Source organism: Miniopterus schreibersii (assembly GCF_964146895.1).
Source record: "Miniopterus schreibersii genome assembly, chromosome: 12".
Lineage (NCBI taxonomy): Eukaryota > Metazoa > Chordata > Mammalia > Chiroptera > Miniopteridae > Miniopterus > Miniopterus schreibersii.
This window is the reverse complement of record NC_138112.1, coordinates 47982578-48126756: the sequence shown is the minus strand read 5'-3', so window position 1 is coordinate 48126756 and position 144179 is coordinate 47982578. Positions and strand designations below refer to the sequence as shown.

At 42.0% G+C, this 144179-nt stretch overlaps 4 protein-coding genes, 1 long non-coding RNA gene and 3 pseudogenes across 8 annotated transcripts; 6 read left to right on the top strand and 2 right to left on the bottom strand.

Annotated features, from left to right (window-relative positions):
• Window positions 1-523: 523 nt before the first annotated feature.
• On the bottom strand, window positions 524-44248 carry ZDHHC13 (zDHHC palmitoyltransferase 13). The gene is made up of 17 exons (XM_081153294.1): window positions 44139-44248; window positions 32847-32992; window positions 30027-30149; window positions 29310-29387; window positions 28003-28147; window positions 26728-26792; window positions 25172-25334; window positions 23923-24048; window positions 21204-21337; window positions 18088-18188; window positions 13118-13242; window positions 12024-12086; window positions 11269-11362; window positions 9481-9564; window positions 5713-5870; window positions 3445-3542; window positions 524-1105 (listed from the first exon to the last, which is right to left on the bottom strand). Exons 1-17 carry the CDS (start codon window positions 44163-44165, stop codon window positions 967-969), a joined length of 1869 nt encoding a protein of 622 aa, XP_081009420.1. The 5' UTR covers window positions 44166-44248; the 3' UTR covers window positions 524-966.
• A 7290-nt stretch (window positions 44249-51538) lies between these two features.
• Window positions 51539-93896, bottom strand: LOC308564729. The gene is made up of 3 exons (XR_013999985.1): window positions 93846-93896; window positions 54380-54455; window positions 51539-52671 (listed from the first exon to the last, which is right to left on the bottom strand). It is a non-coding gene; the product is annotated as an uncharacterized lncRNA (long non-coding RNA).
• LOC308564909 (mas-related G-protein coupled receptor member X2 pseudogene) lies at window positions 71909-85851 on the top strand (annotated as a pseudogene). Its single transcript has 3 exons — window positions 71909-72071; window positions 82961-83084; window positions 84842-85851. The product of its transcript is annotated as a mas-related G-protein coupled receptor member X2 pseudogene (transcript).
• Window positions 93897-99289: 5393 nt separating the features above from the next.
• LOC308564726 (mas-related G-protein coupled receptor member X2 pseudogene) lies at window positions 99290-100171 on the top strand (annotated as a pseudogene). Its single transcript has one exon. The product of its transcript is annotated as a mas-related G-protein coupled receptor member X2 pseudogene (transcript).
• A 7529-nt stretch (window positions 100172-107700) lies between these two features.
• Window positions 107701-111432, top strand: LOC308564725 (mas-related G-protein coupled receptor member X2-like). Its single transcript, XM_081153292.1, has 2 exons — window positions 107701-107799; window positions 110189-111432. The coding sequence occupies exons 1-2, from the start codon at window positions 107789-107791 to the stop codon at window positions 111168-111170; spliced, it is 993 nt and encodes a 330-aa protein (XP_081009418.1). The 5' UTR covers window positions 107701-107788; the 3' UTR covers window positions 111171-111432.
• A 3585-nt stretch (window positions 111433-115017) lies between these two features.
• On the top strand, window positions 115018-142810 carry LOC308565544 (uncharacterized protein; the record flags this gene model as incomplete). Its single annotated transcript, XM_081154865.1, is given in 8 exon segments — window positions 115018-115035; window positions 115083-115255; window positions 116009-116156; window positions 136725-137336; window positions 137340-137554; window positions 137971-137974; window positions 141969-142248; window positions 142251-142810. Coding segments are annotated over 8 exon segments (2010 nt in total).
• Window positions 115150-117530, top strand: LOC308564728 (mas-related G-protein coupled receptor member X2-like). The gene is made up of 2 exons (XM_081153293.1): window positions 115150-115255; window positions 116009-117530. The coding sequence occupies exon 2, from the start codon at window positions 116203-116205 to the stop codon at window positions 117019-117021; it is 819 nt and encodes a 272-aa protein (XP_081009419.1). The 5' UTR covers window positions 115150-115255; window positions 116009-116202; the 3' UTR covers window positions 117022-117530.
• On the top strand, window positions 130490-131450 carry LOC308564727 (mas-related G-protein coupled receptor member X2 pseudogene; annotated as a pseudogene). The gene has a single exon. The product of its transcript is annotated as a mas-related G-protein coupled receptor member X2 pseudogene (transcript).
• Window positions 142811-144179: the final 1369 nt, after the last annotated feature.

Below are 144179 nucleotides of genomic sequence, written 5' to 3'. Positions count from 1 at the left end.
TGCAAAGGCTTTGTAGAAGAAAGAATGAATCTGGTGAGAGTACAAAGCTTGGTCTAGAGTGAGAAAGGTAAACAAACCAACTTTCTGTCATTCAGGGCCTTGCTGGTTACATGAGAATTTTAGCTTCTACACCAAGAGCAATGGGAACCTATGGAAGGGTTTTTAGCAGGAAAGTGACATGCCCGGGGGGGGGTGGGGGGGGGGGTGGGGGGGGGTGGTGTGTGTGTGTGTGTGTGTGTGTGTGTGTGTGTGTATGAATACCAAGAGTTAAGTCAATTAGCATTTCCTCCAGAACAAGGGAAATTAGCAATTATAACCACACCAGTCTAAGATTTTCAGGGTACTAAGTAAAAATAATAATTAATCTTTAAGACTTCTTATGCTCAATTTTCTAAGATGGAAAACTAAATTAAATCTTGCTTATTGGTGTTAACACTGATCTCAGTTCATGGCTGGAATTATGAATCAGTTTGTCTTATACATACCTTTTCTCAATTTAAGATTGGAGAAGTGTGAGAAACTACAAAACAACTATAAAAAATTTTTTTATTAAGTGTGAAAGCAAACCAGTACATTTAAATATTTTTTACATATTTATAGACAAAACAAAGACAAATAATTTATAAAAAATTACAAGTTTAAAGAACAGACTATTTTGAAACAGCTGATAAAGTATCTGAAAATACCACATTTTATCCATAATTAGTGAATATTATCCTCCCAAAAAGTAACATGCATTTATAAAAAATATAAGTGTGTTTTTTTTTTCAGATGTCTGCCAAGACTGCTCTTGCTAAATCTAAAAAAGTATAATGCCTTTATTGATAACTTCTGTTTTCACCAAGTGGCTTTAAAAACCACCTGTGTTTCCCTCTGGGCTTAGGTGAACTCTATCTTCACTTTTACACCACAGGGCGGGAACATAAACACAAACAAATCAGAGTGAGAGCTTTCGGTTGCTTTGCTTCATACTGAGCGAAGAACTTTCTCCTTGGCTGGGTGAAAGACCATGGTGTACTGTGACGTCCAATCTACTGCATAGGGCTTCACCAAGCCAAAGCAGCCACACTGAAAGAAATCTGCAAGGTTCTGTGTGAACCCAAGGCTGCCAAAAAAGGAAGAGAACATGTCTTACTACATTTCCTGTGTAGCTCTTGACAAGCATTCATTCACAACATAAACATTCGCCGAGATTGTAAAATATACAATGTTCTTTGAAGATCCTACAGGAATCCAGAGGTGAATCAGTTACTGGGCTTATGAGAGCTTAAGACAGATGCCCAGTTCCAGCACTGGAACTGAATCCCTAATTTTGAGAGTCCCTGGCTTCTACCTAGCAACTAAGTAACTTCATTTTCGGTCTCCCACTCACTGGGATGGATGGTCACTGACATCAATAAGTTTCTCTCTTTCCATTCCCATTGACCTAATTCAGACTTTGATTATCTCAAAGGCCAGATAGGCCAGAAAAAATACAAACAAGATGGGTTTTTTTCCTAAACCTTCTATGTAGCTCTCTAAATGTGTGTTTCAATTCCTTCCAATTAATTTTACATACTGGAGATTGTCTAGTCCTCCAAAACTCTGATGTATTCATAGCCCTTCAGCTCCCAATCAAAACCACTTAAAGACATTCCTCTGCCCAGAAATTCAAACCCAATTCCTCATCTTTGTATTGCAGGCCCTACACAATAAAGTCCTCAGGTTCCTCAGGTGTCGGCTCCCCAAACTCTCGTCATAAACCTCCTGCTGCAGCTACTCCGGCTCTATTTTCCCCATGATCCTAACTGCATGGGCTATTCTTCTACCCTGGAACCCGCACACCCCACCCTAACTACACTGGAACCCTTACCCCCACCCCTCACCCTTTGAAGTCCTACCAGTTCTCAGGGCCCAGGTCAAGGCCCACCTCCCCTTTGGAGCCTTCTGGACTACAACAGTCTTCATTATCACTTTTCCTCCATTAGTTCCTGAATACTACTAACTATTCCAGTTGCAAGGAACGTGGATGTTATGTACATGCCCTATCTTTCAAGCCTAATCCAACCCTCTACGCACATCAAAACACATCTGTGCTTGAGGATGACTGTGCCACTGTTGCTACTGAGTGACAGTGGTCAGGAAAAGTCCCATCCCTGCCCAGACAGCAGTTTCCAGGTAGACGGCTGACTAGGACAGAGCAGAAGTAGAGACATGCTGGGAATTTAGAGGCCCCAGTCAGTGAGTAAAAGTCACCTAGACGAGGAAAACAAGGTGAACCTTTGGTCTGGGCAGGATGCAGAAGCTGGATGCAAAGAGGCTTAAGAGGCCTCACCATTAGTTCCTCCAGCTTACGCTGCCATTACTCAGCAATTCCCAGACACAGCCAGCTCACCTCTGTAAGGCTCCTCCAGGGCATGAGGTGCCCTTTCTCCCATCCCCATCATACCCACCCCACAGCTTTCAAGGCTCAGCTTAAAATTCCACCTCCACCACAAAGGCTTCCATATTTTAGTAAAATAAATATTAATTCCTCTGGTTAAACCACTGAAAAGGAAACTTTATTATCACTGCCAGTCTGAAACAATCATCACAAGCTTAACACTCCTCCCCGCTCTCCATCATTCTAGCCACCTCTTCCCAATTAAGTCATTTTCTTTCCTCTCTAAACACACCTCAGAGTCACATCCCAGGCTCTGATTTCCTTGTCTAACAGCCTAACAGTTTCATCTTGTACCACAAATGTGCTTTAAAATAGACTGCTCATGAGATATGCAGTGAGCACTCAAATCCCTGGAGGATTCTGGGTCACCTCCGAACACTCCCAGTCTCTAAGACCCCTATACATGTGACAGGGTGATAAGCTTCAAAGCCTGATCCTTCATATCTTAAGATGACGACCTTTCTACAAACACTCTCACTTTCAACTGAGGACAGGTTTTATACAACCAATGCTCTAGGAAGAACATACCCCAAACCTGAAAAACTAGCTTCTCCCTGACTCAGGTGGGCACATTAAACACAGGGCTAAAATAATCACTGGTGATAGAAATCCAGGTTGAAAATCTTGGCAAAGCTCACAATGCAGCACTCTCTACAGAAAGCCTTGTGGCCTGCTTTCTCAGCCACATGCTTAATTATCTCACATTGACTTCATGCCAGCAATATGCAACCTTGTGACCATGTGGCTTAACTGGAGAGATTCCCCATCTTGGCAAAACTTCAGTCACTTGTTATTTGCACTGAGTCCAATAGACTAAATCCCAAATTCTTACTCCCTTGGGGCTCATGACCTTACCACTCATCTCCTGTCACTGAGGCTTCCAAGAAAAAAGAGGGTCAGCTCTACCAGATAGCAAGTTAGAGGACAGCAGCATGGCCAAAGGTGGTGGCACTGGATTGGACAACCAATGGCTAGGCTAGCCTCTTCCATAGGACCCAGTGGAAAGAACAGATCTCACTTACTTGTATGGTGTCCTCCTGAGGGACAGCGGCTGTTTCATATGCCTGCTCTGCTTCAGCAGGCTGGTTCTCTCATGGGAAGTCAGGCCCAGAAAAGCAATCTGAAAAAGGTTGGGAGGTACATGAAAAATGCATCAAGGCTCCATCACTCTTAGGAGTGTATCATGGGACACTGGAAAACATGCAGTACTCCCCCCAAAACAGTATCACCTAGCCTTCTAACCAGGGATCAAGGTGAAGGCAAAGATTCAGCAGCTCTAAGTAGACTCTCCTATGTAAATCTAGTAGCTGGGCTTTTTTATTATTATTATTGTCCTTCAAGAAAGCACAGTGCATTGATTTAAATTCAGCATGCAACCTTTAGATAAATAAAACAATATCAGGTCAGTATCAGTGCAATTATCTCAACTTGTGTATTCTTCTTAGTATCTCTTTGAAAACAGCCAAATGAAAAATATAATAATCTGAAGTAAAGAATATTTAAATCCATATAATTGGGAAAAGGTAAGAATTAAGGTAACCGACATTAAAAACACTACTATTTACCGAGTTATCTCATTTCATCCCCAAAACAACTCCAACATCAAGCTCCTAATCTTTAAAACAGAGATTATCATCTTCATTAGATTGTTTAAGGATGTGAGATAATATATTTAAAATACCAAGTGCAGACGCTTACAGGGGTTAAGTAACTGGTCCAAGGCCACATAGCTTAGAGGGTGGCAGCACTGGGGCTGACACCTCAGCCAGTGTGAGAAGAGTCCATGGTCCTAACCAGCAGTCCATTCGCTCAGTTTCCCTGGCCACAGACAAAACCATGACTAGCCAGAGCACTCAGGAAATGAAAGGCTTCAAATAACTGAGTTGTTTTGTTTGTTAAGAAAATAACTTTGCTCTGAATTCCTATATTTGAAAACTATCCAAAACATTGAGTCCATTTTCCTGACACAGAAAATACAAATATATTTACCTTTCTTTTAAAAATTAAGACTATAGTCTTACATAATTGTACTTATTCTAAGAGTCCAGAAAAGGAAGAGAATTAAAATTGATGTCTCAAGTCTTAGGTTCTACATCTAACTCCTCTTACTAGCCCTATCGCCACAAGCAAGGCACTCAACATCTCTTTGGCTTAGTTTGCTCATCCATACAATGAAGATACTACTTTGGCACAGTCTGCATCTCAAATGTTTGTGAGGAAACAGATGGGAAAGTGCTTTGGAATATGTAAAGCATGTATAAATATTAAGTATTATAAATAATAGTAATTACTATTTATAATCACTGATGCTAATGTCCATTCTTACAGCCAAAGTCTGTAGATATCAGAAGGATAGGAATTTTGGATGAATGTTCAGAAACTTCTGTCTACTCGGTGTTATTAGCTTAATTCTTTTCTTTAGCATTTTTGCTTTTTAAAAATTTCTTTATTATTATTATTGTAGAATCGGTTACTTCCCCTTAAAAGTGGAATGCACTTTGCTTTTGCTGAATAATGCTCTAGTTATCTCAAGTCTTGCAGCAAATGGCGCAGACTGATCATGGCTGTCCATTCCACACAGGCGGCCACAGCAACAACGAGAATCAGGTTCTGCTCACAGGTTAAGGCAGGCAGCAGGGAAGGGACAGAAAAGTCACAGGAAGCTGAAGGTGACTACTGCCCTGGAGCTTGAACTTTCTAATGGCCATGCCCTTCTCTGGAAGTGCAATTACCATGCCCATTGGTTAGTGGTGTGTCTGTCATTTCTTCCCCACTTCTACCCACTCACAGACTGCATAATAATGACACAAACAGCGCTGGGAAGCGAGGGAGAATAACCGCCTTGCACGAGCGCGATGCCTCACAGTGTATGCCATGCTGGCGCGCACCATACAACTGAACTGCGTCATGGAAAAGGCCCTGAAATGGGACTGTCAGAAGACCTGTTTCACGTTCTGATTTTCCCACTCACTGGATGACCTTGAACAATTCAATTCACCTCTTTACCTCTGTAAAATGAAGAGGCTAGATTAGGAAACACCTAGGCCAACGCTAACAATTTACTGTTTTAACTTTTAAACCATCCTGTGAGAGTAGACAAGCATTATTACCCCCATTTTAGAGACAAGGAAACTGAAATTCAGAGTCAAATGACACGCCTAGACCCTTAGAGAAAGTGACAGAAGTAGAACTAGAAACTAACTCTTCTGATTTGAAATTAAAGTCTTTCTACCTTAGTACAGGTTACTGGAAATTTTACCCAAAGGCATTATAAGGAAAGAAATAAATACCTGAAAGAGTTGATTTAATAATAAAAATGTTGACCATGAGAAATGGAAAGTTGCCAGCAGGAAGATATATAAAACCCAAGGGGAACAAGCCACAATCTGATTGAGATAGGTCCATAGTCCATCTTCTCTGAATGTTGTGGCACAATGATTTGACCAATCTGTGAATTCACAAAAAGGAAGCCATTATTTAAAAAGGCAACAAACTGGTGATCATTATGCAAGAAGATACAATCACTGCAGGTCTACTTAGGGAGAAGAGAAAGGAAGACATGATGGCACAGATCAGAACCTGACTTTAAGATTTTGTCTTCCAAATGCCAGCTCCCCTAACAAAGATGAAAAAAACAGTACCTCACGAATTAAGGCTATGATAACACCGCATTGGTAGTTGGCAGTAAAAGAATAAAAGCAAAAAAGGTCCATAAAACCATCACTAAAATCAGCATATTCAGCTAAAATGTACTGCCAGAGAAGTTAATTGCTCAAGGACTTGACAACTGAGAATGATTATATTTAATAAATATTTGTCCTAGAAAATTCTCTAATTTATCCATGTTACAGCAAGATATGGGCCTATCACAGAACTAAATATCAACTCTTATTAAGGGTTCAGATCAATAGGCCATTGCTGTGGGCACAGAAACACATAAGCACCTAGATACCACTGGAACACAATCTAAGACCATGCAGTTGCTGAGCATACTTCTGCACTGGCACCATAATTTAACCTGCAGGGAGAAAAAGGCCAAGTGAGGAAATTCACAAGAAAGATAACCCCAGGGAAAAGAACAGAGAGCAAGATTCATATGATCACAGCTCAATTTCTCCCCAGGAGAACCTATTTATATATCAATTAAAAGAAAGGACTTCACTATAGCCTTCATGAGACTGACCCCTAACCCATGTAGTTAAGAGCAGTAGTAAGGTGAATATAGGTAGGAAGCAGGAGAAATGAGGGAACAGAACTTCAAGGTTATATAAAGCCAATGACTTTTACAGGCACCATGACTGTTAATAAAGGGCAAACTATTTTTGAAATGAGAATTCTGTAGATTTGTACCTTGAGGCTTCAAAAAGGCCTCTGACAAGTTGATAAGTAGTTTTAGGCAGCTTCCCAAAGCAATACTTAGGAGCTCCTGGGACATGAAGATGAGTCCATGACTTTATTACCAACTAGTCCATGATTTTACTATCAACTGTCTGTCCATTTTTGCCCCAAATATCTATTTTTTTAGTTTAATTCCTAGCTATCTTTCATGAATGTATGCCAGAAGCATTCTAACAGCAATCATCACAGAGCAACAATGAAGGTAGCAAGGCAAATCACACTCTTTAAAGCTTCTCATTGGGACAGCACAGAAGGAAGCACCTAGCATGACATAAAAGAATATAATTCCCACCATCAGGCAGAAAAGATGGTTGAGTGGGAAGACTATCGACCTTCTTTCAGCTTACGGATTTCCACTGCTCTCCTCTGGGAATTTTTTTGATAACACAGCATGACCTCAAATTGAAGTCTCCATAGACCTGATTTCAGATTTAATATCAAAGATTGGCTATAAGTGGCCATGTACATTATATCATGTGCAATATAATACTTTAATATGTACAAATACATTCTTATCAGGTGGTCACTGGCTAATGATAGGGAACTCGTATTGTTCCAAATCAATGTTTTCATCTTTAGATAGCTCTGATAGTTAGAATGTTCTTTCTAGCAATGATTTAAGATCTTTCTCCCTATAACTTGTACAATGCTGAACTTTGAGTTACAGTCCACCCTGAAAACAGACCTCACAAGACAAAATGGATGGTTGCTGTACAGAGGCAGAAGTAGCCGCAACTGGATCACATGAGGGGGAGGGTGCACAGCAGGGCATTAGCAACAGGAGTGTTAATGGTAAACAAGGAAGGTGGGAGGACAGTGAGGACGCATTAGAAAAATGGAGCACTTTTTTTTAAGTTCATTTTTCCTATTTGTGAAATAATGATAAGTGGCACGATGTCTTCATTAAGTGTAAAAAAAATGTCAAAATGTAAATGTGACAAAAGAAACAAAATATGTTCAGCTAGTTGTAAGTGAATGTAAAGGAGGACTGTTCCTAAGAAACAAAACGTAATATACAAATTGGTTCAAAACCAGGGAATAAAGACAAAGAGAAGGGAAGAACCAATGCATGTCATAAGAAAGCAACTTGGAAAGAATGAATGTGATGGAAAATCACTTCTGTCCTTATCAATACAGTCTTATGCTGGACGTAGACACCGAACAAAGGGGGCTATTTTTAGTGGAGAGGGAGGAGGGGAGACATGAGTGGTGTAAAATCTGGCTCCTTTTCCCTAGGATCAAGTCCAAGCACAAGTTGGTCCATGGGCCAGCTTAAAAAGGTTTTCCAGGAATATGCTTTAATGTCAGGCCTTCAAAGGGCAGCTCTTTCAACAGAAAGAAGCACTGTCAAAAAATATTTTATTTCTTACACCACAGGACTTAATCTAAGAGATTTCAAATTCCAACACTCAGGATTACTGATGGCCTTTGACAAGAACTGAGATCAGATCCATTTGAGATGCTGACAGCTATATTGAGCCACAAAAGCATTCCCTAGTGATCAGACAACTGAGGTGTCAGGCTGGCAAGGTAACAAAAGTCCTTTCCATGCCTGTAGCAGCAATCTCTAAAAATGAAACCCCAAACCAAACAAAACTTGTAATACTGGGTGTTTCTGAGGAGGGGAGCTGGGAGGCTGGGGAATAGTGTAGAAGGAACTGTCTTTTAAAAACTACACAAAATTTAAACTAAAGAAAACCAGAAGGGGGGGTGGGGGGTGGGAGGGGCAGAGCTTGGGATGATAAAAAAGAAAAAAAGGTAGGAAAAAACTTTCCTCACGTCTTCCTGAATCATTCCAGATTTTAGCTCAAGCAACCAATTAGTATTTTATTGGCAAAATACAAGACTTGAGCATAAATATAACAGGAGGGGGGATGGAAACAGATCAGCAGTGAAGCTCTAGAGCCAAATTCTCCCAAAGCTTTCACAATAAGTAAAAAATGACAGTTACAGTCAAAATAAACTACAAGCACTATAGGTTTTCCCAGTTAGGTAACCTATTCCAAGGTTTGAAAAGCACAGTCATGCACTTCTTAGGAGTTACCAAAATCCTGGCTTCAACTTAAACCCTGTTCTTAGTTGAGGCCTTTACACTGCTACTAAAAAGTTATTTTCCCTTCTCAGGGATGCAGAGCAAGTGATCTAGTATTGTCTTCCAAGTTATTATTTCCAACCTTTCAGTGACTGCTACAGATCAGTTATAAGTTGAAACCTGAGATATATCAAAGAACATGTGCTTTCAGTTTTGATCCTCAATTACCTTGACAACCTTCCAACTCCCCCAACCTCTCTACCACCAATCTCCCCCAATGCACATTTTATTTAGTTATCACTTCACTTGCTCTGTACCTGAGCAGCTGATTTTTCTTCCTTTCACTGGGGGGTAAATCTGCACTTGCCTTAAATAAAGTTTGTATTTTTTACCACTTTTCTTACTTATCAAGGTCATTTTAGAGTAAAAGCTCCTCAAAGGGACTGACAACGAACCTCTTCTAGCATTTCCTACAGCTTCCCAATGCCAAGAGCCTTATAGGCATCCCTTTTGTTTTTATTTGGGGTGTAGTTTATGGTCAGTCAGAAAGTGATATATAAGAGTTTACAAGGAAAAGTGTATATGGATGTGGCTACATGAGCTTGCTTTAAAAAAAATTTATACTTACACATGAAAGATTCATACATAATCCAGTTACACATGATGGAAAGGAAACATAAGAAGAATATGTAATAGCGATGATTGCCAAAACCTACATCAAAAAGAAAATCAACATATTTAATACTTTCTTACAATGATGTTCCAGATCAAGACCTTATTAATCCCTTTCCTGTCCAAAGCCTTCACCAAAGTAAAGAAATAAGCTGTTGCTTTGCTTTTAGATACCATTAAACCAAAACCAAACAACTCTGATATGTCATGGTCAATTGTCCACGTTAACTGAACTAATATTTATTCAATACTTACTTAAAAGAGGTTTTTGTTTGTTTGTCTTGTTTTTTAATAGAACAAAGTTTACTAAGCATATACAGCTCTAGGATGGCCTATACTGTGTTGGAGGGAGGAAAGCAGTCAGGATTTGGGGGAAAATCATACCCTGTCTCTTTCTTCCTTCTATGAGATAAGTTTATACAGGTACAACTTCTGGACATCAAGGATTGATGTGATCATGGAACAGAGAAAATGAATCTGAGGAGCAGCACTAAATAGATATGTTGTAGGAGACTGAACATAGCAAAAGAGGGTCAACCTGCAGCCTGACTAAAGCTTACTGAAGTGAAAAAGGGGAGAGGCTGCCAGGCAACCAAGCCCCACTTTTCTTTGTGCTACGCTCTTGATGTTGGAGATGGGAGCATTTTGATACTAACGACACAAAAGCTCCCCTTGACCCTTGACGTTCCCACCTTCTCCAGAGGCATCAAAGTCCAACAGAGGAAGTAACACCCATTGGAATGAGGAGACCTAGGTTTATGAATGACTAGCTGTGTGACTATAGGTACAACATTTAACTTCCCTGATTCAGTGTTCTGGGAGATAATATTTCTTTTTTTAGGTAGAGGGGGGGGGGGCAGACAGCCAGGGGATAATATCTCTTCTACTTCACAGGCCCGTGGCAACCAAAGCGAATGATGCATGTGAAAATACCATGTTAAATGCAGTGTGACAAAAATATATGGATTCATTACTATTGTTTTTCCACTGCCACTCAAAGCTGCCAATTATCTCATCTTTAAGGAGGGATGGAGTCCATGAAGCTTGGAACCCCAGAAATGATCTCTTTACCTGTTCTCTAGGAAAAATAAAGAACATCAAAATGCACCATGGAAATCTGACTGAGCTGAGGCAGCCTTCTGTTCATCAAGATCATGGAAGTATATCTTCTCCTAAAGACCCATGACCACAGTTCTTCAAAATAAATCCCTGGCTTTTACTGTGATGTCTCAGAGGAAACCCAGGGCTGCAGATCAAGACAAGAAATATTCTCTGGGTGGGATCTCTGCCATCTCTGATTCTAGCTCCTACCTGAGATTTGAAGAAGGCAAGTGGAGAAAGTGAAAAAGAGAGACAAGACACAAAATATGGAAAGAACATGCATGGTATTTGGAGGAGAAAACTGTTACTATTAAAGTGACTTCAAGCAAATAATTTTTTACATTTTATATATATTTTTTCAACTCTAAAATGGAGATAATACTACCAATCTCATAGGAGTGGTATCTGATGATCAAGTAGTATACAATATATGAAAGTGCATTATAAACGCTGAAACATTATATGATGATATTATCATCATCAACATCAAAAATCAGTTTTCCCAAAGTGTTATACCACAGAGATGATTCTCTGACAAGGAAGAGCTACAAAATGGATCCCCTTCCACTTTTTCTATGAGTCACACACATAACTACACATAAGCTTAGCTTCACAGTGGTAATTGAAAAATTCAACCTCTCACCTATGCATCGTCCAGTCCACAGGCAGTGTTGATCATAGCGAGCGACACAGGAGTTGCACACAGGGCAATGAAGTGACCTTAATGGCTTCCTTACCTAAGTGGGCAATTAAGAGAAGTCCAAGCAAAAATCGGTGTCTCAAAGTAGTAATAAATCACAAGTAAAATCTTATTCCTAAATCATAAAGACACTGGCACATAATCCTAAATATTAGATCATCAATTCAAAGAGAGGCTCTGTATGTCTATTTTGTTGAAGCCGTCACTAATGGGGATCTGAATTCCAGAGCCTACTAACACTGACTAACGGGAATGCGGCAGTGCCATACAGCACAGTGAGCACTGGACTGAGAAGGAAGCCTGCGTTACATTTTTGGCTCTGCCAATAATTGGGGGAAAGGTACTTCCTCCCTTTATGCCATGATTCCTGAACTGCAAAATGAGAAGTTCCATTAAGTGGTTCTAGGGTCATCATGAGCCTCTGGTTCTAAGTTAGTTCTAATATATGCTTCATGGCAGGAAAAAGCAAACAAAACATACAGAGATTTTTAATCATAGGCAACATCATGAGATCATAAACATAATTCTCCCATATGTTCAAGGCAGAAAATTGTTCTGACAGTAATGCAAAATTAGAACCTGGTTGAAACAAAGGCGTATAAATATACCATGAAGATTTGATAAATGCTTACATGAGCAATGTAACCAAGAATTTGCTCTTACTATGGGAAAAAATTAGAAAGAAAAGACTCACTCACAAGACACGATGTACAAAATGTTCTGAAGTCTAGACAGCCAGTCTCTGCAAGGGTGATGATATTCTGAAAGACATGAAGTTTGACCTTACGTTTGCGTTTTTACTGGGGAATGTATAATGCATGGTCATATACCATAATCACAGCTCTCTCTCCAAACTGAGGTAGCTAGAAGAACAATCTGGAGGACTTGCCAACAAATCATTCCGTGCCTGAAATAATGTGCTTTTCAAAACTGCATTTTCAACCACAGCCAATAAATTAGAAAGCACAAAAATTATACCCCCCTCTTGCTATCAATGGCAATGATCTCCCAGTTATAATCTGCTAGAGAAAAATAAACACAGACACTCCTAAAAAGAAACAAAAACTAGCAGTATACAATAGAGCTGATGGTTATAAGCACCAAGGACTCAGCCTTTAGGTAACAAAAATGACATTCTCCCCAACTTCTAAACACTCACAGGCAATGGATGACACACCATGTCACCTGACAACTTCACATCTCAATCAATAAGAAGGAACTCCCCCTGGCTCCTGCCTACTCCAGGTATTAAATGTGGAACTTTAAGCTATATGATCATTATCTAAGTGTCACTATAAAAAAGCAGAAGACCATATCTGCTAACAGAAATTACATCTGAAAAAGTTTTGGTGAGGTATTAAAGAAATTAAAAATATTTTTTAGCCTGGCCAGGCGTGGCTCAGTGGTTGAGCGTCGACCTAGGACCCAGGCGTTCGGGGTTCAATTCCCTGTCAGGGCACATGCCCAGGTTGTGGACTCAATCAATGACTCTCTCATCATTGATGTTTCTATCTCTCTCTCCCTATCTTTTCCTCTCTCTGAAATCAATAAAGATATATTTAAAATATATATATATATATATATATATATATATATTTAAACTTTCATACAAACAAATGAAAATGTACGACAGTGGACAGATCTCCTTTGCTGATTTATTGATTCCACATTTAATATTATTAGGTGCCAGGCACTAGAGACACAGTCATGACAGAAACCAACATGGCTATCATCTTCTGAAGTTTACACACCCTATTTTTAAAAAACCAGTAACATTACAAAGAAAGCTCACCATTTTCCTTTCTTCTTCAGAAGCCTTAGTGAAGCCTGGATCTGTTGCCCAAGTCTTGTAGAAAAAGTAGAGAAAGCCTATTACGCTGGAAATAAAAGCAAAATAGAAAGGAGTGCCTGCTAGATGTTAAAGCCAGGTTAAGGAACATATCAGACTTCCCTAAGACTAGCATAATTACGATACAAGCAAATTTCATCACCGGTGGCTAAGAATTTCTCTTCTCCGCATTCTATCCTCACCTTCCCTCATGTAACACAACCCTGCCCCCAAACCTGGCCTCATCCTATGTTCTAGTCCTATGGGAATTTGGTCATAGTTGACAAATTAATCCCTCCTCAATAGTTCAAACGCACATGAAATATTGAAAGGAAGAGTTGCAATATATGAAGAACATCCTGAAGACTGAAAAACATTCAAAATCCAAATAAATTAATCTCTCATGGTATAATGTGGTTCTCCTGAGAGCATCCAGAAACCTATTTTCTGATCATTCTAACAAAACCATTCAAAGAAACAAGGCACTTGGTTCAGAGATTCCAACTAAAAACATTTTGTTAATATATTAGATAAATGCTTGCAAAAATTTTCTACTGCAGAGTTTAGTACCTAGTCATAACTGATGTAGGCTGAGTTAATTTAGAAACAAAAGAAACTGCTCTCCTTGCAACGGGATTATAAATCAAATACTATTTGGGAAAGGCAGATAATATAAACTGAGATAAAAAGTGTTAAGGATAATCGAACAGTCCCTACTGGTACAAATTCTTTGTATAAAAAGTAAAATTTTGCTCCAGTAAAATTTTGTGCAGTAATAAACCAATACACTGGTAATAAACCAATTTTCCTTGCCCAATTTAAATCATTATTGACACAGTAACTGTATTTGCCTTTCAGAATGTTGCCAAGATGTCTGGTGCCAAACTTCAGAGTAGAAAAAGTGGCCATAAAATAAGATTCTAAATCCTTGCTGTTCAAAGTGTGGTCCATAGACCCACAGCAATGGCTTCACCTGGGAGCTTGTTAGAGCCAAGGATTCCAGACCTCACCCCAGACTCAGAGAATCAGACTCTGCTCTAACCCCTAAAAACCAGCACAACCACATCAGGTTCAGGTAGGTAAAAATGAATCTTATTGGTTTAGTTTACCAGTTAATCTGCAGATGGGCCTGGCTTTAAGAAAGAGATAGGGTCTAGAAAAGTTGTGTGAAATTTAATTTTAATAAATAATGCTTACTTAGAATGAATTAAGAACACTATTAAGGAGTACAGAGGACAGACCTTTTATTAAAGAATCACATCCTTCTTTTTTCCCCCATAAAATCCTGATCAACATATATGACACATTCTCAAAAATACACCAAATGAATCATATAAGATAATCCCACATACTGAGCTGACTGAATTTCTGTTCTGAATAACTTAAAAACAAATCCCGGGAGAATCCTGGATCCTCTCCCTCCAAGTAAAGTGAATTACACTCTATCCTCTCACATAAAAACCAAACATTCCTTGCTTCTATGCCCTAGCTTTGTGTGATTCACTGACCTCAAATGCTCCCCATCTCCACCCCCTCACCCCCATCTAATTCTAAAACCACACTTTTAGCATGTCCAAGTCCTAATTGCCTTCCAGACCTAACTTATATTCCCCCTCCCTTTGTAGGTCATTCCCTACAGAGGCTTCTCTCTCTTATCTGAATCTAAGAATGCTTGTTCTATGGCACTTAGACGTCAAGTTATAGTTATTTATAGACACCTCAGCCTTCCCAGTTAGCGTGACTCCTGAAGTTAAAAAAGTTTCTCAATATGGAGTTAAATTTGCCTTTCTATAACTTGGACTAAATGGTCTTTATTTATGCAAGTATTCTTTAGATACTTCAGCTCTACACTATAGATCAACACTATAGCTGTCCTTTAGACCTACCGTACAGAAGCTTATTCCTCATTTGTTCAATAAATTGGAAGGCAGTGCTCACACCTCCAGGATAAGCAGCAACACTGTTCCTTATAAACGCTGTTCCTTAAACACTGCTCCTGGTCAAGTTCCTGTTTGTGCTCCTGCCTGTCACTGTCTCTTAAAAGAACGGAATTCAAAACAGAGCAAACACACTTCAGGTGTGTACTGACCAGTGCAGAGGCGGCAAGACTGCTGTGGTCCTTTGCTTGGACACTCGAAGCCTTGTAACACTGTCGGAGAATGCACTGGCTTCCCTGACAGTGCCTCACGATGCACACCGGGCTTCTAGTCAAAGTTCCTGGTTCTTTTTCACTTGACCTGAACCTATGTCATTTTCACCACAACATGTACTTGCATATGTTGATTCTCTGAAATTTAACATGAGTTTAGCCCTCTTAAACTTAACTCAGCTATAGTCAGAATCATAAATATAATGTTGTGGTTCACTGTTTCTTTCCTAAGTATTAAATCTTCCAAACTCAGCAGTATGATCTCACCTGTTTCACTTGATCCCATCTCATAAAAGCCATTATTTGTTGAACATATAAAAGGCACCAAAAGAAACTGAGGAGCTCACCTAGAGCTGCCCTTAAAATTAATTTCAACATGCAGCCTTCTACACAGATTTGTAAGACTAATGAATAATAATAGGTATTATTTACAGAATTCCAATTATGCAATGGGGACTGTGGTCAGCAATTTACAGACATCACAGCATAGTAATATTTGCAGCCACCCCATAAATCTAGTACTATTAGCCCCAATTTACCAAAAAACAAACAAGCAAACAAACCCCTGAGACTCAGTGAACTTAAATAACTTGCCTAATGGTACATAAGCAATCAGAAAAAGGACCCAAACTAAAATTCATGCTGATTCCAAAGGGTGGTGCTCTTTCCACAGTGCCCCAGACCCTCCTCCCATAAGGCAGCTGTAAGAGCAGAAGTCCCCACACAATCCAGACTCGGCAACCTGAGACGAAACTGGTATAAACACTCAGGACAGGTCTTTACAGGGTAGCACTTCAGTTCATACCCATGGCAGTTCAAAAAGCATTTACTGATCAGCTTGAAAAACACTGATCCGACAGCGGAGTGTGCCACCTACTGACTGACGTTCCCTCACCAGTAACAGGCTCATACAGGTGCCTAGATCAAATGCTTTGTGCTGTACATGTGAGTAAAATATCCAATCTCATCAACTCCAGCATCTTAAGATTCTATCTGTCGAAATCAGTCCTTTTGATGTAATGGCATCTTCACAAATACTGAACAGTTTGTAATTAAACTCAGCTGAATATTAAGTTCTACAATTGAGGTTTTCAAACTACAGTGGAGTTACACTGTTGTTAATGCTGATTCTGTAAATTTGAAATAATTCAATATAATAACTATATCACTTTCCGTGCAAAACTGGAAATAATGTGAGTTGCTCACATTTTAAAAATTCATCAAGAAGTACAATTTTAAAACTGTGTTTACTCCACTGCCACATGGGCTGGTAAACAAAAAAATCAGCCATCCCTTCTCAGTATTATGTCAATTACCCTAGAATTTACCAGCCTTGGGATCTCCATAGATGATTTTGATGTATCTTGTGCTTTTACTTTATGCACTCATGGCTACTTATAAATTAATTATTTTGTATCACCTAATGATATCATCCAAAATTTCATTAAATGGTGGTAATAAGGCTAGTGCTTAAAAAATTGTCCCCAAATGAGTAATTATGAGACAAAGGTTAAATGTAATAAAATCTTTTGAAAAAAGTCAAATGAACTCCACAGTATGCTGTGCCATTCATTTAGATTAAAGGAATCTGGAAAATATTAGCAATAATGCTGAAAAATAAAAAGCACCATTAAAGTAGAACATGCTATAAATGAAAGTAGATGTGTGCACTCTAAGAATTCATATGCCTCTCTCACTTCACATTTACAGCTATGAAAAAATGTTCTTGAATTGAGTGTATGAATCTCTCCCATAAACACTCTCCTTTCTTTTAAAAATGCCATTACAAGAAACAAAAATAACAAAGAAGTTAAAGGAATATGCTTAAAGGCACATTTCTATCCACCACATTCCTTCTTCTACCTGTAAGGAAAGCAAGTGTACAATGGCTTTGTAGAGTCCTTGGAAAGGGAAAAAGGATCCTGGAAAGAGGTGGGAAGATGGAAAATTGGAGAAGATGCCTCCCTCCTTCTGGCTACTTATAGCTATTTATAGCTATTTTAGCTATAAATAGCTATAAGCTAAGAAGTAACTCCTATCCCCACTTCTAGGTGACTAGATTTGGTCAACACTAAAGCACAGCACACCCCTACGCTGGACTTAGCCTGAGCCCTGCTCCACAAGTGAGTTTTCTTTTTTAAAACCATGGGCTGCCATCCATTAGCAGGCCATGAAACAGTTAAATGGGCTGTAACCAGCATTTTTTTTTTAAAGACATACAATCTTATAAAATAAAATTTCAGAGTAAAGCACACATTAGGAATACTATTTTCTGAAATTTCTGCTTCACATGTGTTTAGAGTGGCAATGTAAATTTATTTTTACTGTGTACTGAGAATTACCACCTAGGATAATAACACTGCACTGACCACTGCTGAGGAGGACACGCTTCCCCCAAATCCCTCCCATGTAGACCACGTTAGTACCGAGATTTATTAATCAACTATAACTGCTGACCAAGTTAAAAGAAGCATCTGACCTTGAAGAGAAACTCAAGGCAATACAAGAAATTTTTATGGGTCCAGTAAACAAACATTTCATTCTACTCTTTCTTTCCAATGAGTAATAAATACTAGACACCTACTGTTTGCATCGTGTGTTCTGAGATTATTTCCAAAGCTGAGGAGATTTTAAACATTAAACATCTTCAACCAAAATCATTAAATGAATACAAATGTGAATTGCATTCCTTGGATCTCTTCTAATATCTAAATTTCTAACAATGGCATTACTATTTTTTAACAGCAAAAAGAGATAGGCATTTAAGTTTAAGCTTGAAGGATATGAGGAAAGAATAAGATGAACCAAGTCACAAATATCCAAAAAATGGAACTTAGCAGAAAGACCGCTGGTAAGTATACGAGGCTCTTATACCCGAACAAGAACCTAAAGGAAAAAAGGATAAGTACAAGGTATTAGTGAAACCAAGTATGACTCATATTAATTTTAGTTCTAAATTCCGTTAAATAATAATAGTACTAATAATGAGTCCCTTAAATACCAACAACAGCTTTCACTTACCGCTTACTATGTGCCACTTTCCACATGGTAATGAGTTATGCATCACCATCACTCCACCTTCCACATGAGAACACTGAAGCACTAGGACTCCCAAGAAGTGAACGTTCTGGTCCTTACAGCTAACATGACTTCATTCCCCATCACTTTATGTTTTTAATGAACCTTTTTTATTTCTATTGAGACATACCATATTTGTACTTCTTTTGGGGGGGCAAATGTTCAAATACTCCAAAATGCAAAATTTTAAAAACTTGGAGATTCACCTTCCCATCTAACTAGCTTTCTTCTAGAGGCTAGTAGGACATTTCTGAAACACACAGATGCACGTAACCTTAAGCCCTTGGTCCCACAACCAGCTTGAGAAGCAGCCACTGGATATAAAAAGATACATAAAGGTTAAAAGTGGCACTAATCATCAGAACACCAACCATCTCACCTGAGTTAACAAGAAGCTTGGAAGTCCACATATAACTTACTCAAATGTTAATATTGTAGTTTCAAAAGAAAAAAAAAATCTGTCTTTCATATTAAATACTCAATATATGCATGAATATAGTATACCTGGATCTGTTTTTAAATTTATACCAGGAAAATGCAAGAGTTGATGATGGGCATGAAAGGGCTTTTTTAAAAAGCTATCAAGATCATTAGGATATTATGATAAAATATTTGAGAACTAAAATTCCAAACCTAAGATACTGCCAAAACAGGCCATATGGAGCTCATGTGACCTTCAGGGCATGACCTGTCTGAGATTTTGCAGCAAAAATGTGTTTGAACTAATTAAGTAGTACAGTGAAGTACCTCATTTGTAAGAGACTGTTTACTTCTGACAGGCATCACATAGCAGCCTGGATCAATAAGCAAATGCCCCTGGAGCCTAATAATAGAAGTTTGCAGCTGCTTACCTCCATGAAATTGGGACTCTACAGAGGAGTGTGGGAAAGATAAAAGCAGTATGGATAAAGTGGCCATATGCATTTGTCTCCCATTTGAATTGTGCCCATATGTCAAGCCTCACATATGAAGCCCTCAACTCACTGTCATCAAAAACAAAAGCTTTCATATACATTTTTTATAATGTGGATTTTTACTAAAATAAAATCTCAAATGCCCCTATCCAAGGTCAGTAAATACTGCCCTTGCTTTCTCTCTGGGGAAAAAAAAAGTAATGATTATGGGACCTGGTAACCTGGCTTAACATTTATTTGGAGACTGAGTCAGTACAATTAGTGGAAAATAAATATCTCTAAGTTACAAATTTCCTGAATAGAAGAAAATTTAGGTACTTTGCTAGTTTCCAGAAATTTGAGCTTTTACTTTACATTTAAATTCTAATTTATTTCCAGCCAACTGTCCTGCTCTTGAGTGGCCAAATGGTAAGATTCTTCTAGTACTTTGTTTTTTCTTATGACAAAAGTAGCACATGCTTATTCCAGAAAATGCTGGCAAGCATAAGAAGGGCACAGGACTCTCATAATCACACTCTGAAGAGAGCAACACTATTTCCTTTTAGGTCTTTTTCTATGGATCATCATTACAGTTTTCTTTCATTCAGGAGAGAAGTTTCCTGCTTGTATGGGCCTTATATTCCAGGAAACAGTGATTAAGAGCAATGAAGAAAACAAAATGGGGTGTCAGGGAAGGCCTTACTAAGGAGGTGGTGTTGGAACTAGGGCCTGAACGAGACATCTCCAGCTATGCAACAATCAGAACATGTCGGACAAAGCCATGAATGAAAGCCCAGGCCCTGGGTGGGACGAGCTCAAGGTGTTCTAAAAAGAGAAAGAAGGTTAGAGAACAATGAAGGAAGGAGATGAGCCAGAGGGGAGGAAACGAATCGCACAATACTTCCTAGGCAAGGAGTTTGGATTTTATTCTGAGTACAAGGGAAATCCCACTGGAGGGCTTCATGCAGGGGAGAAGGACAGAAACTGATTTGCCTTTTTAAAAGACCATGCTGACTGCTAGGTGGGGGTGAACTAGAGGGGCATAAGAGCTGGAGTCAGGAGGCCAGTTAGGAGGGTTGGTCAAGGGTGCCAGTTGTGGAGATGGAGAGAGCAGACCCACTGGAGGCTAGGCAAGGAAGATTTGGTAATGAGCTGCATGTGGGAAGCGAAAAGAGGAGAAGAATCCAGGATGACAGTAATCCAAGGATGATACTCATTATTCACATGAGAAACTGGAAAGGGAAAAAGAGATAGGGGTGTGACAAAATTATTGAATATTGTGTGTCAGCCATGGTTCTAACCATTGTATGTGTATTGACCATGAGGCAGGCATTGTAACAATTATCATCCTCATCTTATACATGAAGAAACTGAGGCACAAAAAGGTAAAGCAACTTGTTCAAGGTTGGCCTGCTATATGAATCCAGGCAATCTGACTTTTAACCAATAGAATCATGTGTAACTATTTTCCTAAAAATAAAGCCACACCATAGTTACAATTTTATAATCTCCTGTGATTTAATTAGGTTGTTTCAACCAAATAACATTAAGAACAAAAATAATTAGTTTAAAATGAACTTAGATTTAAAAAAAGAAAAAGCAAAATTTCTGAAAAATGGGTAAAAATGCTCCAAGATGCAAAGTAGTTACAAAAATCTTCCCATTATTCACCAAAACTAACATTTCAAAAAGTAAGCTAGGATATTTCTTTTCAACCAGTTGTCAATTAAATTAAATTAGTGGGTTGAACAATTAGTTTTCAGTCCAATCATATGCTCCCAAAGCTCTTCCCTCCCAGCAACCCTGAGGATATTTCTATATGATAAGTAACACAGCTCAATAAAAATCTGTGATTCCAGCTAATCAGCAATAAAAATAAGCAATCAAATTGGAATGCAGTAATTAGCCTTGCAAAGTCTAATATACACACCTTGGAAACAAAGATGTCAGAAAAAACAATGTTATTAGAAGACATCCTTTTAAAAGCCAAGAATCTGAATTGAAGTCCAGTATGTATCCAACAGCCCACATGGTAATCACAGAAAGCATCAGCAGCAGGAAGAGCTATTAAGAGATTCAGAATTTTAGAACTTTATGAATTTTTCCTCCTAAGCATCTAATAATAATTAGTTCATTAGAAGAACTACTTCCTAAACATAACACAACAGCAGAACAGATCTTTCCTCCAAAAATGCTGATTGATAAGTTTGATGTTTGAGAAATTACAAATCTTGGAAACAATCTTTTAAAAGCCTTACATTTTATAAAATGATGCTTACATATACTTTGTTTTGCTTTCCTCCCCTCCAAGATATGGTGGTCATTTAGAAAACTGTTAATGATAGCTGATATTTAAAAAAAAAATAATGTCTTTCAAACAGTATTATATGCCAGAAAACATAAAGCAAGACAAACAGGCCACACAAAAATCAATACACCCAAGACTTAATGAGGAGAGTATAAGAGTTCCAACCTCAGCACCAGATGGTGCCATCCCCTAATAAAGAGGGTTAGAAGGAACAAGTTTTCAGAAAAGATGAGTTTAGTTTAGGCATGTGAAATTTTAGACGCCTGAGGACATCTAGAGGATATCCAGGAAGCAGTGAGAAAAGTAGGTCTACCACCCAGGAGGAAACCTAGAATTCATTAGCATATAGGAGGTAAAGCCATAAATGAACAACATCCCAAGGACTGCATGCAGGTACAAAGGGGAGAATCTTGGCCAACATAAACATTTAAGGAGAAAAAGCTAAGTCCTCAGAGATAACTAAGAAAGAGTGACCAGTGTGACCAGAAAGGCAGGATGAGAACCAGGAGAAAGAAAGGTTCCACAGAAGCTGGGGAGGAGTTTCTAGGTGGGAGTTGTTCTCAGTGTCAATGTCACACACAGGGCAAAGACTGAAACATGTCCTGGAAAAGTTAAAAGAATGAAAGTCTATGAACCAACAGTGTGCTATCTGCACTGAAGCTAGGCACCACATTTTACACTGCAGTCCCTTAGCTGCAACATACATGCCCTTGGAAGCAAAGCGAGAAAATATATTCTACCTCATCTTCTTCAATTTTTACTTCTCTGAGCCATATTCTCAAGATAGGTCATTTCAAATGATATCAAATCTTTCAAATGTTTCCAAATTAGATTGCATAACACAAAATAGGCAAGTTTAGTTTTTTTAAAAAGGTAAACTTAGACTCTACAAGCAATAAAATTTCAGAGCAAAAATAAGAATTAAATATAGATTTCTAAATTTTAACCCCAAATACAACACTCATGGATGAGCCACACTATTCACTCATTCAACAATTATTCCAGTGCATTTACAGGCTAGGGCAAAAGCAGTTTACAGTTGTTCATATGGAAAATGCAATAATTAATAAATAATAACACAGCCCTGGCCTGTGTGGCTGTGGTTAGAGCACAGGCCGGCGCACCAAAGGGTCACGGTACCAATTCCCGGTCAAGGGCAGGTAGCTTGGTTGCAGGTTTGCTCCCCATCTCCAATAGGGGCACATGAGGGAGGCAACCAGTCCATGTGTCTCTCTCACATCGATGTTCTCTCTCTCTTCCCCACCCCTACCTCCCTTCCACTCACTCTGAAAAGCAATGGAAAAAATATCCTCATGTGAGGATTAACAAAAATAAATAAATAAATAAATAAATAATACAAGAATAAACTCTGTTTTGCATACTCATAGCTGTAAACCTACTTTTGCCCCACCCTGTGCATGTAGGCACTATTCTAGGCACCTTGGACACATCAGTGAATTTAAGGTCTTTCTCTCATGAAGCTTAAATTCTAGCAGGGGAAGACAGACAAAAGTACTAAGTGAATTTTATAGTATATAAAAAGCTGGACCACATAGGGCCTTGTAAGGACTTTGACTTTTATTCTGGGAGAAAACAGGGAAAAAGGATTCTGAGCAGATGAATGATAGGATCTCGCTTACATTTTAAAAGATTCATCTGGCTGCTCTGTTGAGAATAGACTAGAGGTGAGTTGGGGCAGGGAGATGTCAAGACAACTGCAGTAATTCACATGAAAGATAATGGTGGTTGGACCAAAATGCCACTGGTGAAGTGGTGAGCATGGGTTAATTTCTGAGGGCAGAACTAGCCAATATGTTTTCCTAACGGCCTAGATACATGGTATGACAGAAAAGACAGCAATGACTGGAAAACTGGAGTTGACATGTACTGAGATGTGGAAGGTTATGGATGGAATAGTTAGGGAAGGGTGGGGAGAAGATCAGGAGTTTAGTTTTGGATATGTTAGACTGGAGATGCCTATCAGATACTGAACTGGTTGTCACACAGGTAACTTGGAGATACAAGTCTGGAAAGGTCTGAACTAGTGAAAATTTTGGGAGTTATAGATATATATATGTCATTTAAAGCCATGAAAGTGCATGAAATCACTAAGGGAATGAATGGATACATATAAAGGAAGTCCAAGGACAAAATCCTGAGGCACCCTACTGTATGAGGTGGGGAGAAGCAAAGGAGTTGGCAAAGGAGACTGAGGAGTAATCATTATTTCTTTCTCTCTCCTTCTAAATACCTAAATTCAAAATAGGTATAGTATTCATGATGACCCTCTCCATAGAAACCTGGTGTCTGTTAATTTAGAATCATTCTGAAAGTATAGTACCTCGCATTTCTGCAGCCACCTCCAAAGTCTGAACTTTTTGTTGGCTCTCATTTTGGCTTCTGTTTTTAGCATGTGAATAATGAGCTGATTTTTATTTTGTAGAGCCATCTCAAGAGGTGTTTCTCCCTAAAGAGAAAGAGAAAACATTCAATCACATTTTTATATAGTATGGGTACTATACTGATATTATATGATTTTCTTTTTTAACTGAATTTACTGGGGTCACACTGGTTGACAAAACCATACAGGTTTCAAGTGTACAACTCAATAAAACATCATCAGCATACTGCATCGTGTGCCCATCACCCCAAGCAGTCTCCTTTTGTCCCCATTTTCCGCCCCTTTGCCCATCTCCACTTGGCCCCCACCCCACTTTCTCTCTGGCTATGTGTTATGTATCTGTGTTTTTTGGCCAATCCCTTCACCTTCTTTCATCCAGTCCGCCCTGCCCCCCTCCCCTCTAACAGCTGTCTATTCCATGTATATCCATGCCTCTGTTTCTATTTTGTTCATTAGATTCCACATATAAGTGAGATCATATGGTATTTGTCTTTCTCTGACTGGCTTATTTCACTTTGTATAATAATCTCCAGGCCCATCCATGCTGTCAGAAAAGGTAAGATTTCCTTCTTTTTCACAGCCACAAAGTATTCCATTGTATAAATGTACCACAGCTTTTTTATGCACTCATCTACTGATGGGTACTTGTGCTATTTCCAGATCTTGTCTATTGTAAATAATGCTGCAATAAACATAGGGGAGCATATATTCTTTCAAATTAGTATGCTTTCAAATTAGTGTTTCAAGTTCTTAGGACATATTCCCAGAAGTGGGATTGCTGGGTCAAAAAGCAGTTCCATTTTTAATTTTTGAGGAAACTCCATACTGTTTTCCACAGTGGCTGCACCAGTCTGCATTCCCACCAACAGCACAAGAGGGTTTTTCTCCACATCCTTGCCAGTACTTATTGTTTGTTGATTTATTGATGGCAGCCATTCTGGCAGGTGTGAGGTGATATCTCACTATGGTTTTAATTTGAATCTCTCTGATGATTAGTAATGTTGTGCATTTTTTTAAAAACTTACCAGAATCACAGACTCAACATACTTATGCTGAGGGTAGCCAGCTATTATTGTTTACATCTATCCTGCAGTAACTGAAGTCATATGTATAGCTTACTTTTATCTTAATTTATCAATCCTCTATCTGAAGACATAATAAACTAAGGGAGATAAATACCTGGTCATACCTTAACATTTCTGATATCCAGGCTAGAACCTGCTTCCAATAGTTTATCAACTGCAGTAACATTTCCTGCTGCCACTGCCCAGTGAAGTGGGGTGTTTTGGTGTATTTTATCAACCACATTGAGAGAAGGATTAAACTTTAAAAGAAATCCAGTTGGTTCTGGCCTGTTTCAAAACAATAAAATACCAAGGGGTATTAGAAAGATGAATGATTTGAGGTGTAAATGCAAATAACCAATCTTTTAAGCTAATATATCAATGACAAATCAGTATTCAGACAACTGAGGAACTTCCTTCTGCAGAGTTCTATTGTAGATGCTAATAGGAGAGATGCACACTCCCCCAAAAAGATGTCTACTATATAGATAATACAATTTTCGCATCAGTACAGTGAAATCACTGTTTTTGTTTTTCAAACTTCTACTTTCATGTTGTTGTTCTATTGGTAAACATTTTCTTTTAAATTGTACATTTAACTTTGGCCAATATTAAATCCTATTACTTATCTAATTAAAAACTAAATGTACACTATTATATCTGAAGAGATAAACCAAAAACTAACTTCACATTCTCCCTCTAACCTATTATTAAATAAAGCAGGTATAAATAATGTCCTAAAATATGTGTTTATCTTAGAAAGTTATGGACTAGAAGGCAGACTTCAATAAAATATTTTTGTTTTATCATCAATACCTTCCCTTCCTTCATGACTACTTGAGATTCTTTTAATAAAATAACATTCTACTTTACTTAGTCTATCAAGATCTTAAAACACTATACCTGACTTCAGAATTATCGGCAAAGACGACAAAACGCTTTCTAATAAAATTCTACCCCTACCCCACCACTCCATGAACGAAAAGGAAATGGCATCAGAACTAACTCAGTTCCTAGGAGAGAAGTCCAAAGTAAAATCAGAATCAGAAATTGAGCATAACATTGGAAACAAACTGACAAAGGGAAAACTATAGCATATATTTCAGAGAAGAAAAACAGAAGTTGGACTATACGGTGGTCATTAATCATGTGTTTATAAAAGAAATACACAGAAAAGCTTAAATATGCAAGTACTTGATGTGAACATATATACTATTTTCATAGATCAGTTACAATTAATATTTTCAGAGCAGTCAACAATGTCAGAGAACCTCAACATTTACTGTTTTCTGGAAAGTACATCTATCATCTAGATTCCAAATTATGAGAACATTTAAACTTGTTGCCATTTTTTTAAAATGCAAACTAAGAAATGTAAGTCATGTTAATAAGTAGTATATGGTATGGAATCTCTACCTGTTTTGTAAAGAAATTATTATCTTATAGTAGCGTTCGAACTTTTCCCCTAAGGTATCAGAAAAGAGAAAATTATTTCAATAGTGCTTTCCTAAACACAACTACATAAAAAGTCTGTATCACAGTCACAGGGTAAAAAATCTTATTTTACTCTTCAGAAAGTAGTATCATTTGATATAGATTAAGATACTTAAAATTATATACACAAAAAAGAAATTGTTAGAACCAAGAATCAGAATGAGGCAATTCAATTAAACTCACTCACCCAAGTACTTTGTGAGCTGATAACATGAGAGGTGTCTGCCCATTTAAATCTGTCATATTCACACTCTGTTCAAAAAGAAAAGTCAATCAGCTTAACTGTAGACCTAAAATTCTCTTTCTTCTCTTAACAGAAATAGCTCTTTAATACATTAACACTACCATTGTGTCTATAAGGAGTGTTCAAATATCATTTGAACAAAAGAATGTTCTGCTTCACAGCCATAGGATAAAAATCAATTGATTTATACAAAATACTTTTAAAGGGAATATCTGAATATATGATTCAAAGTGTTGTATAATGTGAATGGAAGAGAGCTAAGAGAAAGAGAAAAATTATTTAATCACCATCAAATATAAGAGTCTTAGAAGGAGAGACTTTAGAAGTCATCTAGTTTAGACCTTAACTGACACATTAATTCATACTATTATCTTTTACCACAAAGTCACCCAGTCTCTACTTAAACACTTTCAGTAATAGTGAACTCCTAACTTCTGAGGCAACTCACTCTCTTGGGGGCCTTTGAGGAATACAACATGGAAAGGAACCCAAAAAGAAGCAAAAAGGATTCCTTCTCAAACATCTTTCCAAAGTGAGCCCAAGGAGGTTATAATTATACTACTTCAATTGGCTAAGTCTGAGAGAAAGTGCTTATTTACAGAGAACACAATCATTCCAACAGCATTTGTGCAAACATGTTTCCACGCCTGTTATAGGCAAGTCTGCTAATATATAAACTACTTTGCTAAGAGAAAACATATCCCGGACAAATACAGCTGACAATGAAACTCCCACTGCCAATAACCTATAATTTAACCTATGCCATAAATGGATGCCTCTTAAGGCAATTCATTTTTCATGGAATTACTTTAGAGAATAAGAAGCACACATTCAAATTGGCCTCCCATTTAGACTCAAACAATGAAAGCGATGATGGGGTAATTCAGTGATCTGACTACCATTTCTACATTCAACCAGAAGAAAAATACAGGCTTTGAAGTCATGTTTTTGAAAATCTCTGCAGGGGTCATAAGGAAAACTATTACTGGCTTACAAGTTTCAAAAACATCTATTATATGTTACTGAGCTAAATGACCTGTCCCTTTTGCTCCAATGAAGCTAGAAAGGAGTATTCAATAGCTAGACTTACTGACACTAATATTTGAATATCTGGATATCTATAACTTCTACTTTAAAAATGAGAACAGACTACTAATCATCTTCCCAATTTCTTCAAATTTGCAATAGCTGTAGTATGAGATACATTTCAAGATATACCTGTCCCTTTGAGATGAGATATGCTATAATGGGCATGTGCTGAAATAATACTGCCAGGTGGATGCTGCTGAATCCTTCTCCATCGATAAGAGTGGGGTCTGCACCATACTGTAGTAATAATATGACCATAGGTAAATGGCCTTGTCTGCAAATAGAGAAGAAAAATTGTACTGTATTCTGTAGCATGCATAAAAATTAAAATTAAAAATTCAGAGAGAAATTGATATCCCTAAGACACTGAGGGATTTTAGTTAGATATGAAAAGTATTTCCTAACAGTAAGATTTTTTAAACTCTGAAGATTCTCTAAATGTCTTTTACTTAGATGGCCCAAACTTAGAACTATCTGGATAGTCCTTCTTGAGTGCAACTAATAACTTTAATAACCTTCCAATCTACCTTAAACCTTATTTTGCTACCATATATAAATAACTACATGACTAATGCTAAAAATGTAAACTTTAAAGAGACTTAGACTTCACTGTTGCTACTTTAAAATAATGAGCCAGATACGCTGCAATATAACATTCAGACTGCAGGTATACTGTAATAATACTATTCTTAGGAACTATATATTTTTACACTGGAATATGGCTCTTCTTCCACATAAAGCACTCTACCTCAGTAGCTTAAAATGGATGAGTTAACCCTAGATTCTTCAAAATTCTTGGCTATGGAGAAAAGATTCAATTCCTTGCCTTAAATGAACAATTGTTCACTTTAGTATCAGGTTCATGTCAGCCCCACCAACCACAAAGAATAGAGTTAAAATGACAAATTAAGAAATTGTTACGTATCAAGACAGGTCTTTATTAACCTCAGCTTCAGATGGCTAATATGTACCAGAGAAAAGAACTTACTGAATTTATAGTTTACTGAACTATCACTTTTTAAAAAGAAAGTATAAGACACACATTTGAGTTTGAGCATCACAGTGGAGCCCTAATTTAAGCACAAAAAACATGTCTTTGGAAACTCCTTAAAGCTTCATTTATTTGTTTGTTTGTTTGTTTGTTTAATGAAGGGGAGAAAAAAAGGAAAGAAAGCCTTTCAAATGGTCTCTAACTACAGTTTCAATAAATTCAAAGTAGTTAAAATTAAGTAAAATTTAAAGTTCAATTCCTTAGTTACATTAGCCCTATCTCACATTTCACATATGGCTAGTGGCTACCATATTGGATAGCACAGAATAGAACATTTCCATCATCACAGAAAATTCTATTGGAAAATGCTGATCATCAATATTCAGAAAATAAACTTATATCACTTAACTTTGAATAGCAATGTCAGTGTATAAGAAACCTTTACCTGATGGCCCAGTGAAGAGGGGTTGAATTTAAGTCTCCACCCAACTGATCTACAACAGCACCTTTTGAAATATAAAACCTGTTAAAAACAGACATAGATAAAAATAAGATTTTAAATTTAAAATTCATACTGAGAAAGAAAACATTAACTTTTCTTAGTAATAAAGGTATTGGAAAACAGAAATTATAATAAGAACCCTCCCTAAAAACACTCAGATCTTCAGAAGTCTGAAAGATTCACACAATAGCATCAAACAGATCCCTAGTGAAATATTCATAACATATAAGTAATTATTACTGCTGTCATGAGCATTCCATTATAACTTACATACCAAGCACATGATAACTACTCTGCATATTCTAATTACAACACTCTTGAAATGGTTTATATTCAAAAGGTTTAGGCTCACACAGATATTCTACTTAACTTGTAAGAAAAAAGGTGAAATTATGTCACTTTAAACAGTTTAAAATTAGAATTACTATATGGGAATGAATTCTAAAAGTAGTAAAAAATTAATTTGAAATCCTTTCAGAAAAGTTAGACGTTTTGAGCATTTTGCTCTCTACTGGGGGCGGACAGAAATTATACACTATGTAAGTGAATCTATAAGGACTATGGATGGTTCAACATTCATAGTTGCACTTGAAGAAAGACAAATAAAGGACAGGTCTAGAATTATAAATATATACTTAATATACATATATCCCATCTTACTTTACAAGATCCAGCCTGTTGTTAATAGCAGCCCAATGAAGAAGGGACACATTTTCTTTGTCTGGTTGCCTGACATCATATCCTGCTTCTACCAACTCTTTACATCGTTCAAAAATCCCATATCTCAAATGAAAAAAAAAAAAGACACAATTAATACCATTAAAATAATTTCAAATATCAAAATTTCTTCCTTTTACCATGTCTTTATCCAATCTTCCAGCCAACACAGAAATGTAATAACAAAGATATACACAAAGAGGCCAAATCGTAAAGCCAAACAAAAGTAAACCTGGTTTACTAACTGATCAGATTAATCCTTTTGGAGTTTAACTTGATTTTCTTAAGTAAGCTTTAACATTCACATTTGCCCTCCTTCAAATAATAAATTTCATTAGATCCTCCATTATATGCCAGGAATGTATATTGCTGAATCCTGACTATACTCTTATCCTTGAATCAAACCAAGCTCATGCAATGACCTTACAATTAGGAAGACACTAAAACTTGGAACAGGATAAATTCAACAATAAAATATAAACATAGTATAAGGTATGGCAAAGGAAGAAATGTTTAGACGTCCTGGGGGGATGAAACTTGGTATATGAACTATGTTTTGTAGGTTGAAGGGAGGGCGTTTCAGGCAGAGGGAATAGCATGTACAAACACCAGAGGTGTGAAACCACACAGATGTTCCGAGAAATATAGGGAATTTAACATTGAAGAGGATAAAACCTGAGAAAGACGGCAAGAGGCGAAACTAGGCCAGACGGGAAAAGACGGCGCGGGCCTTTTACGCCATGCGTGGAAGTTTATACTTCATCTATTGTTCGTTCAAAGGGAAACACCAAAGGTTTTAAAGAGGAAAAAGCACTAAGACTCGGAGTTTTAAGAAAGATCCCATCTTGGCAGCATGGAAACTAATTTGAAGAGGGTGAGGCAGAGACTGAGACCAGTTTAGAGGCTCTTGCAATACATGCAGGTGAGAGGCAATGAGAGCCTAAAGTGAGAGAGGCAGCAGGAAGGGGAAAGGAGGGATGGACTTGAGGAATACAATATATAAGAGAGTTTATTCACTGTCAGAATGAGAAACAGGACAGAAATATCTCTTTTTAATGCTATAATAACTTTAAAAATAATGCATTAGCAATATTTCTTTTCAACAAAAACTAAGTCTCAACAGCCCATTTGGCTCTTTCTTTGAATCTTATTTCCATTTAGAGACCTAAAAGTTTCAGTAAGCCCTCAAGAGTCAAAATCAAACCAAATCATAGAAATATGTTCCCCATGCTGTAAAATTAAATCATTTCTACTTTATCAAAATGTGTGTGTGTCCTTATCTGTTTGTCTTTATGGCATTTTTAAGATAGAGATAACTGTTTCACAATGCTAAATGAAAATATTAATATGAGTAAATTGTTGATAATGATACATACATTTATATTTTTCATCTTTTAATTGTCAGCTTTAACATTTTACTGGGGGAAAAAATACTCCCTATAGGTGAGAAATATAAGAGTACACACTAATGAGGATTTTGGTGGTTTAGAAAAAACACACAAACACATCCTGGCTCTTTTTTGCCTTTCCACATCTACCTAAAGATCTTCCCACAACACTTAAGAAGGCCTAAGACCTCAAAGGAAATTTTAAGAAAGATATAAAATGTGACTTTTTAATTCCCTGTGTGTGTGGCCTAATTTTTCACATTTATTTTATAGAACTTTACCAGTAGCAAAGAAACATTTAAATGTTTCCATTCTCATTAAAGCAAATATTTACCTTAAGAACACTCTCATCTTCATATAAATATAATAACATAAACAATATCAAATAATATTCACCTAAAGTAGTTGTTCCCAGGGCCTCTAGAATTCATATAAATTAATAATTAGAATACCCAAATAACTGTCAATTATTTTTTAACTAACATAAATAATCCATTAGTCTACGTTAAGGCCAAACAAGCTAATTAATCACCAAACATCTTTGCTTTTGACAGAAATTATATCAAGTTAGTTTGGCAACATTAGTTCCTTTCATGCTGATTAGAAGCTCTGACAGTCAGATTTGTATTTGATTATTAAGAAAATGGATTAAAAATCAATGTAGCTTGATGGACAAAATATTTCAAAATATATTCAATGGCAAGAGGTGGGTGGATGTTAATAAGCAATGAGATTCATGAAGGTAAAAATGTTGTAAATGATTTAATGCAAATATCCACATCTGGAGATCTTACCGAAAAATTTTCGAAACATACTTGCATTTTTGGTGCAAGCAAAACAACCCACTATATGTTTCAAGTGGTCAGAAAACCTATTTCTACCTTACTGACTTTCTTCTAGTGCACTCAGCACAACAGGTACATAGAAAGTACTCAATAAATAAATGTTAAAACATCCATAAATGTGTGAGCTGATATTTTTCCATCCCACCTACATATTCAGGTTGTAGTACATTTTAAAAGAGTCAGATTTATGTTTCAAATTCAGAGTCTAGTTTTAGTGTCACTTAAAATCATTCATTCACTCAACAAACATTTACTGGGCACCTAATACAAGACAGGAACTGTACAAAAGCACAGGGGCTACAAAAATGAAAAAGACATGCTTTTGCTAAGAAGCTGCTCACAATCTAATGGAAGAGACTGGTAACAAACAGCTAAGGTGCACTGTGTTAAGTGCTCTGATGCTGGTATGACAAACATACTAGCACTAGAACAGGACGTGAGTTGGGTATACACTGGATGCCATGAACTGCACATACACTATTATAACTTAACAGGACATAAGGATAAAACAAAGAACTGGAAAGACTTACTGAGTAGCTTTTACAATGTCACAGTTACTAGTGTCCTCTATAAGAGGAAGAGCTTCTCTTGCCTTGGCAAGTTCTTTGTTCTCATGTGCACAGACTCCATGTCGACCAAATCCTGAAGGGTGGGGGCCATGGCTGTGATTCCTGCACTGGAGAGTAGGAGTAATTTGACAAAGTACAGTAAGAGAATTAATGTCACATTCAATTACATAATGAAGAATTTGCTACGATTAACAATATCTATGTTATTAAATTAAAAATGTTTTGAGCCTTAGAGTTGTATCCAAGGAAGATTTTCATCTTAATTCTCTTTACTAGGATTAGGTGCTTAATATTAGAAAATTCCAAATTACATGTATGTTTTGTCATAAAATGACGGTCATCTGCAAAGGCACAAAGAGATCTTGATACTTGTAGTAGGTGGAAGGCCAAAGGTATTGACATTACAAGAAGGAAGGCTGCCATGCCTCTGCTTTGGGAGTTGTGGCAGACATATCCTAAAGTTACACCCCAGGGAATCAAGTTCTTGAATATGTATAACTTGAGTCCCAGGAGAGGAGGGAGAGATATTTTTAAATATTTGACTAAACAACAGCAAATTTGGTGAAAATTATAAACCCACAGTTCCTAGAAGCTCAAAAAAACAAGTAGGATAAACTTCAAATTCTTATACCAAGGCAAATGATAATCAAATCACTAAAAAAATAAATAAAGAGATCATCTTCAAAGCAGCCTAACGAAAAAGACACACTATGTTAAAAAAACAAAGATAATAAATTCAGACTTCTCATCAGTAAGTGAAAACCAGAAGACAAAAGCACAATTTAAAGAGCTGAAGGAAAATACTGTAAACCTGGAAACATCAGCAAAAATATCCTGCAAAAACAGGGGTGAAATACACACTTTTTCAGACAAACAAAAGTTAAGAAAATTGCCAGAAAATGTATACTACAAGAAATGAAGTCAGTCCTTCAGGCTAAAGGAAAATAATACCAGATGGAAATTTGAACCAATACTCAGAAACAAAGAGTGCCAGAACTACATGGATAAACATGTATAATTATGTGGGTAAACATATCAGACTTTTTTCTCATTTTGAAATTTTCTGATGATAGTAAAGAAACAGAAATATACTTACTGTTCCAAGAGATGCTATAATAGTATTTGCAGGTTGCCAGTGATAAGTTAGCTTGTATAGTGTTAACCCAAGAGCAACCTCTAAATAAATATAGCAAAGATAAAATAAAATACTTAAAAGACAAGCAATATGGGGAGAGAAAAAAAAGAGGCAGGAAAAATAGAAAAAATGAACAAAGAATAGAGACCAAAAAAACCCACCAAAACATACAAGATGATATCTTTACAACTGCAAATGGTCTTTAAAAAATGAGATAGCCTGGTCAGTGTGGCTCAGCAGTTGAGCATCGGCCTATGATCCAGGAGATCGCGGTTCGATTCCAGGTCAGGGCACATGCCCAGGTTGTGGGCTCGATCCCCAGCAGGTGGCATGCAGAAGGCAGGCAATCAATGATTCTCTCTCATCATTGATGTTTCTCTCTCTCTCTCCTTCTCCATTCCTCTCTCTGAAATCAATAAAAACTTTTTTTTTTTAAATGACAGAGATTGTTAGATTGGATTTTTTTAAAAACTACAACTATATGCTGTCTACAATAAACCCACTTTAAATATACATAAATATGTTAAAAGTGAAAGGATAGAAAAAGATATGCTATGCAAAAACATTAAGCATAAGGAATGTAGTAGCTATAATTATATGAGACAAAGTAGATATCAGCACAATGAATATTACGAGAGATGAGGAGGGACATTTCATAATATTAATGAGGCCAATTAGTTAAGACATAATAATAAATATGTATACACCCAAAAGGGACTTCAAAAGTCATGAAGCATGACTGGCCAGGTGTGGCTCAGCAGTTGAGCGTCAACCTAGGATGCAGGCGATTGGGGTTCGATTCCCGGTCAGGGCATATGCCCGAGTTGCGGGCTCAATCCCTAGTCCAGGGCGTGCAGGAGGCAGCCGATCAATGACTCTCTCATCATTGATGTTTCTATCTCTCTCTCTCTCCCTCTCCTTTCCTCTCTCTGAAATCAATAAAGATATTAAAAAAAAAAAAAAAAAAGTCATGAAGCAAAAACTAATGGAACAAAAAAGAAAAACAGAAAGATTCACAATTATAGAATTACAGTTGGATATTTCAATACTTCTTTCAGTAACTAATAGGACAAGTAAACAGAAAACCATATTGGATAGAGAACAGGATAGGAATCAGAAAAGGGCAGAGAAAACCTAAGGAACACTATCTACCAACTTGATCCAACTGACATTTTCATAAAACTCCACCAATAATAGATTTTTTTTCAAGTACACATGGAATACACAGCAAAAAGATTACACATTGGGCCATGAAATAAACTTAAATGGGTTGAATTCACAGAGAGTATGTTCTCTGACCACAATGTAATTAAAATAGAAAGCAATAGCCAAAGGATATGTGAGAAATTCTCAAAAAAAACCCCAAGAGTCTAAAATAAATGATCTAAGCTTTCACCTTAAGAATCTAGAGAAAGAAAAATAAATCCAAAGTAGATAGAATGAAGGAAACAATAAAGATAGAAGAAATCCATGAAATATAAAAAGAAAACAATGCAGAAAATCACTGAAACCAAAGGCAAGTTTTTTTAGAAATAATATATCAATAAAATTGGTAAACCTATAGTCAGAAGGATCAAGGAAAAAGAAGACATCAATGACAAATACCAGATTTAAAAAAGGGAACATCACTACAAGATTCTACAAACATTAAAAGTAATAAAGGAATGCTGTGAACATCTTTAAGTCAATAAATTCAACAACTAATGCACAAATACCTCAAAAGACACAAGTTCTCTAAATGGACTTTAAAAGAAATAAGTAGCACCCTATCTATTAAAGAAATTTAATTCATAATTTTAAAACTTCCCATTAAAAAAGCAAAACTCCAGGCCCACATAACTTTTAACTGGCAAACTCTTATAACAATACTTAAGGAAGAAATGATACCAACTCCTTCAGAAAACAGAATACTTTCCAGCTTATTTTAGGCAGCAGCATTACCCCAATACTAAAACCAACACATATTACAGGTAAAGAAAACTATAGACCCAATATCTCTCATAAACATATGCAAAGAGCCTAAACAAAATAATAGCAAATTGTATCCAGTAATATATAAAAGGATAAAATACATTAAAACCAAGCAAAATTTCAAAATTAATCAATGCAATTTACCATATTAACAGAATAAATGGGGGGAAATATTCATTTCAATAGAATAAAGCATTTGACAAAATTCAACACTCCTCTATGATAAAAACTCCTGGCACACTAGGAAAAGAAGGAAACTTTCTCAACTTGATAAAGAGCATTTATAAGGCATCTACAGCTACTACATACTTAATGGTAAAAGACTGAATGCTTTAACTCTAAAGACTGAAAACAAAGCAATGATGCCCACTATCACCACTTCTAGTCAACAATGTACTCAAGTCCTAGACAGAGTAGTAGAGTAAGGAAAAGAAATAAAATGCATACAGATTAAAAACAAATCAATTTGCTGACAAACAATCATATGCATAGAACGTAAGGAATCTTTAAAAATTTTACAATGGCATCAAAAATTATTTTTAAATACTCAAAATGATTTTATATTAGATCCACTTTTTTAGCTACACTCAGGGGGAGGTTCACATCAAATGTCTAGCAAACCATTCCTAGAAATCAAAACTGGTTCATTTTATAATCCCATCTTGTTTTTACCATAAAGTTGTTACCTAGCTTTCACCCATCTCATGTACCAGACCTGTCTCTCTGAACAATTTTCACTGTTTAATTAAAAAAACAAAAACAAAAACAAAAAAACCCTCAAGGGATAAATACACATTAAGAATAGAAAACTGAAGATATTTGGTGTAATGTGCTTAAGTCCATTCTGCAGGAGTTCCAAAAATGGTTTAAGCAATGATAGTTTAATTAAATAAGTCCATTACCCCTCAACAGGTTACTCTGAAGAGGCAAATGCTTTTTTTTTAAAGTTAACTTACAGTATATAAGTTATATACTTCTATGAATTTTAACACATGTATATAATTGTGTAACCACTACTACAATCAGGATACAGACCAGTTCCAAAATCTCAAAAACTCCCTTGGGATATTCCTTTGTAGTCACATCCTCTCCACACCTTCTGGGAACCACTGATACATTCTTCACTAGTTTTATCTTTCTCACAATGTCATTTAATGAAATTATACAGTACATAATCTTCTAAGACTGGCTTTTTTCACTCAGCATAACGCTTTGAGACTCATCCAAGGTGCTGCATGTTATTAATTGTTCCTTCCCCTTCCCTGCTATATAGTATTCCATCACATGATATCACAGTTCATCCATTCAAGTAACCCAGCTTTTGACAATCATAAATAGAGCTGCTGTAAACATTCATGTACATGCTTTTGTATGAACATATATTTTTGTTTCTCTAAGAGGGAAACTGCTTGGCCATCTGGTAAATATATGTTAAATTTATAGAAACTGTCAAACTATTTTCCAGAGTGGCTGTGCCACTTTGCATTGCCACTAGCAACATGAGAGATCCACCTGCTCTGCATCCTCTCTGGCAGTTGATATGGTTAGTATTCTAGATGTGTAGTAGTATTTCATCATGGTCTTAATTTGCATAGCCCCTAATGGCTAATGAGGTTGAGCCTCTTTTCTTGTGCTTATCTGCCATCTGTATATCCTTTTTGGTGAATTTTTTAATGTCTTTTACCCATTTTTTAATTGGGCTGCTTGTTTTCTTAAAGATTTGAGAGTTCTTTATATTGTATATTCTAGACAAAAGTCCTCTGTTAGACATGCGATTTGCAAATATTCCAATCCTACATTACCAGAGATACTATTATTAACAGTTTGGGGTATCCTTCATCTTTGTGTATATACTCTAACATATGTAAACATTATACAGTATATATACATATAGATTTTTATCATTTTCTTCTTATATTTATTTTTAAAAAACAATGGGATCACATTCATCAACTTGCTTGTCTCACCTAACAAGGTATCATGTACAGCTCTGCTGGTCAGCAATGGTTGAATATTATTCCATTGTATAGATCTAGCATAATTTATTCAACCATTTCCCTGTTGTTAGAAATGTAGGTTGATTTCAGTCTTCACTTCTATAAAAAATCCTATAATTAACATCTGGTACATTCTATAGGATTGATTCCCCAAGGTAGGATTGTTGGGTCAAAAAATATATTCATTTTAAATATAAATAGATATTGACCAATTAGCTTCCCGAATTCATACTCCCAACAACAAATATATATAGTCTTTTCCCCTATAAATTTCCCTGTAACTGCATAGATAAGTCCTTTTACAATCTTGCCAATCTGGGGGCTAAAAAATGGCATCGTTTTTCATTTGCATGCCCCTAGTTGCTAAATCTGAGTTTGTTTGTTATGTTGACTGGCTCTCATATTTTCTCTTTGGTGGACTGCCTTTAAACAGTCTAGTGATTTTCAAGTGGATTGTGTACCTTTTTCCATTTGTTAGGAAGACTAACCCTTTGTTTATATACAGAGTTTTTCATCACAGAAAATTGACTCATTCTACAGATACAAATTTGTTGCCTCTAATAATGCCTTCAGGCATTAAGGACATTTTTCACGAAGAAAGTTAGGGAGAATTACACATGCCAATGTAAAGCAAATGCACAATTAAGAGTATTTATTTATTCAGCAATTAATTATTGTGAACTTATGATGTACAAAGTGTTATGCTAGGAGCACAGAAGACATGGATATCTATCCTCCAGTAGTTTAAGTCTAATAGTGCAGGTAAGTCAGAGACACAGTAAAATGATAGTGGAAAGTGTTATGTGATTAAATGGCAAAAATGGGTGGTAAAGACTAGAGAACAAGAGATACCTTCTGTTCATGTCATCATTTTTTTGGCCTAAATCCAGATCAGAGTAAAACCTAAAAATGATTATATAAACTCAAAGCCTGCTTTCAGAGTCAATGGTCTCCAAAGTAAGGCAAGTATACTAAAGGTTGTATATGCAGTGACCCATTAGGTAATGGGAAAAAATGTCAAAGCCTCTACTCTATTATAATACTTTTTATCTCTTTTTTTTTTTTTACGGAAAAGCCACATAAATTTATAAATTTGGCTTCTTTAAGCTTTACTAATTTTAGCACTGGCAGCCTCACATGACCTATATATCAAGCAGTGTGTGTAGAAGGTATCCTGGGGTAGAGTAAAAGTTCCACAACCCAGACTGGCTGATAGTGGGATGGACCCTTCAGCATACTGCATTATACATCAGGTTAAGTAATTTTCAAGCTATATCACCTCATTTTAACTAAGTTGCCCTCCCAAAATGAGCAAGTGAGTTAAATTACAAAGAGGTGACGAACTGAGATAATAATTCCAAAAGTACACACAAACAAGAATATGACAGAGCTGACACTTCTCTTCATAGCAGGTACTCTTCACTAGTCACACAAAGTAAAAACAAAGACAATCTAATCTGATCTGACAAAAAGCTGGCTTCTGTCCAAAAATATTCAAAATTACCAAAAAGACTGATCTGAAGCAAATTTATATTTACTATCTTTATTTCAAAATCTTACCATGAGTATATATTGAGCTATTAATTAATGAATAATTTAGAAAGATACTGTCAAATCTTATAATAACATGTCCCATAAAAATATGAATTTGGTGATTGACCCTTATCTCCAGCCCTCACATACATCAAACAGAGGGGTGCAGAACTTTTTAAGTCCCCAGCCAACCACATAATAGAGAATCATCCCCATCGGTGTATAGGTTAGAGTTATCCATTGCCAGAAAGTGATGGTAAACTGCAGTCAGTACCTGGATGATCTGGACAGTGCAGCTGGAGACCCAAGCTCCCAGGAAGCTTGCAGTGCAGGGTCTACTCATCACTCCATTCATCTCATAATACATGATATTTTACAAAAATGAAAATTTTGGATCCTACTTTCACATTATCGTTTTACTCAAGGGGTACAAGTTCAAAATTGTTTTACTGATAAGAGTGCATGATCAAAAAAGTTTAGAGACCACAGCTCTAAGTTATCACCTTTGCTCTAGATTTCCTCCTTCCCAAAATTTTCCACAAGAGCTACAGGTGAGAAAGGCGATGACCCGCTTTGGGGGAGGTTACTTTGACTGGAGACAGTTCCATAAAGATGTTTAAGGAAAACAACCATACATTCCCATCACAAAGATTAAAGCAAAGTTTATGTCATGATACGAAATCCTTCTTAGAGATTACTCTCCAGTTATCAAAAAATTATTTCTATGGTATTCTCTAGTTGTTTCATTTTTACCACACTGAAATGTAAACTCCTTGAAAACAAGGCCAAAGTCACAGATTTCATGTTGGCTAATTACCCCATTTTTGGCTAATTACCCCATTCTACATTTGTAAAATGAAAGGAGCACATCAATATAGCTATGAAGTTCCTTCCAATTCCATGTTGTTCTAAGAGGAACTGTTACAAGACTCATTAATGACATGTGCACTGGTAAAGACTTCATCACACAAACAAACACCCTTTTTGGCAGTGGAAGCTTAACTGCTATATGGCTGCCTACAATGTTAAGGTAACAGAATAGACTAAGCAAATTCTCAAGATACCAGCAAACTCCTGAGTTTTCATTAATCATTCATTCAGGGAAATGTAAAGAACACCTACTACATACCAATTACAGCACTAGGTAACTAGGGATAAAAGATGAGTAAGACACGATTCCTACTACAATCCATTCATTCATTCATCAGGTAGTTATTGAATACCTACTATGTGCTAGGCACTGTTCTAGACACAGGATATGGCAGTGAACACAAGAGACTAGATTAAAAAAAAACAACCAAGAGGCAAGATACATGTAAATATCTAAATACTCTCCTCCACAGGGGATAATAAGATATTATGAAAATTATATAAGAGAGCTACGAATACATCTGTGGTGATTTTTATAACAAAGCCCCCAATCCTTTGATACTTCTCCATCAAGAGGAGAGGGTCTATGTCCTTCCTCTCAAATCTGAGCTCTGTGATGCTTCACTACTAAATACTGCAGAAGTGATGCTCTGCTAGTTTGCAGGCCCAGGCCTTAGAAACTGGCAGCTTCCTTTTTCTATCTCTTGAGATGCTCACTCTTAGAACCCAGCCACTATGCTGCGCCGAGGCTCGGGCCACTTGTAGGTGACCCTGCTGAAAGTCAGCATCAACTGCCAGACATGTGAGTGAAAACAACACCAGATGATACCAGGCCCAGGTACTGAGTCATCCCAATTTACGAGTCTTTCTAACAGAGGCCCCAGATATGGTGGAGCGGAAACAAACCATTCTTGCTATGCCCTGTCCAAATTCCTGACACAAAGAGTCCATGAACATGGCAATAGCTGGTTTACACCACTATGTTTTAGGGTGACTTGTTACACAGCAATAGATGAAAGGAACATCTTTAAGATATAAGGGACCATATAATATTTCTCATGAAATCTCCATGAAATAGCATGAATCGAATTATTTTTCTAAATAGTAAATAAATAGGTTTAAAGTTACAATGGGCCTTAATTTAAGAGAAAACCAAAATCTACAAAAACATAATCAAACTCTAATGAGGGTCACTGTTCAGCAACGTTATCAAATAAAACAAAAAGAGAGATCTGACAGATAACCTTTAAACTTTCTCAAGACACTGACAGAAGTACCAGAGTTCAGTTTCCAAGTTCACTCACTGACCAATTATTTACAGAGTACCCACCAGTGCTGGGCATACAACAGTGAACACAACAGATAAACATCACTATCCTCAAAGCACTTAATTCAGTGGAGGACAAGAGACAACAAACAAAACAAATAAGCATGTTAAATGGTATTAAATGCTGAAAAGAAATACAAAGCAAGGAAGGAGACAAGGAAATGTTGCTGGTAGTGGTGATAATGGGGAGGGCTTGCCACACTGAGGTGACATTTGTGTCAAGACCTTAAAGAGGTAGGGAAATAAGGCATGTGGGTATATGAGGAAAGAGTATTCCAGACACAGCAAATAGTAAGCACCAAGGCCTTGAGGCCCCTAGGGCTGGGGTTGATTGAGCAAATAAGAAAGTAATAAGAAATGAGGTCAGAGAAGAAACTGGGGCCAGATGGTACAGGCATACCTTGGAGATACTGGGGGTTCAGTTCCAGACCACCACAATAAAGTGAGCACTTCAACAAAGCGAGTCACACAAATTTTTTGGTTTCCCAATGCATATAAAAGTTATGTTCACACTATACTGTAGTCTATTAAGTGTGCAATAGCATTATGCCTAAAGAACAATGTACATGCCTTAATTTAAAAATTATTTATTGCTAACAAATGCTAACCATCATCTGAGCCCCCAACGAGTCGTAATCTTTTTGCTGGTGGAGGGTCTTACCTTCACTGTAAAAACACAGTATCTGAGAAACACAATAGAACAAGGTATGCTTGTATTGGTAAACTGCGGCAAAAACCCATTAGCTCTCAAGTTGGAATCAAGAGAACCACATTCAACCAGAGCAGTAATGTTTTTGTCTGTGTTGTTCACTGATTTATCTCCAGCACCTGTAACAGTGCCTAACACTTAGAACAATTATCCCTCCCCATCTCACAGGGTCACAGTGAGGATCAAGAATGGGAGAATATTTTGCAAACCGTAGAGCACCATATACAGGTAAGGTCTTTACATTATTATTGAAAAGCATAACTCAATCATTATTAACAACAACGAATCTCTACCTTGCCCCAGTAATTTCAACCTCTGAATCATTCTCTCCCTCCAACTCTCAAGGAACTGGGGCAGGGCTATCTTCCCTTCAGCAAGAGGGAGTGAACTTTTAGCACTTAAAGGCTTCTGCAAATGAGTTGAGGTAATTAAGATATGATAGTTACTCCTACCAACTTTTCCTTGAAACTCTGAAAGGAAAAAAATGAGACATAGTTCCCATGTGAAGATTCTTAATTCTACACCCTTTTGTAAAATCCAGTCTGCTTGTAAGCCTTTTTTTTTTTTTTTCTGTCAAGACCCAAGAACACCTAATAAGAATGCCTTGACAACTCCCCACATGTCTGGTTCCTCACTTAAAGCTACTCAGACTGTTGAAGGAAGGAATGGAAAGGGGAAGCATGAGAAACACTCTCAAGATTGGAAAGTCTAATTTAGAGGCCAAGTAATCCAATCATCTCAAATTGCTTGAATCCTGCTAGCAACAGAAAATCCACTACCTAACTCACTCCAGCTGGAGACAGCTTCAGTTTTCTCATCTGTATATAGAGATAATGACAACTTCTTAAGGATGTTTCAATTCTGGAGTAAAATGATGCATATAAAAGCATCTGGCACATGCTAAACACTAAAAGTTGACTGAATCTGGATAGTCTTCATTTATTCAACAAATATTATGTAAACAGCTACAATATGCCACTCTAGGCGTTGGGAAAGGGCCATTTTTTAAAAGGACAAAAATCTTGTTCTCTTGGAGCTAAATAGATGTACCTCTTGTGACTTCCCACTCCAGCCCGTTCCGTTCTCTGGAACTACATCTGGCTTCTGGTAATACCTATTCCACAGAACAGAGTCCTTTGGAATTTTGCAGATAGCTATCACCCTACCTTCCCTTCCCAAACCTCTTTCCTCAGCCTAAACAAACAGCCTAAATTCTTTCAACGAGTAAGCAACAATGTGGGAACACGAGCTAAAACAGGGCTGGGTGGGGCGAAGGCGGGTGCCCAGGCGCCTCGGCCAGAAAAGAAATCAACAGAACCGCACGGATCCGGCCCAAGGTCAGACAGGCTGGTCCAACTCAGGTGTGTCACCTGACACCTCTCCCAGGAACGGCCACCCTCCTCTCCCAGGCCCTGCAGCGGTCCCTGACAGGCGCTGGGGGGACCGGTCCCAGGGGGGGCCCTGGCCCGCGGAAGGAGGCTGGAGGGCTGGCGAAGGCACTCAATCCTCTCTCCAGGCCTCTTCTTCCCGGTCTCCTCACAGAGAGAATTCCCAGCATCATTCTCGACGTTTCCTGGCTGCTCCCTACCCGGCCCAGGCCCTTCCGCCCCCGGAGGCCCCTCTGGAAGCTTCCTCAAGCCACGCCGTCGTCTCCCCACAAGGAGCCGCGTCTCTCCAGGCCCCCGGGTCAGTCAGCGCCGGCCGCACTCACCTGCGAGCCCAGACCCGGCCCCTCCATCTCCCCAGCGACGGCGGCGACTCGGCACAGTCGCGGGTGCCACCAGCTCCCCAGCCCGCCTCGAGCCGCCCGTATCCCACTTCCTGTTCACGGCCCCGCCTCCGCCGCTGCCCACGCTCCCGCCAGTACCATCAATCGGCCTCGGGAAAGCCAATCCCTGCTCTCCCCTCGGATAGGGGCGGGACTTTCTTGCCACCTGGGAGGCTAGTGGGGAGCCGCGAGTCGGAGGCCCCGCCCCCAGCCAGCCTCCACGGTCAAGTTCCAGCCCCAGGGCAGGACTGCGTTGCTGCCCGGGTATCTGTCCTCCTGACCATCCTGCCTAATCCTGTAAAGCGCCCACAGCTCAGGCAACAGGAGGATTGGGCAAGAGACCCCTAATAGCACTCCCCATGCCCCTTTGAGTTCTGCACCGAAGGAGCTGGCGTCTAAGCTCTGTTCAGCCCAAAGGACAGCTATGAAGATAGGCTAAGCCTTGGTTCCCTCTTCCTCCCGGTCTCCTCACAGAGAGAATTCTTAGCATCTTTCTCGGTGTTTCCAGGCTTCTCCCTACCCGGCCCAGGCCCCTCCACCCCCAGTGATGCAGTGGGCTCTCCTACTCAGTCCCCAGGAAACCGGAGCTTTTCTAGCCCAGCACTAACACAGTCTTTCTAATTATTCCTTGCTATATCTGTTGCCAAGCTGAACCACATTAACACCTTTAGAAGTTAAGTTGGAAAAGAACTGAAAATATTATGACTCCCTTATTCTATAAAAGTGATATTAAATCATAATATATGTGTCTACAAATCTAACAAAATGCTGGTTTTCCCCATGATAAATACTATAATACAATAAAATTGTTAAAATATTTTAGTAGTAGTAGTAGTAGTAGTAGTAGTAGTAGTATAGCACCTCTGTTTATTGGGCACACCAGCCATGAGTTGCCCCCAAAGCCCATCATCATGCCCTTTGAGGGTGGGAACCATGTCGTATCCATTTCTGAACTCCCAGTGCCCATCACAGCACAGGGACATGAAAAATGCTCCGTACAATTTTATTGAGCGGATAGGTGCATGGATAGGTGTGTCATCAACTTCTATGATACAAGGAAGGACAAATTGAGTGACAAATGGAAGTGCAAGCAACTTCCTGGGAGAACCAGAAGAGCAAGCAATTAATTTGGACAGGCTAGGATAAGACGAGCAAAGGCTTCAGAGAGGAGAGAGCCTTTGGGTATGGCCATTTTGCTTAGCTAATAAGAACACTGTTTATTAATCACTTCCTATGCATTGGCACCCATGACAGTGTTTTCACATACATTACATCTAGTCTATAAGATGACTGATATTTTTCCAACCTCCCAGAAGAAGAAAAAACTGAGGTTCAGACTGATATCATAAACCCCAAGTCACTCAGCTGGGAAGTGGTGGAGAGAAGATTCAAACCCAGTTCTCTTACTGCAAAGTGCTTTCACTGAAGTGGTTTGGTTATTTCACTGTCAAGGACTGAATTAGATTTTCTGAACTTCAGCGAGGCTTGAAATCTGCTATTTCAATGCTTCTACACTGATATCCTAACACATCAGAAGGTTCTGGGACAAATAATTCCTAACACTTCCCTCTGCTTGTTTTATGCCTCTACTGAGGTACTTCAGATTGGGATAAGTATATGTGTAACTAATGACTATGTGAAAGCAAACCCGGTGAGGCCTGAAGGGCCATCATTACCTCTCATCTTTGAAAATGCCTTTGGCCTCTAGACATACTGCAGTAGAATAGCATGGTACCTGGTACCTGGCCATGGGCTCCTGGGACACGTCCATCTCGAGGTCCCTCACCATGCTCTGCACAAGGTCTGGCATGGGCTAAATAAAGCCTAAAAGAAGTGTTGTCCAAACAAACGAATGAATGAATACAGCTGAAGTAATGGTTTGCAAAAGGACATCAAAGACAGTTCAGCTCCGTGAATTACTCTAAGTACTGACTTTACAGTGTTTAACAATCCTTGGCTTTGAAAAAAATTCCACATTAGAATTTTTAATCCTTACTATCACGCTATGGGCGGCAACTGACTTCAGTGGTTTTTTTGTTTTGTTTTGTTTTTTAAATATATTTTTATTTATTTCAGAGAGAGGAAGGGAGAGGGAGAGAGAGATAGAAACATCAGTGATGAGAGAGAGTCATTGGTCAGCTACCTCCTGCACGCCCCCCTACTGGGAATTAGGGAGATCAAGCCCACAACCTGGGCATGTGCCCCAATGGGGAGTCAAACTGCAGTCTCCTGGATCATAGGTCGATGCTCAGCCGCTGAGCCACGCCAGCTGGGCAACTAACTTCATTTTTTACTGAACTTTTGATTCTGGCCTTGTTTCTTCCATGGCCCTGGAAAGGACAGGGACATTTTTTTGAAACAGGTTTTGGTTATAATTAGTTCAACGTTGGCACCAAAATGACCATTTAAAATGTGAAATAAGAAAATGAAAAACCCACACATCTGTCAGCATAGAGCTTCTCACAGATGCCAGTTAGGAAACCCCAGTGCTCCCTGGCACCAGGCCAGCAGGACTGGGGTGGGGATGAGTGCTCACTGGGAACATTTCAGGCAACAAATGTTTATTGAACTCCTACTATGTACCAGGCACAGGCTAAAACATATAAGTACAGTCTGTTCTTCTGCAGTTCAAGTTTTTTGGGGTGGGCAAATACTGATAGAGATAAATAGGTGTTTTTTTTTAAAAAAAGTAGAGACAGTGGTAAGTGCTAACAAGGAAAAGTACCAAGCATATAACACAGGGACCCAGATTAGCCTGGGAGGATACGGTAGGGTACAGGGTCCTTTCCATGATCATAACACCAGCTCAAAAGGACTCTTGCAATTTCTTCTGTTTATAAATGGGGAAACAGGCTCGAGGAGGGAAGTGACTTGTTCAAGATCACCCTGGAAGTTAGTGGTGAAGATAGGATTAGGGCAACTCTTCTGACCTGCTCTATGGCCCTCTCACCAGCCCTCAAGCCACCCCACCTTTCTAACTATAACCAACCTCACAGATTCTCATGGTTGGGGATTGCAGGACTGGTCAGAGATTGCTTAGCAGTCTTGTGCCATCCCTTATCTTCTATCTACTAAAAAGCTTCACAGTTAAAAAGTGCAAGTGAATCTTTCCCTTCATTTTATATACAAATCACCAAGGTCTGGTAATGAGATACTCTAAGAACCACAGTTAATGTGGTCTGGGTGTGGCGATCATAGTGCACACCTCCTGTATTTTACTTTATATTTTATTGGCCAGATTAACCAGATTCTTATGGGTGTGTGCAGTGGGGGAGGAAGGACACAGAGGGAGAGGGATAGAAAAGCAGGAAGTATTCCTCCTATTTTTTGCCAGTTGCTATTTTGAGTCTTAGTCACCTGCTTGCAGTCACACATTTAAATACCAACTCCTATGGAAAATTTTCTGGATGTGTCCAAACTGTGACAGCAACACTCTAGACTAGAAAATGAATCTACCTTGACTCTAATATAGGTGTTGAAAGACTCTTCTCTCTATCTTCTGCATCCATCTGTCATGGCTCTGTATTTATTGGTTCACATACTCATCTCCCCCTGGCCTCTCTGCTCCTATAAGACACTTAAATATCATTTCCTCAGGAAAGGCTTCCCAGACTCCTCGACCAGATTAGGACCCCCTGATAAGTGTCCCCATAGCACCTGTAATTCTTCTAATAGCACCATAAAACATTATTGAATTCACGTTTTGAATATCGATCTTCTCTGTATACCACAAGCAATTCTATGAGCACAGAACCTGGCCCTGTCTCAGACACAGATTAATTCCCAATCCATAGTCAGTACCTGGTCCATCAAGCCACTCAATATTCAGTTGTTGAAGGAATGAACAAGCCTATATTACTCATTTATATATATATCCCTAGTGCCTAGCACATTTCCCAGCCCAGGTTAAGTGCTCAAAAAAGGTCAACTTGAGTTAAAGAATCCCATTTATGGTTGTATACAGTTTGCAGAACACTTTCACTTCATTTAAATTGAGACTCATAACATCCCTGTGAAGTAGCAGGGCATGAATTCATCTTACTCTATAGTCTGTGGCTGGGGGGGGGCGGGGGGGGGGGGGAGCTTTAGCAGTTGCCCCAGGGCATCAGGCTAGAGAGTGGAAAAACCCAGGCCCAGATTATCTGATGTCAAGGGCAGGACTGTCTCCTGTGTGACAAGGTTGTGGCCTTGCCAATACAGTCACTGACAAGAATTAAGTCCAGGGCCTAGGAATTAGCTACAGGTTCATTCAGGGCCTTTCAAAACTTCTTCATACAGGTATTTTTTCAAAGGTATTATCATGTTCCTATCTGCTTGAGGGAATCAAGGTGGGACATGAGTTTTAGAAGCTCACTTTCTGTGCACTCTTATTACCACTTTGAGCCTCCAGGCTCTTATCTGTAAAATGGCTTGACTCTAATACAGGTGTTGAAAGACCCTCCTCTCTATCTCCTGTATCCATCTATCATAGCTCTGTATTTATTGGTTTATACACTCATCTCCCCCTGGCCTCTTCATAGAACCTACTTCATTAAGTAATTGTAAGGATTAAATGAAAGAATGCATGTAATGTGCATCCAATAAGTGCTGTATAAATGTTGGCCATTACTAGGTACAAAGGCCACTGAGAAAAACTGAAATATCAGGGGAAACTCAGCCTTCACATTGATCAGGACCCAACTCTGGAATATTTATGACTTTATAGGAAATATAATAACCAAGTTTCCACTGGCCAAAATTCATTCCAAGTTTCAACAAAAACATTGGTTTGTGATGTTTACTAGGAATCATTGTTCTTCTCTCTCCACCACCACCCAGCCCTACACACTACACAATTTGTGTTAATGAGAAAAGTCTCCCGCCCCTCAGCTCTGCCATCACCAAGGACCAGACACTGGTTAAATCTGCTGTTAGCAGTTGACTGCCGGGCTCCAAATTATAACTACAAAGTGGTGTCCATGGTAACTGACCAAGCTGGCTTGCTGTGGTGCAAGTTGTTCAAGAATACAGAAGAAACGACCATGGGAGGGCCAAATTGGTTAACTTTCATCTCAGTTCCTAAATGAAAGAAATCCACACTGTGCTTTGGGTAGATGGTGAACCCAGACAACATCTGGATTTCCCAAGCTGAAGGCACTAAGTTCATTCCCAAGGCCACTGAGTTCCTAATGAATCTAACTGCTAGAGGTGTGGATTGTCAGCAATAGCAGTAGGTGAGATGGCAGAAGTGGCAGAACATTGAATAAAATCATAGAGTGAAATTTTGCCATTCTTTTGAACCTTCTCTGGCTCCCTATTGCCTGCTGTATAGTTCTTTGTGGGACTGGAGCTGAGCACTGAGACATCTTTAAAAACCAAGGTAGCTGTGGTCTCTATTTTTCTTCTCTTGTCTCTGTGCCTCTGGGCATCTGTCCTGTTCTCTCTGTAATGTAGGGCCTTCTGCTTACTCATGGTTTCTGCTTCCCCACAACTTCTGCTTGCACATGACATTGACTCTAGCATTGACTCTATAAGAAATGTTACAGGCCCAGCACCCACTACCTGCTTGTCACTGTTTCTGTGCCTCTTCATTCAGACTATTGAAAGAGAATCCACTTGGTTGTTATTAATTAATGGCTTAGATGACCCTCAGTCTCTTATCTACCCTGACCAGTCATCTGTGATAGATAGTGTAGCTTGATTTTGCCATGATCACCAAGAAATTTAGCAAGGACTATAGGTGGGGACAATTCACAGAAAAGGGGACCTACATCACCTGATATGCCATCAGAGATTCATTTGCCCTTATGAGTAAATACATTCAGCAGGATGTATTAGTTTCCTAAGGCTGCCATAACAAAATACTAAACTGGGCGACTTAAAAGAACAGAAATTTCTCTCACAGTTCCGCAGGCTCGATCCTAAATCAAGGTCTTGGCAGGGCCTCGCTCTTTCTGAAGGCTCTAGGGGAGGATCCTTCCTTGCCTCCTCCTAGCTTCTGGTGGTTGATGGCAATCCTTGTTGTTCGTTGGTTTATAGGTACATTACTCCAGTCTCTACCTCCTCATGGCATTCTTCCTGTGTGTCCAAATTTCCCTCTTCTTATAAAGACAGTCATTGAATTAGGGCCCACCCTGATCCAATATGCTCTCTCTAAAGTTGATTACATCTTCAAAGACCCTATTTCCAAATAAGGTCACATTCACAGGTGCCAGGGGTTAGGACTTCAACATATTTCTTTGAGGGAGGGACACAATTCAACCCACAACAGAGGGTAAGGACAGTGAGGAGAATTAGTTTAATCCCAGTGCATATGTCTGAAAAGTCCTGAGAAGACAGCAGTCTCAATTTGGGACTAGGCAGACATGAACTAGAGGTAATTCTGAGACTAGAGGCACTTCCTGGAGGGAGAGGCCAGGGTAGGGTCAGATAGTGAGGGACTTTGGACAACCAGGAGTCAGTGAAGGGAACTGGGTTACTGGGTGGTTGGGAAAAGAAAGCACCAGGAAATGAGAAAAGATAGACTTGACTTATGTCACAAACCACGGCCCAGGACCCACTGAGAGAGGGGTCACAGGAATCCAGAGCCAGCTCCCCATAACAGCTAAGACAGTGTCTAAATAATAGGTACTCAGGAGATTTTAGTGAGAGAGGGAGAGGGAGATGGAAGACGAAAAGAAAGATTGGCTGTCCTGTGCAAGGCCCCCATGATCCTAGGGTGGGGTGACTGCCGTCCTCTGCATCCACAGCACTCTCCATGGCACTTGTCTCACTGTATCATGCCCTCCTGTTTACCTGCCTGCCTTTCCCTTCAGTCTGTGACTCCGAGTCGAGGGTCTGTGTCCTGCACAGTTGAATACACAAAACAGGTGCTTATTTGTTTCTTGGATTTGTTGGGGACACGAAATAAGGTCTTTTTTTCCCTCCACCTAAGTTCAGAACACAATATGAGACACATACACAAAATCAGACACATAGAGATAAAAATTTCAGCTTTATTAGTGACAGAAACTAATGCTAGAGAAAGGGGTTTAGGTCTGCTAGCCAGCAGGCTTCTAATACATCTCTTAATACATCATCTAATACATGAGAGACTTACCCACTCACAAGTCCTGGTGGTCCTGGACACTGCAAGCATTGGAGTGTCTGGGCACCTGGATCAGGGCAGAAGGGGTGCTCCCTACAGGCAGGCGGATCCCAAAGGGAAGAACAGGAGGCTGAGCTTGGCTCCCAAACTCTCTTGTTAGGTAAGTTGCTCCTCCTCCGTTTGGGATGGGGGAGGAAAATGGAGAGGGAGGAGTAGAGAGAAGCCAGAAGCGTTACTCCAACCCCCCTCTGTGTGAAAACACAAAGCCAGGGGAGAGGAGAATTTCCAAAAGGTTTGATTGAATGAATCAATCAACAAATAAATGTTACTAATACTGTTTATTCTTTATCTACTGTTTGACCATGTGTTGGGGAGTCTGGAGCTGTTACAGGATAGAGACCCTCTGCTATAAATAACCATCCTCACCAGGTCTACCGCCAAGGCCCAAAGTGCAGAGAGGACAGTGGACAGTATGTTGGACACTTGCTGAGAGAGGCCTCAACAGCTGATCTGACTACAGGAGAGCCTTCCTTCACGGCTCCTCTGTACCCATGGTGTGGATTTCATGGGCTATACCGGTTTCATCGGGCTTGTCACAGTCACAGACTGCTGAGGAAGCAGTCATCAATTCTTTTTCAGGACTTTGCAGCTACTCAAATAAGTTACCCAGTCTCAAAAACAGGATACCCACCCCCTTGCTGAATGAAAGGTTGCATTTGCTCAGGAGGGAGGAGTTTGGTGGTGGTGGGTGGGAGTGAAGGTGTATGATGCATCAGCTCCAGTGGGATTCCTTAGGGTTTCTGTATATAAAGACAGCAGTGATTAGAGGTGATGTCAGGCCACGGTTTAGTTAAGCCAAGGCTTAACTGAAGGGCTACTGAAGTCCTGCCCGTTCCCAGCTCTTCTGGTGTCCCCAAACGACTTGACCTTGATTCCCAAGGGTAATTGGTAGAGGGCCTAATAAGCCAGATCAACACATTCTAAACAGTCCTTTTTTTCTTACCCAGTCAAGTATGAAATGGCGAGGTTCTTAATCCCTCCCAATAAATGCCTGTTAAAGATTACCTTGATTCAGCAAGTGCATAAGGAAGGCTGGAGGGAGGCACTGGCTTTGACAAGGTAAGCTGTAAGTGTCCTGGGAGCCAAGTATGGCCAATGAGAAGGGGCAGAGGCCTAGGAGTAAGGTTTCTACCACATATTCACTCACTCTAGACCACTGAACTTAGGTTCTCTAGGCCTCAGGCTCCTCATCTGTGAAATGGGATGGAGAGGGGCTGGGTTTAATGCCTTCAGCTCAACAGAGCACCCAGAACTACTGGCCACCAGGGATGTCCAGCCTGGTGAAAACCTTTTGCCAATATCTCTGATTGTTCCACGTCTTCTGCATCTCCTGGCAGTAGGTGTTTTCTCCTGAGTGTGGCATGTGTAGAATATTTAAAAAAAAAAAAAAAAAAAGCAGCATGGTGACTCACAGTTTAATATTTGCATTGTGATTATCTATGACAGCCGTCTTCTGAATCCTCAGATATTAACATTCCAAACCTCTCCCAAGTCATATTTCATAACCGCCCCAATGCACATCTATCCATAAATAAGATTTCATTATTAAGAATTTCATTTCTCATAATGGATTCTTTTTCTAATTTAGGCTCCATGAGCAGTGCGCTGAGATGACATGATTTATTGCTTCCAGGTTGCTGGCCTTGGATACTAATTCCGCCTGTGTACTAATTTTATGGCAGCCTGAACTCCTTCTTTATCAGCTTCTTCCCAAAAGAGGAAAAACTGCAGCCCTAACACCTTCAAAAAACAACAACAAGAAACAGAATGTAGAGGCAAACATATCCTTAGAAGGGAAGGGTCATGTTTGTTCAAAATGCTATTATTCCATCCATGCGCTACTGAAGATGGGCTGAAGAAAACATGAGACAAATAACTGTTCTGCTAGGAAATTAAGCAGACTGATTAATTCTTAATTAGCATCCATGTAGAATAAACATCCTTGTATAGTAAGCATCTAAGCATGGTCTTCAGAGGCATTAGATTCTGTTTTAAACATTTCTACTCATAATGGAGATCTTTCTTACTGGCAATGAAATAATATATATGGAAATATGTGTTATTTGTTATATATGCATATGCATGTGTATTTTCCAGAGAAAATACACAATCTTTTCTCAGAAAGATTGTGAAGAGAAGGAAAATTAATACTTCCTGAGGGTATTGTTTTCCTGTAGCTTCTATAACAAATTAACACAAACTTGTTGGCTTAAAACAACAGAAATTTATTCTCATAGTTCTGGAGGTCAGAAATCCAAAACCAGTATTACTGGGCTGAAATCAAGGTGTTGGCAAGGCTGCACTCCCCCCAGAGGCTTTAGGAAAGAATTCATTCCTTTTCACTTCCAACTTCTGGTGACCACCAGCATCCCTTGGCTTGTGGACACATCTCCAAATCTCTCCTTTATCTTTGTACCACCTCCTTCTCTGTATGTATAAAATCTCTCTCTGCCTCCCTCTTATAAGTATACACATGATTGCATTTAGGGCCTAGTCAGATAATCCAGAATAATTTCCCCACCTCAAGATCCTTAACTTAATCACATCTGAAAAGATCCACCCCTTTTGCCATAAAAGGTAACATTCACAGATTCCAGGGAATGAGACATGGATATCTTTTGGAGGGCCATTTTCTTCCTATAGCACTGAGCTTTTACTCTGTACCATTTCCTAGTGTCTGAGCACAAAATAGGAGTGGTGGCACCTGTGCTGGTGAGTTAAAGGACACTAGAGAGAGCTGGGCAGGCAGAAAGGGGGCAGGGACTTCTCCCCAGACTTCTGGATTATTGAGAGATAAGGAAGATGACTCCCACCCCTGCCAAGTGCCTGAGGGTCAGGGACCAAAGAGGATAGGTGGAATTGGGGTTGCGGGCTTGTTGGGGACCATTACTGATGCAGCAGAGTCAGCTTGCTTCCAGGGCATGAGTGTAAACTGAGGCTGCACAGTCTTGTGGAGGAAGAAGCAGTTTTAAAAGGCTCCACCCTCTGTGCAGTTTCACACAGTTTCCTTCAATGTCTTCCCATCACATTTTTAACAACCATCACGTCAACACTGTACCTTTGTATTCAGGGAGCATCTATCTTTCTGTTTCTCTCACCCTCCACTCGAGTCTTCAGCTGCTTCTGAACCCAGCCTGAAAGGAATTGAGAATATGGGCAAGGTGGTTATCAAGTACCCCAACTGTGGCAGCAAGCAAGGGCTTGTTCTTGGAAGTTAACAAGACCCAGGTTATAAGCATGGAAGTCCAAGGTCAGCTCCTTTCGTGCTGACGCAGCAATTCCCTGCTGAGAGCCAGCCTGCAGCTTGTCTAGCTGATTGTGATGCGAAGCAGACTGAGATGATAATGCTGTTTTATAGATGAGGAATCGGGGCTCAGAGAGGTGAACTGACTTGCCTGAAGGTCACAGAGCCTGTAAGTGACAGAGCTGTCTATCATGTCCAGGTCTCTGGGATCTCATCCTTGGCCCTCTCTGCCACACCGTGCTGCCCCGAGACCACCAGAAAGGAAGAGGCGGCCCCACTCCCCTCTTCCCTTCCTTTCAGCATTTTCTGTGTCTAATGGATTTACCACTTTGGTACCACTGTTCAGCTCACCTGGTATCTCTATGGGGAAGCCACATCTCACCTTTCAAACCTTTTGCTCCTGAGAGTCCTTATTGCTCACCAGGAGCCTGGGGAGGAGGGAGCAGCTGTGGGGCCAATAGGAAAATTGGGGGGTTACATTACTGAAGATATATAAGTTGGCACACATTTTCTGGAGAGTTGGTAGCAACGTGTATCTAAAATCTTAATAATACGGGTATGCTTTGATTCAGCAATTTCTACAACAACTTTGTCTTGAGGAAATAATCAAACAAGTGTATAAAAATGCAACCAAGTGCAAAAAAAGAAAAACAAAGTCTAAAAGGTTTTAGTAAGAGATTAGGTAAAAACGAGGTATCTATACAATACAACACCATGCAATCAAAGTGATGATGTCTGTCTATAGTTACTGTTATGTAAATAAACAAGATAAACCAAAAAATAGGCCATATGTATAGTATGATCTCATCTTTTGTAAATATATTGTGTCTGTGTGTATTTCTATACAATGTGAACTCTCCTAATTGACACCCAGCCACTTAGCTGACTCACCAGCTGAGTCAGACTCCGCTTCCACCCAGGAAACCTCCCAAGCTAATGCTCGAGCCACTGAAGATTCTGGATGGAGGGCTGGGGGCCTTTGCACCCATCCACTTCTGCTCCCAGCAGATAGCTCATATACGTAGCAGGATTCAGTTATGTCGTTCTCTAACCTCTTTATTCAAGTATCCTTGTTATTGTAATTTCATAGTTAAATATTCTACACATTGAAAATAAATGAGTGAAAACAGAAAAAAAGCTACCTAAAAAAACTAAGTGAAATTCTTAGGGTTTTTTTAAGTGCTATTATATTGGGAATAGGTAACATAGATTCATAAAAATTCAAGATTCTGCTCTCAGACTGCTTCACAAACATTTTTTAGTTTCTTTCTTCTTCAAAGAAGCCAAAACAAGAATTTAGAGACACAATGTTATAGTGTCTCTATAAGAAAGACAAAGGTGAACTCCCTTCCACAGGGCACAGTGACAGAAAGGCTATATCAAAACACTGATATATTTTAAGTCAAAATTGAAGATTTAAAATATGTATTTATTATTGTTATTCTTTATTTCAACTTCTTTTTTTTGTTTTGTTTTGCTTAACCCACTAAATGCTGGTTCTAATACTATCACATAAAAAGACTTCTGCTACATATGTCTAGGAAAAGAAAGGATATACTGATGGTGAGATTCTTGTTGATTTTTACTTCTTTGTACCTTTCTACACTTTGGAAAATAAGAGTGTCTGTTACTTTTATAATCAGAAAATACCACAAAGTCAGCATCATTTTTGGAAAGGAAAACAGAAACTTCAGGATTAAGAAAATGATATGCTGATGATTGTAAGATGCCTGTGTGTCTTCCCCTGATGACCGCAACTGTTTGGGTTATGTTTTTATAAATCCTAATAGTGATGATGAGGTTGGCTCCTTGGTTCCACCCCATCCTAAGGGTCAGGTGATATCAGCATTCAGACATCTCAACACAAGCAATTGCCATGGGAAGGGGGCAGGGATTCTGCAGAGCACGTCTTGGAGAGGAGAGATGAGCATTCCCAGGTGATACAGGTGAAGGGGACCACGAGTGAGGCAGATGGGAATGGGCACGCAAAGCAAAGGGGAACAGTTCTGAGCTTCTGGGGCTACTTTCATTCACAGTGGTTACAGTGAGTTGCTAAAGTCATGTGCTGATGGAGGTCGCCTTGCAGGAAGGCAGGCTCAACTTGTATAAATAAAACCAGTCTTTATTTTTTATAAGTATAATTCTTTCCATAGAAATTTGTAAAAAAGTATTCATTCTTGATTTATAGAAATATCTGTTGAAAATTAACTTTTGACCGTAATAACTAATCTAAAATTATAATAAAGTTGTTCAAAGACTTACATTAAAAAAAAAAGGAAACAAAAATCTGTTTTTCTTCCAGTGCCTTTCTACAGTACTCTCTGCTTCGCTGCTGGAAAGCCTAGGGCAATCAGACAGGGGAAAAAAACCCTGACAGGTTGAAGTCCTGCCTCTGGAAATGGGATTATGAATTATGCAAGGGTGTTCTGGGGAGATGGAATTTGTGGCAGCTCAAATTGTGAAAACTTGGAGCTCTTCTTGGAATGAGTAGTCAAGGCGGGGTCCCTTATGAAAGCAAACGGCGATCATTGTGCACAGTCTAGCTGTGACTGGCACAGGGACTCAGCTTAAGGAACAGAGTCATCATCGGTCAGGCTGGAGTATGGGGACTGAAAAAGGAGCAGAGATGTGGCTGGATTCCACCTTCCCTTCCAGTTTGCTGTTGAGAGCAATGGCAGGCATCTCTCTGAGATTAGAGTCCCAAGGGCAATCAATCCCATTGCAGGTGGTTTTTGGTGAATTGACCTCATTCTAATGCCGAGTGATGGGCTTTGGAGTCAGCTGGACCTGGATTCACCACCTCACTCTACCACATATGAGTTCTTTAACACAGATTTTTGTAACCAATTTAAAATAGAGGGCAGGAGGGTACTTGTGCTAAAATTCAGTCAGCATGTCCCCACAAGGTGACATGTAAAGCAATTGTGAAGTTAAATGCATGAAGAGCAGTCTCTCTTCTCTCTCTCTCATATTTACACACACACATCAGTGTGACCCTCAAGACTCAAATAGAAGCAGCACAGCATTTTTCACATTTTTCTAAATCAACGCAAATCTTGCTCAGCCCTCACCTGCCTTGTTCGCAGAGTCAGGAGATACCATCGTGGTCATTTTGAGGGTTGCTGCTGTCCCTCATAATTGCACATGGATTTGGACCTTGCATGGTCCAGAAATTCTTAGGAGGGACCTAGGTCCTCAGGCAGCCAGGCAGATGCTGATGGCCACGCCAGTGTGTCATCCATTTCTGGGTGGCGGCTCCACTGGTGGTGATCATGCCATCTCAGGTGCTCTTGGCTGCTGGGCCTTCATGTGGCTCCAAGGCCATGGTGCTTTGTGCTTAGTCCATCACGCAGCTCCATAGCTCTCCTCCCCCTTCGGAATTCCTGCTACCTCCAGGGGAGAGGGAAGAGGTGGGTGCTGGGGCTTCTCTGTCCTCCGTTATCCCAGTCCTGTCATCCAAGCTCCCCCAGGCTAGGCTTTTGCACCTTTAAAGACTCTAACTCCTCTTTTATGGACCCATCTACCTTACTCCCCCATCCTGGAGCTAAAACAGAGAAGCTGTCACCTCCCCACAACCATCCACCTCAGCAGAGCTTATAACTGAATACCTGAATGGACTTTCTGGGAGGAGAAAGGGAAAATTTACCTTCTTTTCTCTTGTTTTTACTTTCTTTTTCTGTTTGTTATTGAGTCCATAACAACAAAAAGGATGAGACACTGATTTCTCAATAACTCAATACTTTTTAAAATTATAAAAGCCTGTAGCAAGTCCTCTGACAGAGCAAAAACCTCCTCTAGAGATTTAATAAATAATCACCTTCCAATATAATTGCTTTGCAGATAGTTTTAAGTGAAAAAACCAATAGCATAAACATATGATGGCCACATGGCACTTAAAAAATTCTAGAGCCAGGCCAGGCATGGCTCAGCGGCTGAGCATCGACCCAGGATCCAGGCGATTGGGGTTCGATTCCGGTCAGGGCACACGCCCGGGTAGCGGGCTCGGTCCCCAGTCAGGGGCGTGCAGGAGACAGCTGATCAATGACTCTCTCATCATTGATGTTTCTCTCTCTCTCCCTCTCCTTTCCTCTCTCTGAAATCAATAGAGATATATTTTTAAAAATTATAAAAAATTCTAAAGGCAATGTTCTTTTTGAGGTCAGGAGCCACAGGATTGAATCCAGTTTCATCGCTTCCTAGTATGTGATTTTGAGCAAGTTACTTAACCTTTTTGAGCTAAACTGTAAGTATCACAGAGGCAGTAACCATTGGTCTACTTTCCTATTCTCAGGCACAGTGCTTGGTATACAGAGGCATTCAATAAATGCATTGACTTAATGAGCAAGCTAAGGGCACCTAGCACAAACTAGATGTTTAATAAGCATGAGGTTTCTTCACCTCCTCCTTCCCAGTCTGTTCTTTTTAATTTTTTATCCTGAAATAATGAATAGCCAATTTAAGAAGTTACAAAAATAGTATAGAGAGATCCCGTGTACCCATCGCCCAGCGACCTGCAGTGGTGACATTTTACATGCCTATAGTACGTCACCGGCGGATCGGCCCAGCGCAGTTTGGTCCGTCCCTGCACATGCGCTCACTGGTTTTGCTTGTGTTCATACGTGTAGATGCGCATAACCACGGCCACAGTCAGGACACAGCTGCCCATCTCCACAGAGCAGCTGCCCAGCGCTACCCCCTTAGAGTCATATCCCTCCTCCCCGCCTGTGCCCTGGCAGCCACATTCTCTCTTCTCCTTCTCTATAATTTTGTCAATTTGAAAATGTTTTATAAATGAAATCACACAGTATCTCACCTTTTAAGATTCGCTTTTTCCACTTAGCCTAATGCCCTTCAGGCACATGCAAGTTGTTGCATGTATCAATGATTCATTCCTTTTTGTTTCTGGATAGTGTTCTGTGGCATGGATGTGCCACAGTTTGTTTAATTCTAACCCACTGAAGGACACTTAGGTTGTTTCCACCTTGGGACTACTACAAATAAAGCTGCTATGAAACACTTGTGTACAGGACATTTTTGGTGAACCATGTGCTGTGAACATTTTGTGTGAAATAAGTTTGTGTGGAAAAAATGTGCCGTGAAGATTTTATGCGAACTTAAGTTTTCACTTCTCTGAAATAAATGCCCAGGATTGCGATTCATGAGTCATACGGCATATATGTTTACCTTTTTAAGAAATTGCCAGACAGGTCCAGAGCGGCTGTACCATTTTACACGCCAAGAATATATGAAAGACCCAGTTTCTCCAAATCCTTGCCAGCATTTGTTTTATCAATATTTTTTTCATTTTAGCCATTTTAATAGGTGTATGGTAGTATCTCATTGTGGTTAGTTTGCATTTCCCTGATAACCAGTGATGCTGAACATCTTTTTCAAGAGTTTATTTGCCATCAGCATATCTTCTTCAGTGATGTGTTTAAGTCTTCTGCTCATTTTCTAATTGGATTGTTTCATTGTTGAGTTTAGAGGGTTCTTAATTCTGAAAACAACTCTTATTTAAGATAAGTAATTTACAAATCTTTTTTCTAGTCCATTTTTATCATTTTATTCTCTTAACCAAGTCTTTCATAGAGCAAAACTTTTCATTTAATGAAATCCAATTACTTTTTTTCTTTTATGGGCTGTGATTTTGGTGCCATGTCTAAGAACGCTTCTCCTAATTTTAGATCATGAAGGTTTTCTCCCATGTTCTCTTCTACGCATTTTGTGGTTTTACGTTTTACACTTAGATCTCGGATCCATTTTGAGTTTATTTTCTGATAAGGTGTGAGGTGTATAGGTCAAGGTTCGTTTTATTGGCTATTAATGTCCTGTCCATTTGTTTCTGCCACATGAGAGATGAGCACCAGGTTCTACAGGAGTCACAGAGGTAAGATAATACTCGGGGAAGTGGAATGTCTGAACAGTCGCTTGCAGAAAAGTAATCACCCTTACATGTGTATCTAGAATAAGCTTGATGCTATGGAAACCAAACATTTCATCAGTGAGTCTTCTTTCTGCAGTCACATTGTGCAACTAAGTACTGTTCATACTGGATCCCCGAGGAGACTCCTGCTGCCCCTTGCATCACAGCCTAGAGTGAATTTCTGTTTGAAGCAGGAAGTGAACATAGGAAATTCCTGTTGCACATGATACCATATCATTTAAGGGTAGGAAAGGGTGTGTCTTATAGAAACACGGTCTCATAGGTGACAAGGGCCCAAACCAGGAATCCCTTCTACAGCCTCTTTGCAAAGAACAATCTTTCATTCAACAAACATATATTGAGCAGTTACTGTGTGTCAGGAACTAGGCAATGAACGATGCAGTGAACAAAACAGATGCCCCTGCCCTCTGGTGGAGGGAGAGGGGTGAAGTACAGATAATTATATAGACACACAACACTGTTTGCCAAAAGCTGGTGATGGGATGCTAAGGGGATATATGGCAAGGACATCTAACCCAGACTTGGGGAGCCTGGCAATGTTTCCTGGAAGAAGTGACACTGAACTTGAGACCTAACAGATGACTAGCAGAAAGGCAGGCAGAGTGGAGTGGGTGGGAATTATAATAAGAAAGAAGAGTTTTCCAGAGTGGAGAGAGCATGGGCAAAGGCCCAGAGGTGGGAGTGCATGTAGTAGGGTGTGGATCTAAAGCATCCAGTATTGCTGGTATGTAATGTCCAAAGGGAAAGAGCAATGGATGAGGCTGCCCAGGTCAGACCATGAAGGGCCTTGAAAGTCACTGTGGAACTTATGGCCAAAAGAAAGTCATGGCCAGGGAATTCAGCCATTTCATGAAGACACCAGGAATCCACTGGAGGGCTCTGAGCAGGAGTTTAACAGATCCACATTTGTAGTTTAGAAATCTCTCTGGCAACATGGAGACAGATTGGTGGGAATCTAAGTGACTGGCTAGGGTATTGGTTAGGAGATTGTTGCAAGAGATGATGGGACCAGAATGGGGACAGTGGAGAATGGTTGATGCATTTGCATTGGAATAGGACCTGAGACTTAAGGGGAGAAGATGAGGTTTTGAGGTCACTTTGAGAAATGGGACAGAGATATGCAGAGAAACAGAAGTGAGCTGAGGGATCAGGTATGGTTGGAACCATTGCATGAACACTCCTACAGAGGAAGAGCTAGCTTATTCCTTCCCTCTTCCGACCCTTCCATGCTTGACAGTCCTACTTGAGCAGATCTCTGCTTCCCTGTAACTGCCTTGCCTTGGTTCAACTTTGGCCCTAAGGGGCCACACAGAACTAGTCCACCTCTGCTAGTTCATGGCAGCTCTTTGACCATTTTAAAGAGATGGGTTGAGTTCTCTCAGGCGCTCTTTTCTCCAACTTACACCTGGTTACTATAATCACCTCCTGTTTGGCATCCCTGAGAAGACCCCTGCTGCCCCTTGCATCACAACCTAGAATTTCTGTTTGAAGCAGGAAGTGAACATAGGAAATCCCTGTTGCACATGATACCATATCATTTAAGGGTAGGAAAGGGTGTGTCTTAGGTTCCCAACCCTTCCTCTACGTCTTGTCTTCAATTTAATCATGTGGTGCCCAAAACCTGGATTGAGTCTGTTCAGCCAGAGAACAGTAAGCCTTCCTTTCTGGAGCCTGGACTTTCTACCCCAAGCACACACACACACACACACCCATAATCCTGCCCTTATTGAGGAAGTTACCTCCTTTCCCTGAATATTTGAGCCAACATCCCCCAGTGAGATCTGTGGTTGCCCTGTGCATTGGGGAGAGGACTGGGCCCAGAGCCTCAGCTGGGGAAACGGGTTTGACAAGTCCCTCACTGACTCACCTCCATCAGTACGCAAGCTGGGTCTGGGAGCACATGACCCAGCCTCAGCTGGAAATGGATTTCCTGACTTTTTTCTGCTGAGAATCAAGACACCAGCAACTATTCACTGACTGCTCTGGGGTGTATGGTGTGTGAGGAAAACAGAGATGGGAACTGACTCTATCTTCAGGAACCATGCAGCACTTTTAGGAGAGAAAATGGGCGGTTAGAGAAGGCCCTTTACAGAGGAGATGGGGTTGCAGCTCGGCGGGGGGATGTCAGCTGGTGAGAAGCATAAGGTCATGCACTAAGATGGAAGAGGCAGAGTATCTAAGGTGAGCACAGCAATGGAAAGAAGATACTGTGGTGAGAGCAGAGACTCTACATATGTGAACATTGAGAGGACATGCGGCAAGGGTAGGTTGGAACATATTGGGATGCCAGCTATAGAGGCAGAACTCTCCTCCAGGCAGGGAGCACCAAGCGCTTTTGAACCAGAAAAGGAGATGATTCAAGCGGTGGGTGGTTTGGTTTCTGGGTCTGAATAGATGAATAGATGAATCCTACACTCTGTGGTGACCCAGGAGGACACAGCTCCATGATATCCGGGGATGATAAGGCCCTTCCAGGAAGTGGTCCGGGGAATCCAGAAAAGCACCTGCTGGCTCAGTTCCAGCTCACCTTTAGGTGATCTTCCCAATATCACTTTCTAGGGGTGTAAGGACAGGGAGAAGAGTGAACTATTCAAATGAGTGACCTGGGACATGCTTTGAGTAGCAACAAGAGTCGTAATCTGGGAGCAGAACTGAGTACATAATTTGTGGGTCCCTTGTTCACATATTATTAATAATTTCAGGATGATGACATTAAACCAAATACAGGGCCCTTCTAAGCACAGAGTCCTGTGCCAGGAGGCTGGCTCTGTCTTGGGGTAAAGAAGAGGGCGCACAGTGGTTTGGAGGGGGCTCCCACACTCAGAGGCTTCCAGCCAGTCATTTCCCTCTCTGCCCTGGGCAGGTGATAGCCCAGCATTCCAGCTTAGGCAGTCAGTTTATGGCTCTTGGCCTCATGGAAAGACCAATAAACTAAGGACAGGAAATCTGAGTTTCACTCCTGGTTTTGCTTCAAAATTGATGTGAGTCACTTAGCTTCTGGGCCTTAATTTTATGGCTCATATTAAGTGTTCAGTAAATATTGCTTTTCTTCCTTTCTATATAAAAACCCCAATTCTAGGATCTCTACTATATGGCCTTTTGATGGAGTATTTGAAGGAAAACATAGCTTCCAAAGATGGGTCTTTGGTTGCAGAAAGAACTCTGTGAAATGCATTTCTATCTCAGAAAACTCCAAATACTCTGTTGCCTCCCAATGCCTTTATACTTCACTAGAGAAGTCCTCTCTGGATATTCTCTAACAAGAATGTATTTGTTAGATCCAGCTCTCTATTTGTTAGGCTCCCAAACTCACAATGTGGAGAGGGGAGTTGATGGATTTACATCCTGGAGGAGTGAGGAGAAAGAGGGGGGACCAAGAGCACAGCTCTTTTCCCCCCACTTTTTGCCACAGCAAATCTTACAACTGTATCAGCATGTGCTGTAGACGGGGTTGGGCTTTAAGATTCCCTCCCCTTGTGTCCATCCACCCTTATTGTGCCATGAGGCCCACAAGCAAATGATGGCAGTCAATGTAAAGAACATCTCTGAAATATAGTCTAGTGCCCACAGCATTCCATCACCTACCAATACCAGTAACTGATGAAAGAGGAAGTGAGCCAGACTCCACCTGTTTTGGAATGTGGCCCAAGGAGGAGAGTGGCATAGTAGGAGAAGTACCATATTGGAAGTCAGGAGTCTGGGTCTTATAATTCTCTGTGTGCCCTAAGACACATACATCCCTTCTGCTCTGTGAGTCATAGTTTTCACTGGACAAACACAATTTTGAGGTAGGTGATTGATTTACTTCTACGTGCTCTAACTCTCACATGTTACAAAGTCATCCTGAAAGAGCTGGGACTTGCCTCTGTGGTTCTTAGGCAGGTCTGCACTTAATGTGGTTACCACAGAACAAGGGACAAAACAGGTCCCATAAGGGTAAAGCAAATAAGTCCACCTTGGCAATTCACACTCATGTCACCACAGAGCTCACAGTACTGGCATCTGCTCCAACAGGAAAACCCACATGCTTGTCACTGACATTGTAAACCCTCCCATTTGGGCTGTGGCACCAGCATGACCAAGTCATGTTTGGCAAAGGATGGATCATGTCTGGCTGTGGGCTGATGACACTGATGAAACCCAATATTACCTTGGGGGACTAGTTTTTGACTGAGTTCCAAGTTCTGAGTTTAGAACTTTGCCCTTTGTTGGCCTATCTCCACTGGGATTAAAGGTGTATGTATCTTTGTCATTAAATGTCATGACAAATTAGCCATTCACTAATTCATTCAAAAATGTGCATTGTGCAACTGCTATCTACATTAAATGTATGTGTATTGGATGGATGGATGGATGGATGGATGGATGGATGGATGGATGGATGGATGGATGGATGGATGGATTAGGAGACCCAGGACCTGGTTCACAATATCACTTAGGAGCTGGACATATGAGCCAGGATATTTTCAGTTACAAGTGACAGAAACCTAAATCTAAATGGCTTAAGAGGGAATAAAAAATGTACTGACTTATATATTTAAAAATTGATCAGGAGTTTACAAAAGTCCCTTCTTATCTTGCACCTCTGGTTTCTTCTGTGTTAGCTTCATCTTTAGACAGTCTTTCCCCTACCCAGTGGTCAGGTTCACAACCAGCAGCTCCAGGCTTACATTCATCTAGCTTTGCAACCCCAAAGGAAAAAGTGCTTTTCCCCCAGGAGTTCTAGAAAAAGTCCTCAAGAAGGTTCCCATTGGCCCAGGTTGGGTCATGTGCCCATCCCTGTACAAATCTTATGGCCAGGAGGGTTCAGCACGCTGATTGGCTGGATCCTCCTACAGAGTTTAGAGGTGATGTCAGCTCCAATGAAGCCTATGGAGAGTGAGGACAGGGAGGCATTCCCGGAGGAGAAGGGAATGGATGCTGGGCAGGCAAAAACCTCAGCTGTCCTCTCTCTGAGTAACCCTAAGGCAGTCTCTTTGCCACTTGGACCTCTGTTTCCCCCCCCCCCCCGACTGTCCTCACTGCATAGGCTTCTTGTCATGTGAAAACCCTTTGACAAGGTGGGGTTATTATTTTCACTGGTCATTTATTAGCAACCACCATGCCCCCCCCTTCTTTTTGAAGCCCTCCCCAATATCTTGGCCTCCAAGTTCCTCCCTTTTCTGACCTATGCTACTTAACTTTTCATGTCACCCATTTGATGACTAGTCATCAAGTATAGCTGGAGCAGAAGAAGTGCCTAGACTCTTGTAAGACCCAAAAAGAAATACTACAATAAATAAGACCCTCTACATAGGAAACTCCCAATGTAGTTAGTGACAAATCTCGTGTTGTTTTCTAATTGCTTTGTGTGTAAGTCTCATCTCCAAAATAAACTACCTGTTCCTTGTTGGTAAAGCCATGCCTCAGCCTTCTCTCATCTTGAGAGTATCAGTCAATTGTTTCTTGGCCTTCTGGCTGAGATCAAGTATGGAGAATACCAGTCAAGGGTGCTTGGAGGCCCCATCATTGAAATGGTTGGAAGCCTTACCCCCATAGATCCCAACCTTCTACTTTAACGGACCCCCATGTCCCAATAGCCAGGATAGTCCTCCTCTCTGCTGCCTCACACCATGTTCCTTGCTTCCCACATCATCTCATCCTGAGTTCCTCGGTCACCACAGCATTGGTACCCTCACCCTCAGCTTAACAGTGACTTCCATCTTTGGTTTCTGAAGTCAATGGAGCTGTGTGGCCCTGGCTGCCCTTTGGGTCTAGCCATTTCCAAGCTGAGGAGAAAAAAGGATCCTTCTCCAGCTTGTATCAGACCATCTTGCAAGGCCAAAAACAGAGTGGCAGCTTGGGATATGCTCCTTTAGTCAACAAATATCTTCGGAGCATCCACCACTCTGTGCCCACCCAGATCATGTGCTGGGGAAGGTGGTGAAGAGGCAGGTACAGTCATGTCCTTCAGGAGCTCACAGACCAGCAGGAAAGATGTTGGTCCCTCACCCAACCCTGGGACAGAAGCTTCTCATGCTCTGTAGTGATCCCTTCTACTCATTCATTGGAACAGGAATGAAAGGAACTTGGTACGAGTTCCTCAAGTGGCTTGGTTATGATTCATGGGAGTGGGGAGGAAAGGAAAGGAATAGCCCTCATGATTATCAACTCAAAATGGTCCTTCTATGTCATTTGTCAATCATGTCCCTGGACTTAGCACATGGACCCAAACTCACCCTCTCTCTCCACCTACTGCCAGGGAGATGTTGGGGCAGACACAGACCACAAGCTGGAGCACCTTAGCTTTGACTTCAGCCATTCGTTTAAGGCAGCCATCAGGGCTCTCCTGGGAGGTGCCTGTGCTTATACCAATGTGCCCAAATCTGCGGAGGGTATGCGCTGAAACCCTTGCTTCCCTTATATCCTTCACATAGCCTAGCACAGTCCTGTGTGCTGGACACCAGCTCAAAGGACAACTGATGGATAAACCTAAAGTGAAACCAAGCAAGCCAAACTGAATAGCCCTCTCCTAGGCACTTACAGACAGAAGTTGATTTTTTTTAAATGAGGAACATTTCCTGATCCATCTGCTCTTCACTTGAACTTCTTCTGAAGGTAAGCATTTCCCCAGAATATGTCTGCCCTTCTCTCCTTTGAACTCAGAGGTGAAATTACTCCCAGGATCTCAGTACCCTACTCCTCCCCCCACATTCACCTCTTCTTTCTGACATTAAAATCAGTCTCTGTCTTTCATATCCACACAGGAGGGGGTGGGGATCCACTAATGAATGTTTCAGAAACCCTTTGAGATCTTGGATGAAAGGCAACTTGTAAAATACAATTAAAAATAATAGGGGTAATTACTAGCTGGGCTAGGCCCTGTAGGATAATTAGAGAGTTTTTCCTCTGGCAGATTCTGAATTTGCCCAGAAACACAAGGGTTCAAACAGCAAAACTGATTTGAGATTTCAGGGGCCACTGTTATGTTTCCTTCATTCAAAGACTGTGTACTGGAGTCTCTTTGAAATCTGAGGAGCATCGCATCAGGCCATAGCTAGAAAGGATTTTTGAGACAATCTGTCCAGTCGCTTTGGTTTGCAATAAAACCAGTGAGGCCCAGAGAGGTGATGCAACTGGCTCAAAGTTGCACAGCAAGTGCAAGACAGCCACAGCACTAGAGGTCCAGTCCCTGGACACCCCAATTCGAGAGCTCCTTAACAGCTCCTAATCAATAACACACACTTTGCAATCTCTATGCACTGGTGACCTCCTATGGTACAGTAGAACATTGGAAAAAGTCAGACAGTTGAATTTAAATCCCAGCTCTGACATGTATGAAAGACAGTAGCTGGCAAGTAAGCCTCATTTCCTTGTATATAAAATGGGCATAATAGTACCTGCGCTTAGGGTTGCTGGGTGGAGCCAGTGAGCAGTGCACCTGGCATGGAGCATGTGTTCTGTCAAGGCTGCAAGAATGCATCTTGGCAGCACTAGGGCTTGACCTACAATCTTTGCTTTATATAACTATGCTCACTCTGTACTTAGTGAGCACATATTATGTGCCGAACACTGTGCTAAGCTCTCCAATACTTTAGCTCATTTAATCAGCATCACACCCCCATGAGGTCGGCCATGTGAAACTGAGGTTCAGGGCAGTTAGCTAATTTGTCCAAAGCCACACAGCTGAAGAGGAGGCAAGGCTGGAACCCATGATCTCAGCCACTGTGCAGGCTGCCTTCCTTCATGAAAATAGGCATGAACTTTGATTTAACCACAATGAAGCCACCTGAGGATTTTCTGCTATGATAGGAGAGAGGAGTCATGGAGGGGGCAAGGACCAGTTGTAGCTTAAGATGATCCACTGAAGCATTTTTGCTTTCAAGGTTGTGAAAGTGAAACTCTTCTCTTTTTATAAGGTTTATTTATTCTGTGGGGCTGCACTGATGTAAGAAGTCAAATGGTCTCCCCCAAGAAGGGTAGTCAGTAGCTGTAAGTGAATTTGGAATCAAGAAACCTAGGTTTAGGTTCTGGATCTGCTCCTTAGAAACCAAGTACCTTTGCTCCAAGTCCCTTAAGCTCTCTGTCTTTGGAGTTTCACGTTCGTGGCACTTGCATAGTAGGATGACACTTCCCACTTTTCCCCTCATGGGGGGCCTTCTGAGGGCGAAATGGGAATGAACACGGAAGTACTTTGTTGATTGCAATCTTCTGAACAAATGTAAATCTTTACTGTTACTGTCACTGCTTAGACGATTTTTCAGTGTGATCAAGAAGGTGGCTGAAGTCCCAGGCTGGCAGACTTCAGCAAGACTAACTCAACACATTTGGCGGGCAGGGGACAATACAGCTCCGAGTACTCCTAGCTCTGAGCTCAGATTATTTGGTTGGAAGAGGGCATTGTAGGGGACCAGCCCTTTGAAATTCAATTGCAAACATAATGGGTTCCTTTTATTTCAGGTTTTAATTTTTTCCCAGATGAAACCGAAGATCGAAACCTGCTGGGTCACATGCTCTCCTTCTGTGTGTGTAGAAGAAACCAGGCCCCCGTGACAGGCCCCTGGGTGAGGCCGGAAAGGAGGAAAGACCCTTCTATGGGACTAATCATTCATCAATTTCCTCATTGATCAAGACTTTTCCAAATACCTCCTGGAAACTGGAATAACCAGGACTGTATTCTTCTGACTGCCCTGCTCAGAATGACTGACTGAGTCATCCTTCCCAGAGATTTCCAAGGTTGGCCAAGAGAATGACAATGCCTCAGACTATCAGAGCCAAAGGAAGCTCACAAGTGAACCTCTGCCAGCCTTGGGACCCTCTGGAGAGACAGACACCTAACACCCCCAGTGATGGGCACTCCCTCCCTCACACTGATAGACACCTTCAGCCACCATCTGCCCCCATTGGATGCTCAGAGCCCACTGGGTTGTACCCCTCAGCCAGCATTTCTCTGGCTGCCCTGCTCTGGTCCTTAGAACAGAGGCAGAATGGAAAATGACATTTTGAATTGTCATAAGGAATCAGGAATTGGTTAGAGTTCAGTGTATTGGAGAAAAGGTCCACGAGGAAATGAAAACCTGATGCTTCACTTCAGGGCCGTGTGTAACTCTGTGTTCTTTACTTCAAAGCACAGCAAGTGATTGTGCCACATGGGCTCCGGACATTTGGGAGAATTGCTGGAAGCCCTGTGTGTCCTGAGGAAGGGTCATGGACCACCCCCATTCCCACCACACTCACCCCTTTTCCTCCTCTAGGACACTGACGCAGGCAGCACAGCCTAGTGGGCCCAATAGGAGGATGACTCAGCCTAGGCCTGGCTCACAGGGTGTCTGGGTGCCCCTGGAAGAAGGTTCCCAGGTGTGCTGGGCATCTTTTATGTCCCATTTCACATATCCTAGGTTCACCTTTTTCATTTGGCCAAGTACTGTGGCAACCAGCTGTACAACAGCTGTACAGGATATCTCTTGCTTTCTGACAGCTACTCATTAGCTGTGTGATCTTGGACGGATTTCTTAACCTCTCTGTCTTAATTTCATCACACAGGAAAGGGGGATGATAATGGTAATAGTTCATATGGTTGTAGTGAAGGTTATGTGATTTAATAAATGTAAAGTGCTTATAACAATGCCTGGCACAGAGTAAGTACTATCAAAAAGATAGACAGTGCCCTTATTACTATCATTATTATTATTGTCATTATGGTATTACTCTATGTAGGACTTGGTACTAGAGGAGGGAATCAGGCTTCCTAGCTCCGAGTCTGCTGAGTTGGAGCCGGACTTGCAGTGGATGGGAGTTGACTTCAGCCCTTGGGCCTGTGGAGTGGGGGGTGGGGCCGGGAGAACAGGAGCTACCACTTACGGAAGGTGCAGAATCAGAGAGGATTCTCATCACTTCTCAGGGAGAAGATGCTCTTGCTATCTCCTTTTTAGAAATGAGAACACAATGGTTTAAACAGCTTACAGGACTTGCCCAGGGTCACATGGCCAGGAATGGCTTACCAGGGCCCCAGTCAGGCCCAGTGAGCCTGACCCCTGCGGCCCCATGGGAGGCTGCAGAGGCGGAAAAGGAAAGCATGTGTCCCTATTGTTACCTGCCTGCTATTATCTAGGAAGGAGAAAGAGGTGGCAGAGAGGCGCCTCCCAGCCTCCTGTACCTGCCCACAAACACTGCAGGGTATCACCTGTCAAGGCTCTGAGCCTTGGGCACTGCTTCCCTAATGTACAACCGGGGGGCTGGCTCAGGGTGAGGTGAGCAGGAGGTAGGTCTGTTACAAAGAGCAATGGGCCAGCAGTCAGGAGATGGATTTCAGGCCTGGCTCTCTGCACGAATTCCAGCACCCAAAGCAGGGCCTGCCAGGCAATGGGTCTCAATCAATATTTGTTTAACAAGTGGATGAATGAACCAACGAATGAATGGTCTCTGCTCTCAGGGAGTTTCCAGCCTGGAGGAGAGACTCATAAATATCAGGAGAGAGAAGCGTGTGTCAAACCTATGGGGCAGAGCACAGGGGCTACAACTGAGGAAACTATGCCTGTAACAGGGCTGTCTTCCAAACAGGAACACGATTGGGCCTGAAGGACAAAGGGATTCTGAGAGGCAGAGAAGAGGGAAGAGCACAGAGCACAAGGCCTGTGGCACACAGGATTGGAGGCATTGAGAGGCACAGGACAAGATAGTTTGATCCTGTACAGATCCTTCAATTCTGGAACATACTCTGCTCCAATAAGCCCTTCCCCTTCATTCTCCCAAGGCATAACTCCACACTGTACAGTTATTTGTAAACTGGGCATGAGCCCAACCCCCCAACACTGGTTTTCTAAAGTCCAGCCCCATACAAGGAGCTGGTTTAGTACAGAGACCGGTCAGCTCCCAGGCCCCACAGGTCTCCTCCATCCAACAACCACAACAAAGCCTGGGTCCAATCAGCCCTCAGAAAGCTGCAGGTTTAAGTTGAACCCAGGTCTGGTCATGGACCTCTGCCCTTCTCCTTGGCTGCCCAACCCACCACCACAGTGTTCACACAAACCCTCCCCACCCTGCCCTGGCCAAACACGAGCAAGAGGAAGCTGGAGAAAATCAGACGAGTGAGCCTCACCAGGTGGCAGCCAGGCCTTAAGGAGCCCAGGAGAAGAGGGTAACATGGAGGCCGCTGGGGCTCCCTGAAGTCACAAAGACACAGAGAGAAGCTGCTGTCTGCTGGGACCTACGTGGCAGTGAGTCTCACTCTTCTGCTCCTCAACCAATGTCCCTGTGAGAGCTGAGAGAATTACACCAACTGTAATGATTCTTTACATCTTTACAAGGCGTCACAGCCCATGTTTCCACCAGGTGTCTACTCTAATAGGGACACAGCAACAAGTGGAAACTGGGGCTCTCAGTCACACAGGGGCAGTGGAAGAGCCGGGTCCAGCCCACTGATGGCACCAAAGACTCAAGTGGCTGACCTGGGCCGAGTAGCTTCAGACCCTGCTGGCCTTGGGGTCCTAGATTTCAGGACCAAGCCTCAGAGACCTTGTGGAAGTCTGGGACAGGAACAAGATAATAGAGATGATGACGATGAAGATGAGCAGGTTCTTGCAGGTTGTAGGATCTTTACCATGCGCTAAGCGCTCAGTTGTGGTGGACATCACCATTTCACAAATGGGGAAACTGAGGGTCCGTGACTGAGGGTAAGCAACTTAACTGTTAGAGAGGTTGAATTAGTTAGCAATCCTGTTAGATCCAGGATTTGAGGCTGGGAATGACTATCCCAGAGGTGAAGTTCCCCTTCTCCTCTTTTTTTTTTAGTATGTTTTTATTTCAGAGAAAGGAAGGGAGAGAGAGACCTCTTCCCAAACTTCATTGGCGGTGCCAGCTTCTCCCTAGTCAAGCATTACACAAGCCCTCACAATAACCATTGACTGCCCTCTAGTGGCGCCATGAGCAATGTCACATTTTTTAAATCCCTTCTTCATTTGCTGCGATACTTCATAACAAGAAGTCAAAATGTTACAAGCTTGTTCTTTGCTTCCCTTGCTTCGGCATCCCTAAGAATAACTACAGGCGGATGTTATTCCTGTTTTCTGAATGATGAAATGGAGACCCAGGAGAGTTAAGCAACTTCTTGAAGATCTCATAGCTTAGAAATTAAGGGTTGGAATCCTGAGCATTATATACTGAAAGTGTGACCTTAACTAGACATTTTATTTATTTTTGGTGGGCAACTAACCACCGTTGCCACGATACTAATTTTCTCCTTGGCTTTATTTAATAAAATACTCCTCCTTTACCCACTTATCTCCCATGCTAGCTCTGCCATATTTCAATATTTGGTGTTCGAATGAATCTGTTTCTGAACGATTTTTTTCTAATCTACTGGTCTATTTGTCTATCCCTAAGTCTGTACTACACAGTCTTAAATACTACAGGTTCATGGTAAAGCGCAGGCCTTTCTCCATATGCCTCTTTTTCAAAAGCATATTATCTATTTTTGATGTTTCTTTTAAAATGTAAATATCAGCCCAGCTGGCATGGCTCAATGGTTGAGTGTCTACCTATGATCCAGGAGATCTTGGTTCGATTTCTGGTCAGGGCACATGCTTGGGCTGTGGGCTTGATCCCCAGTAAGGGGCGTGCAGGAGGCAGCCAATCAATGACTCTCATTATTGATGTTTCTATCTCTCTCTCCATCTCCTTTCCTCTCTCTGAAATCAATAAAAAAATATATATATATACAATAAAAATAAACAAATGTAAATATCAGCTTATTAAAGATTTGAATAATCTTATTGAAATTTTTATTGGAGTTGCATTGAATATACAATGGAAAAATTAAAACAAATTCATATCTTGACAATGTTAAAAGTTCTTATGCATGAGTATGTGCTATCTCTTCATTTACTTAGGTATCTTTAATGTCATTCGAAAAAATTGTAAAGTTTCTATACAGAGGGTTCTACATATTTTTATAGATTTATTCCTAATTACATTTTTGATATAAATTAATCTCTTTTAAATTATGTTTTTAATATTTTTATTAATATATAAAATGTAATTAATATTTTATAATAATAAAAATAACTTCTGTATTTATCTTATAATCACGTAATATACCTACTTCATCTCTCTTCTGGTGAGTGTATATCTGATGAACCTTTTTTCATTCTTATACTTTTAATCTCTTTGTATCTTTATGTTTTAAATTAATATCTTACAATAGTCTATAGTTGGATTGCAACAGATTGCATTCATGACCTAAGAGAGCCAGTGAAAAAGTATGAAAGGGGGCATTGCTGTTCACACAGGACAGAAGGTCCCAAGACAGAAGATCCAGCTCTCATTAGAATAAATATCCATCCCTCCTATGAGGAGCGTAACCGTGCTGAGTGGGGTCACAGAGCTGTAAAATGAGGACAGAGCAAGACGACCATAGAGAGCTGGCCAGGCAGCCACCGCTGGGAGCTGTGCTGCACTCCAATGATCAGGCTGAGGCTGGACACACACACACACCCCATAAACATACGCACACAGAAACCTCTGGCTTTGGGTGCCCAGAAGCAAAGGAGATGTGCAGATTTCAGCTGCCCCTCTGAAGAAAGCCACCATCAGGGATAAACACACAGCAGTCAATGAGTTCTGGGGGTGAGCGACATGGTTACCAGAGCAGGAAGATGACAGAGAGACAGCACTTGTTGCTGATAGACAGCAAGATGCTCAGGTCCAGAGTGAAGGAGAAGGAACCATGAGAACAGTTTCCATCAAGAGTTCATGGTTAAATGGAGAAGATAATGCAGGGAAAGGGGATGCTATGGGTGGGGGTGGAGATGGAGAAGCTGACTCCATTTGCCACCTGAACACCAAAGGCAATGAGCTGAGTGAGCAAAATCCAGAGTCTGGACCTCTGAAAAGTTATCAGAAGGGATCCTCATTATGTGGTCAGAGTGATCAAGGAGTCAGAGTGGCTGGGTCAATGGTCAGGGACTTTCTAGCTAGTCCTGAGCACCCCTCAGAACACAAAGATGTAAATATGCTCCAGAACATCCTTGTACCCAACTTCACAAAGTATATACAAGTATTTATACATGTGAGACTTACTAATATACCTTGCTCATAGAACCCTGGTCCCAACAGGTGTCCCTGACTCAACTCCAAGAATTTCTTTCTCCAAGGTCAGCAGGGCTACTCTCCCAAACCCTTTTCCCAATTGCCCCAACTATTGCTACCAAAGAGACTGATGCCCACTCCCTTCACTCCTGCATGCTCAGTTTCCCTCCTAGGGCCTGGCTTGGGAGGGGCTGTGTGGTGTACTAACTTGAATCGGCCTGGGCGTACACTAGGAGCTGACAGCAATTTCCGGAAAATGCCTGACACCGTGCCACCAGCTCTGGCTCCAGCAGAAACTCTCCAGAGATCTTGAGAGCCTGTCCCTTCTGCTTCTCCCATGGTCTTCACCCACCTCTGAGCCCCACCAATTCAGATTGAGGTGTTAAAAAATAATTAAGGTAGCCTGGCTGGTGTGGCTCAGCAGTTGAGTGTCAACCTATGATCCAGGAGATCATGATTCAATTCCTGGTCAGGGCACGATCCCCAGTAGGGGGCTTGCAGGAGGCAGCAGATCAATGACTCTCATCATTGATGCTTCTATCTCTCTCTCTCCCTCTCCCTTCCTCTCTCTGAAATCAATAAAGACATATTTAAAATAATAATTATTATTAAGGTCTTATTGAGCCCTGTCTTGAGATAATACCCTCAAACTGTTGAAGGTGATGTGAAGGCCTGGGAGTGGAGACATAGAGAGAAAGGAGGGATATATAAAACCAAGGACACAAAAAAGAAAACCAGAAATAGAGCCATGCAGAGATAAACAGAGAGGAGTCTAAGAGAGAGAGGAAAAAACAACACACACAGAGAATCAGACATAGGTAGACAGAGAAACAGGCAGACAGAGGCACAGACAGAACCACACCCGGTCGAGAATGGGGGGGGCAGACAGCCAGCACCTTGATGCTCACAGAAGAGGCTTATTGGTCATGTGTCCTTTAGGGTCAATCAAAGCAGCAGTTTGGCTGCTACTGTCAGAACTAACCAACCCAGGTGCTGGTCCTAATGCCTCCATTGGTCGGCCTCAGACAGTGCCCCAGCATCTCCTGGGAAACACATTTCCTTTTCTGAAAAAGGTGAGATTATTAGGAGTGCAGTTCCCACACCAACAAAATCACCCAATGGAGAAGGAGCCAAGGGGAGGGACTTTGTGGTGGAGGGAGCAAGGCACGCACTACAGTTAGGTTCCCTGCTCTGTGTTTGAGGGGTACACAGACACCTGCCCTCGCTGACTCTCAGATTTTCCATCAGTAATGTGGTGACTAAGGTCCCCCCTCCCACCTATAAAATCTGGGTATCTATGAACTTCGGAAAGATGCTGATGGAGTGAAAGGGACCAATATGGCTCAGCACAATGCTGGGAGCTTCAGGAAAGAACAGAACACCAAGGGGTAGCGGACAGACGCCTTTCACAGCAGAGTTTGCTAATAGTTGAGTACAATCATATCAAACAAGACAGAGCAACCAGAGTTTCACTCAATCCAAGCAAGTTTATAAGCTGTGCATACAGGTATCTCCAGAATGTAATTTCAACAGCCACTGGGATTTTTGTCTCTGATGTTCACTCCAGATTCCCCAGTGCCTACAACAGTGCCTGGCACAAAGTAGACATGCCATAAACGTATGTTAAATGAACTTATGTGGTGCTTGGGGGAAAAAAACATTCCAGCCAGGAAAACTAGAATACTGGTTTTCCAAGCTTTTTTATTTCTAGACTCTCCCGGGTCCACACCTCGTGTTCCCTGACAGCAGATCAGAATGGATGACAGATGGGAGGACACAGAATGAAAGAGCAAATAGAGAGGAAGGACCAGACAGAGGCAGGAGCTGGTTCTCCCCAGTCCCATGAACATGGCTACAGGCTTCCCTCACCACACAGCTGCTAGAAGCCCTTGAACTCCTATCTCCATGATCTCCTGGTTTTGTGAGAAAGCTGGCTGTTGAAACAAGAGCACTTTGACCTCAATGGCGAAGGCAAGGCAGGGCAGGGCAGGGCAAGGGAGGGCAGGGCAGGGCAGGGCAAGGCAAGGATTCAATCAGCCTTTACCTACCTTCTCCTCTCCAGTGGAAAGTCATCTCAGAGCTGCCTTGAAGCAGGAGGTCCTTCCTGGAGCTCCTGACTCTGAAGTGAACTTCTAGTCCTCTGGCAGGGGAGATCCCTGCAGAAGATGCTACCTTATCTGGTGTCACCAAGAGCCTGAGAAACCATGTGATTTCCTATGCAAGGACTGCAGATAACCATAACTCAGTGTGAAGGGGTACAGTGCTCTCATGAGGGAGTTCTACCTCCTGCCCTCCTTAGCTCACCCAAGCGTGACTCCCTTTTCTCTCCCTGGCTGTTCTTCCCTCCGTCCAGCCAGTTCAGGACAACCTTGATCCATTTGCTCCAGCTCCTGAGGGCTGGGCCACCATATGTCAACTGTCATTCTGATCACACAGCAATGGTCTTCTAGCCTGATCAAGAAGACACAAGAGTCCGGCCAGGCGTAGCTCAGAGGTTGAGCATCGACCTGGGATCCTAGGCGATCGGAGTTCGATTCCCACTCAGGACACATGCCTGGGTTGTGGGCTCAATCAATGACTCTCTCATCATTGATGTTTCTATCTCTCTCTCTCCCTCTCCTTTCCTCTCTCTGAAATCAATAAAGATATATTTAAAAAAAAAAAAAAAAAGAAGAAGACACAAGATATTGTAAAGCCACTCCCCAAAGACATTTTTACAGAAAGGGTCCTGTACCCCAGTGACTTTTCTGTCCCCACCCTCAACCCCAGCATATGTTGCTTCCACTTTCCCAAACTCCCCAGTGATCCTCTACGTCACAGTGACCTGCTCCCCTATTCCTTCAATACACTGCTTCCCAAATTGTACAGAAGTGAGAAACTAATCTAAGGCAACTACAGACGAGTTCATTTCCTACAAGGGCTGTGCTTCTTCCATGTTGGGTAAATTTTAAAGTGGACTTTATCCTGTCAAGTATCCTTTGTCTTCATTTTGCTTTGCTCTTCTATTGACAGATAAGCTCTAAAAGTTCTCTGCCCAGAATGACCACTCAAGCCCATACCTCCTCACATCATCTATTCAATCACTAATTCACTCATGCTTGTAGACACAAAGCATGCACTTAAAAAGAAACTTCTCATCTTTGGGCCAGACACTGTTCCAGGCACTGAGACACAAAGACATGGTCATTATTCTCAAATCACTCAGTGCAAAGGGAGAGAAATATGTCCTGAGCTGCTTAAAGTACTATGTGATACATGTTTTCATGTGGATATGTTTGTGGCCGAGTGAGCAAATAACAGAGCCAAGTATAATTAGTTTTAGCAAAAATGGGTTGTTACTGATTCAAATGACTGAGAATCTGCAAGAGAAGCCAGGTTCCAGGCATAGCGAACCCAGAGATCAAAATACATCATAAGGGCACACCCATTCTCTTGGTTTCATTGCAAGTGCTGGACTTTCAGCTGCTGGTGATGGCCACATGGAGTGGAATGAAAATAGACCCAGACACAGGATGAGCCGCACTCTCCCAAAAATAGATCTGTGCAAGTTCATGTAGTAAAATCAGCTACAAACACAAACACATAAGCACACACTCTCACACATACTTCATACTCACTCACGGACAAAACTGTTGTTTATGGTGACTTTCTAAATGACACTCTCTGAATTCTCAATTCTATGGAAATAATTAATAACACAAGTTTTTGGTCCATAGAAAGAAACTTAAATTTATGAGTGTATCACAGTGATGAAAATGGGAACCTCTAAAACCATTAAGGACCTGATCAGTGAGAGTCATCCTGGGATTAAGAGATCCCTAATTGAGGTCTCCACTCTCTTTGGTACAAAACAGATCCAAGAGGAGTGGTGGAGTCATAAGGGAAAGAAGCCTCCCCAGGCACAAGGGACTTCTTAGTTTTAGATTCATCACAAATAAAAAAGCATCTCATATTGAAGATGACAAACAGAGGCCAAACAGGTTTCACAATTAATAATTATCAAATTGAAAATATACTACTTATGATAAAACACAATAAATAGTTGGAAATTTTGTGTATGTGTATTAATGTATTCATGTAGTTGTTTCTATATAGAAATATAACTAGATATTTATATTTCATCTGTAGTCTATACATTATCTACTCATCAGCCTATGGGACAATTCTGAAGCACAAAGATGATGAAGTTCTTCCCTTGATTAAATTCCTTACATGGATCCCCTTTGCTCTCAGAATGACATTCATATTTCTTATTATGGCTACAAGTCCTGCATGATCTGGCAGGGATAGAAGACAGAGTTTTAGAACAACCCAGAGGTGAAAAGTCTAACAAGAGTGCTTCATTAGAAGTTAGGACCTAAAAAGACTAAACCTTTAGTGAATTTATCATTAGTGAGAGAAAAAACAATCTCCAAGAAATTACTTGATCAAGCTTGGCTATGTGTGAATAAATATTCTGTCTTGAGAATTTTTAGCCACAAGTCAGTATCACACTGTGGTCCAAATTCACAAAACCTGTGGTTTCCCTAAAACTAAAAATGACAGGTATGGTTTCTAGATACAGCCTGATAGTGAAAGCCATGCAGGGAAGTTCCTTCAGTCAGTCATTCAGCAAAAGGAAGCACAAGTCTTCTCTGGAGGAACTCAACTATAATTCAGAGCTCAAAGAATAAAGTCCCAAGGAAGTGGGCAGTTCACAACCAAAAATCCCAAACACACGAAGACACAAGACACCATATGAAAGTGACAAAAAACAAAAGACCATAAAATCAAACATATGTAGATGTCAGCATTGGAATTATCAGATAGAGAATTACAATATTGCCGCGTTCAATAGGGTTGGGAAAACTGGGCAGATACATGCAAAAAAATGAAACTAGACCACCAACTTACACCATACACAAAAGTAAATTCAAAATGGATAAAAGACTTAAATGTAAGACATGAAACCATAAAAATCCTAGAGGAAAACATAGGCAGCAAAGTCTCAGGCATCTCTCATAGCAATATGTTTGCTGATACATCTCCTAGTGCAAGAGAAACTAAGGAGAAAATAAACAAATGGGACTACATCAAAATAAAAAGCTTCTGCACAGCAAAAGAAACCATCACCAAAACGAAAGGGGATCCCACTGTACGGGAGAACATATTTGCCAATGACACATCTGATAAAGAGTTAATATCCAAAATATATAAGGATCTCATACAACTTAACAAAAGGAAGACAAACAATCCAGTTAAAAAATGGGCAAAGGACCTGAATGGACACTTCTCTAAAGAGGACATACAGATGGCTAAGAGACATATGAAAAAATGTTCAACGTCGCTAATCATCAGAGATGCAAATTAAAACCACAATGAGGTGTCACGTCCCACCTGTCAGAATGGCACCATCAACAAGTCAACGAACTACAAGTGCTGGCGAGGGTGTGGAGAAAGGGGAACCCTAGTACACGGCTGGTGGGAATGCAGACTGGGGCAGCCACTATGGAAAACAGTATGGAGGTTCCTCAAAAGATTAAAAATTGACCTGCCATTTGACTCAGTGATCCCACTTCTAGGAATATATCCGAAGGAACCCGAAACACCAATCACAAAGAACTTATGCACCCCTATGTTCATAGCAGCACAATTCACAATAGCTAAGATCTGGAAACAGCCCAAGTGCCCATCATTAGCTGAGTGGATAAAAAAGCTGTGGTACATTTACTCCATGGAATACTATGCAGCTGTAAAAATGAAGGATCTTTTATCCTTTGGCACAGCATGGAGGGAACTGGAGAGTATTATGCTAAGTGAAATAAGCTAGTCAGAGAGACAAGTACCACATGATCTCACTTACATGTGAAATAGAATAAACAAAGTGGATCCAGAGACATAGAAGCATGGAACAGACTGAGGGACCTCAGAGGGAAGGCGGGGAGGGGGGAGTGGATGGGGAAAGATTAATCAAAGACCTCATATGCTTATAAGCATAACCCATGGACACAGACATTGGTGTGGGGAAAGCCTGGGGGTGGCATGGATGTGGGGTGGAGGGAATCATGGGGATAAAAAGGGGGCATCTGTAATATTCTCAACAGTAAAGATAAAGAAACTTTAAAAAAATCAAAAAAAGAAAAGAAAAAAAGAAAAAAAAAGAGTTGCCACTCTCTTTCACATATCGCCAAAACAAAGGGTATTAGGCTAACGGATATATGAAAATCTGAAGGTGAAAATATCTCAGTGGAGATTCAATTACCTTTTGTCATCGTGTGTGCTCTTTTGCATTTTTTGTCATTTAAGAAACATGGATTACCTAGGAACAGAGTTGTTCATTTTCTTATTTGTTGTTAGGGATCTTTCTGAGTAATATCTAAGCGACAGATATAGATATACTACACATTACATTAGTATTTTGTCCAAGGTATGCATACTTTTCCACTTTGTTGTTTCAGTTGATGATGATGGCCTATTCCATGCAGAAAAATTATTTTCAATTTTTCATAGTTTTTTTAATCATTATTTTCACTTACGGATTCTAAGTTTTGTGTCATGGTTAGAAAGACCTTCTCCAATCCAAAGTTACAAGAGAATTTTCTCGTGCTTTCTTTTAATTTTATATGATTTTCTTATTCATATTTAAATATACAATCCATTTGAAATTTAATAGTGTGTAAAATGTGAGGTATGATGCCTGTTGTGTTTTACTCTAGATGCTTCCCAGTTGCCCATAATATTCATTAAATAGTTCATCTTCAGGCCTTCCATTCTAAAATGCCCATTCATCATAAACTGACTCCATATGGACATATTTTGATTCCTGAGACTTTCTACCTTGCTCTGTCAATCTCTCTGCCAGTTGGTATACTAACACAAAATTGTTGTTTTAACTGATCATTTAGAATAGCCTCTAATATCTGCTAATGCTGGTCAGTTCTCATTGCTTTCTCTTTTTTCCAGAAGTAGTTGAGGGTTCTTTTCATTAAAGATTCTAACTTTTTGTAATATATAAGAAAACTATTGGTATCTGTAGAGGAATTTTGGTCCCAGCCATCTTTCTGAGCTGTCTTTAACCTTGATGATTGATTGTCAGTTGGTTCTCTGGAGTTTTCCAGGATGATTATCACACCTCCTGCCATTCTCTCCTAAGCCAACTCTTTCATTCTTCCAGCCTCACCATTCACTGGAACCATGCCTGTCACAATCGGCAATGGCTCAATATTACATATCCCACGTCTAATTCTTAGTCTTCATCTTACCGAGTGTCTCAAGTGGGACTGAGGCTATTGCTCACTCCCTTCTTCCCGGTCATGTTCTCAGTTCAGCCTCAAGATCCTGTGCTCTCCCACTTCACCCACTCCTTCAGTAGCTGCCTCCTACTGCAGGGCTGGCTGGGCCCGCCTCTCCTCCCAGGGCTCTGGGGGGCGGGGGGGCTAATGCTCAGTCTCAAACTCTTCACCCTCAACACTCACTCTCAGGGTCACCTCATCCCGCTCCTCTGGAATGCAGGGGCACAGGCCAGTGGGTTGTTCATCACTGCCCCGTCCCTGCCTGAAACAGTGCCCGGCACAGCATAGGCACACAGCAGAGTTGGGCAAACGCAGAAATGAGTGAATAAGTTTTTCTCATTGTTTTAAATGCTTCATAGTTAAGTTTTTTAAGGAAATGCTATGTAACTCAATTTGGCTGCAGCATGGGCACATGACAGGAAATCTAGGAGCTAAGGCTGAAAATACTGGTAGTCCCAGATCATCTGAAAATAATCTAGCTAACAAATGCTATGAGTAGAGAGAGAGGGGTGACAGGTAGTGCCTGTGGTGTGCCAAATTTCTTGTCTTTTATAAGGCAACACAATATACATACTTGTTGATATTGATAAATCGAAACTAGAAATATAGTTTTATTATGCAAAGCTATAAAATAACTTGCAAAAGACTAAAAATGGGAACTGTAAACATCAGTTGCTAATGGGGATTGAGATTAGGAGACACTTTACATTTCATTTTATACACTCTGGTGTCCTCTGAAATAAACTAATGTGCATGCATTATTTCTGGGAGTAAATGGAAACAGATCAGATGAGCCAGGCTATGCAGGGCCCTGAATGCCACGCAAACTCTGCTTTAGCTATGGAAGCGCACATTGCCTGGTGGGTGGGCTTCCTGAACAGGCTCACAGTGGGCAGCCACTGGCTCCACTTCAGCCACAACTCACACGGAGGGGGTGGGAGCGACCACTTGGGATAAGATGGAGAAAAGAAGAGAAAAGTCCTTGGAGTCAGGGCAAATGAGAAACATCTCGTGAGGTCCTTGTCTCACATCTCCAGAATCTCATTTGACAGTGCCCCTTGTGCAGGAAATCACAGGGGCTGCCCAGCATCTTGATAAGCCTCTCTTGGTCATCAGATTCCACCCCTGCTCCTGCAGACACCTCCGATCCAGGGGTAGAAAGGCATTCTCTGGTGTTCGGAACTCCCTGGAAAGCTCTTCTGTCTCGACTCACCACCTTCAACTACAAGATGATGCTCAGGTAAGAGTTGGCTCAGAACTATCTTCTTTCAAAGGCAGTTTTGTTTTTTGTTTTGTCCCTCGTAGTCCACATGTTCATGACTGCATTTTGGAGTGGGGCATGCAAGGAGCCATGAGCACCCATCAAGGAGAATCCAGACCCATGAAGGTCCCTCAGGGAAGCTTTGGGTGCTGGTAGCTGAGGCTGTGGGAGATCCACACTGGGCCAACCCGGTCCTTTCTGCTTCACAGACATTGTTTCCAAATCTGAATTACTGTTAATAACCTCATGTTTCACAGATTAGCTTGCTGTTCAATGGGTTTCTTTATCTCTCTGCATGTTTGTTTATTTGCTTTTATCTGGCTTGGCCCAGCAAAAAACACAGGCATAAACTAATGAGTAACTAAGGAGAGTTTAATAACAGGACTGTGTACAAAGGGGTTTGCAGGACTGAGGGAAATCGATAAAGGATGCAGAGGTCCCCAAAGATAAGTCATAACAGGGAGCTACTGACATTTGCATCCTGACCGGTAGAGGCAAAGATAGGTTGCTAGACACAGGGAAGGCTGTGACTGTCGCTGTGGTCATCACTGTGACCTTAAGAAAAGCCACCAGACGGACTATGTCCTTAGGTACAGTAACACCACCATGGTCAACCCACAGCCTGACAGCAGAGACCCAGGGAGTTAAAAATTTCAATCACTCTCCTCCTGCCCTCCAATCACATGTCAGGGTCTCCCTTTCCTGAGAGCAACCAGGAGCCAGAGGGAAAGGGGGCCGAGGGGTGAGGCAGAGACATGACCTCCCAGGACACAGAGGAGGGTAGAGAAGCTGGAAATGAGATATGATGGCAAGTGAAGAAAATCCATCTCTTCTTATCACCTTTTAACAGTTGGATTTCTTTGGACTCGGTCTCTCTCTCAGTATTTTGGATCAATTTCTCCTTGTACCTCCTTAGTTTGTTTGTTTGACTCTTTGCACCTCTCTATTTGCTGTCACTCCATTGGAATAATCTCTCACTATCATCATAAATGTTTTGAGAATAGAATGTAGTGTGTTTTTTAAAGGTAGGTGTACACTGTTATCAATAAATATTTTATGTTTATAATTTTGTCTGCTCTACGAGAAATTCCACTAGAAGATTGATTTAAACTGTGTCCTACACATGGTAAAGTGGTGTTTCTAGCCACTGTACAGGAGAAAAGTGCTTCCTGTCTTCACAAAGATGACATACCTGGCCAATTCCAACAAAAGAGAACAGGTCATACTCATACCCCTCATAGCAAGAGGTTGTGTTCCATTTATAACCCTAAACCATGATCTCCTTTCTGGAGAGTGATCATTCTCAGTGACTGAGATAGCCCAGACATCATGGATTCCCACTTCCAGCCCTTTAAAGGAAATCTCAGTCCCAGGGCAGAAGTAACGCTGAGCTCAGAGTTCTGCGGTCATCCCACATTACCTGTCCAGACTATTCCCCTCCTGCCTCCTGCAGACATGACATGGTCTAGGACTGTGAGTGGAGGTGTCTGGACTACAGAAGATTCCCACGTCAGTCAAGGGTCTGTGTTGCAGTAGAGAGCCCTGACTCTAGAGTGAGAGAGAACTGGGTTTGAATCCAGCTTCCAGGACTTAAAGGCTGTGAAGCCTTCCATACCTTAATCTCTGCGAGCCTCCATTTCCCTCCTCGGTAGCACAGACAGTAATTTCCACGTGGCAGGATGGCCATGTGACCCCGTGATCATGCAGTAGGCGCTCAAATCTTCTTTCTGTTCCAGTGGCACCAATGCAGGGTTCCCGAGCATGACTCCATCTGTCACAGCCTGGAGCACCGCACTCACATCAATAAGTGGAAGTGAACAAACTTTCAGAATGCAGACCTTAATGCTGGAATGGCTGACACTCACCATTGCCCTGGCCGGGCTGGCGGGAAACGCGGTGGTGCTCTGGCTGCTGGGCGCCCGCATGCGGAGGAACGCCTTCTCCGTCTACATCCTCAACCTGGCGGCCGCCGGCTTCCTCCTACTCTGCTATTACATCCTCGAAGCCCTGGAGACACTCATCAAGCGCTTCTGTTTCATCTCCATATCCGTCCCGGACTTTTTCCTCACTGTGTCCGTCTTTGCCTACATCGCAGGCCTCAGCATTCTCAGCGCCATTAGCACAGAGCGCTGCCTGTCTGTCCTGTGGCCCATCTGGTATCGCTGCCGCCGCCCCAGACACATGTCAGCCGTCATGTGTGCCCTGCTCTGGGCCCTGTCCCTGCTGCTGAGCACCCTGGAAGGGAACTACTGTGGCTTCCTCACTAGGGATCCACATCCTGTTTGGTGTGCAGTCTTGGATTTCATCACTGTCGCCTGGCTGATTTTGTTATTTGTGCTTCTGTGTGGGTCCAGCCTGGCCCTGATGACCAGACTGCTTGCTGTGTGGACCCCAGCGGGTGCCGCTGACCAGGCTCTATGTGACCGTCATCCTCACAGTGCTGGTCTTCCTCCTCTGTGGCCTGCCCTTCGGCATCCACTGGTTCCTCTTAATCTGGTTTCAAAATGATTTTGATGCCTTGGTTCCCCGTTACCGGGTTGGAGTTCTCCTGGCCTGTGTCAACAGCTGTGCCAACCCCGTCATTTACTTCTTCGTTGGCTCCTTTAGGCAGCGATGGTGGAAGAGGCGACAGACCCTGCACCTGCTTCTCCAGAGGGCTCTGCAGGACACTCCTGACGTGGAAGAACATGGAGAAGGCCTTCCTCAGGAAACCCTGGAGATGTCCGGAAGCAGTCTCGTGTCCTGATTCAGAGTCTTGCTTTGTTCAGACAGATGTGAGTTTGAGAGCCAGCTTTGTTCCTACTGGTTTGCTTGGTTTTCTTGCCCTGTCTGGCCTCTGGGCCCTGGCATTCAAGTTAACATAATAATCCAGCTCCTGACGTTGCAGTGAGACACTGCCTGTTAAAGAAACACTGAGTGCAATGTCTGAAGGACTGCGTCACCCAGGGTTCTCCCATCCCCTTGGGAGCTTTGCCAACTCTGGGAGCTGCTCCCACTTTTGAAGAATCCCACCTTCAGCAGAAGATGAAAGAAGGGCAGGAAAATCTAAATTTCTTTCATCACTGCCCTTGATAAAAGCTACAAGAACATTACATTTTTGACAAGTTTCTGTAGTCATTCCCTTATAATCTATCTCTATAAATTAAAAGAATTGAAGCTCAATAGAGCCCCAATGAGCAGTCTTCCACAATTTTAGCATAGGCTAGCTCCCTAGCATAATAAATGTTGATTGAATAAATGAATTAATGAATGAGCAAATGATGGTTTTCAAGTCAAATCTGTGCTAAATCCCCATTTTCCATATTTGAGTCACCTGTTTAAGTCCATTGTTTTTACCATTTTCAATCTTTGCAAGCATGACGTTAACTTTTATAACCAGATTAGTCAACATCAAAGCATATTTAAGGTTTGAGGTACGTTGCCTTCCTGTGTTTCCTTTCACATGCCTTCTAACAGAACCCCAGGTGCTCCCTCCCTTTGCTGCCCTTTGCCTTTGCCCCAACTCTTCCTCCCTGGGTGCTCTCTCATCCTAAACAGCAGGTTTCCAATGGGTCTTCGTGAACTCTATGTGCTCTGAGGACAAGATCTATGTCACAGTTGTCTTTTATCCCAAAGAGCTCTCAGCACTTATTAATCTGATTAAAGAGACATTTATAAGTCGCATGTTCTATAAATAAATAAAGTTTAAATGCGGCAGCTTCTAAACACTTTTAATAGAGGTATAATTAAGAAAGGGTAGTTGTACAGATTATAAGTTTGATGAATTTTGACAGTGACTACACCCATGTGACTCAAACCCCAATCAAGATATATTTTCATCACCTGTGGAAGTTCCCTCATGTCCTTACCAGTCATTCCTCCTGTCCCAGAGGCAGCATTTCTTTCTACTTCTGTCACCAAGGGTTTGTTTGCCTGACTTCATGTTCTTAGGATGATAAAATGTACTTTTTTGTCCCTAACTTCTTTCATTCAGCATAATACTCTTGAGATTTACCCATGTCATTGCACTGCATATATCAGTAGTCTGCCCCTTATAGAAAGCTGAGTACTATTTTCATTCTATGTGTGTACCACAGTTTATTTTCATATCGATAGATATATAGGTAGCATTCTATTTTGGGCTATTGTGGATAACTCTGGTGTGAACATTCTAATTCAAGTTTTTTTATGGACATATTTTATCATTGGATAAATAACTGAAGAGAAATTTTTGGGTCATACAAAGACATATTTTAAACTATATGAGAAACTGACAAACTATTTTCTAGAGTGGTTGTGCAATTTTACATTCCCACCAGTAATATATGCAAGTTCCAAAACCATGGTATTGCCAGTCTATGAATCTACTCATTCCAATGAGCATGAGTGGTATCTCCTTGTGTTTTAATTTGCATTTCCTAAAACACTGATGAAATTGAGCATCTTTTTTATTTAAAAAAATTTTTTTTGTTAATCCGCACCTGAGGATATTTTTTCCATTGCTTTTCAGAGAAAGAGGGAGGAGAGGGGAAGGAAGGGGGGGGAACATCAATGTGAAAGAGACACATTGACTGGTCACCTCAGCCCATGCACACTCCAGCTCAGCTAATCACCCTACCAAGGATGCCTTAGAGCCACATGCTCTGGGACACCTCAGTCCACACCCACCCCAGCTCTAGCTGGCCTGCAAAAGTCACAGGCACACAAGCTCTACACAGGGCTTGCTCCTCTATCTCAAGACCAAAAGAGGGAGCTGCTTCATACAAATAAACACAGAAAGGCAAACAAATTGAGAAGACAGAGAAATATGTTCCAAATGAAAAAAAAAAAAAAAAAAAAGACAGAAACCTCAGAAAATATCTTAATGAATTGAAGATAAGTAATTTACCTGAGAAACAGTTCAAAATAATGGTCATAAAAATGCTTACCAAACTCAGGAGAAGAATAGAGGAAAACAATGAGAACATCAAGAGAGAAAATATAGGAAAGAACCAATCAGCCCTGCCAGTGGGCTTAGTGCTCAGAGCGTCGACCTGCAAACTGAAGGATCGTGGGTTTGATTCCCAGTGAAGGGCACATTCCTGGGTTGCAGGTTTGATCCCCGCCCCAGTTCGGGAAGGTAACCAATCACTGTGTCTCTCTCACATCAATGTTTCTCTCTCTCTCTCCCTCCCTCCATCCCTTTCACGCTCTCTAAAAACATCAATGGAAAAAATATCCTCAGTGTAGGATTAACAACAACAACAAAAGAACCAATCAGACCTGAAGAATACAGTAAATGAAATGAAAGCTACACTACAGGGAATCAACAGCAGATTAGAGGAAAGAGAAGCACTGTATCAGAATTAGTGATCTGGAAGACAGAATAACGGAAATCACCCAATCAGAACAACAAAAAGAATATTTAAAAATGAAGATAGTTTAGCAGACCTCTGGTACAACATCAAGCATACTACCACTTCCATAAAGGATTCCCAGAAGGAGAAAAGAGAGAGAAAGGGACAGAAAATGTATTTAAAGAAATAATGGCTGAAAACTTTTCTAACCTCAGGAAGGAAACAGACATCCAGGTCCAGGAAGCACGGAGTCCCAAACAAGAGGAACTCAAAGAGATTCACACCAGTTCATTTTATATTTAGAATGGGAAAAATAAAAGATAAAAAGAAATCTTAAAGGCAGCAAGGGAAAAACAAGTCACATAAACGGGAAACCCCGTAAGGCTATGAGCTGACCTCTCGGCAGAAACTTTTCAGGCCAGAAAGAAATGGCAGGATATATTCAAAGTGCTGAAGGAAAAAAACTTAACACCCTGAATGCTCCATCCAGCAGGTTATTATTCAGATTTGAGGCAGAGATATCTTCACAGACAAACAAAACTAAAGGAGTTCATCACCATTAAACTTGCCTTATAAGAAATGTTAAATGGTCTTTGTTGACTGGAAAAGAAAAGGCCATAATCAGAAAAAAGAAAACATATGAAAGAAAACAATCATTGGCAAGGGCAAAGAAAGTTAGTGGACCAGCACCAAAAGAACTAGTATGAAGGTAAAAAAAAAAAATTACAAAGTCAACTATAACTAAAATAAGTAGTTAGGGGATACACAAAACAAAAATATCTGAACTATGATGTCAAAAACAAAACATGGAGGGAGGGTGAAAGTAGTGCTTTCAGAATATGTTGGAACTTAAGTGCCTCTCAACTTTATATATGTGTCAATTTATGTCAATATATTCCATCCCCATGTTAATTACCACAAACCAAAAACATACAATAGATACACACAAAAATAAAGAGAAAGGAACAGAAACATAACACTAAAGAAAACCATCAAACCTTCAGGGAAGAGACCAAGAGAAGAAGAAAGGAACAGAAGAAATACAAAAACAAAGCACAAAATGGCAATAAATACATACCTACTAATAATGACCTTATCTGTAACTGGACTGAATGCTCCAATCAAACACATATGGTGGCTGAATGAATGGGGCGGGGAAGGCCTATCTATATGCAACCTATAAGAAACTCACTTCAGATCAAAAGACATGCACAGGCTGAAAGTGAAGGAAGGGTTGGAAAAACTTATTTCATGCAATATAAGGGGGGAAAAAACTGGAATAGCAATACTCACATGAGACTAATAGACTTTAAAACAAAAACTAACAAAAGACAAAGAAGAACGTTACATAATGATAAAGGAGTCCATCCAAAAAGAGAATATAACATTCATAAATATTTATGCACCCAACATAAAAGCACCTAAATATATCAAGAAACTACTAACAGATATAAAGGGAGAAATTGACAGTGTACAATAACAGTGGAGAATCTAATGTCTCACTTACATTAATAGATTATCCAGACAGAAAGTCAATAAGGAAACATTGGCCTTAACTAACTGACACATTAAAGAGTATAGCAGAAGACAATGGCATGAATGACATGAGGCAACATGAGAACAGTTTCCATCAAGAGTTCAAGGTTAAGTGGAGACGATAATACAGGGAAAGAGGGTGCTGTCAGTGGGGGATGGAGATGGAGAAGCCCACTCCATTTGCCACCTCACCACAAGAGGCAAGGAGTTGAGTTAGCAAAATCCAGGGTCCAGATCCCTGGAAAGCCATCAGAAAGGGTCCTCATTATAGGGTCAGAGTGTTCAGGGAGTCCAGAGTGGCTGGGTCTATGGTTAGGCACCTTCTAGCTATTCTGGACATCCCTTAGAACACAAAATAATGCACCAGAATGTCCTTGCAACCATCATCACAAAGTATATAGAGATATTTACAATTGACTAATAAACAAAGTGGGGGTTAGGGCCCCAATCCCCTGGACAGTTGAAAATCTGCATATAACTTTTGATCCCCAAAAACTTTACAAAAAGTTGACTGTTAGCCAGGAGCCATAAACAGTCAAATAACTCATATATTATATGTTATATGTATTACATACTGTATTCTTATAATAAAGTAAACTAGAGAAAAGGTCATTAAGAAAATCATAAGGAAGAGAAAATATATTTACATTATCTACACACACAAAATATGACTATAACTGGACCAAGCAGTTCAAACCCCTTTTGTTCAAGGGTTAACTGTATAAACCTGTATAATCACACTTATTAACATCCTTTACTCAGAAAACCCTGGTCCTACAAAGGTCAATAACCCAACACCAATGATTTGATCCCCCAGAGGGAGCAGAGCTCCAGGTACTTACTTTCCCCAAGCCAATTCACCTTTGCCTCCATACTATTGCTACCAAAGAGACTAATGCCCACTCCCTTCACTCCTGCATGCTCAATTTCCCTCCTAGGGCCTGGCATGGGAGGGACTGTGTAGTATGTTAATTTCAATCAGCCTGGGCATACACCTAGAGCTGACAGCAATTTCAGGAAAGTGCCTGACACTTTGCTGCCAGCTCTGGCCCCAGCAGAAACTCTCCAGAGACCTTGAGAGCCTGTCCCTTCTGCTTCTCCCATAGTCTTCACACACCTCTGAGCCTATCCCACCCCTCAAACTGAAGTGTTAAAAAATAATTGAGGTCTTATTGAGCCCTTTCTTGAAATAATCCCCTCAAACTGTTGAAGGCTATATGAAGGCCTGAGAGTGAAGACATAGAGAGAAAGGAGAGACATATAAAACTAAGTACACAAAAAAGAAAACCAGAAATAGAGCCATGCAGAGATAAACAGAGAGGAGTCTAAGAGAGAGAGGAAAAAACAACACACACAGAGAATCAGACATAGGTAGACAGAGAAACAGGCAGACAGAGGCACAGACAGAACCACACCCGGTCGAGAATGGTGGGGGCAGAGAGCCAGCACCTTGATGCTCACAGAAGAGGCTTATTGGTCATGTGTCCTTTAGGGTCAATCAAAGCAGCAGTTTGGCTGCTACTGTCAGAACTAACCAACCCAGGTGCTGGTCCTAATGCCTCCATTGGTCGGCCTCAGACAGTGCCCCAGCATCTCCTGGGAAACACATTTCCTTTTCTGAAAAAGGTGAGATTATTAGCAGTGCAGTTCCCACACCAACAAAATCACCCAATGGAGAAGGAGCCAAGGGGAGGAATTATGGGGTGGAGGGAGCAAGGCACACACTAGAGTTAGGTTCCCTGCTCTCTGTTTGAGGGGTACACAGACTCCTGCCCTCGCTGACTCTCAGATTTTCCATCAGTAATGTGGTGACTAAGCCCCCCCTCATGAACTTCGGAAAGATGCTGATGGAGTGAAAGGGACCAATATGGCTCAGCACAATGCTGGGAGCTTCAGGAAAGAACAGAACACCAAGGTGTAGTGGACAGATGCCTTTCACAGTAGAGTTTGCTACTAGTTGAGTACAATCATATCAAACAAGACAGAGCAACCAGAGTTTCACTCAATCCAAACAAGCTTTTAAGCTTGCATACAGGTATCTCCAGAATGTAATTTTAACAGCCACTGGGATTTTTGTCTCTGATGTTCACTCCAGGTTCCCCAGTGCCTACAACAGTGCCTGGCACAAAGTAGACATGCCATAAACATATGTTAAATGAACTTATGTGGTGCCTGTGGGAGCCCAGCCAGCCCTCTCATGCCTCCACACTTCCTACCAGCCTCTATGCGGTCTCCACTTTATGTCCTTGGTTATGAGCGTTCTCTCCCACTAGTCTTCAGTTGATTATTCAGGGTGGTTTTCTTATATTTTTGTTGTAATTCCAGTTTGGTCCTGAGACAGTATCAGTGTATTTTCCACTCAATCTACCACCATCTTGCTTCACTCCCGTTTTAGGCCACCACTCCCTTTGGATCTGTTTTATACCAAAGAGAATGGAGACCTCAATAAAGGCTTTCTATGAGGCCAAATTTTATTTCAGGATGACTATCATTGGTCAGGTCCTTAATGGTTTCAGAGGTTCCCATTTTTATCACTGTGATACACTCATCAATTTAGGTCTCATTCCATGGCCCAAAAATTTCTGTTATGAATTCTTTTCATTAGACTGGAGAATGCAGGGTAGTGTCATTTAGAAAGTCCACATAAAGAACAGTTTTGCTTGAAGAGTGTGTATGAGTGTGTGTGAATGTGTGTGTTTAGCTGATTTTACTAAATACGCTTGCACAGATATATTTTGAGGATCCAGGAGATCGCGGTTCAATTCCTGGTCAGGGCACAAGCCCAGGTTGTGGGCTCCATCCCCACTCAGGGGAGAGCAGGAGGCAGCCGATCAATGACTCTCTCATCATTGATGTTTCAACTCTCTTTCTCCCTCTCCCTTCTTCTCTCTGAAATCAATAAAGATAAATTTAATTCTTAAAAAATTACCCAACATGTAAGAAGCATAGCCTTTGTTGAAAATGGACTCATCTGTAGTTGCCTTAGATTAGTTTCTCACTTCTGTACAATTTGGGAAGCAATGCACCGAAGGAATGAAGGAAGCCTGTAGCCATGTTCATGTAACTGGGGAGAACCAGCTCCTGCCTCTGGTCCTTCCTCTCTATTTGCTCCTTCATTCTGTGTCCTCCTGTCTGTCATCCATTCTGATCTGCTGTCAGGGAACACGAGGTGTGGACCCAGGAGAGTCTAGAAATAAAAAGCTTGGAAAACCGGTATTCTAGTTTTCCTGGTTGGAATGTCTTTACTGGATTTTTTATTAGTGAGAAATAAAACTACCAAAAAATTACTCTATCAAGCTTAGCTCTTGGTGCAGAAAAATATTCTCTCTATTGCGAATTTGTAGCCACAAGTCAGTATCACATTGTGGTCCAAATTCAAAAAACCTGGGGTTTCTCTAAAACTGAAAATGACAGATGAGGTTCCTGGGCACATCCTGATGGTGAAACCCATGCTAGGAAGTTCCTCTAGTCATTTAGCAGAAGAAAATACAAGACCTCTCTGGAGGAACTCAACTATAATTCAGACCTCAAAGAATTCCCACAAGTAAAGTCCCAAGGAAAGTGAACAGCTCACAATAAAAAATTCCAAAGACCCAAAGACACAAGGCACCATATGAAAGTTCAAGGAGAAACAGTAAGCAATAAAATCAGACATATATAGACTTCAGCATTAGTGTTTGAGAATTAAATTATTGCTATACTTTAGGGTGAGAGACATAAAAGAAAGAATTGAAAATGTGAGCCCGATTAAAGAGATTAAAATATGATGAAACAAATCTAAAAACAAAACATCACGTAAAACTAGAAATTAATAATATAAAAATTGAATTGAAAATTCAGTAGATGAACTAAACAGAAGATTAGACACAGTGGAAAAGAAACTACTAACCTGGAAGACACATCTGTAGAAATTACCCATCTGGCTCCCTAGGAGACAAATAAGAGAGAGAGGTTAGGAAATATGGAAAATAGGAAAAGAAACTCTAACATATGTTGAATTAAACCTCGAGAAAGAAAGAACAATAAAAATCATAAAAACTAACAAGAATATAGTACTTACTATGTGTTCCTGTTCTATACTATTATATCATTAACTCATAAATATTTACAATAAACCTTTAAAGTAGGTTATAATTTCATTTTAGATAAAGGAGTTAAGATGTTTGTCTAAGCCCACTTGGGGATGCCAACCAAGCAGCCTGGCTCCAGGCTTTGTGTTCGTAATCACTATGTAATGTTTGAAGAGATAATAGCAGAAAATTGTTCAAAAATATTAAATGACAAAAATCTTGATCCAGGAAACTCCACAAATTCCAAACATGATGGAAAAGAAAGCCACTGGACACACGATGGTGAAAATATACCACACCAGAGAAAAAAGTAAGCTCTTAGAAAGAAAACACACACATCACTGCAAGGGAAAGGAAACTTGACAGATGACCAATCTCTTAAAAATGAGGGTGAAACTATGACTTTTTCAGACAGAGAAACACTGGAGCACTTATCGCCCACACACTCTCACAAATGGAGTCCTAAAGAATGTGTTTTCAGGAATGGAACACATGAGATGGGAAATGGAAAGGCAAGCAAAAACACTGGTGATTATGGGAATATATTTGAACAAATACTATTGAAAACAATAACTGTTTAATGTGGGGAGGAAACAGAATCAAAGTTACATCCTAGAGCACAGTGGGTTGGGAGGACAGAAACAGAGGCTGAAGTTTCCTAAGGTCTTGGTGCTATTCATGAGGAGGGCAGACTTCTGGGGACAGTTGTTGGCTTTGTCCAATGCACCAAACAGAGGCAGAGGAGGGAAAGGGGTGACGTACAATTTGTAGGTTAACAGGCTGTAAGAGACTGAATTCCATATGAATTTATGTCTAATTCCATGAGATCATCTTTCTACCTGTTTGTATATTAACACATTATTGTTTACACTGATGTTTAAGAATAGCTCCTAATATCTCTTAGGGCTGATCAGTCTTCCTTTATTCCCATTTTCTCCAGAAATGGTGAGGTTTAATACAGTGTCATCATCGCTCCCTCTCTCTATATATATATGGGAAAGATATTGATTTTTGTAGAGGAATTTTGTTCCCAGCCATCGTTCTGAGCTGTCTTTAACCTTGATGATTGTCAGTTGATTCTCCGGAGTTTTCCAGAAGGATTATCACACCTCCTGCCATTCTCACCTAAACCAAATCTTTCAATCTTCCAGCCTCACCATTCACTGGAACCATGCCTGTCATAACTGGCAATGGCTCAATATTACATATCCCACGTCTAATTCTTAGTCTTCATCTTACCGAGTATCTCAAGTGGGACTGAGGCTATTGCTCACTCCCTTCTTCCCCGTCATGTTCTCAGTTCAGCCTGAAGATCCTGTGCTCTCCCACTTCACCCACTCCTTCAGTAGCTGCCTCCTACTGCAGGGCTGGCTGGGCCCGCCTCTCCTCCCAGGGCGAGGGGGGTCGAGGGGGGCCTAATGCTCAGTCTCAAACTCTTCATCCTCAACACTCACTCTCAGGGTGACCTCACTCAGCTCCTCTGGAATGCAGGGGCCCAGGCCAGTGTGTTGTTCATCACTGCCTCATCCCTGCCTGAAACAGTGCCTGGCACAGCATAGGCACATAACAGAGTAGGGTAAATGCAAAAATGAGTGAATAAGTTTTTCTGATTGCTTTAAATGCTTCATACTTGTTTCTTTTTTTGGTTTGTTTTTTGTAAGTCCTCATTTGAAGATATTTTTCCATTGCTTTTCAGAGATAGTGGAACAGAGAGAGAGAAAGAGAAAGATGAATGTGGGAGAGACACATTGATTGGTTGCCTCCTGCACTAGCCCTGACCAGGCCAAGGCCGCAGGTTGAGCCTGACTGGAATCAAACCCGGGAACCTTCAGTCCGTAGGCCGATGCTCTAGCCACTGAGCCAAGCGTGCCAGGACCATACTTAAGTTGTTGAAGGAAATGCCATCTAACTTAATTTGGCTACAGCATGGGCACGTGAAAGGAAGTCATAAGAGCTGAGGCTGAAAAACTGGTAGTCCCAGATCATCTGAAAATAATCTAGCTAACAAATGTCATGAGTAGAGAGAGAGAGGTGACAGGTAGTGCCTGTGGTGTGCCAAATTTCTCGTCTTTTATAAGGCAACACAATATACATACTTGTTGATATTGATAAATAGAAACTAGAAATGTAGTTTCATTATGCAAAGCTATAAAATAACTTGTAAAAGAGTTTAAAATGGGAACTGTAAACATCAGTTGCTAATGGGGATTGAGATTAGGAGACACTTTACATTTCATTTTATATACTCTGGTGTCCTCTGAAATAAAGTAATGTGCATGCATTATCTCTGGGAGTAAATGGAAACAGATCAGATGAGCCAGGCCATGCAGGGCCCTGAATGATACCCAAACTCTCCGGTAGCTATGGAAGCCCACATTGCCTGGAGGGTGGGCTTCCTGAACAGGCTCACAGTAGGCAGCCACTGGCTCCACTTCAGCCACAACTCACAGGGAGGGGGTGGGAGCGACCACATGGGATAAGATGGAGAGATGAAGAGAGAAGTCCTTGGGGTCAGGGCAAATGAGAAACATCTCGTGAGGTCCTTGTCTCACATCTCCAGAATCTCATTTGACAGTGCCCCTTGTGCAGGAAATCACAGGGGCTGCCCAGCATCTTGATAAGCCTCTCTTGGTCATCAGATTCCACCCCTACTCCTGCAGACACCTCCGATCCAGGGGTAGAAAGGCACTCTCTGGTGTTCGGAACTCCCTGGAAAGCTCTTCTGTCTCGACTCACCACCTTCAACTACAAGATGGTGCTCAGGTAAGAGTTGGCTCAGAGCTACATTCTTTCAAAGGCAGTTTTGTTTTTTGTTTTGTCCCTCGTAGTCCACATGCTCATGACTGCATTTTGGGGTGGGGCATGCAAGGAGCCATGAGCACCCATCAAGGAGAGTCCAGACGCATGAAGGTCCCTCAGGGAAGCTTTGGGTGCTGGTAGCTGAGGCTGTGGGAGATCCACACTGGGCCAACCCGGTCCTTTCTGCTTCACAGACATTGTTTCCAAACCTGAATTGCTGTTAATAACCTCACGTTTTACACATTAGCTTGCTGTTCAATGGGTTTCTTTGTCTCTCTGTTTGTATGTTATATTCTTGTAACAGCAAAAAACACAAGGCATAAACTAATGGGTAATTAAGGAGAGTTTAATAAAGGGACTGTGTACAAAGGGGTTTGCAAGACTGAGGGAAATCGATAAAGGATGTAGAGGTCCCCAAATATAAGTCATAACAGGGAGCTATTGACATTTGCATGCTGACCGGTAGAGGCAAAGATAGGTTGCTAGACACAGGGAAGGCTGTGACTGTCGGCTGTGGTCATCACTGTGACCTTAAGAAAAGCCACCAGATGGACTATGTCCTTAGGTACAGTAACAGCACTATGGTCAACTCACAGCCTGACAGCAGAGACCCAGGGAGTTAAAAATTTCAGTCACTCTCCTCCTGCCCTCCAATCACATGTCAGAGTCGCCCTACCTGAGAGCAACCAGGAGCCAGAGGGAAAGGGGGCCGAGGGGTGAGGCAGAGACATGACCTCCCAGGACACAGAGGAGGGTAGAGAAGCTGGAAATGAGATTTGATGGCAAGTGAAGAAAATCCTTGTCTTCTCATCACCTCCTCCTGGGTGGATTTCCTGGAATTTTTTCTCTCTGAATGTGATTAGATCAACTTCTTATTACATCTCCTGACACAGACCTGTGGGTTCAGATCCAGGCTCTTCCACTGGTGCCCGTGAGACCTGGAACATGTTCAACCTACTTGTGCTTCTCTTTCCTCATATACAAGGTAGGAATAAGAGGAGTACTGGCCCATGGGGCTACTGGGAGGATGAAAATGGGTGATGCCACATAAGCGCTCATCAGCTGCGGCTCTTCACCTATGTGTGAGCTGCTGTTTCTTTCTCACCTAAATTCTGCAAGAACCTCTGTCTTTTCATCCAAAGCCCAGTTTTAAGTAGAAATAAGCACTTCACCACAGCATCATGAGAATTCTCTTACACAAAGGCTTTAATCTACAAACCAGTCTGTCCTCATAATCTCATAGAGGGGCCATGGGTGGGTTTTATATTACACACACCATAGGAAAATCATACAATAATCCCCCTTCTCTATTTCTGTCACAACTATCTCTATTCAAACCCATTGCCATTTCTCTCTCTCCTTCTCAAACTTCCTTCTGCTCCTCTAAAATGCACAGAAATTATGTTGAGCCCTGAATCCTCTCCCAAAAGTATGTGCTGACATCTTCTAGTCCCTCACCAAAGCCATGTACTGGCCCTTCCTGGCTGGAGACAGCACAGTGGCCATCGTTCATTCTGCGTGCAGGCATAAAAAATTCTTTGAAACACACAACAGCTTTTCACAGAAGGAATCATTAGAAATGAAATTTTCTTCTTTTCTTTACATATGTGGTTTGAGGGGACTCATTTCATTTTTTTTTAATTTTATATTACATTAAATCCAGATTTTCCATTTCCCTTGTGCTCCTCACTCATTCATTCATTCATTCATTCATTCATTCATTCATTGGTGAGTTAAAATTTTCTTGACTACCCCACCACGTTCCCACACAGAGTTAGGCCCTGGGGACAGGACAGTGGGGAAGAGGAAAGCACTGTCTATCCTCATAACCCTGGCACACTGGGCCATTTCTAGTGCAAGGGCCTTGGCGTCGTCACACTGTCCTAGGAAGGGGTCTCATGCCCTTCCTGACCCCAAGTTATAATCCCCTTTCTCCCTGTTGAGTAGACCACTCTCAGTCACTCACGTTGTCCTGGGGCTTCTGACATCCTGCTCCCCAGCAGAAGCCATTGGCCCAGAGCAGAGGTGTCGGGGGACTCAGAGTCCTATTGTCATCTACACCACCTGTGAAGACTTCTGTCCCCCTGCCTCCCGGGCCATGACAAGGCCTATGATGGTGAGTGGAGATGTGGACACAGGGGGTCTCTGTTGCAGTAGAGAGAGGCCAGGCTCTAGCATCAGAGAGAACTGGGTTTGAAGTCAGGGTCCAGGACTCCAAGGCTCTGTGGTCTTCAGGAAGAATCTTAATCTCTGGAAGAATCCATTGCCCTTTCCCATACAATTCGACAGTAATTTCCACATCAGGTGGCCATGAGGGTCAGTGATCATACAGCAGGTGCTCAAGTCTTGTTTTGTTTCCAGGTCCACAACTGGAGGGTTTCTGAGCACGGATACAACTGTCACAACCTGGGAGACACAATTCACACCAACAAATGGAAGTGCCCGGGCCTCTGAAGCACTGGAGATGAAGATCCTAATCCTGGAATGGCTGACACTCATCATTGTCCTGGCCGGGCTGGCGGGAAACGCGGTGGTGCTCTGGCTGCTGGGCGTCCGCATAGGGAGGACCGCCTTCTCCGTCTACATGCTCAACCTGGCTGTGGCCGACTTCCTCTTCCTCTGCTGCCAGGTTTTATTTTCCCTGTGTAAACTTCACGTCTTCCCTTCTGACTGCTTTAATAAAGCCTGGTTTTTCATCCCAGTGGTAAACCTTTCCTACATCTCAGGCCTGAGCATTCTCAGCGCCATTAGCACAGAGCGCTGCCTGTCTGTCCTGTGGCCCATCTGGTATCGCTGCCGCCGCCCCAGACACACGTCAGCCGTCATGTGTGCCCTGCTCTGGGCCCTGTCCCTGCTGCTGAGCATCCTGGAATGGGATTACTGTAAATTCCTCATTGGGGAACCACATCCTGTTTGGTGTCCAGTGTTGGATTTCATCACTGCCGCCTGGCTGATTTTGTTATTTGTGCTTACCTTTGGGTCCAGCCTGGCCCTGACGACCAGACTGCTGTGTGGCTCCCAGCGGGTACCGCTGACCAGGCTCTGTGTGACCCTCATGCTCACAGTGCTGGTCTTCCTCCTCTGCGGCCTACCCTTCGGCATCCAATGGTTCCTCGTATTCTGGTCACAAAGTGGTTCAGATGCCTTCTCTCATATTTCCCAGGTTGCCAATACCTTGTCCTGTATCAACAGCTCTGCCAACCCCGTCATTTACTTCTTCGTTGGCTCCTTTAGGCAGCGATGGCAGAAGCGGCGACAGATCCTGAGGCTGCTTCTCCAGAGGGCTCTGCAGGACACTCCTGAGGGAGAAAGCCTTCCTCAGGAAACCCTGGAGATGTCGTCGTGAGCAGTCTGGGCCAGTGACACGGGCCTCTGCCCTGGTGGGTCAGAAGTGACTCAGAGACTCAATGCTGCCCTGTCAGGCTTGGAAATTATCTTGTCTTCCCCCAGCCCCGGGCCTCAGAATGCTTCAGTGATTCCCCAGTGTCTTCAAATTGGTTGTTTTTACTCTGGCCTTTGTAGTTTCTCTCAGAGAAAGCATTAGTCCGAAAGTTATTGCTCTCCGTCATTCCTGACATTACCAATAAATTTCTCAGGTAATCTTCCTTTGAATTTCTTTATTGAATGTATTGAGTGCTCTTTCTCTACAAATGGCTCAGGAAAGTCTTCTTGAAATACTTGGAATTTGAACTTATGACTCTACAGTTTACAGAGCAAGTACCCTGTTTCAGTTTGGCGAATCACACCAACCTTTTCAGACAGGTGAGAAAAGATAAACCATAACTGGACAAATGGAAAAGGGAAAAGAGGCGATTCATAGTGCACTGTTAACAAAAGTACAAAGAGTGTTTAAGAAATGGTGATCAGTATGCAAATAAGTTTCATTCCCTGTGACATCTCAAATACGTGGTCATGGTTGCTAGATCCCTCTTAAGAAGGATCATGCCTGGCAGGCATGGCTCAGCTGTTGAGCATCAACCTAGGATCCTGGAGATCTCGGTTGATTCCCGGTCAGGGCACATGCCCAGGTTGCCGGCTTCATCCCCAGCAGGGGGCATGCAGGAGGCAGCCAATCAATGACTCTCATCATTGATGTTTCTATCTCTCCCTCCCTCTCTCCTCTTCTCTCTGAAGTCAATAAAAATGTATTTTTTTAAAGAAAAGAAGAAAGGTCATAGGCTGAAATGCAGTGAGCAATGAGCCATGTCTCTTGTGGCCTTGAAGTGACAGAAGTTGACTTAAGTTTTGCAAAATGAGTTGGAGTCAACTCTACAATACTGTCAAGTCTAGATGTAGCCAGCAAGGTCACCCAAACAGGACAAGCAAAAGAGGAAAGTCCTACTCTCCTGACACTGACTCTGGGATATGCCCAACCCTACAGGGTCAGAAACCACATCTAGAAACAACAGGCAAGTGGCACAAGGATAAGGGGCGGGCTTGGGGGGCGGGGGGGGGGGAGAAATACACCCTCTTCAGGGCTACAGTCTTTTTGCCTGCAAAAGCCACATTGGGAGCAGGAGAGATGGTTCATCTTCAAATTAAACTCAATGTATTTTACCTCACATAAAAATTCCACTCTAATTGTTTATAACTTTGATATGGTTGATTGCTTAAGAGCTGGTAACCAGTTATCAGAAATCTCGTATTTAAATTCTGCACGCCATCTTCTACCCCTTTCAAAATGTAGTATCATTATTTACACACAAAAAATGTGACTATAACTAGACCAAGAAGTTCAAACCCCTTTTGTTCAAGGGTTAACTGTATAAACCTGTATATTCACACTTGTTAACATCCTTTACTCATAAAACCCTGGTCCTACAAAGGTCAATGACCCAACACCAATGATTTGGTCCCCCAGAGGAAGCAGAGCTACTGGTACCTACTTTCCCCAAGCCAATTCACCTTTGCCCCCATACTATTGCTACCAAAGAACCAGGTGCCCACTCACTCCCTTCACTCCTGCATGCTCAGTTTCCCTCCGAGGGCCTGGCATGGGAGGGACTGTGTAGTATGTTTACTTCAATCAGCCTGGGTGTACACCTAGAGCTGACAGCAATTTCAGGAAAGTGCCTGACACTTTGCTGCCAGCTCTGGCTCAAGCAGAAACTCTCCAGAGACCTTGAGAGCCCTGTCCCGTCTGCGTCCCCAATGGTCTGCACACACCTCTGAGCCTCCACACCCCCACAACTGAAGTGTTAAAAAATAAAAAGGTCTTATTGAGCCCTTTCTTGAGATAATCCCCTCAAACTGTTGAAGGTGATGTGAAGGCCTGGGAGTGGAGACATAGAGAGAAAGGAGGGATATATAAAACCAAGGACACAAAAAAGAAAACCAGAAATAGAGCCATGCAGAGATAAACAGAGAGGAGTCTAAGAGAGAGAGGAAAAAACAACACACACAGAGAATCAGACATAGGTAGACAGAGAAACAGGCAGACAGAGGCACAGGCAGAACCACACCCGGTCGAGAATGGGGGGGGCAGACAGCCAGCACCTTGATGCTCACAGAAGAGGCTTATTGGTCATGTGTCCTTTAGGGTCAATCAAAGCAGCAGTTTGGCTGCTACTGTCAGAACTAACCAACCCAGGTGCTGGTCCTAATGCCTCCATTGGTCGGCCTCAGACAGTGCCCCAGCATCTCCTGGGAAACACATTTCCTTTTCTGAAAAAGGTGAGATTATTAGCAGTGCAGTTCCCACACCAACAAAATCACCCAATGGAGAAGGAGCCAAGGGGAGGGACTTTGTGGTGGAGGGAGCAAGGCACACACTAGAGTTAGGTTCCCTGCTCTCTGTTTGAGGGGTACACAGACTCCTGCCCTCGCTGACTCTCAGATTTTCCATCAGTAATGTGGTGACTAAGGTCCCCCCTCCCCCCACCTATAAAATCTGGGTATCTATGAACTTCGGAAAGATGCTGATGGAGTGAAAGGGACCAATATGGCTCAGCACAATGCTGGGAGCTTCAGGAAAGAACAGAACACCAAGGTGTAGTGGACAGATGCCTTTCACAGTAGAGTTTGCTACTAGTTGAGTACAATCATATCAAACAAGACAGAGCAACCAGAGTTTCACTCAATCCAAACAAGCTTTTAAGCTTGCATACAGGTATCTCCAGAATGTAATTTTAACAGCCACTGGGATTTTTGTCTCTGATGTTCACTCCAGGTTCCCCAGTGCCTACAACAGTGCCTGGCACAAAGTAGACATGCCATAAACATATGTTAAATGAACTTATGTGGTGCCTGTGGGAGCCCAGCCAGCCCTCTCATGCCTCCACACTTCCTACCAGCCTCTATGCGGTCTCCACTTTATGTCCTTGGTTATGAGCGTTCTCTCCCACTAGTCTTCAGTTGATTATTCAGGGTGGTTTTCTTATATTTTTGTTGTAATTCCAGTTTGGTCCTGAGAGAGTATCAGTGTATTTTCCACTCAATCTACCACCATCTTGCTTCACTCCCGTTTTAGGCCACCACTCCCTTTGGATCTGTTTTATACCAAAGAGAATGGAGACCTCAATAAAGGCTTTCTATGAGGCCAAATTTTATTTCAGGATGACTATCACTGGTCAGGTCCTTAATGGTTTCAGAGTTTCCCATTTTTATCACTGTGATACACTCATCAATTTAGGTCTCATTCCATGGCCCAAAAACTTCTGTTATGAATTCAGAATGCAGGGTAGTGTCATTTAGAAAGTCCACATAAAGAACAGTTTTGCTTGAAGAGTGTGTATGAGTGTGTGTGAATGTGTGTGTTTAGCTGATTTTACTAAATACGCTTGCACAGATATATTTTGAGGATCCAGGAGATCGCGGTTCAATTCCTGGTCAGGGCACAAGCCCAGGTTGTAGGCTCCATCCCCAGTCAGGGGAGAGCACGAGGCAGCCGATCAATGATGACTCTCTCATCATTGATGTTTCAACTCTTTCTCCCTCTCCCTTCTTCTCTCTGAAATCAATAAAGATAAATTTAATTCTTAAAAAATTACCCAACATGTAATAAGCATAGCCTTTGTTGAAAATGGACTCATCTGTAGTTGCCTTAGATGAGTTTCTCACTTCTGTACAATTTGGGAAGCAATGCACCGAAGGAATGAAGGAAGCCTGTAGCCATGTTCATGTGACTGGGGAGAACCAGCTCCTGCCTCTGGTCCTTCCTCTCTATTGGCTCCTTCATTCTGTGTCCTCCTGTCTGTCATCCATTCTGATCTGCTGTCAGGGAACACGAGGTGTGGACCCAGGAGAGTCTAGAAATAAAAAGCCTGGAAAACCGGTATTCTAGTTTTCCTGGTTGGAATGTCTTTACTGGATTTTTTTATTAGTGAGAAATAAAACTACCAAAGAATTACTCTATCAAGCTTAGCTCTTGGTGCAGAAAAATATTCTCTCTATTGCGAATTTGTAGCCACAAGTCAGTATCACATTGTGGTCCAAATTCAAAAAACCTGGGGTTTCTCTAAAACTGAAAATGACAGATGAGGTTCCTGGGCACATCCTGATGGTGAAACCCATGCTAGGAAGTTCCTCTAGTCATTTAGCAGAAGAAAACACAAGACCTCTCTGGAGGAACTCAACTATAATTCAGACCTCAAAGAATTCCCACAAGTAAAGTCCCAAGGAAAGTGAACAGCTCACAATAAAAAATTCCAAAGACCCAAAGACACAAGGCACCATATGAAAGTTCAAGGAGAAACAGTAAGCAATAAAATCAGACATATATAGACTTCAGCATTAGTGTTTGAGAATTAAATTATTGCTATACTTTAGGGTGAGAGACATAAAAGAAAGAATTGAAAATGTGAGCCCGATTAAAGAGATTAAAATATGATGAAACAAATCTAAAAACAAAACATCATGTAGAACTAGAAATTAATAATATAAAAATTGAATTGAAAATTCAGTAGATGAACTAAACAGAAGATTAGACACAGTGGAAAAGAAACTACTAACCTGGAAGACACATCTGTAGAAATTACCCATCTGGCTCCCTAGGAGACAAATAAGAGAGAGAGAAGTTAGGAAATATGGAAAATAGGAAAAGAAACTCTAACATATGTTGAATTAAACCTCGAGAAAGAAAGAACAATAAAAATCATAAAAACTAACAAGAATATAGTACTTACTATGTGTTCCTGTTCTAAACTATTATATCATTAACTCATAAATATTTACAATAAACCTTTAAAGTAGGTTATAATTTCATTTTAGATAAAGGAGTTAAGATGTTTGTCTAAGCCCACTTGGGGATGCCAACCAAGCAGCCTGGCTCCAGGCTTTGTGTTCTTAATCACTATGTAATGTTTGAAGAGATAATAGCAGAAAATTGTTCAAAAATATTAAATGACAAAAATCTTGATCCAGGAAACTCCACAAATTCCAAACATGATGGAAAAGAAAGCCACTGGACACACGACGGTGAAAATATACCACACCAGAGAAAAAAGTAAGCTCTTAGAAAGAAAACACACACATCACTGCAAGGGAAAGGAAACTTGACAGATGACCAATCTCTTAAAAATGAGGGTGAAACTATGACTTTTTCAGACAGAGAAACACTGGAGCACTTATCACCCACACACTCTCACAAATGGAATCCTAAAGAATGTGTTTTCAGGAATGGAACACATGAGATGGGAAATGGAAAGGCAAGCAAAAACACTGGTGATTATGGGAATATATTTGAACAAATACTATTGAAAACAATAACTGTTTAATGTGGGGAGGAAACAGAATCAAAGTTACATCCTGGAGCACAGTGGGTTGGGAGGACAGAAACAGAGGCTGAAGTTTCCTAAGGTCTTGGTGCTATTCATGAGGAGGGCAGACTTCTGGGGACAGTTGTTGGCTTTGTCCAATGCACCAAACAGAGGCAGAGGAGGGAAAGGGGTGACATACAATTCGTAGGTTAACAGGCTGTAAGAGACTGAATTCCATATAAATTTATGTTTGATTCCATGAGATCATCTTTCTACCTGTTTGTATATTAACACAACATTATTGTTTACACTGATGTTTAAGAATAGCTCCTAATATCTCTTAGGGTTGATCAGTCTTCCTTTATTCCCATTTTCTCCAGAAGTGGTGAGGTTTAATACAGTGTCATCATATCTCTCTCTCTCTCTCTCTCTCTCTCTCTCTCTCTCTCTCTATATATATATATATATATATATATATATATATATATATATATATGGAAAAGATATTGATTTTTGTGGAATAATTTTGTTCCCAGCCATCTTTCTGAGCTGTCTTTAACCTTGATGATTGTCAGTTGATTCTCCAGAGTTTTCCAGGAGGATTATCACACCTCCTGCCATTCTCTCCAAAACCAAATCTTTCAGTCTTCCAGCCTCACCATTCACTGGAACCATGCCTGTCATAACTGGCAATGGCTCAATATTACATATCCCACGTCTAATTCTTAGTCTTCATCTTACTGAGTGTCTCAAGTGGGACTGAGGTTATTGCTCACTCCCTTCTTTCCAGTCATGTTCTCAGTTCAGCCTCAAGATCCTGTGCTCTCCCACTTCACCCACTCCTTCAGTAGCTGCTTCCTACTGCAGGGCTGGCTGGGCCCGCCTTTCCTTCCAGGGCTCTGGGGGGCGGGGGGGCTAATGCTCAGTCTCAAACTCTTCATCCTCAACACTCACTCTCAGGGTGACCTCACTCAGCTCCTCTGGAATGCAGGGGCACAGGCCTGTGTGTTGTTCATCACTGCCCCGACCCTGCCTGAAACAGTGCCTGGCACAGCATAGGCACATAACAGAGTAGGGTAAATGCAGAAATGAGTGAATAAGTTTTTCTGATTGCTTTAAATGCTTCATACTTAAGTTTCTTTTGTTTGTTTGTTTTTTTCTAAGTCCTCATGTGAAGATATTTTTCCATTGCTTTTCAGAGATAGTGGAACAGAGAGAGAGAAAGATGGATGTGGGAGAGACACATCAATTGGTTGCCTCCCGGGGTAGCCCTGACCAGGGCCGCAGGTTGAGCCTGCAACCAAGGTACATTCCCTTGACTGGAATCAGACCCGGGAACCTTCAGTCCATAGGCCGATGTTCTAGCCACTGAGCCAAGCGTGCCAGGGCCATACTTAAGTTGTTAAAGGAAATGCCATCTAACTGAATTTGGCTGCAGCATGGGCACATGAAAGGAAATCATAAGAGCTGAGGCTGAAAATACTGGTAGTCCCAGATCATCTGAAAATAATCTAGCTAACAAATGTCATGAGTAGAGAGAGAGAGGTGACAGGTAGTGCCTGTGGTGTGCCAAATTTCTTGTCTTTTATAAGGCAACACAATGTACACACTTGTTGATATTGATAAATCAAAACTAGAAATGTAGTTTCATTATTCAAAGCTATAAAATAACTTGTAAAAGAGTTTAAAATGGGAACTGTAAACATTAGTTGCTAATGGGGATTGAGATTAGGAGACTCTTTACATTTCATTTTATATACTCTGGTGTCCTCTGAAATAAACTAATGTGCATGCATTATTTCTGGGAGTAAACAGAAACAGATCAGATGAGCCAGGCCATGCAGGGCCCTGAATGCCAAGCAAACCCTCCTTTAGCTATGGAAGCGCACATTGCCTGGTGGGTGGGCCTCCTGAACAGGCTCACAGTAGGCAGCCACTGGCTCCACTTCAGCCACTACTCACACGGAGGGGGTGGGAGCGACCACATGGGATAAGATGGAGAGAGGAAGAGAGAAGTCCTTGGAGTCAGGGCAAATGAGAAACATCTCGTGAGGTCCTTGTCTCAACATCTCCAGAATCTCATTTGACAGTGCCCCTTGTGCAGGAAATCACAGGGGCTGCCCAGCATCTTGATAAGCCTCTCTTGGTCATCAGATTCCACCCCTGCTCCTGCAGACACCTCCTATCCAGGAGTAGAAAGGCACTCTCTGGTATTCGGAACTCCCTGGAAGGCTCTTCTGTCTCTACTCACCACCTTCAACTACAAGATGGTGCTCAGGTAAGAGTTGGCTCAGAGCTACATTCTTTCAAAGGCAGTTTTGTTTTTTGTTTTGTCCCTCGTAGTCCACATGCTCATGACTGCATTTTGGGGTGGGGCATGCAAGGAGCCATGAGCACCCATCAAGGAGAGTCCAGACGCATGAAGGTCCCTCAGGGAAGCTTTGGGTGCTGGTAGCTGAGGCTGTGGGAGATCCACACTGGGCCAACCCGGTCCTTTCTGCTTCACAGACATTGTTTCCAAACCTGAATTGCTGTTAATAACCTCACGTTTCACAGATTAGCTTGCTCTTCAACGGGTTTCTTTGTCTCTCTGTTTGTATGTTATATTCTTGTAACAGCAAAAAACACAAGGCATAAACTAATGGGTAATTAAGGAGAGTTTAATAAAGGGACTGTGTACAAAGGGGTTTGCAGGACTGAGGGAAATCGATAAAGGATGCAGAGGTCCCCAAAGATTAGTCATAACAGGGAGCTATTTACATTTGCATGCTGACCGGTAGAGGCAAAGATAGGTTGCCAGAACACAGGGAAGACTGTGGCTGTCACAGTGGTCGTCACTGTGACGTTAAGAAAAGCCACCAGATGGACTATGTCCTTTGGTACAGTAACACCACCATGGTCAACTCACAGCATGATAGCAGAGACCAAGGGGGTTAAAAATCTCAATCACTCTCCTCCTGCCCTCCAATCACATGTCAGGGTCTCCCTTTCCTGAGAGCAACCAGGAGCCAGAGAGAAAGGGGGCTCAGGGGTGAGGCAGAGACATGACCTCCCAGGACACAGAGGAGGGTAGAGAAGCTGGAAATGAGATTTGATGGCAAGTGAAGAAAATCCTCTTCTTCTCATCACCTCCTCTTGGGTGGATTTCCTGGAATTTTTTCTCTCTCAATGTGATTAGATCAACTTTTTATTACATCTCCTGACACAGACCTGTGGGTTCAGATCCAGGCTCTTCCACTGGTGCCCGTGAGACCTGGAACATGTTCAACCTACTTGTGCTTCTCTTTCCTCATATACAAGGTAGGAATAAGAGGAGTACTGGCCCATAGGGCTACTGGGAGGATGAAAATGGGTGATGCCACATAAGTGCTCATCAGCTGCGGCTCTTCACCTATGTGTGAGCTGCTGTTTCTTTCTCACCTAAATTCTGCAAGAACCTGTCTTTTCATCCAAAGCCCAGTTTTAAGTAGAAATAAGCACTTCACCACAGCACCATGAGAATTCTCTTACACAAAGGCTTTAATCTACAAACCAGTCTGTCCTCATAATCTCACAGAGGGGCCATGGGTGGGTTTTATATTACACACACCATAGGAAAATCACACAATAATCCCCCTTCTCTATTTCTGTCACAACTACCTCTATTCAAACCCATTGCCATTTCTCTCTCTCCTTCTCAAACTTCCTTCTGCTCCTCTAAAATGCACAGAAATTATGTTGAGCCCTGAATCCTCTCCCAAAAGTATGTGCTGACATCTTCTAGTCCCTCACCAAAGCCATGTACTGGCCCTTCCTGGCTGGAGACAGCACAGTGGCCATCGTTCATTCTGCATGCAGGCATAAAAAATTCTTTGAAACACACAACAGCTTTTCACAGAAGGAATCATTAGAAATGAAATTTTCTTCTTTTCTTTACATATGTGGTTTGAGGGGACTCATTTCATTTTTTTTTAATTTTATATTACATTAAATCCAGATTTTCCATTTCCCTTGTGTTCCTCATTCATTCATTCATTCATTCATTCATTCATTGGTGAATTAAAATTTTCTTGACTACCCCACCACGTTCTCACACAGAGTTAGGCCCTGGGGACAGGACAGTGGGGAAGAGGAAAGCACTGTCTATCCTCATAACCCTGGCACACTGGGCCATTTCTAGTGCAAGGGCCTTGGCGTCGTCACACTGTCCTAGGAAGGGGTCTCATGACCTTCCTGACCCTAAGTTATAATCCCCTTTCTCCCTGTTGAGTAGACCACTCTCAGTCACTCACGTTGCCCTGGGGCTTCTGACATCCTGCTCCCCAGCAGAAGCCATTGGCCCAGAGCAGAGGTGTTGGGGGACTCAGAGTCCTGTTGTCATCTACACCACCTGTGAAGACTTCTGTCCCCCTGCCTCCCGGGCCCATGACAAGTCCTATGATGGTGAGTGGAGATGTGGACACAGGGGGTCTCTGTTGCAGTAGAGAGAGGCCAGGCTCTAGCATCAGAGAGAACTGGGTTTGAAGTCAGGGTCCAGGACTCCAAGGCTCTGTGGTCTTCAGGAAGAATTTTAATCTCTGGAAGAATCCATTGCCCTTTCCCATACAATTCGACAGTAATTTCCACATCAGGTGGCCATGAGGGTCAGTGATCATACAGCAGGTGCTCAAGTCTTGTTTTGTTTCCAGGTCCACAACTGGAGGGTTTCTGAGCACGGATACAACTGTCACAGCCTGGGAGACACAATTCACACCAACAAATGGAAGTGCCCGGGCCTCTGAAGCAGTGGAGATGGAGATCCTAATCCGGGAATCGCTGACACTCATCATTGTCCTGGCCGGGCTGGCGGGAAACGCGGTGGTGCTCTGGCTGCTGGGCGTCCACATGCGGAGGACCACCTTCTCCGTCTACATCCTCAACCTGGCCGCGGCCGACTTCCTCTTCCTCTGCTGTCAGGTTTTATTTTCCCTGTGTACACTTCACGTCTTCCCTTCTGACTGCACTGATATAGCCAGGTTTTCCATCCCGGTGTTATTCCTTTTCTACATCGCAGGCCTGAGCATTCTCAGCGCCATTAGCACAGAGCGCTGCCTGTCTGTCCTGTGGCCCATCTGGTATCGCTGCCGCCGCCCCAGACACACGTCAGCCGTCATGTGTGCCCTGCTCTGGGCCCTGTCCCTGCTGCTGAGCATCCTGGAAGGGAATTACTGTGAATTCTTCACTGGGCATCCACATCCTGTTTGGTGTCCAGTGTTGGATTTCATCACTGCCGCCTGGCTGATTTTGTTATTTGTGCTTACCTTTGGGTCCAGCCTGGCCCTGACGACCAGACTGCTGTGTGGCTCCCAGCGGGTACCGCTGACCAGGCTCTGTGTGACCCTCATGCTCACAGTGCTGGTCTTCCTCCTCTGCGGCCTACCCTTGGGAATCCAATGGTTCCTCTTATACTGGTTTAAAATTCCTTCAGATCCTCTCCATCTTTCCCAGGTTGCCAATACCTTGTCCTGTATCAACAGCTCTGCCAACCCCGTCATTTACTTCTTCGTTGGCTCCTTTAGGCAGCGATGGCAGAAGCGGCGACAGATCCTGAGGCTGCTTCTCCAGAGGGCTCTGCAGGACACTCCTGAGGGAGAAAGCCTTCCTCAGGAAACCCTGGAGATGTCGTCGTGAGCAGTCTGGGCCAGTGACACGGGCCTCTGCCCTGGTGGGTCAGAAGTGACTCAGAGACTCAATGCTGCCCTGTCAGGCTTGGAAATTATCTTGTCTTCCCCCAGCCCCGGGCCTCAGAATGCTTCAGTGATTCCCCAGTGTCTTCAAATTGGTTGTTTTTACTCTGGCCTTTGTAGTTTCTCTCAGAGAAAGCATTAGTCCGAAAGTTATTGCTCTCCGTCATTCCTGACATTACCAATAAATTTCTCAGGTAATCTTCCTTTGAATTTCTTTATTGAATGTATTGAGTGCTCTTTCTCTACAAATGGCTCAGGAAAGTCTTCTTGAAATACTTGGAATTTGAACTTATGACTCTACAGTTTACAGAGCAAGTACCCTGTTTCAGTTTGGCGAATCACACCAACCTTTTCAGACAGGTGAGAAAAGATAAACCATAACTGGACAAATGGAAAAGGGAAAAGAGGCGATTCATAGTGCACTGTTAACAAAAGTACAAAGAGTGTTTAAGAAATGGTGATCAGTATGCAAATAAGTTTCATTCCCTGTGACATCTCAAATACGTGGTCATGGTTGCTAGATCCCTCTTAAGAAGGATCATGCCTGGCAGGCATGGCTCAGCTGTTGAGCATCAACCTAGGATCCTGGAGATCTCGGTTGATTCCCGGTCAGGGCACATGCCCAGGTTGCCGGCTTCATCCCCAGCAGGGGGCATGCAGGAGGCAGCCAATCAATGACTCTCATCATTGATGTTTCTATCTCTCCCTCCCTCTCTCCTCTTCTCTCTGAAGTCAATAAAAATGTATTTTTTTAAAGAAAAGAAGAAAGGTCATAGGCTGAAATGCAGTGAGCAATGAGCCATGTCTCTTGTGGCCTTGAAGTGACAGAAGTTGACTTAAGTTTTGCAAAATGAGTTGGAGTCAACTCTACAATACTGTCAAGTCTAGATGTAGCCAGCAAGGTCACCCAAACAGGACAAGCAAAAGAGGAAAGTCCTACTCTCCTGACACTGACTCTGGGATATGCCCAACCCTACAGGGTCAGAAACCACATCTAGAAACAACAGGCAGGTGGCACAAGGACAAGGGGCAGAGTTGGAGGGGGAAAAAAATACACCCTCTTCAGGGCTACAGTCTTTTTGCCTGCAAAAGCCACATTGGGAGCAGGAGAGATGGTTCATCTTCAAATTAAACTCAGTGTATTTTGTCCCCCACCATCTCCCACAGCGGACGCTGCCAAATTTGGGGGTCTTTTATATTTCAGTGAGTCAAATAGAACTCTCTATAATTTTAACTTTTATCTCTGTTATTATTACTTTGGTTTCTTATCTTTCCATATGTTTAAGGGGCATTTTTGAGAAATTATGAATTCATTACTTATCATTTTCTTATTGGCTCATTGGATTTTGAATTATTGTTTTACAGGAACTTTTACAAATAGGGGAATTAGTACTTTTTCTTTTATATGAGTTACCAATATTTTCCCAACTCATTTTTTTCTCTTTTGGCTGTGATGGTTCATGCCATACCAAAAAAAATCCTGTATGTTCTCATCCTTATTAATCTTTTCTTTAATACCTTCTGAGTTTTGTGCTACACTTTGAAAGTCTTTCTCAACATTAAGTTAAATTTAAAAAAAAAAAGAGCCCGGCCAGCAAGGATCAGCCATTGAGCGTCGACCTATGATCCAGGAGATCGCAGTTTGATTCCTGGTCAGGGCACATGCCCGGGTTGCAGGCTCGATCCCCAGCAGGGGCGTGCAGGTGGCAACCAATCAATGACTCTCATCATTGATGGGTTTTTTTCTCTCTCTCTCCCTTCCTCTCTTTGAAATCAATAAAGACAAAAATAATAATAATTTTCCTATAGTTTCTGCAGGTACTAATATATTTTCATTATTTATTTTTAAGTATTTGGATTATATATGGATTTATCCTAACATCATATGCAAAGTATGTTTTCAACTTTATTTTATTTTAGAGGGCCAACAGTGATCACAATTCCATTCACCAAATAGTTCATGTTACACCCACTACTTTAGAATACATTTTTTGTCATATACTAAATTCCCATCTGCATATGGGTCTAATTCTGAGACTTTTGTTCTATTGGTCAGTTTCCCTACATATGGCTTTCTGGATCCAACTCCTCCTTGACTTCTAATGAATGAAGACCCCTTTAGACTTCCTCTCTTTTCAGTCTGAAGCTTAGCTAAGACCTTAGAGGATAAGCTCCAAAAGTCCATGCTCTAGTTTATTGTTGTTGTACACACCGACATTCCATTGCCTGAAATAATGCCTGGAACACAGTAGGTCTATATTAGTTTGCTACGTCTGCCATACCAAAGTACCACAGACTGGGTGGCTTAAACAACAGAAATTTATTTTCTCACAATTCTGAAGGCTAGAATTCTGAGATCAAGGTGCTGGGAGGGTTGGTATGTTCTGAGGTCTCTCTTCTTGGCTTACAGGTAGCATCTTTTCCCTGTGTCCTCACATGGCCTTCTGCCCACATATCTGTGTCCTGATATCTATCCTCTTCTTATAAGGATGTCAGTCATGTTAGATAAGTGCCCACCATAGTTATCTCATTTTAACTTAATTACCTCTCTAAAGACCCTATGTCCAAATAGCCATATTGTGAGGTGCTGGGAGTTAGGACTTTAGCATATAAATTTGGGGGGACACATTTCAGCCCATAACAAGATCCTTATTTAAAATATTCGCTGAATGAACACATTAAAGAACTTTTCTGAATATTTGAAATAGTGCCTAATTCAAATGACATTTTAAAAATAATAAGTAACTCACCCTGGTCATTATGGCTCAGTTGGTTGGAGCGTTGTCCCATGCACCAAAAGGTCCCAGGTTCAATTCCCAGTCAGGGCACATACCTAGGTTGAAGGTTCAGTCCCTGGTTGGGGTGTGTATGAGACACAACCAATTGATGTTTCTCTCTCACACCGATGTTTCTCTGTCTCTCTGCCGCCCTTCCTCTCTCTAAAAAATCAATAAGCATATCCTTGGGTGAGGATTTAAAAAAAAAAAAATACAAGTAACTTAATTTGACTGTAGCATAGGGACATGAAAGGAAAACATAAGCGATAAGACTTAAATTTTTAATATTTACACCAAATGAAAATAAATTTTTTAAAAAATATATCTTTATTGATTTCAGAGAAAGGAAAGGAGGGGGAGAGAGAGATAGAAACATCAATGAGGAGAGAGTCATTGATCAAGCCCGCAACCAGGCATGTGCCCTGACTGGAAATCGAACCCCGATTGTCTGGATCCTAGGTCGACGCTCAACCCGCTGAGCCATGCCCAGCTGGGCTAAAATAAATTTTAAAATTAGATCAAGTGGAAGAGGGAAGAAAAAGAATGCTATGTATGCTGAATTCCTTACATTTTATAAGGGATGTCAATTGATCCATTTCTTAATGTTGCTAAATTAAAAGTATAACTTAATTTATAGATGGCATCTATAAGTTGTAAGTTTATGGTTCAGAGCTAATAATAGTAAAGGAAGTAAGAATGGGTGGGCCTCTGGAGAATGGAACTCAGGGAGACTGTCACCTTGTATGTACCTCTCCATCATTTGGGAAAAAATTATACACAAGAATGCATATTGCCATGATAATTAAAACAAACCAGGAAAGTGGGTTCTGGCCATGGTGAACTTTCAATCATTCTATGATATACTTTATTCTTTAAAGCCTCATAGTGCACACTCACATTGCTTGACACTATTCCTCAGGTTCACAGTTTTCCACTCTAGGTTCCACGACAGTGATTACTTACCGGGAGGATGACCAGATGGGAGTGGCTGACACGTGAGTGGACGTGGGGCAAATGACGAGAAACATCTCGGTAAGGGATCATATCTCAAACAGCTCTGGTCTCTGACTTGCCCACAGTCCCTGCACAGGAAATTGCAAGATCTGCCCAGTATCTTGATAAACCAGCTTTCACTTCAACTCCTGCACACATTTCCCGATTTAGAGGACAGAGAAGTGTCTCTGGTGCCACTCAATCCCATAAAGAATCTCCCGTTCATATCTCCACCTCAGGCCAGAAGAATGGAAAAAAGGTAAGAATATATACCCAAAACTGGCTTATGTCCAAAGCAAGTTATGGTTTTTGCTCTAAGTTCCCATCCCTGTGATTTCTGGGCACTACATGCAGGGGTCATGGTGCATCTTTCAGGAGACGGCAGGAGACATGAAGCTCTCCTCTAGCATCTTTGGGTGCATCAGTTCTGACCGTTAGAGATGCAAATGGGGTCAACCAGAACCTTTCTCTCTTCTGATCCTTCTCCCCATAGGCTCCCCTTCATTCCAGCCATTCAAATCTGTTGTTATGGAGAGAATGTTGTCTCAAATATTAATTTAGGGAGCAAGGTAAAATGCAAGCAATGCTTTCCAGATCAGAACTGCTATTAATCCAGATTTCATTGTTTTCCTTTATTTATTTATTTAGCTAGTTAGTTAGTTAGTCAGTTCTCTTGTGGATATGGTAGAGTCCCTGGAGTAAACAGACCAGACTGGGATAAATGAGGAGTGTTTCATGAGGGACCATTGAACAGGTTTAAGGGAAGGTGACAGTGCATGGGAAGCACCCTAAGGCAAGCAATAGTGGAGCACTGTTTCCACCCTGAGGCTTAAAGGGACCAGGGCTGAATCCAGGTTCCAGGGCTCCAAGGCTGTGTGGCCTTCCATAAGTATCTTCACCTCTGGAAGCCTCCATTTCCCTCCTCTGTAACACAGGACAGTAACAGCCACATAGCATGGTGGCTGTGAGAATCAGTGATCTTACCAGGAGCTCAAATCTTGTTTTTTTCCAGGGTCACCACTGCAGGGTTCGAGAGCACGTATATGACTACCAGAGCCTGGGGGGCCAAGCTTACACCAACAAATAGAAGTGACCAGGTCCCTTCTAAATGTAACAAGGTGATCCTGACCCCAGCCGTTCCAGTCTTCACCACTGCCCTGGCCAGGCTGGCGGGAACGCGGTGGTGCTCTGGCTCCCGGGCTCCGCATGCGGAGGAGCGCCTGCTCCGTCTACATCCTCAACCTGGCGGCAGCCGGCTTCCTCTTCCTCTGCTGCCAGATCGTGTATTCCCCGCAGACATTCATCAATAGCTTCCATTCCAAGTGCATTTCCGTCCCCTGCGTTTTCCTCACTGTGTCCGTCTTGGCCTACATCTCAGGCCTGAGCTTTCCCAGCACCCTGAGCACCCAGCACTGCCTGTCTGTCCTGTGGCCCATCTGGTATCGCTGCCGCCGCCCCAGACACATGTCAGCCGTCATGTGTGCCCTGCTCTGGGCCCTGTCCCTGCTGCTGAGCACCCTGGAAGGGAACTACTGTGGCTTCCTCACTAGGGATCCACATCCTGTTTGGTGTCCAGTGTTGGATTTCATCACTGTCGCCTGGCTGATTTTGTTATTTGTGCTTCTGTGTGGGTCCAGCCTGGCCCTGATGACCAGACTGCTGTGTGGACCCCAGCGGGTGCCGCTGACCAGGCTCTATGTGACCGTCATCCTCACAGTGCTGGTCTTCCTCCTCTGTGGCCTGCCCTTCGGCATCCACTGGTTCCTCTTAATCTGGTTTCAAAATGATTTTGATGCCTTGGTTCCCCGTTACCGGGTTGGAGTTCTCCTGTCCTATGTCAACAGCTGTGCCAACCCCGTCATTTACTTCTTCATTGGCTCCTTTAGGCCGCAATGGTGGAAGCGGCGACAGACCCTGCACTTGCTTCTCCAGAGGGCTCTGCAGGACACTCCTGACGTGGAAGAACATGGAGAAGGCCTTCCTCAGGAAACCCTGGAGATGTCCAGAAGCAGTCTCGTGTCCTGATTCAGAGTCTTGCTTTGTTCAGACAGATGTGAGTTTGAGAGCCAGCTTTGTTCCTACTGGTTTGCTTGGTTTTCTGGCCCTGTCTGGCCTCTGGGCCCTGGCATTCAAGTTAACATAATAATCCAGCTCCTGACATTGCAGTGAGACACTGCCTGTTAAAGAAACACTGAGTGCAATGTCTGAAGGACTGCGTCACCCAGGGTTCTCCCATCCCCTTGGGAGCTTTGCCAACTCTGGGAGCTGCTCCCACTTTTGAAGAATCCCACCTTCAGCAGAAGATGAAAGAAGGGCAGGAAAATCTAAATTTCTTTTATCACTGCCCTTGATAAAAGCTACAAGAACATTACATTTTTGACAAGTTTCTGTGGTCATTCCCTTATAATCTGTCTCTATAAATTAAAAGAATTGAAGCTCAATAGAGCCCCAATGAGCAGTCTTCCACAATTTTAGCATAGGCTAGCTCCCTAGCATAATAAATGTTGATTGAATAAATGAATTAATGAATGAGCAAATGATGGTTTTCAAGTCAAATCTGTGCTAAATCCCCATTTGCCATATTTGAGTCACCTGTTTAAGTCCATTGTTTTTACCATTTTCAATCTTTGCAAGCATGACGTTAACTTTTATAACCAGATTAGTCAACATCAAAGCATATTTAAGGTTTGAGGTACGTTGCCTTCCTGTGTTTCCTTTCACATGCCTTCTAACAGAACCCCAGGTGCTCCCTCCCTTTGCTGCCCTTTGCCTTTGCCCCAACTCTTCCTCCCTGGGTGCTCTCTCATCCTAAACAGCAGGTTTCCAATGGGTCTTCGTGAGCTCTATGTGCTCTGAGGACAAGATCTATGTCACAGTTGTCTTTTATCCCAAAGAGCTCTCAGCACTTATTAATCTGATTAAAGAGACATTTATAAGTCGCATGTTCTATAAATAAATAAAGTTTAAATGCGGCAGCTTCTAAACACTTTTAATAGAGGTATAATTAAGAAAGGGTAGTTGTACAGATTATAAGTTTGATGAATTTTGACAGTGACTACACCCATGTGACTCAAACCCCAATCAAGATATATTTTCATCACCTGTGGAAGTTCCCTCATGTCCTTACCAGTCATTCCTCCTGTCCCAGAGGCAGCATTTCTTTCTACTTCTGTCACCAAGGGTTTGTTTGCCTGACCTTTGACTTCATGTTCTGAGGATGATAAAATGTACTTTTTTGTTCCTAACTTCTTTCATTCAGCATAATACTCTTGAGATTTACCCATGTCATTGCATTGCATATATCAGTAGTCTGCCCCTTATAGAAAGCTGAGTACTATTTTCATTCTATGTGTGTACCACAGTTTATTTTCATATCGATAGATATATAGGTAGCATTCTATTTTGGGCTATTGTGGATAACTCTGGTGTGAACATTCTAATTCAAGTTTTTTTATGGACATATTTTATCATTTTCCTTGGATAAATAACTGAAGAGAAATTTTTGGGTCATACAAAGACATATTTTAAACTATATGAGAAATTGACAAACTATTTTCTAGAGTGGTTGTGCAATTTTACATTCCCACCAGTAATATATGCAAGTTCCAAAACCATGGTATTGCCAGTCTATGAATCTACTCATTCCAATGAGCATGAGTGGTATCTCCTTGTGTTTTAATTTGCATTTCCTAAAACACTGATGAAATTGAGCATCTTTTTTATTTTTTAAAAAAATTTTTGTTAATCCTCACTTGAGGAAATTTTTCCATTGCTTTTCAGAGAGAGAGGGAGGAGGGGGGAAGGAAGGGGGGGGGAACATCAATGTGAAAGAGACACATTGACTGGTCACCTCAGCCCATGCCCACTCCAGCTCAGCTAATCACCCTACCAAGGATGCCTTAGAGTCACATGCTCTGGGACACCGCAGTCCACACCCACCCCAGCTCTAGCCAGCCTGCAAAAGTCACAGGCACACACACTCTACACAGGGCTTGCTCCTCTCTTTCAAGACCAAAAGGGGTACCTGCTTCATACAAATGAAAACAGAAAGGCAAACAAATTGAGAAGACAGAGAAATATGTTCCAAATGAAAAAAAAATAAGACAGAAACCTCAGAAAATATCTTAATGAAATGAAGATAAGTAATTTACCTGAGAAACAGTTCAAAATAATGGTCATAAAAATGCTTACCAAACTCAGGAGAAGAATAGAGGAACACAATGAGAATTTCAAGAGAGAGATAGAAAATACAGGAAAGAACCAATCAGCCCTGCCAGTGGGCTTAGTGCTCAGAGCGTCGACCTGCAAACTGAAGGATCGTGGGTTTGATTCTCAGTGAAGGGCACATTCCTGGGTTGCAGGTTTGATCCCCGCCCCAGTTCAGGGAGGCAACCAATCACTGTGTCTCTCTCACATCAATGTTGCTCACTCTCTCCCTCCCTCCATCCCTTTCACTCTCTCTAAAAAAAATCAATGGAAAAAATATCCTCAGCGTAGGATTAACAACAACAACAAAAGAACCAATCAGACCTGAATACAGTAAATGAAATGAAAACTATACTACAGGGAATCAATAGCAGATTAGAGGAAAGAGAAGCACTGTATCAGAATTAGTGATCTGGAAGACAGAATAGCAGAAATCACCCAATCAGAACAACAAAAAGAATATTTAAAAATAAGATAATTTAGCAGACCTCTGGTACAACATCAAGCATACTACCACTTCCATATAGAATTCCCAGAAGGAGAAAAGAGAGAGAAAGGGACAGAAAATGTGTTTAAAGAAATAATGGCTGAAAACTTTTCTAACCTCAGTAAGGAAACAGACATCCAGGTCCAGGAAGCACGGAGTCCCAAACAAGAGGAACTCAAAGAGATTCACACCAGTTCATTTTATATTTAGAATGGGAAAAATAAAAGATAAAAAGAAATCTTAAAGGTAGCAAGGGAAAAACAAGTCACATAAAAGGGAAACCCCGTAAGGCTATGAGCTGACCTCTCAGCAGAAACTTTTCAGGCCAGAAAGAAATGGCAGGATATATTCAAAGTGCTGAAGGAAAAAAACTTAACACCCTGAATGCTCCATCCAGCAGGTTATTATTCAGATTTGAAGCAGAGATATCTTCACAGACAAGCAAAACTAAAGGAGTTCATCGCCATTAAACTTGCCTTATAAGAAATGTTAAATGGTCTTTGTTGACTGGAAAAGAAAAGGCCATAATCAGAAAAAAGAAAACATATGAAAGAAAACAATCATTGGCAAGGGCAAAGAAAGTTAGTGGACCAGCACCAAAAGAACTAGTATGAAGGTAAAAAATAATAATAACAAAGTCAACTATAACTAAAATAAGTAGTTAGGGGATACACAAAACAAAAATATCTGAACTCTGATGTCAAAAACAAAACATGGAGGGAGGGTGAAAGTAGTGCTTTTAGAATGTGTTGGAACTTAAGTGCCTCTCGACTTTATATATGTGTCAAATTATGTCAATATATTCCATCCCCATGTTACTTACCACAAACCAAAAACATACAATAGATACACAAAAAAATAAAGAGAAAGGAACAGAAACATAACACTAAAGAAAACCATCAAACCTTCAGGGAAGAGACCAAGAGAAGAAGAAAGGAACAGAAGAACTACAAAAACAAAACACAAAATGGCAATAAATACATACCTACTAATAATGACCTTATCTGTAATTGGACTGAATGCTCCAATCAAACACATATGGTGGCTGAATGAATGGGGCGGGGAAGGCCTATCTATATGCAGCCTATAAGAAAGTCACTTCAGATCAAAAGACATGCACAGGCTGAAAGTGAAGGAAGGGTTGGAAAAAGTTATTTCATGCAATATAAGTGGGGAAAAAAGCTGAAATAGCAATACTCACATGAGACTAAATAGACTTTAAAACAAAAACTAACAAAAGACAAAGAAGAACGTTACATAATGATAAAGGAGTCCATCCAAAAAGAGAATATAACATTCATAAATATTTATGCACCCAACATAGAAGCACTTAAATATATCAAGAAACTACTAACAGATATAAAGGGAGAAATTGACGGTGTACAATAACAGTGGAGAATCTAATGTCTCACTTACATTAATAGATTATCCAGACAGAAAGTCAATACGGAAACATTGGCCTTAACTAACTGACACATTAAAGAGTATAGCAGAAGACAATGGCATGAATGACATGAGGCAGCATGAGAACAGTTTCCATCAAGAGTTCAAGGTTAAGTGGAGACGATAATACAGGGAAAGAGGGTGCTGTCAGTGGGGGATGGAGATGGAGAAGCCCACTCCATTTCCCACCTCACCACAAGAGGCAAGGAGTTGAGTTAGCAAAATCCAGGGTCCAGATCCCTGGAAAGCCATCAGAAAGGGTCCTCATTATAGGGTCAGAGTGTTCAGGGAGTCCAGAGTGGCTGGGTCTATGGTTAGGCACCTTCTAGCTATTCTGGACATCCCTTAGAACACAAAATAATGCACCAGAATGTCCTTGCAACCATCATCACAAAGTATATAGAGATATTTACAATTGACTAATAAACAAAGTGGGGGTTAGGGCTCCAATCCCCTGGACAGTTGAAAATCTGCATATAACTTTTGATCCCCAAAAACTTTACAAAAAGTTGACTGTTAGCCAGGAGCCATAAACAGTCAAATAACTCATATTTTATATGTTATATGTATTACATACTGTATTCTTATAATAAAGTAAACTAGAGAAAAGGTCATTAAGAAAATCATAAAGAAGAGAAAATATATTTACATTATCTACACACACAAAATATGACTATAACTGGACCAAGCAGTTCAAACCCCTTTTGTTCAAGGGTTAACTGTATAAACCTGTATAATCACACTTATTAACATCCTTTACTCAGAAAACCCTGGTCCTACAAAGGTCAATAACCCAACACCAATGATTTGATCCCCCAGAGGGAGCACAGCTCCTGGTACTTACTTTCCCCAAGCCAATTCACCTTTGCCTCCATACTATTGCTACCAAAGAGACTAATGCCCACTGCCTTCACTCCTGCATACTCAATTTCCCTCCTAGGGCCTGGCATGGGAGGGACTGTGTAGTATGTTAACTTCAATCAGCCTGGGCATACACCTAGAGCTGACAGCAATTTCAGGAAAGTGCCTGACACTTTGCTGCCAGCTCTGGCCCCAGCAGAAACTCTCCAGAGACCTTGAGAGCCTGTCCCTTCTGCTTCTCCCATAGTCTTCACACACCTCTGAGCCTATCCCACCCCTCAAACTGAAGTGTTAAAAAATAATTGAGGTCTTATTGAGCCCTTTCTTGAGATAATCCCCTCAAACTGTTGAAGGTGATATGAAGGCCTGGGAGTGAAGACATAGAGAGAAAGGAGAGATATATAAAACTAAGTACACAAAAAAGGAAAGCAGAAATAGAGCCATGCAGAGATAAACAGAGAGGAGTCTAAGAGAGAGAGGAAAAAACAACACACACAGAGAATCAGACATAGGTAGACAGAGAAACAGGCAGACAGAGGCACAGGCAGAACCACACCCGGTCGAGAATGGTGGGGGCAGAGAGCCAGCACCTTGATGCTCACAGAAGAGGCTTATTGGTCATGTGTCCTTTAGGGTCAATCAAAGCAGCAGTTTGGCTGCTACTGTCAGAACTAACCAACCCAGGTGCTGGTCCTAATGCCTCCATTGGTCGGCCTCAGACAGTGCCCCAGCATCTCCTGGGAAACACATTTCCTTTTCTGAAAAGGTGAGATTATTAGGAGTGCAGTTCCCACACCAACAAAATCACCCAATGGAGAAGGAGCCAAGGGGAGGAACTTTGTGGTGGAGGGAGCAAGGCACACACTAGAGTTAGGTTCCCTGCTCTCTGTTTGAGGGGTACACAGACACCTGCCCTCGCTGACTCTCAGATTTTCCATCAGTAATGTGGTGACAAAGGTCCCCCCACCACCTATAAAATCTGGGTATCTATGAACTTCGGAAAGATGCTGATGGAGTGAAAGGGACCAATATGGCTCAGCACAATGCTGGGAGCTTCAGCAAAGAACAGAACACCAAGGTGTAGTGGACAGATGCCTTTCACAGTAGAGTTTGCTAATAGTTGAGTAAATCATATCAAACAAGACAGAGCAACCAGAGTTTCACTCAATCCAAGCAAGCTTATACGCTTACATACAGGTATCTCCAGAATGTAATTTCAACAGCCACCGAGATTTTTGTCTCTGATGTTCACTCCAGGTTCCCCAGTGCCTACAACAGTGCCTGGCACAAAGTAGACATGCCATAAACATATGTTAAATGAACTTATGTGGTACCTCTGGGAGCCCAGCCAGCCCTCTCATGCCTCCACACTTCCTACCAGCCTCTATGCGGTCTCCACTTTATGTCCTTGGTTATGAGCGTTCTCTCCCACTAGTCTTCAGTTGATTATTCAGGGTGGTTTTCTTATATTTTTGTTGTAATTCCAGTTTGGTCCTGAGACAGTATCGGTGTATTTTCCACTCAATCTACCACCATCTTGCTTCACTCCCGTTTTAGGCCACCTCTCCCTTTGGATCTGTTTTATACCAAAGAGAATGGAGACCTCAATAAAGGCTTTCTATGAGGCCAAATTATATTTCAGGATGACTATCACTGGTCAGGTCCTTAATGGTTTCAGAGGTTCCCATTTTTATCACTGTGATACACTCATCAATTTAGGTCTCATTCCATGGCCCAAAAACTTCTGTTATGAATTCTTTTCATTAGACTGGAGAATGCAGGGTAGTGTCATTTAGAAAGTCCACATAAAGAACAGTTTTGCTTGAAAAGTGTGTATGAGTGTGTGTGAACGTGTGTGTTTAGCTGATTTTACTAAATACGCTTGCACAGATATATTTTGAGGATCCAGGAGATCGCGGTTCAATTCCTGGTCAGGGCACAAGCCCAGGTTGTAGGCTCCATCCCCAGTCAGGGGAGAGCACGAGGCAGCCGATCAATGATGACTCTCTCATCATTGATGTTTCAACTCTCTTTCTCCCTCTCCCTTCTTCTCTCTGAAATCAATAAAGATAAATTTAATTCTTAAAAAATTACCCAACATGTAATAAGCATAGCCTTTGTTGAAAATGGACTCATCTGTAGTTGCCTTAGATGAGTTTCTCACTTCTGTACAATTTGGGAAGCAATGCACCGAAGGAATGAAGGAAGCCTGTAGCCATGTTCATGTGACTGGGGAGAACCAGCTCCTGCCTCTGGTCCTTCCTCTCTATTTGCTCCTTCATTCTGTGTCCTCCCGTCTGTCATCCATTCTGATCTGCTGTCAGGGAACACGAGGTGTGGACCCAGGAGAGTCTAGAAATAAAAAGCTTGGAAAACCGGTATTCTAGTTTTCCTGGTTGGAATGTCTTTACTGGATTTTTTATTAGTGAGAAATAAAACTACCAAAAAATTACTCTATCAAGCTTAGCTCTTGGTGCAGAAAAATATTCTCTCTATTGTGAATTTGTAGCCACAAGTCAGTATCACACTGTGGTCCAAATTCAAAAAACCTGGGGTTTCTCTAAAACTGAAAATGACAGATGAGGTTCCTGGGCACATCCTGATGGTGAAACCCATGCTAGGAAGTTCCTCTAGTCATTTAGCAGAAGAAAACACAAGACCTCTCTGGAGGAACTCAACTATAATTCAGACCTCAAAGAATTCCCACAAGTAAAGTCCCAAGGAAAGTGAACAGCTCACAATAAAAAATTCCAAAGACCCAAAGACACAAGGCACCATATGAAAGTTCAAGGAGAAACAGTAAGCAATAAAATCAGACATATATAGACTTCAGCATTAGTGTTTGAGAATTAAATTATTGCTATACTTTAGGGTGAGAGACATAAAAGAAAGAATTGAAAATGTGAGCCCGATTAAAGAGATTAAAATATGATGAAACAAATCTAAAAACAAAACATCACGTAAAACTAGAAATTAATAATATAAAAATTGAATTGAAAATTCAGTAGATGAACTAAACAGAAGATTAGACACAGTGGAAAAGAAACTACGAACCTGGAAGACACATCTGTAGAAATTACCCATCTGGCTCCCTAGGACACAAATAAGAGAGAGCGGTTAGGAAATATGGAAAATAGGAAAAGAAACTCTAACATATGTTGAATTAAACCTCGAGAAAGAAAGAACAATAAAAATCATAAAAACTAACAAGAATATAGTACTTACTATGTGTTCCTGTTCTAAACTATTATATCATTAACTCATAAATATTTACAATAAACCTTTAAAGTAGGTTATAATTTCATTTTAGATAAAGGAGTTAAGATGTTTGTCTAAGCCCACTTGGGGATGCCAACCAAGCAGCCTGGCTCCAGGCCTTGTGTTCGTAATCACTATGTAATGTTTGAAGAGATAATAGCAGAAAATTGTTCAAAAATATTAAATGACAAAAATCTTGATCCAGGAAACTCCACAAATTCCAAACATGATGGAAAAGAAAGCCACTGGACACACGATGGTGAAAATATACCACACCAGAGAAAAAAGTAAGCTCTTACAAAGAAAACACACACATCACTGCAAGGGAAAGGAAACTTGACAGATGACCAATCTCTTAAAAATGAGGGTGAAACTATGACTTTTTCAGACAGAGAAACACTGGAGCACTTATCGCCCACACACTCTCACAAATGGAATCCTAAAGAATGTGTTTTCAGGAATGGAACACATGAGATGGGAAATGGAAAGGCAAGCAAAAACACTGGTGATTATGGGAATATATTTGAACAAATACTACTGAAAACAATAACTGTTTAATTTGGGGAGGAAACAGAATCAAAGTTACATCCTGGAGCACAGTGGGTTGGGAGGACAGAAACAGAGGCTGAAGTTTCCTAGGGTCTTGGTGCTATTCATGAGGAGGGCAGACTTCTGGGGACAGTTGTTGGCTTTGTCCAATGCACCAAACAGAGGCAGAGGAGGGAAAGGGGTGACATACAATTCGTAGGTTAACAGGCTGTAAGAGACTGAATTCCATATGAATTTATGTCTGATTCCATGAGATCATCTTTCTACCTGTTTGTATATTAACACAACATTATTGTTTACACTGATGTTTAAGAATAGCTCCTAATATCTCTTAGGGTTGATCAGTCTTCCTTTATTCCCATTTTCTCCAGAAGTGGTGAGGTTTAATACGGTGTCATCTCTCTCTCTCTCTCTCTCTCTCTCTCTCTCTCTCTCTCTCTCTCTCTCTCTCTCTCTCTCTCTATATATATATATATATATATATATATATATATATATATATGGAAAATATATTGATTTTTGTGGAGGAATTTTGATCCCAGCCATCTTTCTGAGCTGTCTTTAACCTTGATGATTGTCAGTTGATTCTCCGGAGTTTTCCAGGAGGATTATCACACCTCCTGCCATTCTCTCCAAAACCAAATCTTTCAGTCTTCCAGCCTCACCATTCACTGGAACCATGCCTGTCATAACTGGCAATGGCTCAATATTACATATCCCACAGCTAATTCTTAGTCTTCATCTTACTGAGTGTCTCAAGTGGGACTGAGGCTATTGCTCACTCCCTTCTTTCCAGTCATGTTCTCAGTTCAGCCTGAAGATCCTGTGCTCTCCCACTTCACCCACTCCTTCAGTAGCTGCTTCCTACTGCAGGGCTGGCTGGGCCCGCCTTTCCTTTCAGGGCTCTGGGGGGCGGGGGGGCTAATGCTCAGTCTCAAACTCTTCATCCTCAACACTCACTCTCAGGGTGACCTCACTCAGCTCCTCTGGAATGCAGGGGCACAGGCCTGTGTGTTGTTCATCACTGCCCCGTCCCTGCCTGAAACAGTGCCTGGCACAGCATAGGCACATAACAGAGTAGGGTAAATGCAGAAATGAGTGAATAAGTTTTTCTGATTGCTTTAAATCCTTCATACTTAAGTTTCTTTTCTTTGTTTGTTTTTTCTAAGTCCTCATGTGAAGATATTTTTCCATTGCTTTTCAGAGAGAGTGGAACAGAGAGAGAGAAAGAAAGATGGATGTGGGAGAGACACATCGATTGGTTGCCTCCCGGGGTAGCCCTGACCAGGGCTGCAGGTTGAGCCTGCAACCAAGGTACATTCCCTTGACTGGAATCAGACCTGGGAACCTTCAGTCCGTAGGCCGATGTTCTAGCCACTGAGCCAAGCGTGCCAGGGCCATACTTAAGTTGTTAAAGGATATGGCACCTAACTGAATTTGGCTGCAGCATGGGCACGTGAAAGGAAGTCATAAGAGCTGAGGCTGAAAATACTGGTAGTCCCAGATCATCTGAAAATAATCTAGCTAACAAATGCTATGAGTAGAGAGAGAGAGGTGACAGGTAGTGCCTGTGGTGTGCCAAATTTCTTGTCTTTTATAAGGCAACACAATGTACACACTTGTTGATATTGATAAATCAAAACTAGAAATGTAGTTTCATTATGCAAAGCTATAAAATAACTTGTAAAAGAGTTTAAAATGGGAACTGTAAACATCAGTTGCTAATGGGGATTGAGATTAGGAGACACTTTACATTTCATTTTATACACTCTGGTGTCCTCTGAAATAAACTAATGTGCATGCATTATTTCTGGGAGTAAATGGAAACAGATCAGATGAGCCAGGCCATGCAGGGCCCTGAATGCCAAGCAAACCCTCCTTTAGCTATGGAAGCGCACATTGCCTGGTGGGTGGGCTTCCTGAACAGGCTCACAGTGGGCAGCCACTGGCTCCACTTCAGCCACTACTCACACGGAGGGGGTGGGAGCGACCACATGGGATAAGATGGAGAAAAGAAAAGTCCTTGGAGTCAGGGCAAATGAGAAACATCTCGTGAGGTCCTTGTCTCACATCTCCAGAATCTCATTTGACAGTGCCCCTTGTGCAGGAAATCACAGGGGCTGCCCAGCATCTTGATAAGCCTCTCTTGGTCATCAGATTCCACCCCTGCTCCTGCAGACACCTCCGATCCAGGGGTAGAAAGGCACTCTCTGGTATTCGGAACTCCCTGGAAAGCTCTTCTGTCTCGACTCACCACCTTCAACTACAAGATGGTGCTCAGGTAAGAGTTGGCTCAGAGCTACATTCTTTCAAAGGCAGTTTTGTTTTTTGATTTGTCCCTCTTAGTCCACATGCTCATGACTGCATTTTGGGGTGGGGCATGCAAGGAGCCATGAGCACCCATCAAGGAGAGTCCAGACGCATGAAGGTCCCTCAGGGAAGCTTTGGGTGCTGGTAGCTGAGGCTGTGGGAGATCCACACTGGGCCAACCCGGTCCTTTCTGCTTCACAGACATTTTTTCCAAACCTGAATTGCTGTTAATAACCTCACGTTTCACAGATTAGCTTGCTCTTCAATGGGTTTCTTTGTCTCTCTGTTTGTATGTTATATTCTTGTAACAGCAAAAAACACAAGGCATAAACTAATGGGTAATTAAGGAGAGTTTAATAAAGGGACTGTGTCCAAAGGGGTTTGCAGACGGAGGGAAATAGATAAAGGATGCAGAGGTCCCCAAAGATTAGTCATAACAGGGAGCTATTTACATTTGCATCCTGACCGGTAGAGGCAAAGATAGGTTGCCAGAACACAGGGAAGACTGTGGCTGTCACATCGGTCGTCACTGTGACCTTAAAAAAGCCACCAGATGGACTATGTCCTTAGGTACAGTAACACCACCATGGTGAACCCACAGCATGATAGCAGAGACCAAGGGGGTTAAAAATCTCAATCACTCTCCTCCTGCCCTCCAATCACATGTCAGGGTCTCCCTTTCCTGAGAGCAACCATGAGCCAGAGGGAAAGGGGGCCCAGGGGTGAGGCAGAGACATGACCTCCCAGGACACAGAGGAGGGTAGAGAAGCTGGAAATGAGATTTGATGGCAAGTGAAGAAAATCCTCTTCTTCTCATCACCTCCTCTTGGGTGGATTTCCTGGAATTTTTTCTCTCTGAATGTGATTAGATCAACTTCTTATTACATCTCCTGACACAGACCTGTGGGTTCAGATCCAGGCTCTTCCACTGGTGCCCGTGAGACCTGGAACATGTTCAACCTACTTGTGCTTCTCTTTCCTCATATACAAGGTAGGAATAAGAGGAGTACTGGCCCATGGGGCTACTGGGAGGATGAAAATGGGTGATGCCACATAAGCGCTCATCAGCTGCGGCTCTTCACCTATGTGTGAGCTGCTGTTTCTTTCTCACCTAAATTCTGCAAGAACCTCTGTCTTTTCATCCAAAGCCCAGTTTTAAGAAGAAATAAACACTTCACCACAGCATCATGAGAATTCTCTTACACAAAGGCTTTAATCTACAAACCAGTCTGTCCTCATAATCTCATAGAGGGGCCATGGGTGGGTTTTATATTACACACACCATAGGAAAATCACACAATAATCCCCCTTCTCTATTTCTGTCACAACTACCTGTATTCAAACCCATTGCCATTTCTCTCTCTCCTCCTCAAACTTCCTTCTGCTCCTCTAAAATGCACAGAAATTATGTTGAGCCCTGAATCCTCTCCCAAAAGTATGTGCTGACAACTTCTAGTTCCTCACCAAAGCCATGTACTGGCCCTTCCTGGCTGGAGACAGCACAGTGGCCATGTTCATTCTGCGTGCAGGCATAAAAATTTCTTTCAGACACACAACAGCTTTCCACAGAAGGAATCATTAGAAATGAAATTTTCTTCTTTTCTTTACATATGTGGTTTGAGGGGACTCATTTCATTTTTTTTTAATTTTATATTACATTAAATCCAGATTTTCCATTTCCCTTGTGCTCCTCACTCATTCATTCATTCATTCATTCATTCACTGGCGAATTAAAATTTTCTTGACTACCCCACCCCGTTCCCACACAGAGTTAGGCCCTGGGGACAGGACAGTGGGGAAGAGGAAAGCACTGTCTATCCTCATAACCCTGGCACACTGGGCCATTTCTAGTGCAAGGGCCTTGGCGTTGTCACCCTGTCCTAGGAAGGGGTCTCATGCCCTTCCTGACCCTAAGTTATAATTCCCTTTCTCCCTGTTGAGTACCACTCTCAGTCACTCACGTTGCCCTGGGGCTTCTGAAATCCTGCTCCCGAGCAGAAGCCATTGGCCCAGAGCAGAGGTGTTGGGGGACTCAAGAGTCCTGTTGTCATCTACACCACCTGTGAAGACTTCCGTCCCCCTGCCTCCCGGGCCCATGACAAGGCCTATGATGGTGAGTGGAGATGTGGACATAGGGGGTCTGTGTCACAGTAGAGAGAGGCCAAACTCTAGCATTAGATAGAACTGGGTTTGAATTCAGGGTCCAGGACTGCAAGGCTCTGTGGTCTTCAGGAAGAATCTTAATCTCTGGAAGAATCCATTGCCCTTTCCCATACAATTCGACAGTAATTTCCACATCAGGTGGCCATGAGGGTCAGTGATCATACAGCAGGTGCTCAAGTCTTGTTTTGTTTCCAGGTCCACAACTGGAGGGTTTCTGAGCACGGATACAACTGTCACAGCCTGGGAGACAGAATTCACACCAACAAATGGAAGTGCCTGGGCCTTTCAAGCAGTGGGGATGGAGATCCTAATCATGAAATCGCTGACACTCATCATTGTCCTGGCCGGGCTGGCGGGAAACGCGGTGGTGCTCTGGCTGCTGGGCGTCCGCATGCGGAGGACCACCTTCTCCGTCTACATCCTCAACCTGGCTGCGGCCGACTTCCTCTTCCTCTGCTGCCAGATTTTATTTTCCCTGTGTACACTTCATGTCTTCCCTTCTGACTGCACTGATATAACCTGGTTTTCCATCCCGGTGTTATTCCTTTTCTACATCGCAGGCCTGAGCATTCTCAGCGCCATTAGCACAGAGCGCTGCCTGTCTGTCCTGTGGCCCATCTGGTATCGCTGCCGCCGCCCCAGACACACGTCAGCCGTCATGTGTGCCCTGCTCTGGGCCCTGTCCCTGCTGCTGAGCACCCTGGAAGGGAACTACTGTGGCTTCCTCACTAGGGATCCACATCCTGTTTGGTGTCCAGTGTTGGATTTCATCACTGCCGCCTGGCTGATTTTGTTATTTGTGCTTACCTCTGGGTCCAGCCTGGCCCTGACGACCAGACTGCTGTGTGGCTCCCAGCGGGTACCGCTGACCAGGCTCTGTGTGACCCTCATGCTCACAGTGCTGGTCTTCCTCCTCTGCGGCCTACCCTTGGGCATCCACTGGTTCCTCTTATACTGGTTAAAAATTCCTTTAAATGCTCTCTTTCATCTTTCCCTGGTTGCCAAGCCCCTGTCCTGTATCAACAGCTCTGCCAACCCCGTCATTTACTTCTTCGTTGGCTCCTTTAGGCAGCGATGGCAGAAGCGGCGACAGACCCTGAGGCTGCTTCTCCAGAGGGCTCTGCAGGACACTCCTGAGGGAGAAAGCCTTCCTCAGGAAACCCTGGAGATGTCGTGAGCAGTCTGGGCCAGTGACACAGGCCTCTGCCCTGGTGGGTCAGAAGTGACTCAGAGACTCAATGCTGCCCTGTCAGGATTGGAACTTATCTAGTCTTCTCCCAGCCCCGGGCCTCAGAATGCTTCAGTCATTCCCCAGTGTCTTCAAATTGGTTGTTTTTACTCTGGCCTTTGTAGTTTCTCTCAGACAAAGCATTAGTCCGAAAGTTATTGCTCTCCATCGCTCCTGACATTACCAATAAATTTCTCAGGTAATCTTCCTTTGAATTTCTTTATTGAATGTATTGAGTGCTCTTTCTCTACAAGTGGTTCAGGAAAGTCTTCTTGAAATCTTGAAATCCAGGAAACTCCACAAATTCCAAACATGATGGAAAAGAAAGCCACTGGACACACGATGGTGAAAATATACCACACCAGAGAAAAAAGTAAGCTCTTACAAAGAAAACACACACATCACTGCAAGGGAAAGGAAACTTGACAAATGACCAATCTTTTAAAAATGAGGGTGAAACTATGACTTTTTCAGACAGAGAAACACTGGAGCACTTATCGCCCACACACTCTCACAAATGGAATCCTAAAGAATGTGTTTTGAGGAATGGAACACATGAGATGGGAAATGGAAAGGCAAGCAAAAACATTGGTGATTATGGGAATACATTTGAACAAATACTATTGAAAACAATAACTTTAATTTTGAAGGAAACAGAATAAAAGTCACGTCCTGGAGCACAGTGGGTTGGGAGGACAGAAACAGAGGCTGAAGTTTCCTAAGGTCTTGGTGCTATTCATGAGGAGGGCAGACTTCTGGAGACAGCTGTTGGGTTTGTCCAATGCACCAAACAGAGGCAGAGGAGGGAAAGGGGTGACATACAATTCGTAGGTTAACAGGCTATAAGAGACTGAATTCCATATGAATTTATGTTTGATTCCATGAGATCATCTTTCTACCTGTTTGTATATTAACACAACATTATTGTTTACACTGATGTTTAAGAATAGCTCCTAATATCTGTTAGGGTTGATCAGTCCTCCTTTATCCCCATTTTCTCCAGAAATGGTGAGGTTTAATACAGTGTCATCATCTCTCTCTGTCTCTCTCTCTCTGTCTCTCTCTCTGTCTCTGTCTCTCTCTCTCTCTCTGTCTCTGTCTCTCTCTCTCTCTCTCTGTCTCTCTCTCTCTGTCTCTGTCTCTCTCTCTCTGTCTCTGTCTCTCTCTCTCTCTCTGTCTCTCTCTCTCTATCTCTCTCTCTCTCTCTCTCTCTATATATATATATATGAGAAAGGTTTTGATTTTTGTAGAGGAATTTTGTTCCCAGCCATCTTTCTGAGCTGTCTTTAACCTTGATGATTGTCAGTTGGTTCTTCGGAGTTTTCCAGGAGGATTATCACACCTCCTGCCATTCTCACCTAAACCAAATCTTTCAATCTTCCAGCCTCACCATTCACTGGAACCATGCCTGTCATAACTGGCAATGGCTCAATATTACATATCCCACAGCTAATTCTTAGTCTTCATCTTACTGAGTATCTCAAGTGGGACTGAGGCTATTGCTCACTCCCTTCTTTCCGGTCATGTTCTGAGTTCAGCCTCAAGATCCTGTGCTCCCCCACTTCACCCACTCCTTCAGTAGCTGCTTCCTACTGCAACACTGGCTGGGCCCGCGTCTCCTCCCACGGCTCTGGGGGGGCGGGGGGGCTAATGCTCAGTCTCAAACTCTTCACCCTCAACACTCACTCTCAGGGTGACCTCACTCAGCTCCTCTGGAATGCAGGGGCACAGGCCTGTGTGTTGTTCATCACTGCCTCATCCCTGCCTGAAACAGTGCCTGGCACAGCCTAGGCACATAACAGAGTAGGGTAAATGCAAAAATGAGTGAATAAGTTTTTCTGATTGTTTTAAATGCTTCATACTTAAGTTTCTTTTTTTTGTTTGTTTTTTCTAAGTCCTCATGTGAAGATATCTTTCCATTGCCTTTCAGAGAGAGCAGAACAGAGAGAGAAAGAAAGATGGATGTGGGAGAGACACATCGATTGGTTGCCTCCTGCAGTAGCCCTGACGAGGGCCACAGATTGAGCCTGCAACCAAGGTACATTCCCTTGACTGGAATCAGACCTGGGAACCTTCAGTCTGTAGGCCGATGCTCTAGCCACTGAGCCAAGCGTGCCAGGGCCATACTTAAGTTGTTAAAGGAAATGCCACCTAACTGAATTTGGCTGCAGCATGGGCACGTGAAAGGAAGTCATAAGAGCTGAGGCTGAAAAACTGGTAGTCCCAGATCATCTGAAAATAATCTAGCTAACAAATGTCATGAATAGAGAGAGAGAGGTGACAGGTAGTGCCTGTGGTGTGCCAAATTTCTTGTCTTTTATAAGGCAACACAATGTACACACTTGTTGATATTGATAAATCAAAACTAGAAATGTAGTTTCATTATGCAAAGCTATAAAATAACTTGTAAAAGAGTTTAAAATGGGAACTGTAAACATCAGTTGCTAATGGGGATTGAGATTAGGAGACACTTTACATTTCATTTTATACACTCTGGTGTCCTCTGAAAAAAACTAATGTGCATGCATTATTTCTGGGAGTAAATGGAAACAGATCAGATGAGCCAGGCCATGCAGGGCCCTGAATGCCAAGCAAACTCTCCTTCAGCTATGGAAGCGCACATTGCCTGGTGGGTGGGCTTCCTGAACAGGCTCACAGTGGGCAGCCACTGGCTCCACTTCAGCCACTACTCACAGGGAGGGGGTGGGAGTGACCACATGGGATAAGATGGAGAGATGAAGAGAGAAGTCCTTGGAGTCAGGGCAAATGAGAAACATCTCGTGAGGTCCTTGTCTCACATCTCCAGAATCTCACTTGACAGTGCCCCTTGTGCAGGAAATCACAGGGGCTGCCCAGCATCTTGATAAGCCTCTCTTGGTCATCAGATTCCACCCCTGCTCCTGCAGACACCTTCAATCCAGGGGTAGAAAGGCATTCTCTGGTATTGGGAACTCCCTGAAAGCTCTTCTGTCTCAACTCACCACCTTCAACTACAAGATGGTGCTCAGGTAAGAGTCGGCTCAGAGCTACATTCTTTCAAAGGCAGTTTTGTTTTTTGATTTGTCCCTCTTAGTCCACATGCTCATGACTGCATTTTGGGGTGGGGCATGCAAGGAGCCATGAGCACCCAGCAAGGAGAGTCCAGACTCATGAAAGTCCCTCAGGGAAGCTTTGGGTGCTGGTAGCTGAGGCTGTGGGAGATCCACACTGGGCCAACCCGGTCCTTTCTGCTTCACAGACATTGTTTCCAAACCTGAATTGCTGTTAATAACCTCATGTTTCACAGATTAGCTTGCTCTTCAACGGGTTTCTTTGTCTCTCTGTTTGTATGTTATATTCTTGTATCAGCAAAAAACACAGGCATAAACTAATGGGTAATTAAGGAGAGTTTAATAAAGGGACTGTGTCCAAAGGGGTTTGCAGACTGAGGGAAATAGATAAAGGATAGAGAGATCCCCAAAGATAAGTCATAACAGGGAGCTATTGACATTTGCATGCTGACCAGTAGAGGCAGATAGGTTGCCAGAACACAGAGAAGACTGTGGCTGTCGCTGTGGTCGTCACTGTGACCTTAAGAAAAGGCACCAGATGGACTATGTCCTTAGGTACAGTAACACCACCATGGTGAACCCACAGCATGATAGCAGAGACCCAGGGAGTTAAAAATCTCAATCACTCTCCTCCTGCCCTCCAATCACATGTCAGGGTCTCCCTTTCCTGAGAGCAACCAGGAGCTAGAGGGAAAGGGGGCCCAGGGGTGAGGCAGAGACATGGCCTCCCAGGACACAGAGGAGGGTAGAGAAGCTGGAAATGAGATTTGATGGCAAGTGAAGAAAATCCTCTTCTTCTCATCACCTCCTCTTGGGTGGATTTCCTGGAATTTTTTCTCTCTGAATGTGATTAGATCAACTTCTTATTACATCTCCTGACACAGACCTGTGGGTTCAGATCCAGGCTCTTCCACTGGTGCCCGTGAGACCTGGAACATGTTCAACCTACTTGTGCTTCTCTTTCCTCATACACAAGGTGAGAATAAGAAGAGTACTGGCCCATGGGGCTACTGGGAGGATGAAAATGGGTGATGCCACATAAGCGCTCATCAGCTGCGGCTCTTCACCTATGTGTGAGCTGCTGTTTCTTTCTCACCTAAATTCTGCAAGAACCTCTGTCTTTTCATCCAAAGCCCAGTTTTAAGTAGAAATAAGCACTTCACCACAGCACCATGAGAATTCTCTTACACAAAGGCTTTAATCTACAAACCAGTCTGTCCTCATAATCTCACAGAGGGGCCATGGGTGGGTTTTATATTACACACACCATAGGAAAATCACACAATAATCCCCCTTCTCTATTTCTGTCACAACTACCTCTATTCAAACCCATTGCCATTTCTCTCTCTCCTCCTCAAACTTCCTTCTGCTCCTCTAAAATGCACAGAAATTAAGTTGAGCCTTGAATCCTCTCCCAAAAGTATGTGCTGACATCTTCTAGTCCCTCACCAAAGCCATGTACTGGCCCTTCCTGGCTGGAGACAGCACAGTGGCCATCGTTCATTCTGCGTGCAGGCATAAAAAATTCTTTGAAACACAACAGCTTTTCACAGAAGAAATCATTAGAAATGAAATATTCTTCTTTTCTTTACATATGTGGTTTGAGGGGACTCATTTCATTTTTTTTTAATTTTATATTACATTAAATCCAGATTTTCCATTTCCCTTGTGCTCCTCACTCATTCATTCATTCATTCATTCATTGGCGAATTAAAATTTTCTTGACTACCCCACCACATTCTCACAGAGAGTTAGGGCCTGAGAACAGGACAATGGGGAAGAGTAAAGCACTGTCTATCCTCATAACCCTGGCACACTGGGCCATTTCTAGAGCAAGGGCCTTGGCGTCGTCACCCTGTCCTAGGAAGGGGTCTCATGCCCTTCCTGACCCTAAGTTATAATTCCCTTTCTCCCTGTTGAGTAGACCACTCTCAGTCACTCACGTTGCCCTGGGGCTTCTGACATCAGGTGGCCATGAGAGTCAGTGATCATACAGCAGGTGCTCAAGTCTTGTTTTGTTTCCAGGTCCACAACTGGAGGGTTTCTGAGCACGGATACAACTGTCACAGCCTGGGAGACAGAATTCACACCAACAAATGGAAGTGCCCGGGCCTTTGAAGCAGTGGAGATGGAATTCCTAATCCTGGAATCGCTGACACTCATCATTGTCCTGGCCGGGCTGGCGGGAAACGCGGTGGTGCTCTGGCTGCTGGGCGTCCGCATAGGGAGGACCGCCTTCTCCGTCTACATGCTCAACCTGGGGGCGGCTGACTTCCTCTTCCTCTGCTGCCATATTTTATATTCCCTGTGTACACTTCATGTCTTCCCTTTTGACTTCTTTGGTATAGCCAGGTTTTTCATCCCGGTGTTGCACCTTTCCTACATCTCAGGCCTGAGCATTCTCAGCGCCATTAGCACAGAGCGCTGCCTGTCTGTCCTGTGGCCCATCTGGTATCGCTGCCGCCGCCCCAGACACACGTCAGCCGTCATGTGTGCCCTGCTCTGGGCCCTGTCCCTGCTGCTGAGCATCCTGGAAGGGGATTACTGTGGGTTCTTCACTGGGGATCCACATCCTGTTTGGTGTCCAGTGTTGGATTTCATCACTGCCGCCTGGCTGATTTTGTTATTTGTGCTTACCTCTGGGTCCAGCCTGGCCCTGACGACCAGACTGCTGTGTGGCTCCCAGCGGGTACCGCTGACCAGGCTCTGTGTGACCCTCATGCTCACAGTGCTGGTCTTCCTCTTCTGCGGCCTACCCTTCGGCATCCACTGGTTCCTCTTATTCTAGTCACAAAGTGGTTCAGATGCCTTCTTTTATCTTTCCCACATTGCCAATACCTTGTCCTGTATCAACAGCTCTGCCAACCCCGTCATTTACTTCTTCGTTGGCTCCTTTAGGCAGCGATGGCAGAAGCGGCGACAGACCCTGAGGCTGCTTCTCCAGAGGGCTCTGCAGGACACTCCTGAGGGAGAAAGCCTTCCTCAGGAAACCCTGGAGATGTCGTGAGCAGTCTGGGCCAGTGACACAGGCCTCTGCCCTGGTGGGTCAGAAGTGACTCGGAGACTCAATGCTGCCCTGTCAGGCTTGGAAATTATCTAGTCTTTTCCTAGCCTCGGGCCTCAGAATGCTTCAGTGATTCCTCAGTGTCTTCAAATTGGTTGTTTTTACTCTGGCCTTTGTAGTTTCTCTCAGAGAAAGCATTAGTCCGAAAGTTATTGCTCTCCGTCATTCCTGACATTACCAATAAATTTCTCAGGTAATCTTCCTTTGAATTTCTTTATTGAATGTATTGAGTGCTCTTTCTCTACAAGTGGTTCAGGAAAGTCTTCTTGAAATACTTGGAATTTGAACTTATGACTCTACAGTTTACAGAGCAAGTACCCTGTTTCAGTTTGGCGAATCACACCAACCTTTTCAGACAGGTGAGAAAAGATAAACCATAACTGGACAAATAGAAAAGGGAAAAGAGGCGATTCATAGTGCACTGTTAACAAAAGTACAAAGAGTGTTTAAGAAATGGTGATCAGTATGCAAATAAGTTTCATTCCCTGTGACATCTCAAATATGTGGTCATGGTTGCTAGATCCCTCTTAAGAAGGATCATGCCTGGCAGGCGTGGCTCAGCTGTTGAGCATCAACCTAGGATCCTGGAGATCTCGGTTGATTCCCGGTCAGGGCACATGCCCAGGTTGCCGGCTTCATCCCCAGCAGGGGGCATGCAGGAGGCAGCCAATCAATGACTCTCATCATTGATGTTTCTATCTCTCCCTCCCTCTCCCTTCTTCTCTCTGAAATCAATAAAAGCATATTTTTTAAAGAAAAGAAGAAGAAAGGTCATAGGCTGAAGTGCAGTGAGCAATGAGCCATGTCTCTTGTGGCCTTGAAGTGACAGTAGTTGACTTAAGTTTTGCAAAATGAGTTGGAGTCAACTCTACAATAGTGTCAAGTCCAGATGTAGCCAACAAGGTCACCCAAACAGGACAAGCAAAAGAGGAAAGTCCTACTCTCCTGACACTGACTCTGGGATATGCCCAACCCTACAGGGTCAGAAACCACATCTAGAAACAACAGGCAGGTGGCACAAGGACAAGGGGCAGGGTTGGGAGGGTACAAAAAATACACCCTCTTCAGGGCTACAGTCTTTTTGCCTGCAAAAGCCACATTGGGAGCAGGAGAGATGGTTCATCTTCAAATTAAACTCAATGTATTTTGCCTCACATAAAAATTCCACTCTAATTGTTTATAACTTTGATATGGTTGATTGCTTAAGAGTTGGTAACCAGTTATCAGAAATCTTGTATTTAAATTCTGCAAGCCATCTTCTACCCCTTTCAAAATGTAGTATCTACAGTATCTTGATATTTAGATCTAAGCTGTTTTAACATCCTGTTGCACGTGTGAGAGAATGCAAATCAACTCCAGATGCTCTGAAGAGGTCAGTGAGTGAAACCTGGGCCCTTAGTTGTATCTGTAAAATTTTATTTTTTCACTTTTAAAGAGAAATTGGAAACAAATATGACATTTTAATATATACTTAATTTTAATGGCAGTTGTGTGAATGCTTATTACTTTATCTTATGGCCTATGTGCTTAGTTTACAATCTTCTCTCCAGCATAAACCTTGTTCTCATTCTTGGTAACTGCAGTACCCATATAGGTAGTCAATCCAACAAACATTTCATTCTGAATTAATTATAGACTTACAAGTTGCAAAATTAGTGCAGAGAGTTCCTGTATGCCCACCACCCAGCCCCTGCCAATTGTGACATCTTCCACAAACACAGAACATTTTCAAAACCAAGAAATTGACCTGAGTACAATTATCAATACTACATGTCTTACTCAGATCTCAGCCGGTTTTGCATGCACACATTTTTGTTGTGTATAATTCTAGGACACTTTGTCACATGTATTAATTCATGTAATCATAGCCACATTCCAGATTTGAAACTGTTTCTTTATCACAACAGAACTCCCTTGGGCAATTCTTTCTAGTCATACCCAACCTGTACCCTTTCCAAACCCCTGGCAACCACTGATCTGTTCTCCATCTCTATAATTTTGTCATTTCAAAAATGTTGTATAAATGAAATCATACAGTATTCGGCCTTCTGAGTTTGACTTTTATTATTCAGCACATGACCTCAAGATCTATCCATGTTGCTGCATGTATCAGTAGTTTGCTGTTCACTTTTTAAAGTGTCATGTCATATTCTATGGTACAGATGCACTACCTTTTGTTTCAGTGTTCACAAGCGGAAGGATATTTGGCTTGTTTCCAGTTTGATTATTATAAATAAAGCTGCTGTGAACATCTGTATAGAGGTTTTCATGTGAACGTAAGTTTACCATTCTCTAAAATAAATGCCAGGAGTAATTGCTGGGTTGTATGGTAAGTGTATATTCAACTTTTTAAGAAAATGCCAAGAGTTCCCCAACATGGCCATGCCATTCTACTTTCTCACCAGCTATGTATGAAAGATCCAGTTTTCCTAAAACCTTGCCAATATTTGAAAGCGTCAGTATTTTTTAATTTTAGCCATCCTAAGAAGTATGCAATGGCATCTCATCATGGTTTTAATTTTGTATTTCCCTAATGGCTAGGGATGCAAAACATTTCATGTATTTTTTTGCCTTCCATATATTTTCTTTGATGAAGTATCTGTTCAAGTATTTTGCCCTGGTTGAATCCAACCCTCCACTAACTCCATGCCTATTACCAGGGAGCTGAGTGCAGCTAGAGAACAAACACAACCATACTCAATGGTTTCACTTTCCATTTACGTCCACACACCATAAGTATCCACTTAGTTCTGCTGAGCAATCATGTACCTTTTCCATAATTACCCTCTCATTCCCCAAAGGAAATACTTCCTCCCATCTCTCTCCTGGAACCACTTCCTCACTCTCAGATGTTGCCCTCCTGAGAATATCCCCATCTCCCCACACCAAATCTACCAGCCAAACTGCCTCTGAGCTCATGTCTCTGCCTTTCCTCTCATGCCAGGGGATAGCTCTGCATGCTCCTACCTTAAATCATCCTTTCCACTTGCATGCATGTTCCCACCTCTCTCCTACACTTAAACACTTACACAATTGTTACCTCTCCTACCTGCACCTTGAATGTTCCCTTTTCTATTGGATCATTCCAACACTGTACACACATGCTATGCTATCTCCAGGCTTAAAAACACCACCCACATCTACATTCGCCTTCGCCCACAGCTTGATTTCTCTCCTTTCCTTCACAGCAAACCTCCTTAAATGAGTTTTCTATACTATTTTCTATTTCCTCAGCTCCCAGGCTCTGGCTCCACCCTCCCTCTCTTCCCTCTCTCTCCTTCTCTTTGTCTCTCCTTCTACTCCTCCCCCCATAACTCCCCCATCTCTAACTCTATCTCTCTACCTCTCTATGTCTATCTCTGTATCCTTCTTCCTCCTCCCCCTCCCTCCCTTCCTCTTTCTCTCTCATCTTTTTATATCTCTATCTCCCTCTCCTGGTTATACCATCACATTCATTTTCCTTGTTTTAAAATTTTATTTCTTGAAAATGCAATACACTCACAGGTTTAAAAATATTTTTGATGCACACATTGAAAATTGTCATTCCCTTTCTAGGCCTGTAGGCATCTCTGCCTTCTCCTCAGAGATGACTATCATATTACAGTTATTTGTTTTCAAAATTCTTTCTAGGGTTATTTAATGAGAAAAGAAGCATATGTAAATATGCTGAATGCAAAGGAATATATAATACATATGAATGTGTCTTTATTAGGTCTCATTCCAATACACATTGTCCTACATCTGTCTTCTTTTTAAACTTAATATAGCTTGGGGGTCCTTCCACATCAGGTTGGTTGCTCTTTGTACATAGCTACACAGTATTCTGTTATATGGACGGACCATCATTTATACAGCATCGATGGCCATTTTGGCTGTTACCAATATTTTTTACTGCAAATTATCCTACATGTATTAACTTTGTATGTATGTCTCTTGCACATGTACAGATATATCTTTAAGACAAACTCCTAGGTGAAGGATTACAGGGGGAAAAGTATGATGCTTTATATGTGTTTATACATGTTGCAAATAGCCCTCACTCCCACCAGAAATGTGTGAGAGTGCGTTGTCCCCCACCATCTCCCACAGCGGACGCTGCCAAATTTGGGGGTCTTTTATATTTCAGTGAGTAAAATATAACCCTGGATAATTTTAACTTTTATCTCTGTTATTATTACTTTGGTTTCTTATTTTTCCATATGTTTAAGAGGCATTTTTATTTTGAGAAATTGTGAATTCATGACCTATCATCATTTTCCTTTTGGCTCATTGGATTTTGAATTATCACTTACAGCAAGTTGATACAGAGATCCTAATCCTGAAATTGCTGACACTCACCACTGCCCTGGCCAGGCTGGCGGGAACGCGGTGGTGCTCTGGCTCCCGGGCTCCGCCTGCTCCGTCTCCCTCCTCAACCTGGCGGCGGCCAGCTTCCTCTTCCTCTGCTGCCAGATCGTGTATTCCCTGCACACACTCATCAGTAGCTTCCATTCCGTGTGCATTTCCATCCCCTACATTTTCCTCACTGCGTCCGTCTTGGCCTACACCTCAGGCCTGAGCTTTCTCAGCACCCTGAGCACCCAGCACTGCCTGTCTGTCCTGTGGCCCATCTGGTATCGCTGCCGCCACCCCAGGTAACCGTCATGTGTGCCCTGCTCTGGGCCCTGTCCCTGCTGCTGAGCATCCCGAAAGGGAACTACTGTGGCTTCCTGGTGAGGAAACGTGACCAAACTTGGTGTCGGGCGTTTGATCTCACCACTGTCGCGTGGCTGATTTTGTTATTTGTGCGTCTCTGTGGCTCCAGTCTGGCCCTGCTGATCAGACTGCCGTGTGGTCCCCAGCGGGTGCCACTGACCAGGCTCTGCGTGGTCATCCTGCTCCCAGTCCTGGTTTTTCTCCTCTCCAGCCTGCTCTTTGGCTTCAAGTGGTTTCTGTGTTACTGGGTTCAGAAACTTTGCAGTAAAACGTCTTCACATTTTCTTAGAAGGATGGGGATTATCCTGTCTAGTCCTAACAGCAGTGCCAATCCCATCATTTATTTTTTTGTTGGCTCCTTTAGGCAACAGCATCAGCTGCGGCAGATCTTCAAGTTGGTTCTCCAGAGGACTCTGGAGGACATCACTGAGGCGAAGAAAAGTAGAGGCAGCCATCCTCAGGAACCCATGGAGATTTCAGGAAGCAGGTTCACACAGTGATGCTCTATTAAGCAGGGTTCAGCCAAAGAAGTAGTACTTATAAAAGTTTACATATTAATAGTGTAAAATAGAGAGAGTAAGGAGATGGTATATATATACACACACATATATATGGTTAAACTGTCTTTGTAAGGCTGTTGTCTGTCTGTCTGATTCTAGAGCTTGAAGTCTACAGGGCAAACTAGAACCCAGGAGCCTGAGCTAAAACCCATGATAGCCGACCAGAATTCACATTAGTCTGTCTCAGTACCTGCATTTTGATGACGTGAGAGCTCTGCAGGAGAAGTTTGCTCCCTTCATCATGGAGCTAAACACACACCTGGTCCAGAGCCGGAGACACTGAAGGAGGACCCAAGGGAAGGTGGAGCAGCTGCAGATCTAGCTTCTGCCTCACACCAGTGCGGTAAGCATGCATGAGCACCCTGGTGCCCTTGCCCTAACCGTCCATGCTTAAAAACAACACGGCTGCTGCTTTATTTCCAACCACCAGATCTTGTGCAAATTGTCTTTGGATGCCCACCCTAACTGGAAACATACATGGGAGGAAAAGGAATTCTGGAAAACATAGTTCAGCCTAGCCAAGCTGAAACTTTCAAACCCATCACAGTCTACCCCTTGTCAACTTGGCACCCATAAACACCTCATTAAACCATAATTAATTCCAAAACAAGCTAATAAAGCAAAGTCAACCTTCTGTTTCACATGATATACCTATTTCACCTACACCTGAAATATACCAACCTTTTCCCTAAAAGAGGTTACATCTTTTCCTGTGCTTTGGACCCTTTGTATATCTTTTTCTGAAGTGCCTGTTCAAATCTGCTATCCACTTTTACTGGGCTGTTTGTCTCTTTACATTGATTTGTTGGAGTTCTTTATATATTCTAAATAAAAATCCTTTGTCAGATTCATGTATTGCAAATTTTTTTCCCAGTCTAGGACTTGCCTATTTGTTTTTAAAGTACCTTCAGATGGGCAGAAGTTTTTGTTGTTTATGAAATCTAATTTATTAGGTTTTTCTTCTTTTATGGTTAGTGTTTTATGCATTCTAAGAAATCTTTGCCTCCTCCCAAGGAAACAAAGGTATTCTCCAATGTTTTCTTCTAATAGCATTATAATTTGTGTTTTTACAAAAAAGCAAAATTGCTTTTAGATGTATGAGCCATCTCAAATTCATTTTTGTGCAGAGTTTGAGGCAGAGGTCAAGATTCATTTTTTTTGCCATATAGTTATCCAGTTGTCCAGCACACTGTTGAAAAGACATCCTTCCCCCTCCTCACCCCCATTGAATCATTTAGCCCCTGTGTCAAAAACTATCCTTATGAGCATGGAAATATTTCTGGAAGTTCTGATCTGTTCTGTCAGTCCA

Bases quoted from the DNA above. Each gene is read 5' to 3' on its own strand.
- ZDHHC13 (XM_081153294.1), bottom strand. From the start codon at position 44,165: ATGGAGGGGCCGGGTCTGGGCTCGCAG. The intron at 25,335-26,727 runs GTGAGTGAGTTT...GTTTTGAAACAG, and splicing joins TCAGCTCACAAAGTACTTGG to GCCAGAACCAACTGGATTTC. The intron at 13,243-18,087 runs ATATCCTTCAAG...CCTGGCTTTAAC, and splicing joins GTTCATCTTATTCTTTCCTC to ATCTAGCAGGCACTCCTTTC.
- LOC308564728 (XM_081153293.1), top strand. From the start codon at position 116,203: ATGCGGAGGAGCGCCTGCTCCGTCTACATCCTCAACCTGGCGGCAGCC.